This window comes from Bos taurus, chromosome 6, assembly GCF_002263795.3.
Source record: "Bos taurus isolate L1 Dominette 01449 registration number 42190680 breed Hereford chromosome 6, ARS-UCD2.0, whole genome shotgun sequence".
In the NCBI taxonomy this organism is placed as follows: Eukaryota; Metazoa; Chordata; class Mammalia; order Artiodactyla; family Bovidae; genus Bos; species Bos taurus.
In genome coordinates, this window is record NC_037333.1 from 114,480,249 (window position 1) to 114,619,233 (window position 138,985).

At 58.7% G+C, this 138,985-nt stretch overlaps 2 protein-coding genes across 7 annotated transcripts; both read left to right on the forward strand.

The window, feature by feature from the left end:
* The first annotated feature begins 9,683 nt into the window (after positions 1 to 9,683).
* On the forward strand, positions 9,684 to 71,847 carry SH3TC1 (SH3 domain and tetratricopeptide repeats 1). 6 transcript variants are annotated; one of them, XM_059887831.1, is made up of 17 exons: positions 31,593 to 32,098; positions 38,706 to 38,907; positions 46,747 to 46,874; positions 48,191 to 48,296; positions 48,974 to 49,120; positions 49,665 to 49,857; positions 51,440 to 51,516; positions 52,447 to 52,642; positions 55,401 to 55,534; positions 58,200 to 58,244; positions 60,076 to 61,743; positions 64,560 to 64,740; positions 66,032 to 66,305; positions 67,189 to 67,339; positions 68,268 to 68,464; positions 68,930 to 69,041; positions 71,510 to 71,598. In XM_059887831.1, exons 1-16 carry the CDS (start codon positions 31,652 to 31,654, stop codon positions 68,993 to 68,995), a joined length of 4,212 nt encoding a protein of 1,403 aa, XP_059743814.1. In that variant the 5' UTR covers positions 31,593 to 31,651; the 3' UTR covers positions 68,996 to 69,041; positions 71,510 to 71,598. The 6 variants fall into 6 exon arrangements, 5 of the variants coding, with proteins under 5 accessions (XP_059743817.1, XP_059743814.1, XP_059743813.1 ...); XM_059887834.1 differs by lacking the exons at positions 31,593 to 32,098; positions 68,930 to 69,041 and adding an exon at positions 9,684 to 9,780 and having other exon boundaries at positions 71,510 to 71,847; XM_059887830.1 differs by having other exon boundaries at positions 68,930 to 71,603.
* Positions 71,848 to 103,363: 31,516 nt separating this feature from the next.
* Positions 103,364 to 132,921, forward strand: HTRA3 (HtrA serine peptidase 3). Its single transcript, XM_024993710.2, has 9 exons — positions 103,364 to 103,974; positions 116,800 to 116,899; positions 119,637 to 119,859; positions 121,748 to 121,942; positions 123,166 to 123,198; positions 124,133 to 124,247; positions 128,342 to 128,390; positions 130,117 to 130,212; positions 131,809 to 132,921. Exons 1-9 carry the CDS (start codon positions 103,590 to 103,592, stop codon positions 131,972 to 131,974), a joined length of 1,362 nt encoding a protein of 453 aa, XP_024849478.1. The 5' UTR covers positions 103,364 to 103,589; the 3' UTR covers positions 131,975 to 132,921.
* Positions 132,922 to 138,985: the final 6,064 nt, after the last annotated feature.

Genomic DNA, 138,985 nt, shown 5'->3' on the forward strand with positions numbered 1-138,985 from the left:
GGAGGTTTTATATTGATTGAGTAAAAGTTGGATTCAGATGAAAAGCCACACTAGGGGAACTGGGGACTTCCAGACTGACTCCTGGGGGCAGGCAGGCGGGTCAGGGGAGGCCGAACAGACACGACACGTCCTGTGCCATCTGGTCCACGGGCAGCCCACCTCACCCCTGGGCGCAGCAAGATCAGAGAGGGCGAGCACCCCGCCTGCAGTCACACAGCCAGCCACCCGCAGAGCCAGGGGGTACGTGCGTGCAGTGAGCTCAGTCCTGTCCGACTCCTTGTGACCCCATGGACTGTAGCCCGCCAGGCTCCTCCGTCCGTGGGATTTTCTAGGCAAGGATACTGGAGCGGGTTGGCATGTCCTCCTCCAGGGAGCAGAACCAGGAACACCACCCAGATCCCAGGGGCTTTTTCGTGTGTGAATAGTGGTGACTAAGGGGGCCTGCCAGAGCGTTTTGTCAAGTCACTCTCATCCTCATCCTTCCAGAAAATCAGGTCCTGTTTGTTGTTTGCTTTCCCTGGGTGCAGACAAACAGGCCTGCGGCTCCCTGTGCTTCCCTCTCCAGAGCGATGGGGGTAGGGAGTGACGGCAGTGAAGCAGCTACCACCTGCCACAGACTCGGCCCCGGAGGAATGGGCACAGCTGTCCGCGAAAGCATCATGTGTGCCCTACCCGAGTCACGCTGTCTGTCTTCCTGGCAGCCCCTGAGGTTGCTGGCTCCATCCCACAGATGAGAAAACTGAGACCCTCCCCAAGGTCCACCCAAAGCCAGCAAACGGCAGAGCAGAGAGGTGCACAGACCCCAAGTGTGGCTGATGCCACCGTCCATGGTCTGAACCACCTCGTCTGCCTCCCCTCACTGAAACACAGACGGCCCTTCAAGGGCTAGTGATGTTGAAAGTGAAAGTGAAAGCCGCTCAGTTGTGTCCCATTCTTTGCGACCCCATGGACTACACAGTCCATGGAATTCTCTGGAGTGGGTAGTCTTTCTCTTCTCCAGGGGATCTTCCCAACCCAGGGATCGAACCCAGGTCTCCCACACTGCAGTCAGATTCTTTACCCACTGAGCCACCAGGGAAGCCCGAGAATACTGGAGTGGGTAGCCTATCCCTCTTCTAGCAGATCTATCCAGGGACTGAACCCAGGTCTCCTGCACTGCAGGCGGATTCTTTACCAGCTGAGCCACCAGGGAAGCATATGACGTTAGCGGCTCGCTAACATTTCTTGTCACACAGTTTCTGTGAATCCAGGGCTCTTGTGAGGCTGTAGTCGGGGCATCGGCCGGGCTGCGGTCTCCTCTGAAGGTTGCTGGCAAGGGGAAGGATCGCTTCCGAGCTTGCTCATGTGTGAGCCTCCTTTCCACAATGGACAACCTGAAGGTCAGAGAGGCTAAGTGTTTGACTCAAGGAGACACAGCCCGCAGTGTCAGAACAAGGGGAGATTCTCCTGTGCCACACCACCCTGCCTCCTGTGAACAGTGAGTGTGTGAGACACAGCCCGCAGTGTCAGGACAAGGGGAGATTCTGTGCCACGCCACCCTGCCTCCTGTGAACGGTGAGTGTGTGAGACGCAGCCAGCAGTGTCAGAACAAGGGGAGATTCTGTGCCACGCCACCCTGCCTCCTGTGAACGGTGAGTATGTGACACGCGGCCCGCAGTGTCAGAACAAGGGGAGATCCTGTGCCACGCCACCCTGCCTCCTGTGAACGGTGAGTGTGTGAGACGCAGCCAGCAGGGAAGGGTACTTGTGGTCCCCAAGGGAAGGACCCCTGCTCTGTCCTCCCTGGACCTGCTCCATGGATATTGCCCTCCTGAGTCCTGGCTTGGCCGTCTCTTTCCGCATCCCTGCCCTGACCTCACAGATGCAACTCAGGCTGGGAGGGGGTGTCTGTCTGCCCGAGTCTCTTGCTGGGCATCTGGTGGAGCTGGGACTCCAACCATGTCATCATTCTTCCCCATCAACCAGCTGCTCGTCTGGAGAGCAGAGACCACTAATGGCTCCAGCACCTCACCTTGACTTGGTCAGCTGATGACTGGTCACCCTGAAAAGGGCACCAGGCACCAGGCTGGCCATGGGTCCTGCCAGTGGGGTTGGCAGAGCCCCTGGCTGTTTAACTGATGCTCTCCCCTTTCACTAGCTGGGTGATGTTGGGCTCACTCTGTCTCCTCATAGCTCCTTTCTAAGAGGGTGAGACCAGAACACCCACCGACTAGAGCTGCTCTGGTGACCTATGTGCCTGGGGACAGCATCGCCACTGCAAGCCATTAATACGTGCTGTGCAAGCGTGATAAGTCACTCAATCATGTCCAACCCTTTGTGACCCTATGGACTGGGGCCCACAAGCTCCTCTGTCCATGGGATTCAGCAAGAATACTGAAGTGGGTTGCCATTTCCTTCTCCAGGGGATCTTTTCCCCTGATAGAACCCACGTCTCCTGAATTGGCAGGCAGGCTCTTTACCACTGAGCCACCTGATATGCCTTCAGTTCAGTTCAGTTGCTCAGTTGTGTCTGACTCTTTGCAACCCCACTGACTGCAGCACGCCAGGCTTCCCTGTCCATCACCAACTCCTGGAGCTTGCTCAAACTCATGTCGATCGAGTCGGTGACGCCATCCAACCATCTTATTCTCTGTCATCCCCTTCTCCTCCTGCCTTCAATCTTTCCCAGCATCAGGGTCTTTTCTAATAAGTCAGTTCTTCGTATCAGGTGGCCAAAGTATTGGAGTTTCAGCTTCAGCATCAGTCCTTCCAATGAATATTCAGGACTGGTTTCCTTTAGGATGGACTGGTTGGATCTCCTTGCAGTCCAAGGGACTCTCAAGCGTCTTCTCCAGCACCACAGTTCAAAAGTATCAATTTTTCAGCACTCAGCTTTCCTTATTATCCAACTCTCACATCCATACATGACCACTGGAAAAACCGTAGCTTTGACTAGACAGACCTTTGTCAGCCAAGTAGTAGCTCTGCTTTTTAATATCCTGTCTAGGTTGGTTATAACTTTTCTTCCAAGGAGCAAGCATCTTTTAATTTCATGGCTGCAGTCACCATCTACACTGATTTTGGAGCCCCCCAAAATAAAGTCTCTCACTATTTCCATTGCTTCCCTATCTATTTGCCTTGAAGTGATGGGACGAGATACCATGATAGTTGTTTGATTTTTGAGTTTTAAGCCAACTTTTTCACTCTCCTCTTTCACTTTCATCAAGAGGTTCTTTAGCTTCTTCCCTTTCTGCCATAAGGTTGGTGTCATCTGAGTCTCTGAGGTTATTGATATTTCTCAATCTTGATTTCAGCTTGTGCTTCAGCCAGGCCCAGCGTTTCTCATGATGTACTCAGCATATAAGTTAAATAAGCAGGGTGACAATATACAGCCTTGACGTACTCCTTTCCTGATTTGGAACCAGTCTGTTGTTCCATGTCCGATTCTAACTGTTACTTCTTGTCCTGCATACAGGATTCTCAGGAGACAGGTAAGGTGGTCTAATATTCCCATCTCTTTAAGAATTTTCCAAAGTTTGTTGTGATCCACACAGTCAAATGCTTTGACATAGTCAATAAAGCAGATCAGATCAGATCAGTTGCTCAGTCGTGTCTGACTCTTTGCGACCCCATGAATTGCAGCACGCCAGGCTTCCCTGTCCATCACCAACTCCCGGAGTTCACCCAGACTCACGTCCATCGAGTCAGTGATGCCATCCAGCCATCTCATCCTCTGTCGTCCCCTTCTCCTCTTTCCACCAATCCCTCCCAGCATCAGAGTCTTTTCCAATGAGTCAACTCTTCACATGAGGTGGCCAAAGTACTGGAGTTTCAGCTTTAGCATCATTCCTTCCAAAGAAATCCCAGGGCTGATCTCCTTCAGAATGGACTGGTTGGATCTCCTTGCAGTCCAAGGGACTCTCAAGAGTCTTCTCCAACACCACAGTTCAAAAGCATCAATTCTTCGGCGCTCAGCCTTCTTCACAGTCCAACTCTCACATCATACATGACCACAGGAAAAACCATAGCCTTGACTAGACAAACCTTTGTTGGCAAAGTAATGTCTCTGCTTTTGAATATGCTATCTAGGTTGGTCATAACTTTCCTTCCAAAGAGTAACGTCTTTTAATTTCATGGCTGCAGTCACCATCTGTAGTGATTTTGGAGCCCAGAAAAATAAAGTCTGACACTGTTTCCACTGTTTCCCCATCTATTTCCCATGAAGTGATGGGACCGGATGCCATGATCTTCATTTTCTGAATGTTGAGCTTTAAGCCAACTTGTTCACTCTCCTCTTTCACTTTCATCAAGAAGCTTTTTAGTTCCTCTTGTTTTTCTGGAACTCTCTTGCTTTTTCAATGATCCAACGGATGTTGGCAATTTGATCTCTGGTTCCTCTGCCTTTTCTAAATACAGCTTGAAAATCTGGAAGTTCACGGTTCACATACTGTTGAAGTCTGGCTTGGAGAATTTTGAGCATACTTTGCTAGCATGTGAGATGAGTGCAATTGTGCAGTAGTTTGAATATTCTTTGATACATATTACCTGTCAGTAAAATCGCAGAGCTATTGTATGATGAGGAATCGGGGCTTTAACAGGTGGAGAAGACCAGGATGGTGGCAGGTGGTTATAGGAACACAGCCTGGGTGCGCTCCTCCTGAGCCCACTGTAGGGGTCTTAGCCCCTCCGGTCCTAGAGGGGTGACCCATGTGGTGCTTCATGCTCAGTCTTCCACTAGAAGGCAGTGGTGGGCAGGGCTCGCCCCTGGGTTTGGCCTGAATGCGAAGGTGGGGACCCCCAGGGATCTGATCTCACGTGGAAAGGGGAAAGGGAGAAGACCCAGTGGGGAGGGACTTGCTCAAAGCCTCTCAAGGAGAGAATTACTCCCCTTTCCCAGCCTCCCTGGGGCTCACCCACCCCTGCGCCTCTTCACAGTGGGGGTTGGGGGGGCTCCACCAAGAGCAAAATTGGGGGGCGGGGGTCTGAAGGTCCCGAGCCCAGGTCTGCTGAGGACAGTGGTGCCGGAGCCCACCCTCGGGCTCAGAAGCTTGCTCAGGAAGGCCTCCATGTCTGAACGTGCACCCCAAGACACTTTCCTTACCCACTGTACTTTTTCTGATCAGAAAATAGCCATCTTTGATTATAGGCGTGATACACCCTGAAAATAGGGAAAGAGTCTAATGAACACTTAATGGCCCCGACCTCATCACTCTGATGACCACAGAGAACAGTTTTGCCTTCTTCTGACCCATTCTCTTTACTCAAAAGAGCATTTTCAAAACCAGAACTGGGCTCAGCCACCCACGATGTTTTGAAATCCCCTCCTCTGGCCTGGCTTTGCAGGTCGTGCGTGCCAAGTGACTTCAGTCATGTCAACTCTTTGCAACCCCGTGGACTATTACCCACCAGGCTCCTCTCTCCCTGGGATTCTCCAGGCAAGAACACTGGAGTGGGTTGCTGTGCTCTCCTCCAGGGGATCTTCCCAACCCAGAGATCGAACCCAAGTCCCGTTTTTCTCCTGCATTGGCAGGCGAGTTCTTTACTGCTGATCTTCCTTGATAGCTCAGTTGGTAAAGAATCCACCTGCACTGCAGGAGACCCCGGTTCAATTCCTGGGTCAGGAAGATACGCTGGAGAAGGGATAGGGTACCTACTCCAGTATTCTTGGGCTTCCCTGGTGGCTCAGCTGGTACAGAATCTGCCTGCACTGAGGGAGACCTGGGTTCACCCCCTGGATTGGGAAGATCCCCTGGAGAACGGAATGGCTGCCCACCCCAGCACCCCTGGGAAGCCCCCTGGAGAAGGGAAAGGCTGCCCACCCCAGCACCCCTGGGAAGCCCCCTGGAGAAGGGAATGGCTGCCCACCCCAGCGCCCCTGGGAAGCCCTTGCAGGCTACTTTGAGAATATGTTCATGTTGTCAGTGCTGACCCTGCCACCAAGTCAGCTTCCCACTGTCTGTGGTCTGGGATAGGCCCAGCCCTGGAGGGAGCCCCAGGGGACGTCACAGGAGTGTGCTGAGACAGCCCCGTGACCCTGACTCAGGAACCATGTTCATATGGCCTTGTGGTGTTGCCTCAAGCTCCGATTCAGATATAAAGCTGCCTTGCTGTCGCTGGGGTCATGCCTGTTGCCGGCAGTCTCAGGCCCTGCCCCTGTTAGCACATCGCCCTGGCTGCAGGGCATACTGCTTATCCCAGGAGTGAGACCAAGCGCCATCCCTTTGACTCAAGCTTTTGTTTCTCTGCCATGAGTATCTCTGCCTGTCGGGACTCGTTTTCTACAGCCTTCTAGTTTCTTGTAGGTCCTCCTCGCTCAGAAGTGGTCAAGCCTGCCCCTCAGGCCACCGTCCACCCTTCTCTGCGTGGCTTGCCCGGGCGTCTCCAGGCTGGGGAGACTCGCCCAGCTGACGGCCCTGATCCCCCTGACACCCCTCCATCCTGGATTGCCAGGGTGGTCTGGCCCGCCCTTCAGGATCAAGGCTGGTAAAAAAGAAGTTGCACTTGGCTTTCGTTTCTTTAAAGCAAGATTTCCAAAATGGTCTTTAAAAGGTTAAGACAAGAAATCTGGGACATAGGTGGTTTGTTTAAGTGAATTCTGGCCTCCGCAGCACAGTCCCCATGGCAAGATGGTCTGCATTTTTCATGCCTATAATGGAAGCCCTGGGGTTCCTGTACCAGTTCCAAGCCCATCACAGCCAGGTGCAGAGGGACGGATGTGAGGCTGCTGAGGGGGTTCTCAGAGAGGAAAGAGAGGCGTCAGGGCTTCCCACGCGGGCTCATGAGAGAGGAGCAGTGATACCTGCGGTCTGGCAGGTATCTGGCAGAAGCGGAGGCATCCGCTCGGGAACTGTGGTCCCCAGAGGGCTCCCGGCCCAGCCGCTTCCCATTTGCAAATGCGGAAACTTAGTTTCCCCAGAGAGACCTGTGAATTGCCCCACAGCACCCCAGGACTGAAAAATATAGGGCTCCATGGGGTTTCCCTGGTCATCCAATGGTTGGGACTCCATACTTCCAACGCAGGGGGCGCAGGTTCGATCCCTGGTCAGGGAACTAAAAATCCCACAAGCAGTGTGGTGCAGATAAAAAGAAAAGAAAAGACAGGGACCCATGAGAAAACTAGTGGGGTTATGGAGGGGAGGGCAGGGAACAGGTCTCCAGCATTAAAGAACTTCCAGACCTAAGACCTGAGAGGTGGGAAATCACCTGCCTGAGAGGTGGGACCCCAGCTTGGGGACTTGCGGGGGGAGAGTCTGCCCAAGCCACTGGGCTGCTCAGGGCCTTGGTCTCCACTGTGAAAAGGGCCCTGGCCGGGTGCTGGGAATCTAAGCCTGAGCCGGGTGCCTGGTCCCTGCCAGCCCTTGACCTGGGGAAGGGCCCCTGAGGAGGGCGGCCAGGACCTAACTACCTCTCAGCCCTGGATCTGGCCTCCCTGGGGCCAGGGACCGGCACCCTCCCCAGGCCGCTGGATGGGGTCTGTGGGTCAGCCTAGGCCTAGGGCCAAGCCACAGGACGGAGCTTGGGGGCGGGGCAGGGCCACAACTGAGAATTCCAAGGCTCTGAGCTGCTTCCTGGAAATCAAGCAGCCAAGCCGTGGCCTAGGGACAAGGGTCACGGATCAGCACTTGCAGGGCACCAGCCAGGAGCGGGGGGCGCTCCCAGTGCCCTCAGGACAGCGTGTCCTCTACGAGGGTGCAGCGGGCCCTTGGTGAGCAGCTGGGGAACACAGTCCTGTAGGTTCAGACGTCCTGACTTTTCAGAATAGCCAGATACCTGGCTTAGGGTGAATCTCTACTTCGCACTGTTGAAAATGTATCAGAGGTCTTTAAGCCCATCGCCTGTGGACCAAGGGCAGCTGACGCCTGGGGACACTGCCGCAGCGTGGGCCCTGAGGCCAGAGCCCCGGCCTCGGACAGGCCTGACTGGTGAGCCCAAGGAAGCACGGGGGCAGCCGGGTTTCTGGACTGAGGCGACAGCGGCAGGGGCCACAGGGACAGCCGTCAGGTGTCAGCGCAGAGGGTGTGTGGGGGCGAGCTCTGCGCTCTCATCGTGAGTCAAAGCAGAGCACCTCGTACCTCATTCGTCCACTCGCCCATTCACTCGGGCATCCTCAGAGCGGACGGGCACTGAGCGGCCAGCTCCTGTCCAGCCCCACGGCCGGCTCAGGCCCAGCCCTTCCTGCCTGAGCCAGCTCTCCCCCAGGACAGCCCACGGCACCTGCGCGTCAGGTCAGACCCACAGGGTGCCTGATGCAACTGCACATCTGGTGTGTGTGTGTGCACTGTGAGTGTGTGTGTGTGTGTGTTGTGTGGGTGTGTATTGTGTGTGGGTGTATGTGTGTATTGTGTGTATGGGTATGTGTGTGTGTGTATATAGGTGTGGGTGTATGTGTGTGCATGTATGTTATGTATGTGTGTGGGTGTATGTGTGTGTATTGTGTGTATGGGTGTGTGTGTGTATTGTATGTGTGTCTGTATATGTATGATATGGGTGTGTGTGTGTGCATGTGCATGAATGTTATATTTGTGTATGTGTTCTGTGTGTATGCATATTGTGTGTGTTGTGTGTATTGGTGGGTGTGTGTGTGTATTGTGTGTGTGGGTGTATTGTGTGTATGGGGGTGTGTGTGTATGTATATGGGTGTGTGTGCATGGGTGTGTGTGCATGGGTGTGTGTATGGGTACATTGTGTATATGGGTGTATATGTGTGTGTATTGTGTGTGTATGCATATTGTGTATATTGTGTGTATTGGTGTGTGTATGTGTATTGTGTGTGTTGTGTATGTGTGTGTGTATATCTGTGGGCAGGGCTTAGTTTTGAGCCCTCGAAACTTACTAACGCATTTAATTCTCACAAGCACTGATGACTGGGGCTCGTACCTCCCATTCCTCCATTTCAAAGAAAGGAACAGGAGGCACAGAGAGGTTAAGAGTCTTGCCTCAAGTCACACAGTCAGTCCTGGAAGGCCGCCGCCCTGCTGTGGTTCGGGGATCTGAGAAGGGGCAGGGGGGCACGTCTGCCACAGGCCCCCGGTGACTCTGCCCGCCTATTTGGATGTCTGAAGACATATCATTTGGGACAGGGGTGCCCCTTGCCAATGACAGGGCCACCTGGGATTCGTTAATAATCCAGATTTCTAGGCCCTGCCCTGGCAGGTGCTGACCTGGTGGGTCTGGCGTCAAGGAACTGTGAGTTCAAGGCCACCTGGTGCCTGGTTAGAAGCTCGCCTGCGACATGCTCCCTCTGGACGCCTCGGGACCTGCTGCTGGCATGGCCAGGCCCAGCACAGGGGGCCGCTCAGTGGACCTCTGCTGAGCTCCTAGCTACAGAAACCCGGCCCCAGCAAGAGCTGTGAGCAGCCCAGCATCCAAAGGCCCAACCTCCTACCCCTCTGAGGCACGGACACCCAAGAGGTGGCACCTGTCACCTGGTGTCCCCACGTCCCCTGGGTCCGGTCAGGAAGCCAGGTTCCTGCTGTTTGCGCCTGCAGGCAGCTCCTCCCCGCCCGGCTGGGGAATGCTAACCTGGGAATTGCTGACTTCCCCCACCACCGATAAGGAGGAGGAAGGTCATGGAGGAGACCCGGCCCCTTCCTGGCGGGGCGGGCCGGCTACGGGCGCAGCCAATGACCCGGGCTGACAGCCCTGGCCACCTGATCGGAGCCTGGAGGGCCAGCTTGCTGCAAATGTGTGCCTTCCTGCCGGGACAGGCATCACGTGGCCGGGACCATCGCGAGGGGCCAGAACAGGAGCAGAGGCAGGTGTGGGGCCCCAGGAGCCTCCCTCCTTCCCTTCCCCAGTGGGGTAAGTTCCAGACCACCTACAAAGCTGTCCCAGCCCCGTGCGTGAGTGCGGAGGGTCACCTGTCAGGACAGGGGAAGCCAGGGGAGGGTGTGCACGGGCGTGCACCCCAAAACCGTCCTGGCTGGGGAGAGGTGGGGCAGTGTTCAAGCAGCCCTGCGTCCGAGGAGGGGGCCGCAAGCCATGAAGCTGGACCGCATCGAGACAGCAGTAGTGAAGCAGCAGCTGCAGACTCTCCCCGGTGGGGGTGGGGTGGGCCTCTTTATGGGCCTGGAGGCTGCAGCCCCAGAGATTCCCATCTTGGCTGAGCCCCTGGCCTGCAAGTAAGGGACCCACCTCTGAGCCTCAGTTTGCCATCTGCGACATGACAGCATGCGTGTTGGGGCCAGCAGAGTGTCCCTAGGCGGTCAGTGCCTGAGTCCAGCAGCAGTGGCCCTGGAGAGGAGTGGAAGCCTGGGGCTGGAGGGCTCGGGTAGGGGCCAGGTCCCTCACCCTTAAGGCTGTCTGCCCTCCTTGGGGATCAGCCCCGGGGGGTCTCTGCTCCCTCTCTATCCCCTAGCCCCCACCCCAGTCCCCCAGGGGCCAACGTCCCTGCAGCCCTGGGGACAGCCCCTCTGTCAAGGGGGCTTTTGGACAAGGAAGGGTCAGAGGCGGTGAGGGGGGAGCAGCTCTGTCCCCAGGTCCTGGGGTGTACTGCCAACTCTTCGTACAGATGGACTGGTGGTGAGGGGGCAGCTTTGTGGCCCAGGCGAGGCCGTGCACCTCCGACCCTTACGCCCTGTCAGCCTGGCGACCCTTCCTCCTTCCCCCAGGGGGCTGTGGGCGCGGCCCCAGGCAGAGTCTCAGGTGACCCGCGGAGGGGCCTGGCCCAGCGCTGGGTGTCCAGGGTGGGGGATGGGAGGTCGGAGGGTGGAATAACTTGCTAGAGACCACCAGCTCATAGTGGCTGGAACTGGGGTCTCCTCCGAAGGCCTACGTTGGTCTTCCTGGTACCCTGGGGTTGGCAAGGAGAGCCAGGCTCGGCCTCTCTCGCCGTCCTCGTGCAGCTGGGGGAGGCATGGCACAGAGGCGCTCCAAGGCTGGCCCAGGGCCACACAGCAAGTTGGCCTGGGACATGCCCTCCAGGGTCTTTGGCCTTTAATTGTTCTCTCTGTACACTTCCAGGTGGTTCCACCTTACTGGGCCTTTAAAAAAAAATAGATATGATTTTTTTTTAAGAACAGTTTTAGACTTCCAAAACAATTGCAAGTAGAGCACGTGGCGTTCCTGCAGCCCCACGCAGTCTCCGGTGCATTTGTAATGGCTCGTGGACCAGCGTTTGTTCGTTATTACTAAGGAAAGCCCATGCTTCATTCAGCTTCCCTTCGTTTCTACCTAATGTCCCTTTTCTGTTCTAGGACCCCATCCAGGACACCATGGGACAGTCAGTCATCATGTCTCCCAGGGCTCCTGGGCTGGGACGGGTGCCCAGACTTCCCTTGTTTGTTTGTTTAAATTTTATTTTATTGAAGTACAGTTAATGTACAGTGTTGTGTTAATGTCAGCTGTACAGCAAACAAATCAGTCTTATGCATATGTATATACACACACATTCTTTTTCATGTTCCTTTTCGTATGGTTTGTCATAGAATGCTGAAGAGAGTTCCCTGGGCTACACAGTAGGACCTTTTGTTCATCCAGTCTATATATAATAGTTCGCATCTGCTAGCCCCCAGACTCCCACTATATCCTTCCCCATCCCCTTCTCCCCCTTGGCAACCTCAAGATTACTCTCTGTGTCTATGAATCTTTTTCCATTTCATGGGTAAGTTTCTGTCGATATTTAGATCTCACGTGTAAGTGTCTTTCTGACTTACTTCACTGAGTGTGACACTCTCTAGGGTCATCTGCGTCGCTGCAAATGGCATCATCTCATTCTCTTTTATGGTTGAGTCATACCCCATTGGATATATGTGTCATATCTGTCGATAGGCATTTAGGTTGGTTCCACACCTTGGCTCTTGTGAATAGTTGAACTGCTATGAACATAGGAGCGTATGTATCTTTTCTTAAAAGTTTATTTTTGGCTGAGCTGGGTTTCACTGCCGCACGGGCTTTCTCTGGTTGCAGTAAGTGGGAGCCGCTTTCTAACTGTGCTGCATGAGCTTCTCACTGAGGTGGGTTCTCTTGCTGCGGAGCAGGGGGTCTGAGGTGTTCAGGCTCGGTAGTTGTGGCACACGGGCTCGATGGCTCTGCAACACGTGGAATCTTCCCAGATCAGGGATGCAACCCATGCCCCATGCATTGGCAGGCAGATTCCTAACCACTGGGCCAACAAGGAAGTGCATGTCTCTTTGAATTAGAATTTTTTCTGGATACACGCCCCAGTGTGGGATTGCTGGGGCATTTGGTAGTTCTAGGGCTTCCCAGGTAGCGCTGGTGGTTAAAGAGCCTCCCTGACGTGAGTTTGATCCCTGGGTCAGGAATATCCCCTGCAGTAGGAAATGGCAACCCACTCTACTATTCTGGCCTAGAGAATCCCAAGGACAGAGGGGCCTGGTGAGTGTGCATCCATACGGTGGCAAAGACTTAAACACAGCTAAAGTGACCTAGCACAGCATACTGCATGGTACTTCTGTTTTCCCTTTTTAAAGAAAATTCCATACTGTTTTCCATCATGGCTGTACCAACATACATTCCCGCCAACAGTTTAGGACGGTTCCCTTTTCTCCACATCCAATCTAACAAGTTTTTAGTAGGCTTTTTGATGATGGCCATTCTGACTCCAATACTTTGGCCACCTGATGCAAAGAACTGACTCACTGGAAAAGACCCTGATGCTGGGAAAGATTGAAGGCAGGAGGAGAAGGGGATGACAGAGGATGAGATGGTTGGATGGCATCACCGACTCAACGGACATGAGTTTGAGTAAGCTCCAGGAGTTGGCGATGGACAGGGAGGCCTGGCATATTGCATTCCATGGGGTCACAAAGAGTCAGACACGGCTGAGTGACTGAACTGAACTGATTCTGACTGGTGTGAGGTGATACCTCATTGCAGTTTTGAGGTGCGTTTCTCTAATAATTTATGATGCTGAGCATCTTTTCGTGTGCCTGTTGGTCACCTGTATCAGTTCAGGCACCTGTATAGACTTTCCTTATTTTAATTTTTTTGAGGACTTTTGGTTTGGTGCTTTGTAAAATGCCCCTCAATTAAGATTTGTCTGATTCAGTTCAGTCACTCAGTCGTGTCCAGCTCTTTGCGACCCCATGGACTACAGCACATTAGGCCTCCATGTCCATCACCAATTTCCAGAGCTTGCTCAAATTCATGACTATTGAGTAGGTGATGCCATCCAACCCTTTTATCCTCTGTCATACCCTTCTCATCCTGCCTTCAGTCTTTCCCAGCATTAGGGTCTTTTCCAATGAGTCAGTTCTTTACATCAGGTGACCAAAGTATTGGAGTTTCAGCTTCAACATCAGTCCTTCCAGTGAATATTCAGGACTGATTTCCTTTACGATGGACTGGTTGGATCTCCTTGCAGTCCAAGTGACTCTCAAGAGTCTTCTACAGCACCACAGTTCAAAAGCAGCAATTCTTCAGCGTTCAGCTTTCTTTATGGTCCAACTCCCACATCCATATATGACCACTGGAAAACCCATAACTTTGACTAGATGGACCTTGGTTGGCAAAGTAATATCTCTGCTTTTTAATATGCTGTCTAGGTTGGTCAGAGCTTTTATTCCAAGGAGCAAGTGTCTTTTAATTTCATGGTGCTTTGTAGAATGCCTCCACTTAAGATTTGTCTGATTGGACAGAAATCATGGCTTGCATAACTCGGTGAGGCTCTGAGCCACACTGTGTAGGGCCTCCCAAGACAGATGAGTCGTGGTGGAGAGTTCTGACAACACGCTGTCCAGTGGAGAAGGGAACGGCAACCCCTCCAGTATTCTTGCCACAAGACCCCCATGGACAGTATGAAAAAGCAGACGGATATGACAGTGGAAGTTCAGCCCCCTAGGTCAGAAGGTGTTCAATATGCTACTGGGGAAGAACAGAGGGCAATTACTAATAGCTCCAGAAAGAATGAAGCCACTGGGCCAAAGCAGAAACAACACTCAGTTACGATGGGTCTGGTGGTGAAGGTAAAATCTGATGCTGTAAGAACAGTATTGCATAGAAACCTGGAATGAATTAGATCCATGAATCAAGGTAAATTGGACGTGGTCAAGTGGAAGATGGCAAGAGTGAATATCAACATTTTAGGAATCAGTGAACTAAAATGGACTGAAATGGGCAAATTTAACTCAGATGACCATTATATCTACTACAGTGGGCAAGAATCCCTTAGAAGAATGGAGTAGCCATCATAGTCAACAAAACAGTCCAAAATGCAGTACTTGGATGCAACCTCAAAAACGATAGAGTGATCTCCGTTCGTTTCCAAGGCAACCGTTCAGTATCAAGTCTATGCCCCAACCACTGATGCCTGAGAAGCTGACATGGACTAGTTCTATGAAGACCTACAAGGCGTTCTAGAATGAACACCAAAAAACAACTTCCTTTTCATTATAGAGGACTGGAATGCAAAAGTAGAAAGTCAAGAGATACCTGGAATGACAGGCAAGTTTGGCCTTGGAGTACAAAATGAAGCAGGGCAAAGGCTAAGGAAGAGAACACACTGGTCGTAGCAAACACTCTTTGCCAACAACAGAGACGACCCTGCACGTGGACATCGCCAGACGGCCGAGTCAGGTTGACTATATTCTTTGCAGCCGACCATGGGGAAGCGCTATAAGACCAGGAGCAGCCTGGTCCAGGTCATCAGCTCCTTATTGCAGAACTCAGGCTTAAACTGAAGAAAGTGGGGAAAACCTCTAGGCCATGCAGATATGACCGAAATCAAATCCCTTAGGATTTACAGTGGACAGATTCAAGGGGTTAGATCTGGTAGACAGAGTGCCTGAAGAACTGTGCACAGAGGCTCCTAACATTGTGTAGGAGGCAGCAACCAAGACCATCCCGAAGAAAAGGAATGCAAGGAAGCAAAGTGGTGGTCTGAGGAGGCTTTACAAACAGCTGAGGAAAGAAGGGAAGCAAGAGCAAGGGAGAAAGGGAAAGATACACCCAACTTCATGCAGAGTACCAGAGAACAGCAAGGAGAGATGAGAAGGCCTTCTTAAACGAACAATGCAAAAAAATAGAGGATAGCAGCAGAATGAAAAAGACTAGAGATCTCTTCAAGAAAACTGGAGATATCAGGAGAATATTTCATGCCAAGATGGGCATGATAAAGGACAGAAACGGTAAGGACTTAACAGAGGCAGAAGAGTAAGAAGAGATGGAAAGAATACACTGAAGAACTATACAAGAAAGGCCTTAATGAGCAGGATAATCACAGTGGTGTGGTCACTCACCTAGAGCCAGACATCCTGGAGTCTGAAGTCAAGTGGCCTTAGGAAGCATCACTATGAACAAAGCTAGTGGAGGTGATAGAATTTCAGCTGAGCTATTCCAAATCCTAAAAGATAATGTTGTTAAAGTGCTGTACTCAATATGCCAGCAAATTTGGAGAACCCAGCAGCGGTCACAGGACTGGGAAAGGTCAGTTTTCATTCCAATCCCAAAGAAGGGCAATGCCAAAGAATGTTCAAACTACCAGACAATCATGCCCATTTCAAATGCTAGTAAGCTTATGCTCAAAATCCTTCAAGCTAGGCTTCAGCAGTACATGAATCAAGAAATTCCAGATGTTCAAGCTGGATTTAGAAAAGGCAGAGGAACCAGAGATCAAATTGCCAACATTTGTTGGGTCATGGAGAAAGCAAGAGAATTCCAAAAAAAAAACCCACCATCTACCTATGCTTCATTGACTATGCAAAAGCCTTTGTGTGGATCACAACAAACTGGAAAATTCTTCAACAGATGGAAATACCAGACCACCTTACATATCTCCTGAGAAACCTCTTTGTGGATCAAGAAGCAACAGTTAGAACCTTACATGGAACAACCCACTGGTTCAAAATCAAGAAAGGAGTATGACAAGACTGTATATTGTTACCCTATTTATTTAACTTATATCCAGGGTATATCATGTAAAATGCTGGGCTGAATGAATATCAAGCTGAAATCAAGATTGCTGGGAGAAACATCAATAACCTCAGATACGTGTCTGTCACAACGAGCCAGGCTTACCATGCGTCTGTCCTGACCCAGTCCTGGCATCAGCCATTTCTCCAAAGATTCTGTGTGCTGGAGAATGGCTTTAGGAACCAAGGCCTCTTATCTGCACTCTGAGTGTGCTTGTTGGTACTTGTGTCTTTTCTTTTAGATCCTCTCAGCTGACATGTATGTGTATGTAAACCCACGGGATAGATACGCGAGTGTGTGCACACACCCACATCTATAGGTTAGCCGTGCGTGTTGCTGTTCGGTCGCTCAGTCGTGTCCGACTCTTTGCGACCCCATGAACTCTCCTTGTCCTTCAGTATCTCCCGGAGTTTGCTCTGTTTCACGTCCATGGAATTGGTGACGCCATCCAACCATCTCGTCCTCTGTCGTCCCCTTCTCCTCCTGCCCTCAATCTTTCCCCGCATCAGGGTCTTTTCCAGTGAGTCAGCTCTTCACATTAAGTGACCAAAATATTGGAGTTTCAGCTTCAGCATCAGTCCTTCCAAAGAATATCCAGGACTGGTTTCTTTTAGGATGGACTGGTTTGCTCCCCTTATAGTCCGAAGGACTCTTAAGAGTCTTCTCCAACACCACAGTTCAAAAGCATCAATTCTTTGGCTCAGCTTCTTTATGGTCCAACTCTCACATCCATACATGACTACTGGAAAAACCATAGCTTTGACTAGACGGACCTTGTCAGCAAACTGATGTCTCCACTTTTTAATACGCTGTCTAGGTTTGTCATAGCTTTTCTTCCAAGGAGCAAGTGTTTTTTAATATCATGGCTGCAGTCACCATCTGCAGTGATTTTAAAGCCCAAGAAAATAAAATCTGTCACCGTTTCCACTTTTTCTCCTTCTATTTGCCATGAAGTGATGGGACCGGATGCCATGATCTTAGTTTCTTGAATGTTGAGCTTTAAGCCAACTTTTTCACTCTCCTCTTTCACTTTCATCAAGAGGCTCTTTAGTTCCTCTTCATTTTCTGCCATCAGAGTGGTATCACCTGCATATCTGAGGTTATTGATATTTCTACCAGCGATCTTGATTCCAGCTTGTGATTCATCAGCCGCTATAAACTGGTGTGTGTATGTGTATACTAACCTGTCTATGTACATATATCTGTAAGTTTGCCTGTATATACGTGTATTCCAACCTGTGTATACACACACATCTAATGAGTGTTGCTACGTGTAACACATGTATCTCTGTCCAGTGAAATTCAAATTCGCACTGGTGTCTCCATCTCTAAGCCAGCACCCCATGGGTCATTCCAGTTTCCTCTCCTGGGTTTTCTGTAACTCCTGCTCCAACAGTGAGAAACCCGTGTATCACCACCAACCACCATTTACTTAACTGTTGACATTCAGACGGCTGGACACACGTATAGAAGCGTTAAGATTTTGAAACCCAGGCCCCATGCAAAACATGGTGACCAGCTGGAGCCCAGGACACAGAGCTGGGGTCTCTACTTTCAGTCTTCAGCCTGCGCCCATCGCCGGGCTGGTGGGCAGGCACCTCTCCCCTCTGGTCAGTGAGGCTCTTCTTTCATTCACAGTGCAGTTCACAGCTTTGCTGGACTCGGCCTCCATCCTGGGATTCCCGAGTCCCCCTGAATCTGTTTTATTTTCATACATTAAGGTTCACTTTGTGCTATGAAGTTTAAAGTCTTTGGAAAAACGCGCGGCATCAGGTAGCGACCATCACAGGACCACCCTAAAAAGTCCCCAGGGCTTCCCTGCTCAGCCCTCCACGCCGCTGATGTACTGATCCTGCCAGTTTATTCTCACAAAGGCGGGGAATATGAAAATATTCTCACCCCCTTCAGAACACAGAAGGCAGCGCCCGGAGCACTCTGCTTCTCGCGTTCCTCACTTACTGTGGCTCAGAGTTCTTCCCTTGCTGACGCCCTGAGACAGGCTTCACACTGCTCGGTGCCAGTCTAGAGCGTGAATTTTGTGACACCTGGGTCATTTCCAAGGTGTCACTGTTACAGAGCCCCCACTCCCTTGGAGCCCTGCCCTGTCAGAAGCGGACAGTCGTCTGCAGAGTGTTCCCACAGGTGGGGCTTCTGGGCAAAGGGCACTGTGATTTTATAGGAGCTGGCTGGTTGACTGGTAACCCGCCCTCAGCATGGCAAGGCCCTGCCCTCCCCGCAGCCCACCGAGGGTGTGCCAGCAGATTTCAGGGAGGAGCTGGGAGGTGACAGGGCATGTCTTGGGACCCCTTTGTCTTTCTGGTTGGGGGTACTGAGCCTCGTTTTGTATATTTTAAGGACACAGACAAATAGGAACTGTCTGCGTCCATCTGCCCTGTTTCCTGTGGAGTCATTGGTCTCTTCCTCCAGCATGTCAGGTGAGAAGGAAAGAAAAGAAAGTGAAGTCGCTCAGTCATGTCCGACTCTGCGACGCTATGGACTATAGCCCGCCAGGCTCCTCCATCCATGGAATTTTCCAGGCAAGAGTACTGGAGTGGGTTGGCATTTCCTTCTCCAGGGGATCTTCCCGACCCAGGGTTCAAACCTGGGTCTCCCGCATTGCAGGCAGATGCTTTGCCATCTGAGCCATGGGGTCTCAGGTGAGGTTCAGTTAAAACTACCTGCTGGGGAAGGGCAGGGTCTAGCCTGACTCAGAACCAACTCCCACAGCGGATTTTGTTTGTTGAAAATTAAGAGTACAGGAACTGAGATAATCAGCAGACAACCCCAGCTGAAGTTCAGCCTGCAAAAGTACCTGGCCTGTCCTCAGAACTATCAAAGTCATGAAAAACATGGGAAATCTGACAGCTGGTCCCAGCCCAGAGGAGCCTAAAGAGACGAGATGCTGAAGTGCGAGGTCGTGTCCCCAGTGCCCTCCGGGGATAAAATAGGGCACTAAGGAAAGGCCAAGGGACGCTAATGGAGCCTGGACCCCCGCCACGTGTCAGGAGCCACGGCTGGCTCTGAGGCAGGGACCAGGTGGAAGGGGAGACTCGCAGCCGACCCTCAGTGAGGGGTGTGCAGGGAGAAGGTCGGTGCCCGCGGGAGGCAGGGGCAGTGGAAGAAGCAGCTTGTTCCGCTCCTCCTTGTTCTCTCCTGGAACCGGCAGCAATCTGGGAGGGCTCCCAGAGGAGGTGATGGTCAAGCAGGGCTTGGTAGAATATGTAGGAGCCCATCAGGCTGCCACAGGGAAAGGCAGGTATTCTGGGCACGGGAGCAGCTCGAGCCAAGCTCTCCCCATGAGAAATGGCCGAGTGCAGTGACGCACGGACTGCTCCCTTCTTCCTGCTCCCTGACCGGGCGTGGGTGCAGTGGGTGATGATGGGAGACCCCAGGCAGAGGGCGCCCGGCCTCTTCTGGGCCTGCTGTGTCCCTGCATCTCCAGCAGGAATGTGTGTTTCACGTGGCGGGAACCCCCTGGCCTCGCCTGCCTGACCCTTGTGTTTGTGATGAGAATCTAAAACCCAGACTCTGGGGTAGGGGGTCTACTTTGGCAGGAGCCCAAAGGCCTCCTGTCGCAGTCCTTGGGTCGTGAAGAGCTGGACATGACCGAGTGCACACACACAATCAGCCTCCCATGAGCCGAACCCACTGTCCCAGTCCCTGAGCTGCACCGGGCCTCCAGCCCTGAGGGCCTTTGGCCTCTTTGCGGGCCCCGCTGCCCAAACGTGGACGCTGTGACGAGGTCTGTCACCCCCTCCTGTCATTTGGCCCCACTTGTGGGCACCTTCCTTCCCCTTCCTGGTAAGGGACGACAAGCCCTGCTCCTTGCGGCCACCACCCGCCCTCCCTCCTCTCGCCCTGCCCTGCCCTGCCCTGCCCTCTGGCCGTGCTGGGACGTCCACCCGAGCCTCCCTTGCCTGCTCTGACCTATCCTCCAAGGCTGTTCAGGTTGTGGCTGCTCAGTGGTGTCCGACCCTGTGTGACCCTATGGACTGGAGCCTGCCAGGCTCCTCTGTCCATGAGGATTCTCCAGGCAAGAACACTGGAGTGAGTCACCATTTCCTCCTCCAGGGGATCTTCCCACCCCAGGGATGGGAACTGTGTCTCGTGCGGCTCCTGTTTCGGCAGGTAGGTTTTTTTTTTACCACTGCGCCACCTGGGGAGCCCCGAGTGTTGGTGACTAGCTGTGTCTGACTCTGTGTGACCCATGGATTGGGCCCAGCAGGCTCCTCTGCCCCTTTAATTCTCCAGGCAAGAATACTGGAGTAGGTTGCCATTCTCTTCTCCAGGGGATCTTCCTGACCTAGGGATCGAACCAGGTCTCTTGCATTGCCCATGGACTCTTTATAGTCTGAGCCACTAGGAAAGCCAAGTCAGGTCAGTCGCTCAGTCGTGTCTGACTCTTTGCGACCCCATGGACTGCAGCACACCAGGCTTCCCTGTCCATCAGCAATTTCCAGAGCTTGCTCAAACTCATGTCCATCGAGTCAGTGATGCCATCCAACCATCTCATCCTCTGTCGTCCCCTTCTCCTCCTACCTTCAATCTTTTCAAGCATCAGGGTCTTTTCCAATGAGTCAACTCTTTGCATCAGGAAGCCAAAGTACTGGAGTTTCAGCTTTAGCATCAGTCTTTCCAATGAATATTCAGGGTTAATTTCCTTTAGGATGGACTGGTTGGATCTTCTTGCAGTCCAAGGGGCTTTCAAGAGCCTTCTCCAATGACACAGTTCAAAAGCATTAATTCTTTGGCACTCAGCCTTCTTTTTGGTCCAACTCTCACATCCATACATGACTAATGGAAAAACTGTAGATTTGACTAGACAGACCTTTGTCAGAAAAGTATGGTCTCTGCTTTTTAATGTGCTGTCTAGGTTGGTCATAGCTTTGCTTCCAGTGAGCAAGCATCTTTTAATTTCATGGCTCCAGTCGCCATTTGCAATGGTTTTGGAGCTCCAAAAAATAAAGTCTGTCACTGTTTCCATTGTTTCCCCATCCGTTTGCCATGAAGTGATGGGATTGGATGCCATGCTCTTCGTTTTTTGAATGTTGAGTTTTAAGCCAGCTTTTTCACTCTCCTCTTTCACCTTCATCAAGAGGCTCTTTAGTTCTTCTTTGCTTTCTGCCATAAGCATGGTGTCATCTGCCTACCAAGGGAAGCCAAGCCCCTAAGCCAATGTCACCGTCTCCAGGAAGCCTTTCCTGACTACCAAGCGGAGTTGATCTCTTCACCTTTGCCACCCTTCCCCACCCATGTACATCCTCAATTTGGGTTTGTCTGAAGTTTTTCTCATGGTAATACTGGGGTCATGGGTTTGGGGGAGGAAGGCCACAGAGGTAGAATGCCCATTTCAGTCCGTCCTGGCAAGGGAGCCTGATGTTGACATGACCTGTCACTGCTGAAGTCGGCCTCGATCCCCCAGCCCAGGTCGTGCTTGTCAGGCTTTGTCCCTGTGAAATTACCCTTCTCTTCCATTTCCATGAAGTGCTCCCCAGAAGGAAGTCACCTGCCCAGTCACCCCTGAGGACTGGGAAGGGAGATGCCCCTCCTGGCGGGGTGGAGCAGCCACATAAATCACTTGGAACTCTGCGACGTGGGAGATTCAGCTCTTTCTCCTCCATTTACTTAGGCAATCTTTGATTTATATTGGTATGGACTTAGAGACATTCCTTGTATTGCTGTTGTTGTTCAGTCGTCCAGTCGTGCCCAAGTCTTTGCAACCCCATGGACTGAAGCCCACCAGGCTTTTATAACTGGGGTTATCAGCCAATACCAACTTTATTTTGTTCCTTAGATGGTCCCAGCTTTGGCCGTTGTGAGCTCTTGTCCGGACCCTGCCCCACTGGCCTTGGTGATAACCATCAGTCTCTTTTATGGGCCCCTTCTGTGTCTCCTTTGTGGGCCCCTCCCTGCGTCTCTTTGACTTGGTCCCGTCATCGTGGGGACCCGTAGATCTAGCAACTATCCACCCATCTGTCGTCTATCTATCTATCTATCTCACTTCCTGCTTTCTGGGCCTATAAGATGTCCCAGGCTTGCTTACATTTCCCGCCAGGGAATGTGCTTCACATGCTAAGGCCTGGCTTGGAGCCCCTCCTCCAGGCAGCCTCCCTGGCTGTCTCTGGGCAGCTTGAGGGCTGTTTGGTGGCCCTGGCCTCCCTGCTCGTCCTCTGTCACGGTCCCTGTTTCCTTGGCTGTCTTTACCACTAGGCTGAGAGCTCCTGCAGACAGGGCCATCTGATTCACCCATCCACCAGGTCCCCAGTGCCCAGCACTGGGCTGGGCACAGGGTGGGGCCGGGCAGTGCTGCCAGCGGCCAGACCCTGCCCCCACTGGCTCTGATGATGATCATCACTCTCCTTTGTAGGCCCCCCTTCCCCACACCAGGCAGGTGCTGGGCCCCAGGCCAGGGCGGACAACGGAGGCCAGAGAAGTGGACTCACCCAGCTCCTACCTGGATGGAACCTGTGCTGTTCACCTAGCTCGTAGCATGCAGGGTCAGTGCAGCACTAACAGGGCTGGTGTGTGAGGGGCTGGGACCACAGAGCTGCCCTCTGTGAAGGCAGAAGAGCTCTGTGTGCGAGGTAGGTGGAGGCTGTGCCCACCTGCACGGTGAGGGGACACCCTGGGCTCCCACCTGGATTGGCACCAAATCAGTGGGTGCTCCGATCACTCCTCCCCACCATGCGGCCTGCGAAACCTGCAGCTGGGTGGCTCGATGTATGAAGGCTGCAGATGTGGGCATCCACCTGCCACAGGCTGCTGCTCAGAGCCTGCAGTGGCCCCGTGGATAAGACCTGAGTGAGTCCCTCCCACCCAGCTGCCCCTGGAGAGCCAGGAAGAAAGTGGGCACCTGGAAATGGGCAGGAGATAGGGGTCAGTGTCCTGCAGGGCTTTGCCTGATCAGAAGTGGTAGCTTGGGGGGCTGCCCCTTCTGCATGTCTGGGACGGGCAGGCCCTCCGCACACAGCTCCTGTTCAGGCACCAATTTGTTAGTCATTCAACAAACGGTTGCAGGTTGCCTAGACAGAAACCTTGAGGATCCTGAGTGTTAATCTGGTGGCACCTGGTTTCAGCCCAAAGGTGCTTGGGGCCATCAGGGCTGGGGAAGGGCTGGCTTGTCCATGTCAGGCAATGCAGGAGGGAGACTCGGAGACAGACGGGCGTCAGTGTCAGCACCAGGATGAGCAGGTGCAAACGCAAAGGACATGGGGGTCACAGCGGGCTCAGGGAGCCCAAGGACCCCAACTGTTTGGAGAACAGGGCAGCTTGTACGTGACAGGTCCGGGGAAACTGAAGGACCAGATGTCAAGTGGCTGGTTGTTCCGCTACTGAGATATGGGGGGAAGGAGGGGTGGGTGGTGGGCCATGAGGCACTTGTCCAGTCCCACAGAGAGGAAGGCCTGGCTCCGCCCTCAGGGCTGAGTGGCACCTGGACCATCTGAGTTGGGTAGATGGCTCTGAAGTCCTCTATGTTCGTGCTCACACCTAAGGGCCAGTGCAGACAGAGCAGAGTGGAGGGTGAGCGGGAGGAGGGTGTGGTCAGCTGGGCAGAGAGTGGTCGCTGAGGGGCCGGTGAGTTGCAGGTGGGGACAAAGCCGTTGGACTTAGTATCCTGGAAAGTGCTGGCAGCCTGGATGAGGGGAATGGGGAGTTGGCCAGGCCAGGCTCAGGAGGGAAAGCAGAGCTGGCTGGGGTGGGGGGCTCTGGAGGTTTTGCTGGGAAGGGAGAGGAGATGGGAAGCGGCCAAACGAATGAAATGGGGGCTGAACCCCCGCCCCCCACCGAGGTGGCATCACCCACCTGCATTTCAGGCACAGCTGAGAGTGACTCTCAGGGGAGTCCTGCAAAAATTCCCCCCGAGCCCTCCTGCCCTGCTCGGCCTGCCGTGAATGATCTGTGCCCTGTTTCCACGAGGGGTCTTGGCTGGGAGGACCCTTGCCCTCCGGGGAGGCCTCTCTAAATTGTGTGCTGCGGCTGGGTTAATGTTTGCTTAGCCAAGTTCAAGATCCATCCCCTGGTGCCTGGGCTGGCAGGAGGTCCAGGTTTCCAGGGGTTGCTGCACCCTGCTTCAGGAATACCAGTGCTCTGGACCTTGTGAGGGCCTGTGGGATCTGGGTATCCCTGGGGTCTCATTTATCCCTGAGCGAGCTCCCCAGGCTCCTGGGGAAATGGCAGCAGAGAAGCCCTCGCCATGCATCGCAGTCTGGGGCCTCTGACTCCTGTCGCCTCCAGGGACCCACCTCCCAACCCCCACCACCACTCAGGGGCCACACGGTCCAGGGGAGTGGGGCGAGCCTGTCCTCCGACGGGAGGGACCTCAGAGACCCGGCCACTGCCAGCCTTGTGGCCTCTCAGAACCTCGTCCCTCATTTTTTTAAAAAGTCATTTTATTTATTTATTTATGGCTGTGCTGGGTCTTCATTGCTATGGGCTTTTCTCTACACTGTGGTGCAAGGGCCCTTATTGTAGTGGTTTCTTCTGCCGTGGAGCACGGGCTCTAGAGCACGTGTGCCCAGTCACTGCGTCACGTGGGCTCAGCTGTCTTATGTGAGCTCAGTAGTTGTGTCTCATGGGGTCAGTAGTTTTGTCACATGGGCTCTGTAGTTGCTGCTCTAGCACACAGGCTCAGCAGTCGTGGTTCCCGGGCTCTGGAGCACAGACTCAATAGTCGTGGCTCCCGGGCTCTAGAGCACAGACTCAATAGTCATGGCTCCTAGGCTCTGGAGCACAGACTGAGCAGTCGTGGTTCCCGGGCTCTGGAGCACAGACTCAATAGTCGTGGCTCCGGGACTCTAGAGCACAGGCTCAGCAGTCGTGTCTCCTGGGCTCTAGAGCACAGGCTCAGTAGCTGTGTTTCCCGGGCTCTAGAGCGCAGGCTCAGCAGTCGTGGCTCCCGACTCTGGAGCGCAGGCTCAGCAGTCGTGGCTCCCGACTCTGGAGCGCAGGCTCAGCAGTCATGGCTCCCGACTCTGGAGCGCAGGCTCAGCAGTCGTGGCTCCCGACTCTGGAGCGCAGGCTCAGCAGTCGTGGCGCACGGGCTTAGTTGCTTTGCAGTAAGTGGGATCTTCCCAGACCAGGGATGGAGCCCACATCTCCTGCACTGGCAGGCAGATTCTTTACCACTGAGCCACCAGGAAGGCCCCTTATCCCTCCTTTTTAAAGGAAGGGGCTGCCTTGACCTCTGTGGATGTGACAAGATGGTGTGCCAGTCTGGGTCGTGCTCCCATGTAGGCTGGTCCTTTCTGACCAACTCCCTCTGAATGCCCACGTCAGGTTACTTAGGGCATTGACGAGAGAGCAAAGGAGTCCCAGGCCCTGGCCAGCTCACAGGCTGAGGAGGGGAGATAGGGCAGAAGAATCAGTGATTCCTGAGCATAGGGCGACGCCTGCCCGGACAGAGCCTGAGCCGGGGCCAGCGGGGGTGGCGTCTTCAGTCCAGGGGAACTGCTGACCGCTTCCTGCAGGCGCTTCCCCCCCGGCCTGGGGGGGCCACCAGCCTGTTTGGTCCCGATATCCTTGTTTTGCAAAGAGTGGTTCCTGAAATCACGGGGCCTGGAGGTCTGCTCGGCTTTGATGGGGGCTGGTCTCAGCCGCTCAGGCCAGAAACTACAAACACAGACAAGGCCCGTTGGGCACACACACGGGCCCTTTCAGCCCTTTCGGTGGGCCCAGCGGCAGCCAGGTGCCAGGCTCCAGGACAACTCCAGGCTTCTCGCCCCATCCCGGGCTCTGACCTCAGGCTTGGGCGTGCAGGGGAACCTGCCAGAAAGGGCATCTCAGGAGAACTGCCGGGGAGACCCGGGTGGGGCTCAGGAATGCGCGGGCCTCAGAAGGCGTGTCACAGGTGCACCTTACCGATGGGGAAGCAGAGGCTTGGAAAGACGACGGGAATGCTGGGTCCACTCCCTCCCGCGACCCTGGGTGACGGGCTTTCTCTTCCCAAGCCTTAGTTTCCCCATTTGTAAGTTGTAAGCCCAGGGGACTTACTGGACCTGTCTTTATTGGAAGCATTCTTTGCTTTTTTTTTTTTTCAGCTGCACCGTGTGGTGTGTGGGACCCTAGTTCCCTGACCAGGGATCAAACCCAGGCCCCCTGCATTGGGAGCATAGAGTCAACCACTGGACACCCGGGGAAGTCCCAGGAGCTTTCTTAAGGGCTGGTTCTTGGTGATCTTTGATAGTTCAACAGTTCCATCCTAACCAGAGTGGGGAGAGAGGCAGGACGCCGCGCCGGGGACTGTCCTGAGCCAGCATCCAGCATAGAGGGTCTTCAGCCGTCTGGTCATGGCTTCACCCGCTCCCCAGTGAGGCCCTTGCTCTCCTAACAGTGAACATTACACATCCTGGTTCCGGGCAGGCATCCGGGTAGAGGGGGTGGGGGGTGGGGTGCCTTTGTGCTGACTCCTTCCTGCATCAGCGGGGTGGTCCTGCGATGCTTTTCCAGGAATCCCCACCCCACCCCTTCTCTAGAGCAGGGCCCACAGCCAGGGCCAAGTCCCGCCCCAGATTTGCGAATAAGGTTTTCTTGGTGCACGGCTAGGCCCTCTCATTTTCTATCACCCAAGTCTGCTCTGGGGCTATAACAGCTTGACGGCCCGAGAAACCAAAACTAGTTACTCTCCGGCTCTTTACAGAAGGCGGCTGCCGCCCCTTGCTCTGGGGTCACTTGTGTGCTTCCTTCTCCTGCCCAGGCTGCTGGAGTGAACCAGCAGGGAGTAGTAATGTCCTCCCACCCCACACCCGCCCCCTCCCCTGGGGGCCTCTGCATTCCCGGGATTCTCTGTTTACTTATGGCCTGTTGTAGATTAACCCTCAGCCCCCGCCCCCGACCCGGACATCTGCAGTCCTTGGAAGTGGCCGTGGGAGACTTGACAAGCTGCATACCTGGATCAGGCCAGGCACATGTACTCTTCTGACTGGCCCCATTCCACAGGAGGACCTTTATACCCTCTCTTTGCCTAGTCCCTTTTCCTCCAAATTCAGCCGAGGAGCCTCCGCCTCCAGGAAGCCTTCCTGGATTTCTCCCCCCTCTTCTTCCTCTTCTAGCCTCCTCTCTGTGGCTGCACAGACGGCACGACACCACCCCAGTCTCCTTCCAAGTCTGTAACCCCGACTTGTCTGAGCCCCCTCGTGTGTGGGGACCTGAAGGCGCAACTGGGGTGATGGAGCCAAGATGGCTGGTGGCAGGGGTGGCTCTGAATTCTGAAGAATAGAGCAGTCAACCAGGGGGAGTGGGGGATCCATGGAGAGGCTGGACCACATGCTCTCTGGGCTGTCCAGGGGGCCCCAGCTGTGCCTGGGGGGTTGGGCTGGGTCACCCCTCCAGGCTTGAGACTGTGCTGACAGTTCCACACAGTCCCAGGGGACTGAAAATGTTCTGAGATGGCGTGACGGAATTAGAAATTGCTTTTTGTCCTTGTAGGACCGCAACTGTTGCTACTTGCCCCACGACTAAAAAAGATAAGCGGAGGGTAGAGGGTGGCTGGGGCTTCCCAGGTGGCCCAAGTGGTAGAGAACCCATCTGCAAATGCAGGAGACTGTCAGAGACTCTGGTTGGATCCCTGGGTTGGGAAGATCCCCTGGAGAAGGGAATGGCAACCCACTCCAGTATTCTTGCCTGGAGAATCCCATGGATGGAGGAGCCTGGCAGGCTACAGTCCATGGGGTCGCAAGGAGTCGGACACCACTGAGCTACGTGGCACGCAGCACGCGCAGAGGGCAGGGCACCCCTCAGCCCCTGGCCCCTGGCTCAGGATTAGAGCCCAGGCCGATGTCTGTGGTCCAGGGCTCAGGCGGGAGCCGTCCTGGGGCTCGTCAGGAACTTCTGCCCACGATGGCAGAGGAGAGTCCAGGCAGGCTAAAGTGGGCAGGGGTCACTCAGACCCTCAGAGATGGTTAAAGAGATGCTGCAGCTGGGTCACCAGGGAGCAGGTGTAAGCATTCCAACAGGACGTTCTTGGGAGCTCTTCCTCTGACTGTGTGTGAGTCCCATGCCTTAGGGAGTCGGGGGTCCGCCTCGGCTCCCCTGGAGGCCTTGGCATTGTCCTGGGCCCTGTGTGGTCCAGGGCAGGTCCCGCGTCTCTCAAGTCCATTTGCCGCTCAGTCCAGTGGGATCGTGGCAGTACACTGGGGTGGCCACAAGCCATAGGGCTAGTATTTTTTAAGCGAAGGATAACTGCACAGTGATGGTAAATCCCTGCGAGGGCCAGAGTTGCTGACCTCGGAGGGCGCTCGGAGATCCCCAAGCCCAACTCGCCCATCAGAAGGGGGGGAGCTGAGGCCCAGGGGGTGACAGGCTCCCTCAGAGGGACCCGAAGGCGGGGCTGGGCTGGGGTTGAGACCAGCCTCTCACATGCAAGGCTGTGTGGGGCTGCCCTATGGGGCCGCCTCCAGGAGGGACCCCTTACTTGAAAGACCCCCACCTGAAAGGCTCACGTTCTTCCTCTGGAAGTCTATTCGGGTGCAGTTGCAGACTTGGGGTGCACTCTGTGAAGTTGGGGTGCCATATGCAGAGTTGGTGTATTCTTGCAGAGTTGAGTTACATTCTGAGAAATTGGAGTACAACATGTAGAATTAGGGTGTGCTGTGCAGGGTTGGGGTGCCCTGTGTGGAGTGGAAGAACGCTGGGCACAGTGGGGGAGGCTCATGGAAAGCCCCCGGCCTTGAGCCAAGAGCACAGCTGCAGAGGCGAACAGGATGCGGGTCTGGGGCCGCCGTGGGGCACAATGGCCAGGAGAGGAAGCCAGTCCAGACCCTTTTATGGATGTGGAGCCGTCGGGGGCCTCTTTCAACACAGTTTCCAGAAAAACAGAGCGGGAAGGAGCAAGCAGCTTGCGTTTCGCATAGCATGGGGTTCTGGAGGGCTGGGTGGGGAACCGGGGAGCCCAGCTTCACAGACAGAGGCTGAGAGGAGCGGGATGGGGGTGCGCCCAGGACACACCGTGGCTTAGAGAACGGAGGGTGCAGGGCCCAAGCCTAGCTCCTCTCCTCAGCCCCTGAGGGCCCACGGAGCCCAGGGCCAGCCCAGGCCAGGGGCCAGTGGAGACGGGGACTTCCTGACACCCTGATCCTTCCCCGCTGCCTGGGGAGCCTGGTCCCCTGCTCTCTGCCTTGCAGCAGCCCCTGGAGAGACTTGGGTACTGGGATTTGTCAGATGCAGAGACACCTGTGTACAGCTGACACCTGTGGAAGGATTCTTGCCTCTAGACTAACCCTCGTGACAGCTCAGAGCTAGACCAGACAGTCAGATCCCACCCGGGCCTCCCTGCCGGCCCTTGAGCAGCACAGCCACTCCGGCCTTCCAGGTGGCATCGGTGAACGTGGTGGCCTGCCACGGCGGTGCCTGCAGAGCTCGGACCCTGAGGGGCAGCCTGGCTGGAGACAATGAGCCTGGAGCTCTGCCCTGTGGGGGAGGAGGGGCAGTCAAGGCCGGGGACAGATGATGGGGACAAAGGCGTATCCAGAGGTCCCCGTGCAGGGCAGAGTGGGCATGGATGGAGGAGGCAGGCCCGCCCAGGAGAGCCGTCCCAGCGAGTGCAAGGAAAGCCCAACTTCTCCAGGGCTGAGACCACTGCAGCAGGTACCTTGCAAGGAGGTGGGCTGGGGGGGCATCACCGTGCCAGGCCCATGAAGGGGAGGCAGGCGGGCTGGGGGGGTCGACAGGCCGGTGTCATGAGGAAGAGGGCAGGTGAGGAGGGCCTTCAGGACGTGATGGGGCCCGAGGGGTGGGCAGGAGAGCGGGGTCTTGGAAGACTGCAGGTTGCTGAGGTCAGGCAGCCCGCAGGGAGAGCACTGTGGTCAGGCAGGCGGGTGCTCCAAACACTAACTCATGTCCCCGGCCTGTTCCCCACTCCCGTGCGCGTCTAGCACTCTGGGCAGGAGGGCAGCCTCTGTAGGTACATCCATCAGAACCTCTGAACACGCCCTTGTTTGGAAAAAGGGTCTTGATGTGATCGATCTGTGTAAGGATCTCAAAGTGAGATCCACCCGGATGACTTGCAGGGCCCCGGAGACAGTGCGGAGCGTCCTTCCAAGTGGGAGCAAGGGAGACACACAGGGAGAGGCCGCGTGATGGTAGAGGCAGAGGGTGGGGTGACGTGACCACAGGCCCAGGACAGTCTGGAGACACAGGAGCTGGGGGAGGCGGGAAGGGAACTCCCCGGAGCCAGAGGGAGCCTGGCCCTGCCGGCACCTTGACTGACTGCGGCCCCAGAGCTGCGAGAGAATAAACCTCTGCCGTTTTAAGAAGCCCGGTCTGGGGTACTTTGTCACAGCATTCCCTGGACGCTCACATCGCAACCGTCACGACTAGAAAGATTGCTGTTCCTGCCCCACGGAGAGGGCAGGAGAGGGGAGGAGAGAGGTCGGCAGGGCTCCGACAGGCCATGCTCCCTGGGGGAAGGCGAGCTGCTGGGGGGACAGCTGCCCCCTCTGCTCTGGAGCCTCCTGGTCCCCAGGGCCCACGGTTGATGTGAAACCCTCCCCTGCTATTCCACCTGGCGTCAGGGGGGACCGTGAAAATGGCCCCCTGGAGCCTCTGCCTCCAGGCTCGGGGTCACCGAGCATGTCGGCGGTGTGTGGCCTGGGCCCGGGCTGGGCTGGGGGTGTGAGGGGCCGGAGCACGGGGCCCAGGCCTGCTGGGGTCCCCCCAGTGGCCAGCACTGCCCGTTGAGGGGTGAGGCTTCACAGTGGCCCTCGGCAGGGACCTTTCCAGCGTGAGGCGGCCACACACCCATGGTGTCTCCGGCTGTGCCCCTCACGCTTGAGCTCTGGCCCACTGGGGAGGGGAGGTTGTGACTTTGGGGTGACCATGCGTAACGCCAGGAGTTGATTGGATAAAGGTGGACGGCGTGGGAGGGGGGCAACCAGAAACAGCCCGCTTTGGGCTCAGAGCGGATCTCAGCCTGAATGAGACTGCCCCCAAGGAGCGAGTGTCTGGGGACAGGTGTGGTTGTCACCTTGGGGCCCCTTCTAGTGACAGAGGCCAGGGATGTTGCCCAGACCCCAGGACAAAGAGCGAGCGCCCCGAACACCAGCAGTGCCGGGGTTAGGCACCGTGCTCAGGGGATTGCAGTGTCCGTCAGGCCTGGTTCCCCACTCACCCTCTAGTTGTCACCAGCCTTGGACACGGCATCTCCTGAGCCTCAGTTTCCCTGTCTGTGAAATGGGCACATTAGCACTTAACTTAGATATTGTTCCTGGTCAGAAAGCCAAACCATGCCTCTCCCAAGCTTGGGGTGGAGAAGGTGGCCTCCTGGGTTTGAGCTGGGGCCAGCAACCGGAGCCTACCCCCTGCCTCTGTGAGCCGATGGGAGGGTAGGGCCGGGGCTGACCCCAGTTCAGTTCTTGCTGTTTGTCGGACAGCCAGGCAACCTAGCCCTGCCCCCCGAGCTCAAACCCCTGCTCTCAAACCCAGTTGGGCCTGCAGCTGGTGAGAAGACCAGGAAGGAAGGAGAGCTTGTAAGCAGACCCCCAGCCCTCCCCAGGATGTGTTCCCATTGATTGTGTCACCGGGTGGGGCAGCAGTGGGGAGAAACCATGTGTCTGTCTGTGTACACATGTGTGAACACATGGGTGCACGTGTATCTGTGCATGCATGTGCACACATATGTATTGCACACGTGTGCATGTATGTGTGCCCATCTGTGCGCACACATGTGCACGAATGTCTGTGTGCAAGTGTGTGCACCTGTGTGTGTGCACATGTGTGTGAACATGTGCATGTACGAGTATGCATTTGTGTGTGCGTGCACGTGTACACCAATGTTTGTGTATAAGTGTGTGCACGTGTGTGCATGTAAATGTGTGCATGTAAATGTGTGCACGTGTGTGTGTGCACAGTAAGTGGAAAAGGAAGAGAGAGCAAGGCTGAGGTTGGCGGGGCAGCTGTCCGACTTCCCCAATCCTGCCAGCAGAGGCGGGAGCCTCGGTGGCCCCTGACTTCCACCTCCGAGCCTGGGCACCAGGCAACGGGCAAGCCGGTCAGGGCCTGGAGCTGGCCCAGGCCAGAGCTAATGATCAACCAGCCCTGGGAGGCGGCGCAGCAGCTCAGGCCTGCCTCTCGCCGGGCCCAGACGCAGAGAGGAAGTGGGGCAGGAAGCAGGGGGCGGTGGCGGCCGCTGTGCAGTCCAACGGGCTGTGGGCGGCGGAGACGGCCTGCGGGGCCCGCCAGCGAGGAGCCAGGAGCGGCCATCTGGTGCCCGCTGTCCTACAGAGCGGGGCACAGGTACGGGGCTCTGGACGGGCAGGTGAGGGCAGACGAGCAGGCATTGTCCACAGACCTGGGTCTTGCCACAGGTGGATCTGAGCCACCTCTTGCTTTTCACTTTCTTGGAGAGTTTTCTGAGCTTTCAGGATTGGGAGGGAACAGAACTGGTGTCTGGAGAGCCCAGAAGGCCGTGGGCGCTGGCTGGTGGAGCTCCGGGAGGGCCCCGTGCCCGCCGACAGCTATTTTTCCAGTAATGATGTCGGTTTTGCAAAAGCACCGCCGGTCTGAGATCTCACCTGACCCCACCTCCCCTTGGCCACCCAAACACCCATCCCGAGGGTCTGGCCAGGACACAGGAGTTGTGTTGCCAGCAAGCAGGGTTCCAGGCCCAGGGGGCCTCAAGTGGGCCCCCACCCTGGGTTGGCGCCACCTCTGGCAGACACCATAAGTACCAGACCAGGGTGGCACTGCAGCTGTGACCTGGCCACTCTGAGGTCACCGCCCTGGGCCTCCTCTCCATCAACCAATGGGATGGGTGACTTAACTGGAAACCCCGGCCGGACAGCTCTAGGGAGACCCTGACCCAGGCCCTTTAGTGCCAGGGGCTTCCCTGGTGGCTCAGACAGTAAAGAATCTGCCTGCAATGCGGGAGACCTGGGTTCGATCCCTGGGTGGGGAAGAGACCCTGGAGCCCAGCATGGCAACCCACTCCAGTATTCTTGCCTGGAGAATCCCTGTGGACAGAGGAGCCTGGTGGGCTACAGTCTGTGGGGTCACAAAGAGTCGGACACGACTAAGCGACTAAGCACCTGGCCTGGGCATGTGGTCCTGGCACATCACGGAGACCCTCTCCCCACCTGCAGTGACCCCTCTGGGGGCCCCAAGCCCCGTCTGGTTTCACACAGATGACAGATTGGGGAGTGACACCGGGAGGAGTTAGTGCTGCTGATCACTTGGGTGTGACTCCCCCAGCGGGGGTGGGGGGCTGTGGCTGAACTCATGGGTGGAGGCAGTGTGGGGGCCAGAGGCACGGTGTGCCCAGGTTCAGGGTGGGTGTGAAGGGCTGGACTTGGACCCACCTGGGTTCAAATCCCACCAGCACCCCCCGCCCCCCATCCCAGGCCGGTCTGAGTCAGCATAGCTGCTCATGGAGCCTCGATGGCCCCTCTGTGAAATGGGCCCATCACACTCCCCCGGGCGTCACGAGGACAGAGTGAGGATACTCAGTTGTGCAGGGTGGTGGCTCCCGACAGCGACGCCGCTTCCTGTGTCGGGTCCCCAGCCAGTATTTACGCCTGAGGTCACTTACTCCTCCTCCCGAAACGCCCGCTTCCCAGGAGAGAAGGGAAGCACAGGGGCCCGGGGCGACGGCTGGCCTGGAGCTGCTGTATGAAGGGCCACAAGCGGGGGCTTCTAACGCTAGGAGTTCATTCTCCCCTGGTTCTGGAGGCCGGAAATCTGAAGCCCCGGGGTGGGCAGAGGGCCCTGGTGGAGGGTCCTTCGGCTCCTGGAGGCTGCAGGCATCTCTGGGCTCGTGGGCACGTCACCCTGCTCTCTGCCACCATCCTCACCCAGGGCCCGCTGTGTCTGTGTTCCTCCTCTTCTTACAAAGACCCTACACGGAGGGCCCTCCAGCCCAGTGTGATCGCATCTTATTATTACTATTATTTTTAGTATTTATTATTTGGCTGCCTCAGGTCCCAGCTGTGGCTCTCTAGCATCTTCAGTTGCGGTCTTCAGACTCAGTTGCGGCATGTGGGATCCGGTCCCTGAGCAGGGAGAGATCCAGCCCGAGCCCCCTGCACTGGGAGTGCGAGGTCTTAGCCACCGGGCCAGCAGGGACATCCCCAGTGACCGCATCTTAACTTCACCCCGTGTCCGAATAAGGCCACCAAATCTGAGGTCACTGGTGGGCGTGAATGTGGGGGGGCGCTGGTCACCTTCTGTACTGAGGTCCCCAGACAACCCTGAACAGATGCTTCCTGGGGAGGTGGGCGAGGTCTGCGTGGTCCTCGAGGCTTTTGTTCAGGACGGGTTCAGATGCAGTCGGGAACATGGGCAGCCTTGCCGGCTGAGCAGTGCTATTTTAGGACCCTCCCTGGGGAGACAGAGCACACTTCCTCCTGCGGGCCATGACTAGGAACCCCAGGCTTACAACTGTCAGCGGCAGGCCCCTTGCTGAGCAGGTGGGAAGTCCCCTGAGCCCCAGAGCCTTCCCTGTTCTCGGAAAACTGTCCCTGAGCTGCTGCGGGCAGGCCCGTGCGCCTGGGATGCAAGCGCCGGTGGGCTGCTCCTGACTTCTCGGTGGACAGGAGGGCAGGGGCTGGGGAAGAGAGATGCCCTGGATGTGGGCTGTGTGAGCCAGATGCCTGGCAGCAGAGTGGAGGGCAAGGCCCCCCAGGTGGAGGCTAGACAGACTCCACAAACAGGACCCGAGCAGGACGATGGATCCACATGCCCTCCCGAGATGCTGCAGGACAGCAGAGGAGGGCGGATGGTGGCCTGGTCCCCACCACCCTGTGGCCAGGGGACCTCAAGGAGAGGTGTGGGCTTGCTGTGTGCAGAGTCAGGAGGGGAGGGTGACAGGGGCCGGCTAGGCTAGGGGTAGGGGCGGGCATCAGATGGACGGCACTGCCTCCTGAAAGAGGCTGGAGGTCTTCGTGTGTGACGGGGTAGGGGGAGACGGCCCCCGGGAGCAGGAAATGGGGACACAAGGCAGAGGAGCTTGAAACGACGCTGGTCACTGACCCAAGGTGGCTGGAGAGCTCTGCAACAAGGCTGCGTCCCAGAACCCGAGGGGCCACGCAGCTGCGCCCGCTGGACAAGGGGCCGCCTCCAGGCTGCCCCCTCCTCCCTGGGGCTGCCTACAAGGGTGCCAGCATCCCTGGGTGCCCCTTGGCCTGGCCCCTGGCCTTTAGAGGTGGTTGGGGGCTGGGGACCAGGTCACAGCCAGACAGCCCCCTACGCCCTGCTTTTCTCTACAGCTCAGAGGCAGACAAAGGGGGACCAGGGTAATGCCTGCCTGAAACATGGCCTTTCCTACTCTTGTGTTAAATCCATGAGAGGAGTGAAGCTGCTTCTGGAGAAAAGGAATCAGAGCAAGCTTGGGATGAGCTGAAGCAGGCCTCCCCAGCCCGGGAGCTCTCTCGTCTTGTGTAGGGGAATAGAGGGTCTAGGGGGCAGCTGGCCTGGCGAAACCCCTGTGGGCCAAGGCACCCCCTTGATGCTCCAAGACCCCCCAGGATGTGAGCCAGGTTCCCTGAGTTGCCGTCAGAAGGGTGCCCACAAGGGTCATACCCAGAGGCTTTGGGGACCACTGGTGAAAGGGTGTTGGGGATGGTCTGGGAGTGTTGGGTGTAGGCAGTGGTCCTGCAGGAGCCCCCTCCTCAGATCCCTGAGGGCCAGCGAGCAGGGTGGTCAGGGCAGCTCTGAGCTCATGCCCCCGTGCGTCGGGTCCATGAGGATGGACTGACGTAGGGTCTTCTTCCTCTGGGATCGAGGGTTCAGAGCCCCAGTTGCTGCTCAGCAGCTGCACGGCTGCGTGGCCTTCAAGAGGTGCCCACCACTGCCCTGCTCCACACTGGCCTGTTGGGGTGGCCCGCAGCTCTGCTGGCCTGCCTCCATGGACGGCCGACACTCCATGCCCTCCCATTCTCTGCACGGCTCCCCGTCACTCACGGGTCCTGCTTCCCCCAGGCCTTCTCAATGGTCAGATTCCCTTCCCTCCACTTGTGGGGTCAGCAGACTCTCTCCCCCACTCCCAGAATGTGCCCCATGGAACCAACACTGCCACATTTGTGTCCAGACCCCCCCCCCATTCGAGCAGGCCTGGGTCACCTTCCTTTGTGCCCCTCGCCTCTGCCTGGCACAGAGCTGGCCACAGGGCAGGGGTCAGCAGGGTCTGTTGAAAAACAACCAAAGGCTTTCAAGTGTGGGGTTCGACCTCCCCCGCCCACCCTGCAGGCGGAGCTGACGCTGAAGACGCCTGGGCCCAGCCTACTGCAGGGGGTGAGTTCAGGGTCAAGGCCGGTTCTCGGGAGACAGCAGCAGTGCCCAGGGAGGAGTGGGCCTGCAGGCACCGCCTGCCCCCTGCCCACTCCCCCAGAAGGGTGGGACGGTCCTCAGCTCACGCCGAATGTCTCCAAGGCTCCGGGGGTAGCATCCCGTGAGAACCCTCACCTGGTGGGGGGAGCTTGTGGGTTTGGTGTGAGCGCCTCTGTTTGCCTTTTAAAGACAAGGATGTGGGCACTGACGGGATACGTGTGGGGGTGAGTGAGAGAGTGTTAATGTGAGAGTGTTTATGTGTATGTGTGTGTGCGCATGTGTGTGCACACGTGTGTGCATGTGTGCCGGTATGTACGTGTCTCTGTGTACACGTGTGTGCGCACGTGTGTGCGCACATGTGTGTATGCATGCATGTGGGTGTGGGTCCGTGTGCATGCGTGTGCACGCGCATGTGTGTGTAGGGAGTGAGTTGCCCACCCCTTCAAGCCCACCCCAGTCCCCCATCTGTAGAGGAGGGCAATGTACTCTCCCCACTGGGAACCTGGCCAAGAAGCCTGGTGCATACAGGTGGTGACAAATTCTTGCATGCCCTCTTGGAGCCTGCAGACAATGTCCGATGTCCCAGAACAGTCTGAGGCCCGCAATTCTGAGAATAGTCTGCGCTGGATCTAACGGAGGTCAGCCCCCCGATCTTGTTGACAATCCGAGGCGGTAAATGAACCCAAGGCCCCTCACAGTTCCCACCTCCAGCGTCTCCTCCTCTGTCCTTTCTGCCCAAACTCAGGAATGGACCTTTCAAGGAATGAAACGCAGTCCTCTCGCTTAAAGCGCTCTGCTGGCTCCTCTTTGCATTTATGGAGAGTTCAGTGCCCTGGGCGCCGCCCCCCGCCCCGCCCCGGAATCTGGAACTGCCCAGGCCCCATGTCCTGTGCCCCAGGCTCCCCCAGCCCCTGTGGCGACCTGGTGACACTGCTGTCAGCCTCCTCGTCTCCCTCCCGTCCTCTGCTGCAGGGCCCCAGGTGAAGCTGGGAGGCCGGCCGGGGGCTCCTGGGGCCCCGCCCCGGTGGGCCCGTCTGGGCTCTGAGTCCCACGCTGCTGGCCTGGCATTCTCTGGGTCTCCGGGGGCGGGGCCCGCCCCAGCACCTACCCCAAGGTGGAGGGTCTGGGGGAGTCCAGGCTGCTCTTCAGTTGGCAGTGTCGCCCCAGGAAGGGTCTCAGAAGTGTGCTCTCCCGTCTCTGCGCGTCCTGCTCTGTGCACAGACTTCCTGCTGCCCTGCTCGGGGTTTGGGATGGAGCTCCCCCCTGCCCGTCATCAGAGAGCAGCAGACTCCACAAGAAGACGGGCTCCTTGCCTGGGGCTCCTGGCCTTGCTCTCGTCCACCCTGCACAGGGCTGAGCAGGGCCGCTCCTCCTTCCCTCGTTCCCGAGGCAGAAGCTGAGGGGGCGTGGCTGCCCCGCATCCCTGCGGCTGCATCAGGGTGGGGGCCGTCTGCCTCTCCTTCCCAGGCCTGGAAGCGGCTCCGTGTCCTTCTCTGTCCTCAGATTTGTGACAAAAGCCCTGACCTGTGCAGACCCTCACTTATCTTTTTTTTCCCCTCAAATTTTATTTTTATGTATGTTTAAATATTTACTTCACCGCTCCGAGTCTTGGCTGCAGCGTATCTTTCAGTTATAGCATGTAAACTCTAAGTTGCGGCCTGCGGCATCTCGTTTCCTGACCAGGGATTGAACCTGAGCCTCCTGCACTGGGAGAGTGGAGTCTTAGCCACTTCCCTAGTGGGAAGTCACCCTCTCCCAATGACCCACTGCCTGGGGAAGGCCCCAGGGCGCCCGGCGCGGGAGCAGTCTCTAGTTCCTCCCTGGCCATTTCCTCCTTCCCTGCCTTCTGCTGCCCGCTGCCTCCTGTCTTGGGGACAGCCTTGGACCCGGCCCATTTCCTGAGTTCCTTCCAGGGGCTCTGCTGGGTGCAGGCCTCTTTTACTGGTAGACCCCCCAAGCCTTGGGATTAGTGATAAGGAGCAGCAGGAACCCCTGGAAACCAAGGCTGGAGTCACAGCGCCGCTGAGCCCCATAGGAAGCGTGCCATCTCCCGGGGTGGCGGTCTGTCCATCCCAGCCCTCGCCGGGTAGGAGGCGCCGCGGAGCCCCATGGGAAGCGTGCCATCTCCCGGGGTGGCGGTCTGCCCATCCCAGCCCTCGCTGGGGAGGAGGCATGGTGGGCTAACCCCTAGACCCCTGGGTCCTGGAGGGTCCCAAGAGCACAGCTGTTCTGTCCCCTGTTTCCACATGTTCGTTGTCATGTCCCTGTCCGGGCACTCGTGGGAAGGTTCTAAGCAGCCTCTACCCACCAGGTTCTGAGCTGTTTCCTCGGGTCTGTGATGGGCAAGAACGGGCACCCCACTGCCCACAGGGCCCTCTAGCTGGAAACAGATGTAGGCTCGCACCCCCGATGGAGTCTGCTCTGGGTGACACTGTGCTGTTCGGGGAGGAGGCCCTGCCCGGGGAGGTGCTTGGGAGCCCGCCAGGCAAGGCAGAGGGCCGCTCGCCTCTTGTGCCCTAACTCGTGGGCAGCATCCACGCTGATCCCGGCCGCCCAGAGAGGCCAGGACTGCTGCTGATCCCTGCCCTCTGCTCTCCCCACAGAGGTCAGCCTGGCATGCTGAGCCCTTGGCAGTGAGGCCGCCATCAGCCATGGAGGGCCCAGAGGAGCCAGCCCCCAGGGGCAATGGGCCCGCGGGGCCCTGGGGGGGCAGTGGCGACCATGGAGTCCGGGAAGTGGCCAAGAGCACGTCCGTCAGCTGGGAGCGACCACGGCCCGAGGAGGCCAAGGCCACCGTCCGAGGGGGTGAGTGCACCGTGCGGGTCCACCCCCCACCCACCCTGGGACGGAGCCGGGCGTCCGCGCCGTCAGCGCCCGCGTTGATGGAGAGTGTCTCTGAGGGATGCAGGCCCACCTCGCGCTTCTCCAGGGTCACGTCAGCGATAAACTGGCGCGACAGGGGGACAGGGGTTGGAGATTCCAGGGACACAGCCCCGCATGAGGTCACAGCTCTCGTACGACTTTGCTTTCCCACCGTCCTGCTCTGTCCTTGGCTGTGAACCCCCGGGGTTACTCAGGGTGGGGTGTCCCTCCTTCCCTCCCAGGGGGCAGACCCAGCCCAGGGTGGGGGGTGGCAAGGAGCAGTGTCTGGGCCAGGCCTTGGGCAGGATTACTTCCTGGAAGGAGAGGAAGCGGGCTGAGACGAGGAGAGAGGCGCCTCTGACTCCCACCCGACCGGCCCGGGTGCGCAAGAGGGGCTTGGACTCAGGCTGGGCTGCCGCTGGACTGCCCTGGTTCCCATCCTGATTGCCCCTGGACCGCTGCTGGACGCAGGCCTCAGTGTCCCCACTTGGAAACCTGAGGGGTGGCCTAGGGGGTCTGCAGGGCCCCTGTCTCTAGAACTGGAGGAGGGAAGGGAAGGACAGGGAGGAAGGCCCCGAGCCAGGGGCAGCCTGTCCCCCGTCCTTCCCCCATCTTCCCGTCGTCAGATCCTCACCTCCACCCCGGTCACCTGCTTAAGTCGCCCACAGAGGCTCTACGGCTTGGCACTCAGCAGGTGCCCAGTGAGTATCTGACGAATGATCGATGCTTTGGGAGAATGGCAACAAAACCGCATGCTTGGCAGCAGGCCCAGAGCCTGACGCTGTGCGTGCTTGGTGACTGGAGGTGTTTTCACTCCTGTTCTCTTGGTTCTTCGGGGTGTAAATGGGGATAGCAAGGGGGCTGGCCATCGAGGGTGCTGACTCCTGTGGTCAGACACCTGCCTGGCCCAGAAGAGGGGCTCCAAGAAGTGGTGGGGGCCTGGCCCTGGGATCTCATGGGATCGTGGCCCCGCCCAGAGCTCGATGGCATGAGACAGAGGGGCTAGGTCCTGGCGGAAACACGTGGGCCATTCCAGCCTTCTGCAAGGCAGCCCAGCGCCCGAGGGGCTGTGAGTCCTAGAGCACGGGATTTCTGCTGTCCGGCGCTGTGACCGAGCCAGGGGCATTCTGACCACAAGCCCGGTGTTTCCTGCCCCTGCAGCCCCACAGCACAGCTGGCATCCGCCAGCACCAGGATGGTCTAGGAGCCCCCGCAGCGGGACCAGGGAGCCCCCCACAGTCTTCCCAGGCTCCCCAGCCCCAAGCAGCCAAGGGGCCAGTGGGCTCTCACCATGTCTACCCAGACCCCTTACCTTTTTCAGCTTCTTTTGCAAATGGGCAACAAATTTACAAGAAAACAATACAAAGAATTCTCACTTAGCCCACCCAGGGGGTTTTCCCTGGTGGCCCGGTGGTTAAGAATCCACCTGCCAATATAGGAGATGCGGGTTCGATGCCTGGGTCTGGAAGATCTCCTAGAGGAGGAATTTACAACTCACTCCGGTATTCTCGCCTGAGAAATCCATGGACAGAGAAGCCCAGGGGGTTACAGGCCGTGGGGTCACAAAGAGTCAGACGTGACTGAGTATCTGAGCACGTGCACACACCCCGCCTAGACCCCTCGGATGTTAACATTGCGTTCTCTCTCTCTGCACTCAGGCAGGTGTTATGTTTTTCCAGGACGGTCTTGGGGTCCACTGCAGACATGACTCCCCTCCTCCCCCATTGCTTGGTGTCTTTCCTAAAACCAGCACCTGCTCGTGCAGCCTCACAGTGAGATGATTCCAAACTCACTTTTCTGGCTTAGACAACCTGAAAACAGGCCTTGCTGCAATCCAGCCATCTGTCCCGTAACCTCCTTCCCACCAAACAAAACCCTGGTCAGGCTTTGCGTTCTGTGGCCGTGTGTGCCTGGAGCTTCTTAACCTGGCGGCTGGTACTTTGAAGATTCCAGGCGGTCCTGTAGAAGCTGCCGCAGTGTGGAGATGGGTGATCCTTCAGGTCGGCAGGCTGGGGCTTCGGGCAGAAATGCCCAGTACCTTCGGTCCGTCTCAATGTCCGTGGGTCTGGGCCCTGGTGATGCTCACATCTCACGTCGCTCACTTGATTAAGGGGATGTTTGACCGTGTAAACACCTCTGTCAGAGTCATCCGTCTTCCCTCTTGTCATTAGGAGCCTGTGGGAACTTTGTGACTATTCTGTCCCCCTCCGAACTCGCCTATGTTAGTCGCTCAGTCGTTTCCGACTCTGTGCGACCCCATGGACTGTAGCCTGCCAGGTCCACGGTCCATGCGATTCTCCAGGCAAGAATCCTGGAGTGGGTTGCCATTCCCTTCTCCAGGGGATCTTCCTGATCCAAAAATCAAACCCAGGTCTCCTGCACTGCAAGCCTTGTCTGAGCCACCAGGGAAGCCATGAAAACGGTTGCTCAATGCTGACTTTCTAATGCTGCATTTTTCTATATTCTTTCTAATTGACCTTCACTGAAGCGAAAAACTGTCCCCTCTCCCCGGTTGCTCAACTTACTTATTTTAGCATGGACAGGCTTTATTTTATTCTCTGGACTCTATCGGTTGCTGTCCTTAGTTATTTTGTTGTTCAAATGGCCCCTGATTTGGTCTTGTGACACGTCTCCAACATCCTGTGGGCACCACCTGCTTTCTGGGGCCCTAGGACGCTCACGTCTCATCTCTGGTCTCCCTGCCCCAGCCCTGGAATCGGCCATGCCTCAGGGAGCCCGGGCTCAGTGGGAGGATGGAGTCTGAAGCCGAGATCAGACTGCCATGTGCTTATTTGGACTCGACAGGCATTTCTGAGCCCCTGTTCTGGAGACCCAGAGAAAGCAAGGACCGGAAATGGGCTCGGACCACACAGGCCTGGGGCTGGTGGACGCAGGTGGAGAGAGAGCAGGAACCAGCCAGTCATGTTGCCTGGTCCAAGGTCAATGGGCAGCACCCCAGCACTGAGCAGGGACACCCCTGGGGTGATGAGGAGGCCGCACCAAGGTTCCACAACCCCTCTCAGACCCACAGGTGTCTCTGGATCAGATGACCCTCCATCTGAAGGTTCCGGTCACTCATCCCATTTTACAGATGAGGAATATGTGCAGGGCAGGGATGGGGGCTCTAGCCAAGATGCAAGCTGGGAGCTGGCCTCGAGTCTGGGGGCTGGAGTCCAGGGACCTCCAGCAGAGGACTGACCTCACAAGGCCGAGAGGACCCTTGGCCCCCCAGCTAGTGGCTGGTGGAGCTGGATGAGGGTGCAACCCCGTCTGCCCAGACCCTGCGCTCCCCCAGGATGTCACCTCCCCTCTGTGGTCAGGAGGATAGAGGCCCCCAGAGAAGTCTTATTGGAGAAGGAAATGGCAACCCACTCCAGTATTCTTGCTTGGAAAATTCCATGGACAGAGGAGCCTGGCAGGCTACAATCCACTGGGTCGCAAAGAGTCAGACAAGACTGAGCAACTAAACACAGCAAAGAAGACCTACGACCAACCCAGACAGCGTATTAAAAAGCAGAGACGTCGCTTTGCTGACTAAAGTCCACACAGTTGAAGCTGTTTTTCTAGTAGTCATGTATGGATGTGAGAGTTTGACCCTAAAGAAGGCTGAAGTGAAGTGAAAGTTGCTCAGTCATGTCTGACTCTTTGCAACCCCGTGGACTATACAGTCCATGGAATTCTCCAGGCCAGAATTACTAGAGTGGGTAGTCTTTCCTTTCTCCAGGGATCTTCCCAACCCAGGGATCGAACCCAGGTCTCCCACATTGCAGGCGGATTCTTTACCAGCTGAGCCACAAGGGAAAGAAGGCTGAGCACTGAAGAATTGATGCTTTTAAACTGTGGCGCTGGAGAAGACTCTTGAGAGTGCCTTTGACTGCAAGGAGATCAAACCAGTCCATCCTAAAGGAAATCAACCCTGAGTATTCATTGGAAGGACTGATGCTGAATCTCTAATACTTTAGCCACCTGATGCAAAGAGCCCACTTATTGGAAAAGACCCTGATGCTGAGAAAGATTGAAGGCAGGAGAAGAGTGCAACAGAGGACGAGAGGGTTGGACGGCGTCATCGACACAATGGGCATGAGTTTGAGCAAGCTCTGGGAGATGGTGATGGACGGGGAGGCCTGGCGTGCTGCCGTCCATGGGGCCACAGAGAGTCAGACACGACTGAGCGACTGAGCAACAAACAGCGCTGATGTCCGCATCCTCCCCCCACAACCTGCACCCGCATGCTGCCTCCTGTGGCAAAGAGGGTTCGCAGAGGGGCTGAGAGCTCCGGAGACGGGAGGTTACCCTGGGGTGGGACTCAAAGAGAGACTGACGGTGCTGGCGCTGCTGGCTCTGGAGACGGAGGAGGGGCCAAAAGCCAAGGGAAGCGGTGCCTCTAGAAGCGGGGGCAGCAGGGAGACAGACGCTCCACCCGGGGCCTCCGAAAGGAACCGCGGCTGCCCACACCGTGTTTGGCTCCAGGGAGACCCTTCTCAGAGCCCAGATAACACTGTGCAGTTTCCAGAAGCCGCTCGGGTGGGGTGCTTTGTTACTGCACAAAAGGAAGCCCACAGCCTCCTCCCGACCCTGCTGGCCTCTGTGACCGTGGGGGAAGGGTGTGAACGCTGCCTTCCGGAAACACCCGGGGCTGGGGCTGTCTGTTCTCACCTCAATCACAAGCCTCTGCTCTGCCACTGACGCTGCTCTAGCCTCTGGTGTCTCTCAGCAGGCTGCTGGGCCCTCCCCTGGCCAGATGGGGTCCTGCCCTACAGGTAGGCATCCCCACGCAGCAGGTTAAGTCCGTGCCAGGTTCACGAATGTGGGATCACTGGGCGTCCCCAGCCTGGACCGTTCTGTGGACTCCTGGCTCAAGAATGTCTAACGGAGGCTTCTCTAATGTGGCTGCCGGACGCCTGCCTTAAGATCACTGTGGGGGTGGGTCAGGGCTGTTGTTCAGTCACTCAGTGGTGTTCAACTCTTTGTGATCCCATGGACTGCAGCACACCAGGCTTCCCTGTCCATCAGTCTCCCGGGTGGGGGCAGGGCATGTTAAAGGCAGACGCTCAGGTCCTGGGACAGTTCTGACGCTGGAAGGTTGGGGTAGGGCCCGGGACTCTGCATTTTCCCTGGGGGACAGAAGGCTGGGGTGCGCCCGCACTTGGAAAGGCCTTCTCTGGACTGTTTGCATCTGCCCGAAGAGGAGGACTCGCCGGTAGCTCAGACAGTAACGAAATCTGCCCGCAATGTGGGAGACCTGGGTTCGATCCTGGGTTGGGAAGATCCCTTGGAGAAGGAAATGGCAACCCACTCCAGTATTCTTGCCTGGAGAATCCCATGGACAGAGGAGCCTTGGTGGGCTACCATCCATGGGGTCTCAAAGAGTCAGACACGACTGAGCGGCTAACACACACACACACACACACACACACACACACACATAAAAGAGGAGGCGGGGTCACCCTGGAGGCGGGAAGGGAGTCCCAAGGAGGGGCACCCTGGGGGCATGGTGAAGGGGAGGGCCCCCGGAGAGGCATCCCGGCTTCCAGGACAGAATGGCGGGACTTCCGCAGGAGCTGATGCTGGGAGGTGGTCCTGCCTGGAGGGGGGGCGGTAACGAGTCCTTTATCCTGAGACCCTGCCCCAGAGTACTAGCTGTGGGGGCAGGGGGCACAGAGACCCCAGGGTAACTGGGGGCTCACCTCTGCCTCGATGGTCACCTGTCATCCAGCCTTTCAGGTGGTCAGTGCTCGCTGTGGCCACTCGGGATGACCAGGGCTATTGAGCCACGGGGCAGGCTATCATGGGAAAGTGCAGCCCTACCCTCTTCTGGGAGTAGGTGGGTCGCCGCTGAGACTTGGTTGAGAAAAGCTGGCTGGCTTCCTGCTGGGGGAGGGGCCTGATTCCAGATCCCAGAGTCTCCTGCTGGGGGTGTGGGGGGGTCTGGAAATTTCCAAGGCAGGTGCAAGGCTTAGTCCAAGGGCTCTTCCCTCCACCACCTCTCTCCCCTCTCCTCCCTCCCCTTATCTCCCCAGCTTTGGAGCCTTGGGGGGACTGGGTAGCGGTGGGCAGGGGCCATTTGAGCCGAGATGGGGTCCTACAGCAGCCAGCCGGGCGGGCGTTGGTCTGGGAGAGTGCCTCAGGGGAAGGTATGGAGAATGCAAAGGCCCTGGGGTGGGGTGGGTGGCGTGGGGTTAGGGGGGATGCCTGGACGTCTCTTGCCTGGAGAATCCCAAGGAGGGGGGGGCCTGGTGGGCTGCCGTCTATGGGGTCGCACAGAGTCGGACACGACTGAAGCGACTTAGCAGTAGCAGCTGGATGTCTCACAGCAGCAGAGAGAAGACCCCAGGCTGACAGTGGGTGGGAGAATGGCAGGTGGCTCCAGGCTGTGCCTGAGAAGATGGAAAGGATTTGCATTTTATTCTTCCTGAAATGGAAAACCACTACTGCTGTGCTGTCTAATACAGTAGCCGGGTGCGGGCACGCTTAAACTGAACATCAGTTCAGTTCAGTTCAGTCGCTCAGTCGTGTCCGACTCTTTGCGACCCCATGGACCATAGCACGCCAGGCCTCCCTGTCCATCACCAACACCTGCAGTTTATTCAGACTCATGTCCATCGAGTCGGTGATGCCATCCAACCATCTCATCCTCTGTCATCCCCTTCTCCTGCCTTCAATCTTTCCCAGCATCAGGGTCTTTTCCAATGAGTCGGTTCTTTACATCAGGTGGCCAAGGTGTTGGAGCTTCAGCTTCAGCATCAGTCCTTCCAATGAATATTCAGGACTGATTTCCTTTAGGATAGACTGGTTGGATCTCCTTGCAGTCCAAGGGACTCTGGAGTCTTCTCCTACACCACAGTTTAAAAGCATCAGTTCTTCGGTGCTCAGCTTCCTTTATAGTCCAACTCTCACATCCATACATGACTACTGGAAAAACCATAGTCTTCACTAGATGGACTTTTGTTGGCAAAGTAATGTCTCTGCTTTTTAATAATAAATAAAAGGAAGACTCCGGTTCCTTGATGACACTGTCCACATTTCAAGAGCTCAGGGGCCCGTGTGGCTGGTGGCCGCTGTGGGACACTATAGAGAGTAGGCATGACCATTGCTGTAGAAATTTCTAGGGGCTGGCACTGCCCAGGGGGCTGACAGCCAGGGTGTGCCATAAGCCAGACGTGGTCATGAGGGGACCCTCTGGCTTCTGCGGACCAGAGGACCGTCTGGAGCAAGGGCCAGGGCCCAGACACTGCCCCGGCAGACCGAAGGGGCAGGGCCATGGTGGGTGCGTGTGCCGGGTTCAGCCTGGCTTTGCAGGTGGATCCGTGGGGCTGGCTGCTGGGCTGACGTGGGGGGTGATGGAGACAGGTGTTGCTGGTCCGAGCAGGGCTGGGACTACGGCCCTTCTGGAGCTGGTGAAGAAAGGATGAGGTGGGGGCCAGAGGGTGCTGGTGGGGTGTTTCCCAGAGGTCAGGTGCCCCCTTGGAGCTCGGGCTGGGGAGAGATCGGGGCTGGAGGTCACGGTGACTTGGGGGCCATTTGCTGAAGGCCAGACAGATGCTGTCCTGCCCTGGGGCAATGACACAGTCCACTTCCTCCCGTCTGTGTACATTGTGGGCAGCACGTGACTCATTTACAAGGAAAGGAACTGGCCTCACGGGAAACAGGCCGCCTGCGAAGTTTCCCCAGGCGGTACACGTGGGGTGTGAAGCCGGCTCCCCCGGTTTGCGGCGGGGGCTGGCGGGGGCAGGGGAGCACCCCACGGCACTCCGCCCACCTTGATCTGCCCCGCGCTTCCAGATCTGACCTTGCAGCTGCTGGCGGTGAGGCGGAAGAGCGGGCTGCCCGACCCCAACCTGCAACAGGCCCTGCGGGGCCAGCTCCGCCTGCTGGAGAACGAGAGCTGCGAGGTGGCCCGCACCCTCGGGGTGAGTCTGGCTCCTGGGGTCCTGGGTGGGGGAAGGGGCGTGGGATCCACACTTGCGAACGGGGAGGAGGAGGACAGCTTGGAGAAGAAGGCGGTGGGCCTAGGAGGTCCGGAGACTTCGGGCTGAGAGGCCCGTTCCTCACTCTCACGTGGTGGTCGGGACACAGGACGAAGAAAGGCCCTTCAAAGCGGGAGAGGGTGGTCATGCAGGCGGCTGGACACAGGGGCAGCACCTGCTGGGGTCCCCCCAGCCCCAGTTTCTGCACCCACACAGAGACCCGGGCTGGAAGGCTGGACCCGGGCTGGAGTCCTGCATCTGCCTGGACTTGCTCAGAAGGAGCCTGGCTCAGCCTCAGCTTCTCTGGGACTCAGTTTTCCGAGTCTGACCGTGCACTCAGCCCGGCCCGGCCTTGGCTGACGCCCCCTGGCCTCTGTGAATGCAGCCTCCTCAGCCACTTACTGGGATGCTTAGAAGTATGACCCCACGGAGCTGCCGTGAGGGTCAGCGGACGGCAAGCAGGGTGCCCCCAGCACGGTGCTCGACAGCGGGGGGTGGGGGTGATACCCCTGGGATGCCAGGGCTCGGTGGCTGTTTAAGGGCGGGGCCTCATCTCTGAACCCCAGTGGAGACGAGAATAGCGCCGCCTCTCCCCTGGGCAGCGCCAGCGGGTGCTGTTTGCCTTTCTGTGTCTGTCCGGGGTCTTCACTGGGGCCGCAGGCTTCTCTAGCTGTGTTTGTGTGCCCACGGCTGGCAGGCTTCGTTACCCTGCGGCATGTGGGATCTTGGTTCCCCAACCAGAAATCTAACCCATGCTCCCTGATTCTCGGCTGGTGCTACTTTGAAGGTCCCGGCACCACCAGGAGGGTTCATGGGACAGTTGTCAGGAGAGGGGACACTGGGTTTAGGATTGGAGCCGGAGTTGCTGCTGTGGGAGGGGACGGGAGGCGAGGCTGGGGCTGTGCAGAGCTGAGCGGAGGAGACCCTGGTGTCATTGGTGTGCAGGGCGTGAGGCAGGCCCTTGAGTCACGGAGGGGGCATGGAGGCTGCCAGCTCTGGGAAGGCTCGGCATGGCACTGGGGAGCCACAGCTGGTCTGAGAGCAGGAGAGGAGCAGCTTGGCTTTAAAGGAGCCAGCTGTGCTTCCCCGCCCCCCCGCCCCCCACCCCGATCCCTGCCAAGGTCACTCCCGTGAAACATGTCTGCTGATGGGCAGACCCCCCCATCCCTGCCAAGGTCACTCCCGTGAAACGTTCCTGCGGATGGGCAGACCCCCCAAAGCCTCCGGGACTGGTCTCACGTCTGTGTCTTCCCTGGAAGGAGCTGTCGGCCAGGCTGCTGTCCATCCACAGTGACCAGGATCGGCTGGTGGTGACGTTTAAGACGTTTGAAGAAATCTGGAAGTTTTCCACCTACCACGCTCTCGGTAAAGCAGTGACCCTCCCAGAAAGGGTTCTGGGGACCCCGGCACGCAATAAGCCCTTTATGTTCCCAGTTGGGCCTTAAGACTAGGTGCATTCATGACAGCTCTCCACGGTCACCTGTCCTTGGTGAGGATCGATGCGATGGGCAGGGCTGAGCGTGGCTTCCAGGGCAGCCGAGCTCTCCCTAGTTGAGCACAGAGAGGAAAGCCGCGCCAGCCTCAGCCCGTGTGCCTTCTTTCCAAAACTTCTCCTGTTCAAAGCAAGGCTTTGACTGGCTAGGCACCTCTCCTTGGGAAGCTTGCTGCTCCATCCCCCCTGAGGGCTGAGAAGTGAGACTCAGAGTGACGGTGCCTTGTGCCCCCAGAGCAGGGCTGTGCCCACCTGCCATGTCCTGGTCTCCTTGAACACTCTGTTCCAAGTCACAGAGGAGGAGACTGACGGTCCTAGAGGACGTAACGAGTCCAGAGAAGTCCTCCACGGTCACGGCTGGTCCTCTCACAGCCTGGAGGGTCAGCCTCGTGGCCCGACTCGGGTAGTGGACAGTACCGTGAGTCCCCAAGGGCAGAGTGGGCTGGTCCCCAGGCCCTGGTTGGTGCAGGGCTCGGCCAGCGCTGGACCGTGAGGGCGTCTCTGCATACACCCAGAGCCCGCCGGTGACCAGGGCTGTCTGCTCCCCTAGGCTTCACTCATCACTGCCTGGAGAACCTGCTCATGGACCAGGCCTTCTGGCTGCTCGAGCCCGACGAGGACCAGGAGACAGCCGTCCGGGTCCAGGTGGATGCGGAAGCCTTGAGGCTGGCATACGAGAGCCTCCTCGTCCAGGAAGGTGAGCTACATGACATCGGTGGCTCCCCACTGGTCCGGGAGGGCCCTGGAGGAGCGGACACTGAGGGGACGTTGGGCAGGGAAAGCCCCCAAAGAAATAACAGGAAAGGGGCTTTTGCCAGCGACCCCAAGTTCCTGGGCTGGCTGTTGCTCTGAGTACTCCAGGGGTCTCACAGTCGAGATCCAAGGCTGCCGCGAGCAGGGTGTTAGCAGACAGTGCTTCCCGGCCACAGAGAGGACGGGAGGAGGCCGGCTGCAGCCTGACTTGCTGGGGAGTGATGGGGGGATCCAAGCTGGAGGGGTCCTCGGGATCATGCACCTGGCCCCCTCACAGCCCAGTCGACTCCCAGAGAAGTTGAGGCTGAGCCGGGCTCCTCCTGGCCAAGTCCAGGCAGATGCAGGATGCCAGCCTGGGTCCAGCCTCCCGGCCCTGGTCCTGGGCCTCTAGAGTCATTGTGTGGTGCAGAAACTGGGGCTAGGGGTGCCCAGCAGGTGCTGCCCCTGGTGTCCAGCTGCCTGCATGACCGCCCTCTGCCGCTTTGAAGGGCCTTTCTTCGTCCTGTGTCCTGACCACCACGTGAGAGTGAGGAACGGCCCCCAGCCCTTCAGGCGGCCTCCGAGGGGTCCTCAGGCAGACGCGGCCACAGCAGTGGACTCTCCAGCCCCGAGTCCCGGCACATCCTCGGAGGCGGAGGGGGCAGCGGCGGCCGCTCCGGAGCCCTTGATTCCATTCCATCAGTAGGTATCGACCTTTGTTTCTCTGCCTCCTGCGGGTCCCGCTGCCGGCAGGCTTCGTGGAAACTGCCCCAGGCCGGGGCCCATCGTCGGCCAAGGAGGGTGGGTGGGGACCAGTGTGAGCCCCAGGCAGGCACGGCCTCCACGCCTTCCGCTGTTTTCAGCGTGTGGCCTCGGGCGGTCACCGGCACAACAGGACAGGGACACCTCCCCAGCAGGACTGCTCTGGAATGAGACGGCCGGGGATGTGCAGCCTGGGGTTCTGGCTTCGTGTTCTGGCTCATTCCGGAAAGCTTTTGAGGGAGCCACACAGCCTGTGCCCATGAGGCGATGGCACCCCGCTCCAGTACTCTTGCCTGGAAAATCCCATGGACGGAGGAGCCTGGTGGGCTGCAGTCCATGGGGTCGCTAAGAGTCGGACACAACTGAGCGACTTCACTTCCACTTTCATGCATTGGAGAAGGAAATGGCAACCCACTCCAGTGTTCTTGCCTGGAGAATCCCAGGGACGGGGGAGCCTGGTGGGCTGCCATCTCTGGGGTCGCACAGAGTCGGACACAACTGAAGCGACTTAGCAGCAGCAGCAGGGATCTATGCAGATAAGAACCAAAGCAGCGAAAGCCTGGGGAAGGCAGGGACAGGTAGTGTGCAGGCTCCTGTTCATGTGCTGAAGTGGGCGTAGACTTGCCTTGAGCTTCCTGGCAGCCAAAGTGAAGAGAGAAACTAGATCTCCTTGTTTTCAGTGAGACAGTCCATAGATGATGGAGGGAGGTCTGTGAGGATGCCAGCCTGTGGGAGGGCAGGAGGCACCTGGGCCTGTAGGCCACACACTGTGTGTGTGTGTGTGTGTGTCTGTGTGTGTGTGTGTCTGTGTGTGGGTGGGTGCGTGTGTGTGTGTGTGTGTGGTGTCTGTGTATGTGTGTGTGGGTATGAATGTGCGTGTGTGTGTGTTTGGTGAGTGTATGTGTGTGGTGGCTATGTGTGTGTGTATGTGTGTCTGTGTGTGTGTGTCTGTGTGTGGGTGGGTGTACATGTGTTTGGTGAGTGTGTAAGTGTGTGGTGTGTCAGTGTGCAGGTATGTGTGTGTGTGTGTGTGGGTGTGTGAGGTGTTTGTGGGGGGGGTGGGTAGGTGTGTGTGTGTGGTGTGTGTGTGTGTGTGTTTGGTGTGTGTGTATGTGCTTGTGGTGTGTGTGGGTGTGTGTTTGGTGAGTGTGTGCATGTGTGTGTGAGGTGGTGTGTGTGTGTGTGTGTGTGGTATGTGTGTGGGTGTGTAAGGTGGTGTGTGTGTGTATGGGTGGTGCGTGTGTGTGTGTGTGTGAGGTGGTGTGGGTGTGGGTGTGTGTAGGTGTGTGTGTTTGGTGAGTGTGTGTGTGTGGGGGGTGGTGTGTGTGTGTGTGTGTGTGTGTGTGTTGTGAGTGTGTGTGTGTGTGAGGTGGTGTGGGTGTGGGTGTGTGTGCCGGGGACGGTGTCCGTGCAGTAGGAGTAAGCGGTGGACTTTGCTCAGGCCCCTGTGGCTGTGACCTGTGCGGTCTGCACACGGTTCTAACCTGCCCCGGATCTGAAACCCCCTCTCATCCCACTCCAGGTGGGCTCTCAGGGTGCCCAAGGACTCTGTCAACGACCCCCTGGGTGGACCCGTGGCGCCGGACGTCCAGCTGATGGGTAAGTGCTTCTGCTGGTCCTCCTCCCCTGGGGAAGAGGGGGCTGAGGCGGGCGGGCGCTTGCATTCCAGAAGCTTCTGGCTCCCCTGAGTCCTCCCCAAGCCAGGAAAGGTAGCTCGGGTCCTCTCCAGTTCCTGAGACAATAAGGAGGCTCAGAGAGGTCCACTGGCTGGCCCAGACTCACACAGCGCCCAGGGAGGCCAGGCCAGGGTGCCCGGTTGCTCTGCCTCTACCGAGTAACGCCCCGTTCCACCAGCACCTCCGAGGCCTCTGCTTTCTTGCCAGTGCCGCGTCAGACCCCTCGGAGGACCCTCAGACCATGGGGGTGGGGTGGGCGGGGGTCTTCTTCCGAAAAAACAGCCTGGCCCCTTTGTGTGTTAGTCATTCAATTGTGTCTGACTCTTTGTGATCCCATGAACTGTAGTCCACCAGTCTCCTCTGTCCATGGGATTCTCCAGGCAAGAATACTAGAGTGGGTAGCCGTGCCCACCTCCAGGGGGGTCTTCTCAACACAGGGATCGAACCCGGGTCTCCTGTATTGCAGGCGGATTCTTTACCATCTGAGCCACCATCAGGCCCAGTGCGTTTGATCTGACCCAGACTGACTGGTGTCTGCATGGCCTGTGGGCCTGTTAAGTGAACATTTTCCGCTGGGTTTGCCCCGAGTGGGCCCTGGGCCAAGTTGATCAACGTCTCCAGGCCTCGGTTTCTCGTGCTCAGGGTAGGGATAAGGCACCACCTCCCAGGACCGCGTGGACACCCAGCCCTGCAGTCTCACGACCCTGGCCGGGCGCTCGGTCAGTCCTCAGCAGAGCCGCAAGCTCCCTGGCCAGGGACACCAACGGTGTGCTCAAGGGCCACCTGTTGGCCCACCCAGGCCCCTCCTGGTCCTGCCTCCCCGCACTGACCATGTGTGGCCTCCTTCCTGCAGCCATGGGCCCGGCCTTGGCCGTAGCGGACTGCCAGGGCTCAGGGCCCGAAGAGATGACCTTCCGAAGCGGTGACCGCATCGAGATCCTGGGCGCTCAGGTGCCCGGCCTGCCCTGGTGCCTGGGCCGGCACACAGCCTCCGGCCAGGTCGGGTTTGTGCGGACGAGCCTCATCAATGTGCAGGGCCAGGCGTCTGAGTGAGTGGCTGAGGGCCTGCCCCTTCCTCCTCCTCATCACCCTCACCTCTGTCCCTGGGGCTGGGCCCGGCCCGGGGCCACCCCGCTGTCCCCGGGGCCTGACTTCTGCTTCCTGTCTGGACCCTCTCCTGCCCTTCCCCCAAGGGCGGCTGGGCTGCCCCGACACACAGGTGTCCACGGGAACGGGTGTCCCGGGGCTGCGGGGCCAGTGGCACAAAGTCGAGGGCTTGAAACAAGGACTGGAGGCCAGACGTGAAAATCACAGTGCTGGCAGCGTTCCTGCCCCTCGGGGCCCGGGGGGACCCTCCCCGCCTCCCCCAGCTCCTGCGGCTCCGGGCGGCCCTGGGCCTGTGGCCGCATCACCCCCCTCACCCCGCCTCTGTCTTTTCATGCTTGAGTCCTGTCTCCTGTTTCTCACAAGGATAACCCAGGATCATCTCTTCACACCAGCATCCTTGACTAAATCCTGTCTAAAAAGGTCTTATTTCCAAATAAGGTTACCTTCTGAGGGTCCAGGTAGACATGGATTTGGGAGTGGGGGGGACACTATTCAACCGAGTACACCCTCCACTCTCCTTCATAAAGCCCTTTGAAGCTCTGGATCTGACCTTCAAGGCCCCCTGAGCCCCAGGCCTTGCTGACCCGCATTTCAGAGGCCACTGCTCTGACCGCCCGCTGGCCCCTAGTCCTGTCTGCCATCCCTGGGGGGTGGGCGGGGGCGGCACCCTTCCTGGCTGTGCTTCCTTCCTCGTGCAAGCCTCCCCACCCCATCTGGGGAATTCTGAGCCAGGCCTGTCCAGTCGCCTCCAGGTCCCCACCACCTGGCCCTGGGCAGCACAGGGGCGGAGGGAGGCGACCTTTAGAGAGTGGTCAGCGGCGTAGGTATGTTCTTGGCCTTTTGTTAAGACGTCAGTACCCAGGAGTCAGTGTGTAGAAAAGACTTGTTATTGGGCCAGCAGCTGCCCTGGGTCCATCATGAGATGTTTGTCCCTAGCGCCCCATCAGCCCTGATATCCTGTTTCATTCTTGTCTGGCACCTCAGACAAACCTGTGCCTCCAAGACCAAGTCTCGGTTGCCACTCTGCCGTCACATGTCCTACCAGTTGCTGTGCTCCCTAACTCAAGGGTCTGTCTGCTCCAGAGCCTCTTCCGCCCGCTCATCAGAAGCAGGTTGAAGCTGGGCTGGGCTCCGATGCTGACAGTAGAAACCAGACCTTCGTTCCCCAAAGCGTGCTGCCCCCAAGGCTTCATCTCAAACTTCACCAGCACCGACGGGCTTTCCACATGCCCTGGTTGGTGGAACTCCCAGCACGAGCAAGGCACCCAGAGCATGAAACTTCCTTCTCCTGTTGACGTGTGTTTTTCACACTTCTCTGACCTCCAGACCAACCGCATCAGCCGGTGTTCTGTGAAACACTGCTTGGGTGCCCTCGGTCCAGATGGTTGCCACCGTCTCTGGGGAGACCGCAACGTCTCAACAGACGGCTGGGCCCCGTGTGACTTGAACGTGTCCTGAGCTTCCAAGGGTCTGCGCTGCACCTGCTGTGGGTCTGAGCCGGCCTGTTGCCCTCCCTTAACCCAGAAGGTTGATGGGGCCCCGTGCCAGTGGTCCCATTTACAGCCAGAGAAGCCCCGACAACCTCTCATTTTCTCAGCGAGTACTTTCTAAACGCCTTTCCTGTGCCAGATCTGGGCCTTCCACCTTTTGTTTAATGAACATTCTGGTGGCTATTCTTTATTTCTTTTATTTCGTCGTAATTTCAGGCTTAAGGAAAAGTTGTGAAAAGAATGTAAATTCCTCTGCATCCCTCACCTGGTTTGCCCAAATGATAACATGTTATGGCGCCTACTTTCTCCTGTTTGTTTTTTACTTCATTTTTTTTCTTCTAAATTCTCTGGGAATCAGTTGCAAACACAATGTTCCTTTATCCCTAAATAATGCAGTGTGTTTCCTGAAACCAGGACATCGCTCGCATGACCGCAGCACAATTGTCCACATCAGGACGCTGACACTGATAGAACTGTTTCTGCAGATCTTAGAGCCTGCTGATTTTCCGGTGATCCCCTCTTTAGCCAAAGAGAATTCCAGACCCCGTATTATCACTTGTCTGTCTCTCGAGTCTCATCTCCTTGATCTGAGACAGTTCCTCGGTCTCTTTGTCCTTTAGGACACTGACTTTTTTTGAGGAATACAGGCTTATTATGTCCAACGTGTCGTAATCTACCCTAAGGGTTTCTTTAACTTCTCGTAATAGCTCCCTCTTAAGTTTCGAAGTACATGTGGAAGCTTCATATTTTGCTGTTAATTTAGTTCTATAAGCAGAAGTTGCCTCCCCCGCTCCCTCCCTCCCTTGTTCCTTCCTTTTTTCCTCTGCCTGACTTCTCTGAGTACACGTGTGCTCTGTACCGTGCTGTGTAAGGAGTTGTGAGAGATTGCAGAGTGGAGGGGTTGAGTCTGCCCGCAGCTGCCATGGCCTGCCTCACAGGGGAAGGGGCATTTACGGTGGGGTTTTGAAGGCTGCTCAGGAGCACCCCTTCCAGAAACTGTGATCAGCTGCATCTGTCACAGCCCTGCCTGCTCCTGGGTGTCTGCCTCTGGCCCGAGGAGGCATCCTCGAGGGCGGGATCTATCTTGTTTGTATCTTCATGTCTTCATCACTGGACAGGGATTGTCTGCCAAGTGAGGGAGGGAAAGGGGTCTCCATGTGAAATGTGTACTTGGAAATGTGCGATCTAACACGCACTTGATTTTTTCCAGCTTGGAAAACGTGATTTTTCTCAGTGAAGAGGAAAGGTCTTTCTTTAGCCGTGAAGGACACTTTTCTGAGGAGGAGGCCAGGCAGCTGCTGAGAAGGACGTCCAGCACGAATGTCTGCACCATGTACAGACTGGGTATGTGGGGGGACACGGGGCGCCCCTCCCGCCCTCAGGATGGCCCCGGGGACCTCTCAGGACTTGCAGGGGGCTGCTCCTTGTGTGTTTGGTCACTCAGTCGTGTCTGACTCTGTGACCCCACGGACTGCAGCCCGCCAGCCCCTCTGTCCGTGGGATTCTCCAGGCGAGAACACTGGAGTGGGTGGCCATTCCCCCTCTAGGGGATCTTCCTGGCCCGGGGATGGAACTTGGGTCTCTCGCACTGCAGGCAGATTCTTTACTGTCTGAGCCACAGGGAAGTGCCCTACAGCCTGTGAGAACAGTTTTCTTAGGTCAGATTCCCCGAAAGGCCATGAAGGGTGCAGAGCTTGCCCCCGGCTGACACCCCTCAGCCCTGTTCCGCCTGCACTGCTCTGTGGCGAGGCTGGACTGTCCACTCTGCAGAGGGCGGCACGGCTCCGGCTTCGTCCACTGTTTGCGGCGACAACCCCACCCTGCTGCCTTTAAGGAATCTTCCGCCTCCTCCATCATTCACAGTATTGAATGCCAGCCCCTGGACACTTACAGGTGGCCAGACAGATGCTGGCACTGCCTTCAGGGCAGGTGGCGGGGTAACAGGAGAGACAGAGAGAAGGAGCAGGATAAGGGGCTGGGCGATTCAGGAAAGTGGGGCCTGAGCCTCCCAGCTGCCCCGGGGACGGGTCTCAGTTGAGCTGCTTCTCCACTGACTCTAGGCACCAGCCTAAGACCGTCTGCTCCGCTGGGGCTGCGGGAGCAGGAGGGCCTGGGACTGTGGTACGAACAGTAGAGAGAGGGGGTGTGTCGGCAGCCACAGCTGGAGGTCACGGGCAGAGGGGACGGTGCGGGACAGGCCTACCCGCCACTCCCCGGGCCCTGGGGATGCAGCGTTTCAGCTCATCTGTTCCTCCTGCAGGAGGGAAATAAATGCACACATCCCCACAGATATGCGTACACATACGCATGCATACTCACATAAGTACACACAGACACACCCAAACACACACACACCTACACACCTGTATGTGTCCACATGTACACGCTCATGTGAATACACGTGCACTCACACATGTACCTACACACCCACACTTGTGCACGTATACACATGTATGTACACACACACAAGCATGTGTTCGTGCGTGTCTTTCCTGCTTGCCTGCTGACACGTGTTATAAGCGTTTTCTCACCAACGTTAGGTTTACACTACTGGGTTTCTCTTCCTTTGCTGTTGTTGTCCAGTCGCTGTCGTGTCTGACTCTGTGACCCCACGGACTGCAGCACGCCAGGCTTCCCTTCCTTCACTATCACCCTGAGTTTGCACAAACCCACGTCCATCGAGTCGGTGATGCCATCCAACCATCTCATCCTCTGTCGTCCCCTTCTCCTCCTGCCCTCAAGCTTTCCAGCATCAGTGTCTTTTCCAATGAGTCGGCTCTTCACATCAAGTGGCCAAAGTATTGGAGTTCCAGCTTCATCATCAGTCCTTCCAATGAATAGTCAGGGTTGATTTCCTTTAGGATTGACTAGTTTGATCTCCTTGCTGTCCAAAGGACTCTCAAGAGTTTTCGGCAGCACCACAATTCAAAAGCATTAATTCTTTGGCGCTCAGCCTTCTTTACGGTCCAGCTCTCACATCCATACATGACCACTGGGAAAACCATCGCTTTGCCTAGATCGATCTTTGTCGGCAAACTAATGTCTCTGCTTTTTAATATGCTGTCTAGGTTGCCATTGCTTTTCTTTCAAGGAGCGAGCGTCTTTTAATTTCATGGCTGCAGTCACCATCTGCAGTGATTTTGGAGCCCAAGAAAATAAAGTCTGTCACTGTTTCCACTTTTTCCTATTCTATTTGCCACGAAGTATTTGGACTGGAGGCTATGATCTTCGTTTTTTGAATGTTGAGTTCTAAGCCAGCTTTTTCACTCTCCTCTTTCACCCTCATCAAGAGGCTCTTTAGTTCCTCTTCACTTTCTGCCGTTAGAGTGGTACTATCTGCATACTGAGGTTGCTGATATTTCCGGCCATCTTGATTCCAGCTTGTGAGTCCCCCAGCCCAGCGTTTCGCGTGACGCACTCCGCATACAAGTCAAATGAGAACTGAGGCCTCGGCGGATCAGCCCTCAGCCAGCCTGGCCCATGGTTTCTTCCCTGCTTAGGGAGCTGCGTGGGGAGCCTCGTTTGCTGCGGTGGGGTCCTCTCCGCCGGACGCTGCACAGTTGGCAGCACTTCACACTCCCCTGTCTTTACGCAGCGCTTTCTCTCACTTGGTCTCCGTGGCAGCCGGGCGGGCAGTCAGACTCAGCCCGTTTCCAGGAGGTGGGAACTGGGGCGCAGGGGAGCACCGGCGGCAGGGTGAGGGGGTGCAAGCCCAGCTCTGCCGCCCAGCCCCGGGGCGAGCCTGCGGCAGTGGGGGGCGCACCCCCTACTCCCAGAGAGTGGGCAGCAGGGGGAGGCCGCCTCTTAGCAGGGGTGGAGCCTGCAGGGGCAGGGGGTGCATCCTGGAAGACACGGCTTCTTGGCTGACACCCCCCGCCCCGGGCCGGACTGTGTCCCCGCTCAGCGCTGGTGTCAGGGTTGTTACTGTCCTACAGCTGCCCCCCGACTTGGCCCCAACCCAGAAGGCGCTGGTCCCAGGGTCATGCCGGCCTTCTCTCTGACTTTTCAGACACATCAGAAGAAGCTGAGACGCAGCAGCAGCAGGAGGAACAAGGTACGTCCTTCCCACATGGCCTGGGAGCCCTTGGGGCGTGGGGCTGGGCCTCGGGGTGGCGCGGGCCACGGACCTCACTCCTCTATGGGGAAGGGCTGGTGACATGCAGTCTGGCCTTGGGGGGAGGTTGGGTGAAGCGGAGGTGAGGCTCCCCCCATCACTGTGCCCACCGCCCTGCACTGCCCCCAGTGTAGATGGGGTGACCTCTCCACTGCCCGGCCCATAGCCTGGCCTCCTTCACTGTCCCCAGCAAAGAAGCACATCCCCGCCATTGCCCGAAAGTGAAAAAGTCATTCAGTCACGTCCGGCTCTTTGCGATCCCATGGACTATACAGTCCATGGGATTCTCCAGGCCAGATTACTGGAGTGGGGAACCTTTCCCTTCTCCAGGGGATCTTCTGAACCCAGGGATTGAACCCAGGCCTCCCGCACTGCAGGCGGATTCTGAGCCATAAGGGGTGAGCTTAGGCCTGACTCTGGGTTTCTTTCTTTCTCTCTTTTTCTGGCTGCACCAGGTTTTAGGTGCAGCTTGCAAACTCTTAGTTGGGGCTTGTGGGAGCTCGTTCCCTGACCAGGGAGCAAACCCAGGCCCCCTGTGTTTGGAATGCCGAGACTTAGCCACTGGACCACCAGGAAGTCCCTGGGTTTCTTTCATTTAACCCAGAGCAGCTGACTTTCCCCGTGAGCTGCTTGGAGGGGTGCAGGGGGTGGAGAGGGCGCTACCTTGGACCTTACGTTGGAAAAGTCCCTGGAGGACGTGCTCTTTCCCACGCCTGCAGCTCCGCCACAGCAGACGGTCTGCTTCAGGGACAGCCTGGGGACGCACAAGCCGAGGACCCTTTGAGATTTCCTGGGAATGGGATCCATCCACACACAAACACGGAAGGGCCCCTTGGAGGGGGGCTGGAAGCAGCCCCTGGGTCCCAGGGCTATCCCGGGGCCCTCCCCGCTCCCCAGATTTCTGCAGGCTGCCTTGGGGAGGACCTCAGCTGTCAGGGGCAGGGTAACAGGGATAATGCAGGAAGACCCCCCCGGGCAGACCACACCCCTCCAACAGACGCGGGCGTTTCTTAGCCAATCAAGTACACGGTCGAGTTGTACATTTGCTGCTCAACCGTATTTGTTTGTTTTTTTTTTCTAATTCCTAGCCTTTACCAACTAATAGCTTTGAACACACTTTACAACTGAACTTGAAACAGAAGAGTCTTTACCTCCTGCTTCTTTCCTTCTAAATTCCCCTTCAAAGCCCATGTTTTCCCAACAGGAAACGTAGCTTGTTTGCTCCTCAAGGCTGGACATGCCTCCAGGTGCTGAGTCCATCCAAGGCCAACAGGCCCTCGGCGGGCAGGGCAGGCGTGGGCAGCTCCTGTCCCCAGACTCTTCAGCCCTTGTTTTAACCCTTTAGTAACCTGATTCCCAAACCAGCCCAGACGAGCAGGACCCCGGGGTTCCCATCAGAGGGGCCCCCGTGCTAGGGCCGCGCAGGTGGATGCTGACTCCACTGTCAGTTCTGAGGGCACTTTGGAGCTCACGCTGGTCAGTAGCTCTGGTTGGCTACAGCTTGATGTCTTGGGTTCCGGCACGTGGCCGAGAGGAGAGGACTACGGTGAGGCATGTTAGTTGGTAGAAGCTTGGCTAACCTCCTCCATGTCCTCCCGGAAAGTCACCCCTAGAGCCCTGCAGTGTGCCCAGCAGCCCACGGCAACCTCAGATGCCCAGGGAAGCCTTATGGGGGAGGCAACAGGGACGCTGCAGCCAGGAGAGAGACGCCCCCGCCCTGCCTGGACTCAGATCCCACTCTCACCCATCCGGGCATTTTGGTCATTTGCAGAAATGTCCCCACCTTGCCTGAACCCAGAGCCACAGGAGATCCTGCAGACTGTGAAGAATGTTCTAAAACAATGCAAGTCCTGCCGGGGCTGCCCCGAGGAACCAGGGTCCCCCGGTGTCCACAGGGCATCCAGTGGTGCAAGCCTGCCAGACACCGAGGAGCCCTTCTTCTGCCTGGACACAGGAGATGACTGGGCCGACCCAGAGGCCCTGGGCTCTCAGCTGCTGTTCCTGGACTCACCGGGATTCCAGGCTGGTTTCCAGGGCCTGTACGACCTCTCCCCACCCACGCTGAGCAGCGTGTTCGGCGGCTTCACCGACGAGGAGGAGCTGGTCAGGCGGCTGGCTGAGGCCCGTGGGGTGGCCAAAAAAGCTGGGCTGCCCATGGCCCTGGCCAGGCTCTGCTTCCTGCTGGGACGGCTGTGTGTGCGGCAGCTGAAGCTGTCCCAGGCCCGCGTGTACTTCGAGGAAGCCCTGGGGGTGCTCGGGGGCCGCTTCGGGGACCTGGTCCTGGTGGCGGCTGTGTACACCAGCCTGGCCTCAGTCCACCTGCGGCAGAAGAACAAGGAGAAGTGCGCACAGGTGGTGCCCAAGGCCTTGGCCCTGCTCCTGGGGACGCCCGGCCACGTCGGCAGCTCCGAGGCTGATTCCAGCCTCCTGACCCTGGCCCTGCGGAGGGCCATCAGCAGCCGCAGCCCGCAGGCCGAGGCCCGGGCCTGTTTCTTGCTGGCCAAGCACCACGCCCGCCTCAAGCAGCCGGAGGAGGCCATGCCCTTCCTGGAGAGGCTGCTGCTGCTGCTCCCCGAGGCAGCGGGGACCCCGGGCACCTCCTGGCCCATGGACTGCTACCTGCTGCTGGCAAGCATCTACAGCCAAAGGTGCTTGCCGCACCTGGCGCTGAGCTGCATCAGGGTGGCCTCGCTGCGGGCACAGGGCTCGCTGGGCAGCGCGCTCCGGAGCGCGGCCCTGGTCCTGCAGAACAGCCCGCGGCTCCCCCTCCTGCCTGCCCAGCTTGCTCACTACCTCCGGCGGGCACTGGCCACCCTGGCCTCTGGGTCCGGGCAGGCCCTACATGGCCCTGTCTACGCCAGCCTGGCCCAGCTGTACAGCCAGCATGGGTGGCAGGGCAGGGCCATCGCCTTCATGGCTCAGGCCGTGGAGACAGATGCCCGGCTGGGCGGCTGCACCGTCGTGGACCGCCTGGTGGCCCTGGCCTGGCTGCATGTCCTTCACAGGCAGAGCCCGGCAGCCCTGGGCATCCTGGAGTCCCTCCTGGAGGCCGCGGTGGCCACCCCAGACCAAGAGGGTCTGATCACCAACATGATGGCCATTGCACTGAAAAGAACCGGCAGGACCCGGCGGGCGGCCGAGAGCTACTACCGCGCCCTGAGGGTGGCCCGGCGCCTGAGCCGCCCGCAGAACGAGGCGGTGGTCCTGGCCAACTTCGGGGCCCTGTGTCTGCAGGCCGGCGCTGGCGGGCTGGCCCAGCACTACCTCCTGGAGGCCGTGAAGCTCTTCTCGCGGCTGCCCAGCAGGGAGGGCAGCCCGGACTTCACCCGGGTGCTGCTGCGGCTGGGGGACCTGTGCACCCGCAGGGCGCTCGCCCGGCAGGCCAAGTGCTACTACGAGTGGGCCTTCCTGGTTGCTGTGGAGATGGACCATTGGGAGAGTGAGTGTTGGGCAGGGGGCTGCCTGGGGAGCAAGGGCTCTTTGCACTTCTGTTCAGAGCGTCCTGGGGGGTGCAAATCGGAGGCAAGCGGTCGCTTCTCCACCGAGAATGCCGAGTGTTGGGAACCAGCGGGTGCTTTGAGGTGCCCCGTGCTGGGCCAGATGTCACCATGGCAACCAGCTCATCCCGGGTTGCCTGGGACCATCCTGCTTTCTGCACTGAAAGTCCCGAGGCCGGGAATCCTGGCAGTCTCGGGCAGACAGGCAGTGGGTGACCCCGGACACAGCCCAGGCCAGGCAGGGGGGCAGCCAAGCCAAAGCGGCCATGTGGGCTTCGCATACCGGGTGCTCTGCTGGCGCTGTATCCTTAGCATCTCCCAACAGCCGGGCACACCAGGCACCTCCCCAGGCCCAGAGCGTGCGGGGAAGCTGCTGCGAGTGGCAGGCGATGGGCGGGGCTCCACCAGCAAACACGCCCAGGTGGTCCTCACTGGGGGCTGGCGGCCAAGCCACAGGACACAGATGCTCAGGTCACGAGAGCCCCAGAAGCAGGCACTCAGCTTGATGGTGGGGCGGCTCCAGGCCCTAGCTGGTAGGGGGCCGGCTGTTTAGTCTGGGACCCAAGGGAAGAGAAGAATTTAGCCAAGTACGGAGGGGGCCTGGCAGGAGGCGCAGCAGCCTGTGCAAAGGCCCTGGGGTGAGCGACTGGGCCCTGCGGGGTGGTGCCAAGTTCGGAGTGGCTCAGGTGATGAAGGTGAGAGCCTCAGGTGGGAAGCTAGGCAGGGGCCCCAGACCTCAGGCTGTGGTTTGGCATTTTCCTGAGAGCACTGGGGTGCTACTGAGGGATGTAGTTTCTGCTCAGTGAGGCTGGAAGGGGGATCCCCTGGACCTCCAGGAGGGGCCAGGAGCTGGGTCCCCCAACCTGCCCTGCAGCCTTGGGCAGGTGCGGGCCATGGTCACCAAGGGCACTTGGCCCCCGCTGGCCTCTCAGAAAACTTCTGTGACCCCCACGCCCCCAGCCCAGGCACTAGGGGATTCAGACTTGGGAGTGCAAAGCTGGGGGACCCAGGAGGTCCTCCGGGGGTCAGGGGGTCTGCCCCTCCGCCATATGGAGCAGGGAGGGGACTGAGGGCAGTGCTGACCCCGGGTCACCCAGTCCTTGCGCTGGTTCCGTTTTCAGTGCGTTTCACTGGTTTGTGTCTTTCTCAGTTTGTCCCTTTCATCGAGGTCGGCTCATTTGTTGGTGTACGGTCGCTCACAGCTTCCCCTTTTTTTCCGTGAGATCCGTGGTGATGTCCCATGTATCCCTCCTGATTTTAGTCCTCTCCGGCTACCTCCTTTCTTTGCTTGGTCAGTCTGGCTAAAATTTTGTCACTTTTGTTAACCTTTTCAAAGAACTGTCATTGGTTTCACTGTTGTCTATGTTTCCATTCTCTACTTTACTATTTTATCGTCTCCTCTTGAACTTTGATTTTTCCTTTCGTTTGCTTGCCTTGGGTCGAGTTAACTTTTTCTAGTTTCTTAAGGGTGAACTTTAGGTTTTTTATTTGAAATTTTTATTCGTTTTTGGTTGTTTATCTTCTAAAATACTTAGCTATTTGATTGAGCCGGTCTTGGTTGCAGCATACAAAATCTTAGTTGGAGCGTGCAGGCTTTAGATCCCTGACCAAGGATTGAACCCAGGTCCCCTGCATTGGGAGTGCAGAATCTTAACCACTGGACCACCAAGGAAGTCCCCAGTTTCCCTCTTTGACCCACTGGTGATTTGGTGGTGATGCTCAGTCGTGTCTGACTCTTGCGACCAACCCCATGGACTGTAGCCTGCCAGGCTCCTCTGTCCATGGGATTCTCCAGGCAAGAATACCGGAGTGGGTTGCCATTTCCTTCTCCAGGGGATCCTTCCGACCCAGGAGTCAAACCCGGGTCTCTGTGTTGCAGGCAGATTCTTTACCGACTGAGCAACAAGGGAAGCCCAGTGATTTAGGAATGTGCTATTCATTTCTACAGATACGTGAATATTCCAAACTCCTTTGTGTTACTGATTTCTTACTTCATTCATTGCTCCTGGAAGATATGCCTCGTATGCTTTTGACCCTTTTATGCTTACTGAAGATGGTTCTGAGAGGCAGCCTCTAGTCTGTCCTGGAGAATGTCCCATGGGCACGTGGAGGATGTTGTGTTCTGCTGTCGTTGGGGGTGTGCTCTGCGCTCTGTTAGGTCTGGTTGGTTTGTGGTGTCATCAGGTCTTCTCTTGGCTTGTTCACTGCCGGGTCATTTTCAGTAGTGTAAGTTCCCAGTTGTTTCCATTCCTCTGGCTTTAGAACAGGCGAGTAAGGCTGTGGGCTTGGAGCCCGGCTTCACGGAGGAGCATCGACTGTGGAATGCAGGAGCCGGATTTGAATCCCGTCTCCACCGCATGTCTTTTGCTCCAGCTTTGGACTCAGCTTACCTGTCTGCCTTGTCGGGGCTGCAAAGAGTCGGACACGACTGAGCAGCTGAGCATGCTCGCATGCAGCCCCTGTCTGTCTGGGAGGAGCTTTGTGAAGCAGAAACATGTCCCGGTCCATCAGGGGAGCCCAGTCGGGACCACCCAGCCTGGGAGTTCTCCAGTGACCAGCACTGTCCCTCGAGCACCTGTGACGTGCCCTGCCTGGCCCCGTCACGGCTGCTGGCCGGCTGTGTGACCTCGAGCCGGACACCCAGCCTGTCCCCACATGGAGCGACCCCAGCTCACAGAGGCGGGCACGCCGCAGGGGCCGCAGCCCCTCGAAGGCCGCTGCAGAGCCTGACAGGGCCTCTCCCTCCGTCTCCCGCCAGGCCAGCTGCTCGCCGTCCAGCGGCTCTGCCACTTCTACAGCGCGGTTGTGCCCAACGAGGCCCGCTGCGTCGTCTACCACGAGTTCCAGCTCTCGCTGGCCCGCAGAGTGAACGACAAGGTGCTGGAGGGGCAGCTCCTGGAGACCATTAGCCAGCTCTACCTGTCCCTGGGCACCGAGCGGTGAGGGCCGGCCCCGGGCGGGAGGGTGCGGACGCCGTCCCAGGACAGCCCTCTGTCCTTGTGGCGGCGGGCGCCGAGCCAGCAAGCTCTGTCTTGTCCCCAAGGGCGGGGGTGAAGCATGTGTTTCTGAGTCATCCTCCCTGCCGTGGTAGCTTCTGGAAGCTGGCCCCAGCCTGCCCTGAGTGTTCTCCCGCTGGCCCAGCGTTAGGCCACGTAGTCTGGTCTCGTTTGTCCCCTCACGTGTGAGGACAGGGACCGTGTGTGCCTGGAGGGTCCTAGTCCACAGGAGACAGTGACTGCCCCGCTTGCTTCCCCGGAGCAGGGTTTTGGGGTCACCTGTGAAGCCCACCCAGAGCGTCCTGACCGGGGGTGGGGAACAGATGGCTGGACCACACAGCTCACAGGCTGGTGGAGTCCCATAACACCCCATCCAGCGTGGGGGCTCCTTGAGAGCAGAGAAGGGGCTGGATTCCCTGGGACTCAGGAGGGACGCCTCTTACCCTGGGGCTTCAGTTTCACAGCAGGACCAATGGGCCCACAACCTTGGCCAAGGCTCCTCCAAGTGGGGTCCCGGAGTCAGCAGGTCCCCCTCACCTGGGTGCTGGTTGGAGATGTGCATTGCTAGGCTTCCCAGGGGGCTCAGCGGTAAAGAACCCGCTTCCCAGTGCAGGAGATGCAAGAGACGCAGGTTTGATCCCTGGGTCAGGAAGATCCCCTGGAGAAGGGCATGGCAACCCACTCCGATATTCTTGCCTGGAGAATTCCGTGGACAGAGGAGCCTGGAGGGCTACAGTCCACAGGTTTACAAAAAGCGGGACACGACTGAGCACACACGCGTGGCAGGCCTCAGCCTGGACCTCCTGAGCCAGCAGCTCCGAGAGCCAGGCCCTGCCATCTGTGTCTAACCAGCCCCCTGGGTGGTTCTGATGCTCCATCCGTGTCAGAACCCCTGGCCTGGATGGGCTCTACATTTCTGTCCAGGGGCCATGATCCCTGCTGTGTCTGGAGGTGACGTGGGCCTGTGTGTGTGGAGGTGGGGCAGAGACGAATCGCTCACTCCTTAAGGCCCCACGGCCACCTGCTTCCCTCCCGAAGACCTCCTCACCTTTGCAGGACGAGGGCCGTGTGTTGCCCTGGTCTCCAGTCAGCCTGGACACGCAGGCTCTGGCCCCCTGATGCCCCAGGTCCAGGGTGGCCAGACGGGCCCCCAGGAAGAGCCCGGTCCCCTCCACGCAGGGGGGCGGCCGGCCCGGGAGGCCGGCTCTGAGCACCCACCTCTATCTAACCCCAGAGCCTACAGGTCCGCCCTGGAGTACACCAAGCGCAGCCTGGGGGTTTTCATCGACCTGCTGAAGAAGGACAAGGAGGCGCACGCCTGGTTGCAGGCGGGGAAGATCTACTACGTGCTACGGCAGAGCGAGCTGGTGGACCTGTACATCCAGGCGGCGCAGAACGCCGCCCTGTACACGGGGGACCCCGGCCTGGGGCTGCAGCTCTTCGAGGAGGCTGGAGACATCTTCTTCAACGGGACCTGGGATCGCGAGAAAGCGGTGTCATTCTACCGGGTGAGCGCCGCCGCGCCCCGTGGGTCCAGGCGAGTGGGCTTCAGGGGCGACCCTCCTGGGGGGCAGGACCTCCCCACCTCGTACACAGGCTTAGCTTCCGGGTGGCTTGGTCAGGGACCATCCCAACCCCCAGCCCCAGCCTTGGGCGGGACAGAGCCACACAACCCTGTGAGGCAGGGCCTGCCCGCATTCTACAGAGCAGGAAAGCAGCTCAGAGAGGCGCAGGGGCAGGTCCAAGGGCACACAGCGCAGCAGATGCAGGGCCGCCGGACCCGGGCTCACGTCTGCACGTGCCTCCTGGGGAGGGAGGCGTCTCCGCCTCTGTCTGACCAGCTCGCATGAGGCTGGGCCCCAGGGTACAGATCAAAGCAGCCTCTTTGGTGCCCAGGGCATGTTGGACCCTCTGGCCAGGCCCCCTGCACCCAGGAGGAGCAAGGCTGGTCTAAGGGCGTGCAGTGTAGCCTGACGGGCAAGGCTCACACCCCTTGCTCACGCCCCAGGGCCCCGGGTCTGGCACACTGCTGCGGGCTGATGGTGTGGGGTGGAGGCGAGGGTTTCCCAGGTGGCGTTAGTGGTACCGCACCCGCCTCCCAGTGCCAGTGCAGGAGACGTAGGAGACGCGGGTTCACTCCCTGGGCCAGGAGGATCCCCTGGAGGAGGGCACGGCAACCCACTCCAGTATTCTCGCCTGGAGAATCCCATGGACAGAGGAGCCTGGCGGGCTACAGTCCAGGGAGCCACAAAAGAGTCAGACATGCCTGAAGCAACCTAGCACGCGAGGCTCCAGGGGGTTCATGGGGGCAGAACTGGGGGCCCTCAGGACGGCACGGGCCTGGCTGCCTGTTGTGGGAGGAGGAGGCCTGACCTGCCTCTGTCCCCTCAGGACCGGGCACTGCCCCTGGCGGTGTCCACGGGGAGCCGGGAGGCCGAGCTGCGGCTGTGCAACAAGCTGTCCGCGCTGCTGGCTGAGACGGAGGCGCCCCAGGAGGGCCTGGAGTTCGCCCACACGGCCCTGGCACTCAGCCTCACCCTGGGTGAGCCCCACACCCCGCCCCGAGGGCCCCCCACCCCTGAGGTCTGGGCAGGGCCTGAGTTCCCCGGGGCCGCAGGCTCCTCTCCCCCGCCCCGGGCCAGGCTGCTGAGAACCTGTCCCGCCCCGCCTGAGCATCGTCAGCTCTGTGCCCCCGCCCTGCCCCTACCTTGCTGGCCAGGGGGCCGGCCGGGGCGCCCTGCACCACGGACATTCAGGGACCCGCCAGGCAGGGCCGCCCGGTGCCTTTCTGCCCGCTGTGCCCTCCAGGCCTCCCCTCCTCGCTGGCCCCGGGCCCCACTGCTCTCTGCCGGCCAAAACCCGTCCTCCTCTCCGGGGGCCTGTCCCTCCATGCCCGGCTCTTCTAGGCCGTCTGTCTTCCCCGAGGCAAGGAGCCCGACAGGGCCGAGCACACAGTAGGTGGGCCCCTGGGGGGCCTTCACCTGCAGAGCTCACCCTGGAAGGGGGAGGATTTTGCAGGCAGCGTCATCTGGTGACTTCCCACCAAGGATGGGGTGGAGGGCGGCTGAGGATACAGCAGGGAGGCCCAAGGTCGTGTCTGCCGGGGCACAAACTGCAGGGCTTCTGCGTTCTCCCAGTCAGAACAGTAAGCAAAGCTCCCCGTCCAGGGGACTCTGTGCAGGCCTGGGCTGGGGGGTGTCCTGCTCCACGACTTTGCCACATCCCCGAGGTGCCAGGAGAGCGGGCATCAAGAGGTGCCCCTTAAAGACGGGAAAAGGAGGGCATGGCAGCCCACTCCAGTCTCCCTGCCTGGAGGATCCCGTGGACAGAGGAGCCTGGTGGGCTGCAGTCCCTGGGGCCGCAGAGTCGGACCCAACTGAAGCAACTTAGCACGAATGGGACGTCGGTCTGGGGGTGGGAGGGGACTGGCCGGGGCTGTGAGACGGCATCCGCCCCCTCGGCATCCCCAGGGGACCAGCTGAACCAGCGGGTGGCCTGCCACCGGCTGGCCGCCCTGCACCACCGGCTGGGCCACGGCGAGCTGGCCGAGCACTTCTACCTCAAGGCGCTGTCGCTCTGCACCTCACCGCTGGAGTTCGACGAGGAGACCCTGTACTATGTGAAGGTGTACCTGGCACTTGGCAACATCATCTTCTACGACCTCAAGGTTGAGAGGGGTGCGGGCAGGGCTGGGTGTGGGGCGTGGGGGCCGTAGCCCGGCTCTTGGTGCGAGGGAGGCATCGCGGTCCTTTTCCTCGAGTCCTGGGGGTCTCCCCAGAGCTCTGGGCCCCGCTGTGAGCTGCTGGCGAGGACAGTGGACACCGTCCTTGCTTCCAGGCGGGTCAGGCCTTGCCCTCAAGAGCTCAGGGTCGGTGGGGGAAGCTGCCACTGGGTAAAGGGCAAAATGAGTGTAGTTGGGTGGCAGGCGGCTTCTGGATGGGGTGACTGCAAGGCTGGGTCTTGACTGTCCACCAGGAGTGAGCCACAAAAAATGTAGGAGGTGGATAAAGACCTTCCTAGGGTGGGGGAAAGTGAAAGTGAGAACGTGAAATAACAGTCCTTTCCAGTTCTTTGGGATCCCCTGAACTACTCCAGGCCAGAATACTGGAGTGGGTGTCTTTCCCTTCACCAGGGGATCTTCCCAATCCAGGGATCAAGCCCGGGTCTCCGCGTGGCAGGCGGCTTCTTCACCAGCTGAGCCACAGGGGAAATGGCTCCATTATTCCCAGAGACCATGTTGCAAGGTGGGCTTCCCGGGTGGCGCTAGCGGGAAAGAACCGCCTGCCAGTGCAGGAGACAATAGGAGATTCGGGTTCGATCCCTGGGTCGGGAAGATCCCCTGGAGGAGGGCATGGCAACCCACTCCGGTATTCTTGCCTGGAGGATCCTCACGGACAGAGCCGCCTGGCGGGCTGGCAGCCCACGGGGTTGCAACTAACACTTTCATTTTCAGGGTGCAAGGCACAGCCCACACCCTGACACCTCCTGCAGGAAGGCTGCCAGTCTGTGGAAAGGAAAGGAGGCTTCCCTTTCCTCCTTCCTGGAATCCTCATATCACCTGGATTGGGGGAGAGGGCGTGTCCTCTTTATCATCTCACTGCACAGAGAGGGAAACCGGGGCTGGGATGGGGCGTGACTTGCCCCAGGATTTACAGCAGGAACACCCAGCACCCTGGCTGAGCCCCTGCCCTGTCAGAGCTGCAGTGGTGGGAGCTGGGGCCACTTTTCCATTCGTCTGTGAATCCTGCGGTGGATGAGACAAGGGCCTGGGGATGTCTCCTTATTGCCCCTCCCCCCTCCCCATACAGGCAGACATCACCCCTACTCTGGATCTAGCCCTGCCTCTGCACGGCATCCCTGATCTGTGTGGGTTGAGAAGTGAGGGTGCCCCAGCCAGGGGCTGAGTTCTCCCCGTCCCCCTCCCCAACTAGCGGCAGCTAGGAGCTGGAGCGGCCCTGGAAGACCCCCTACTGCCCACGGGTAGCCCCCAGCCCCCTGACTAGGCGGGCCTGACTGTGCACTGGCGCCACCTGCTGGCCATAAGTCATCCCTACAGCCACTGCTGTGTCCAGTGCTGGGGGATTCCGTGGGCAGTGGTGACCCCTGCAGCTGAGCCCTCCCCCCGAGACCCAGGCCCCGAGCTGCTCAGGATTTGTGTGGTTCGCTCTTCAACTGCTTTGCTGCAGCAGGAGCTGGTGCCCCCACAGGGCAGGGAGGGGACTAGGCTAGGCATGGGCAGCTGATTAGGGCAGAATGAGGGGCAGTGGGCTGTAGCTTCAGTGATGGGGACCCTGCGGCCCTGTGCAGAAAGGGGGGCCTGGGGGCTCTGCCCTGGAGGTGGGGGCTGCTGGGGCATCTTCACCGACCGACTATCTAGCCCGTGCGTGTTGTGTCATAGCAGAAGGAGCAAGACTTGGACGAGGAAAGACGTGGGTGTGAATCCTGGACCTGCCACCCACTAGCTTCTACACACATGTGCACACGTGCACAGGAATACACACGCCGCCCCCTCTGCCACCCACTCTGGCCAGTTCCTTCCATTTAGTTGGGATGCCGCCTCCTCCAGGAAGCCCTCCGCTCCCACCCCAGGCTGAGTGAGGTGCTTCCCAGGCTCCCACAAGCTGCCAAGCTTCCCTGTGCTTCAGGCCAGTCGCACCTGGTGGGTGCTGTTGCCCAGAGTCAGCTGTGTTTGGCTCCCTGCCCTCTCCCCGCAGCGTGCACACACACACACACACACACACACACACACACACACAGGGTCCCCCTGCCTGGCCAGGGGACAGTGACTGCTCCACATGCCTGCTTCCGTTGTCCTCTGGGTCCTTGCTCTGTGTGAGGGTCAGTGACGAACCAAGGCTGGCGACTTTGTCCTCTGTCCTGGGGAGCCCCTGTGAGCAGGAGGGGACGGGCAGGCTTGGGCTTAGTGCCGGCCCTCGGGGGACCTCCAGGGGAGACGTGGAGACTGGGGTGGGAGGCAGAGTTGGCAGGGGTGAGGGGACGTGGGACACCCCAGCCTGGGGATGGTGCGTCCAGGGCAAAGATGCGTCTGAACTGGGAGCCCATGTCCTGCGGGGGTGGAGGGGGGGGGGTGTCACGCCCCCTCAGGGTGGCGGGATATTCTGAGAGGTGACACCTGTGAGCCGCTTTGCACCGGGCCTGGTGCAAAAGGCCGGGCATGTTGGCATTAGCGTGGATCTGGGCTGCAGGGGTCAAGCCAGGCCACCCTGGGCCACATGGCCCTGCAGGGACCTCTCAGACCCCAGCCTCCCAGACCTCACTCAGCTCAGCCCAAGGGGAAGCCACGGATTATCTTCCAGAGGCCCCGGGGGTGATCAGGAAAGAGGCTTCCAGGAGGAGGGGACCAGGTCCTACAAGGTCCGAGGCCCCGGCTCCAGGGTCAAGGCGGGGAGCAGGGACCAGGGGTCCCAGGGCCACCGGGACAGCAGTCCAGGCCCCTGTAGATGCCCGGTCGGTCTCAGGCAGCCCTGGGAGGAACAGGGGGCTCCTCCCTGGGAGAAACACGCAGGGCCCGTCCAGAGGCGCCAAAGCTGGCCCGTCTGGGGCGAGCAAGTGTCCTGCCCGCCTGGAGCGCTGTTGCAGGCCAGCCCTGGAGCTGCCCTGGCCTGGGGGCCTAGCCCAGGGAGAAGCTCCCCCGAGGTCCCCTTCCCTGGTGCGGTGCTGTCCCCTCGGTTGACTTGCCATCTGCCTCCAGGACCCGCTGGACGCGGCCGGGTACTACCAGCTGGCGCTGGCGGCGGCCATGGGCCTGGGCAGCAAGCGGGCCCAGATGAAGCTGTGCGCGCGCCTGGCCTCCATCTACCACCACTCCCTGCTCGACCGCGAGACGTCCCTGTTCTTCTACCAGAAGGCGCGGACCTTCGCCACGGAGCTCAGCGTCCGCCGGGGCCGCCTGGCCCCCGGGCCCCCGTCCTGAGCCCAGTGCTTGCAGGCATGGCCCCCGGCTGGCCCAGGGTCTCAGGGGCTGGCTTCCTGGGAAAGGGACGCATGCAGTCAAGGGGAAAGCAGCAATAAATGTGTTTTTGTAGAGAGCCCTCTGGAGTCCCCAGGCTCCCCCGTCCCGGGACTGCCTCCTGGGGAGTGTGCGGGGATCAGGCCCCGTCCCCGGGGGGCCGTTCCGCTGCTGCACCCCATCCTCGGGTGTGGGCGGGTAGGACTGGGGGTCCAGCCGTCCCAGGCCAGGTCCCCCCAGCCGGTCAGCTGCGGGTCGTGGGGTTCCCTGGGCACCTTCTCCCTCCCCTATACCCTCACCGAGTGTCCAGCGCTGGGGCCTCTCTGCTTGGAATGCTCGAAGCACACTTCGAGGTCAGGACTGTTTGTCTCCTGATGAACGGCTGAAGAAACGGAGGCACACAGAGGTTAGGTGCGTTGCCCGCAGTCGCACAGCAGGTAGGAAGGGGCAGAGAGCCAGAGGCCAGTGCACTCACCCCTGCGCCAGCCTGCCAGGCTGCCTCACATCATGTGCCCCGTTAGGACCTGAGGGCAGGGACCTACCCCAAACATCTCTGCCCCTCGTCTGTCACGGAGACAGGAGAAGGGATTCCAAATATTCCCCCACCTGGGTGTCCTCCGGCCCAGCCTGGCCAGTCCCACCTGCAGCTTCTGGTCAGCCGTCGGGACACACGGTGGCAGGGCCTCCAGCCCAAGTGACAGCCACTGGGTGCTGAGTGTAGTTGAAGGCTTATCTGGACCGCCTACCCCAGCCCTGCCCCCTCTCCCGTCCCTCCCCGTGGCCCGCCGAGGGCTGGGAATTCAGGCAGGGCTGAAACCGGCTCCTGACCCACAGACGGGGTGCTGAGGCTCGGAGCCTGTGGGCAGCCCCACGGCGCCCTTCTGAGATTCTCTTTTGATGACATGAAATGAGCATCGTGCGTGTGCCTGTGTGTGTGCTTAGTCGCTCAGTCATGCCCGACTTTGCAGTCCCGTGGACCTCTCGTAGCCCTCCAGGCTCTTCTGTCCATGGGATTCTCCAGGCAAAAACACTGGAGTGGGCTCCAGGGATCAAACCCAGGCCTTCTGCACTGAAGGCAGATTCTTCACTATCTGAGCTGCCAGGGAAGCCCACACATCACGTAAAACCTACCATTAAAAGTGAATAATTCAGTGGTATATGGTACACCTGCAATGCTGTGAAACTACCACTCTGGCTAGTTCCAACATCTCTGTGTCCCCAAGGAAGCCTCCCAGACCACCGAGCAGTCATGGCCCCTCCCATCCCTCTCCCCAGGACCCTCATTAACAGAAGGAAACAGAGTCAGGAGACCCCTGGTTTGTTTCTGCACCCAGGAGGCGAGCCTGGAAGGCCCAGAGTCAGGGGGAGGCGGGCAGGGGCGCTCCACCATTCTCTGGTCCTGGGGTCCAGACCCCTGAGCCCCAAAGTCCTCTCTCTGCTTAGACATGCCTGTACGGCTACCCCCAACCGCCCAGGCCTCTACCGCCAGGGGACAGCAGAGAACTCTCCAGAAGCGGCAGGTCCCAGCAGCAGGGCCAACAGACTTCCCTGTAACCCTGACCCTGGGCTGCCTTCTCTGAGGGCTGGGTGGGTTCGCACAGCGGGCGGAGGCCGCACTGTAATTGAAAACACGAAGACGTGACGGCCCGTGCTGGAGGCGGCGGGAAGCCCCATCGCGGTGACCCCAGGGTTACAGCGCTCTGAGGTCACGGGCTCGCTGGGCAGCTGCCCGGCCGGGCCTGCAGCCGCGCGGGGTGGGGCCCAGGTCACGCCTGGTCCATCACCTGCCTCGGAACCTGCGGGTCCCTGGCCGTCCAGGAGCAGTTAGGTTTCCGCCACTCCCATCCGGGGTCCCAGCCCCATGACCTAGGCCCCCGGGGGGCTCGGGCAGCCCAGGACCCCTTGCTCTAGGGCGGCAGACCTGGAGGTCCAGGTGAGGCCCAGTCGTCCAACCTGTGGGTTCAAATCCCAGCTTCTCACATACAGGCTGTGGGGCTTCGGGAGAGAAGCTTTACTTCTCAGAGTCCCAGTCTGGTCGCAACTAAGACACAGCGGATGATCGCTGCGTCTGGGGTTGACGTGAGGATTTGAGATGCCGAGGGCTCAGCTCAGAGCTGGGGCTAATAGTGGCCTGTTTCCTATTAATGGTGATGATTGCCAAGGGCCGAGCTCCAGCAACCGCAGGCTACAGAACCCGGATCCAGAGACTGAGTCACTCTGATCAAATCGCGCAGCCTCTCAGACCCTCAGTCTCTTCTTCATCTGTAACCAAAACCAAACTCCACACCAGGGTCCTGAGAGTGAAGAGAAGCTGTGTACCAGCATGGAGCAGGCACACACCACAGGGCCGCCAGCTCCCACGCCCGGCCCCCATTGGTGGCCGAGGCATGGAGCAGGCAGGTGGAGGCCAGCGTTTGGCTGCCGTGGGCCCCGGCCGACTGGGCTCCAGTCCTGCTCTGCTGCTGCAGTGGCCAGGGCCCCGGAAAGCAAGGCCCCCACCTCCTCTTTCACCAGGGTGGTGGGTGTGAGACAGGTGTGCATCCAGCACAGGGACATACAGCCCAGGGCCCTGCCACCCAGTGTCTCCACTGGGTGCATCCAGGCACCTTCTCACTTGGGTTCACTGTGCACCTGCTGTGTGGGCATCTCCTGTGCAAACTCAATGACCCCTGCGGGCCAGGCATGGGCTGAGCCACAAGTGGCCCCTCCTGGAGGAGCCCCTGGGGGGTCCCTGAAGGCTCTCCCACACACTTTCCCAAACAGAGAAGGAGAGCAACCTGCCCAGGGTCGCACAGCACCCTTCCTGACCGCAAGGCCCGGGGGCTCCCCGCCAGCGTGCTGTCTCCACACCCAGAGGGAAGGCAGAATTCTAAAATAGCCAATATAACCCCCCCTCCTGAGTTAAACTGAGAATGTGATGGGGTTCCCCTCCCTTAGTTAGTTTGGTGGTAGTGGTGGTGGTTTAGCCGCTAAGTCGTTTCCAACTCGCGACCCCATGGACTGTAGCCTGACAGACTCCTCTGTCCATGGGATTCTCCAGGCAAGAGCACTGGGGTATGTTGCCATTTCCTTCTCATTAGTTAGGTTTTATATGTGCAAAGGTGAAGGTTTTGCAGATGTAATTAAGGTCTCTAATCGGTTGACTGAGTTTCTCAAACAAGCTGGGCCTGACCTATTCGGGTGAGTCCTTTATAAGTGGGCCCCGCCTTCCCTGCAGAGAGCTGTGTGCTGCAGAAAGGATCTACCAGCTTGAAGAATGCCATGGAGCAAATTTCCTATGGAGGGGGCCACGAGGTGAGGAGCTGACCGGCTCCCAGCTGGCAGCCCTCCAGGGTATGGGGATCTCCCTCCTGCTCCATAAAGAGATGCATTTTGCCAATGACCACATGGCCTGGAAGGGGCTCCTGATTCTCAGATGAGATCACAGCCCAGATTGATGAGATTCTGCTGAGACCCCAAGCAGAGAACTGACCACAGAAACTGTGAGATGAGAAGCAGGCGTGTTTTGAGCCACTGTGCTTGTGATCACTTGTTACAAAACACAGATGACAAATACCGAGGCTGACCCAGGTGTGCCTGCAACCTGGAGCCCCGCCTGAAAGGACCCACATCCAGCAACACGCCAGCTCCCCTCCCCAGAGACCTCCATCCTCACCTGCCCACTGCCCACACTCTCCAGGCTCTACAAGTCCACACATGAGGCCTTGAGGCTCAGCTCCTAACACCAGGAGCTGAGGACAGAGGGAGACAGGGAAGCCTGGGTATCGGGACCCCAGGCTCTCAGCCGCCCTTCTGCAAGGCTGAGGCCCCCGGGCAGCGTAGACTTCAGGGCCTCCCTTGTGGAGCAGAGGGCAGCCTTCCAGGTGGGCCTGGGTCTATGGGGATGCCACGGGGCACGACTCCCCCCCACCCAGGGCAGTCACTTCTGGCTGAAGCAGGGCCCTTGCTCACCCCGGGGCTGTGCTCAACAATTTCACAATTGTTGGGCTGGGTTAGCCCTGAATCCTGGGAAGGGGGAGTGCAGGGTAAGGGTGTCTCCAGGAGACAGGGGCATCCATGCTGGAACACACAGATGGGGTGGGTTCCACGTCTCTGATGGCTCCGGGGAGCCCCACGTGCAGGGTGAGGGGACCTCTCCAGGGATCAGTCGATCTGGGGAGGCTGTGAGGCTGGGGGAGGGCAGGGCTGGGATTCCAGAGGAGGGAGAAACAGCCCTTACAACACTGAACGCTGACGTCTGGGGCTCCGGCAGGCCCGCCCCTTGGAGGGGGGCAGCGGGAGTGGCAGGTCCACTCGCCAGGCCTGGGATGGACCCAGGAGCAGGGCCCCCTGTCCTCCACCCCATGGGGCGGCCCCTGCCCACCTCCTGTGCCCCACATCCCACATCTCGCCTGAGCCAGCTGCTGCCACTCAGACTGGCAGCCTCCTCGAGGCTGGCAGGGAGGGACCCGGTGGAGTGTGATCACGGTCACACACGGCAGGCTTCACTGTCCAGCAAGAGCTGACACGCCCGTTCCTGACACGGCCTGGATCCCGGAGCCAAAGGGGAAGACGGGCGGGCCTGGAAGTCTGCTCCCCTGGATGCGCCCCGTGGGCCCTGCCTGGAACAGGGCGGCTGATGCGGAAGGGCCCCTCCGTGCCTGGATGGGCCCTGGCTGGAAGGAGGCCGGGGCGCCCTGAGCTCAGCTGCCCCACCGCGACCCTCCACCAGCCTCCACGTCTCGCTGGGTCCCCGGCCAACGCCACGGGGCAGAGCAGACGAGACCCCCAGAACCATCTCAGTGGGTGCAGTGGATGCATTCTGCGTCCTGACACCCGACCCGTGATGAGCCCTCTCACAGATGAGGAGCAGACCCCCAACCTGGCGAGGGTCTCCACCATATCCAGCGGAGCCTGAGATGTGGTCCCTGAAGGTCAAGGGTGAGGCCGGGCGGCCCCCACCGCCCCTTCTCGTCAACATTGCAGTGAAGGTCCCAGAAAATGCAGCAAACAAAGGAAAAAGAAAGAGGTTGTTAAAGAAGGAACAAACGGACATTATTCACCGATGACGACGGTGGTTTACACAGAAGACCCCAAGAGAGGCTCAGACGGCTTTGGAATTAACAAGAAGCCAAGTCTGCAGGGAAAAGCGTGAGCCGAAGTCCACTCTGTTCCCGCAGACCAGCACCCATGAGCTGGGAAACGCTCTGAAAAGCCATGCGATTCGGAGTCCTTGCCCCGCCAGATTCCATGGTTTGTTATGAATACAAAGTCATTTCATGGATGCATGCGTGTGTGTGCGCACACATGTATGTATGTGTACATGCGTGCTTGTATGCGTGTAGTCATGCGTGCGTGTGTGCGTGTGTGTGTGTATTTTCTCAGTCATGTTCAACTCTGCGACCCCATGGACTGTGGCCCACCAGCCACCTCTGTCCATGGGATTTCCCAGGCAAGAACACTGGAGAGGGTTGCCATTTCCTTCTTCAGGGGATCTTCCTGACCCAAGGATCAAACCTACATCTCCTGCACTGGCAGGCAAATTCTTCACCACTGAGCCACCTGGGAAGACCCATTTCATGGAATCAGGACAGGAATAAATAACTATGGAAAAAATCCGAAGCCTAGTGTTGAACTATCCCACGTGTGGACTCGGTAGAAAGCCTGCAGGCCTGCAGGAAGAAGTTGGATGCTGTCGCTGCTACAGAGGGGCACTGAGCTGCCCACCAGTGAAACAGCATCCTGACCACACAGCCTCCTCATGCCCACTGCCGCCAGATTAAAGACCACAGGACGGAAAGAAGAACTGATGTGCACTTCTAAAGAAGAAAAAAGGGGATTTTCCTGAGCTGGCACGGGGAGAATGTCTCCAGAAAGACACAAATATCACAAGAGGAAAAGACGGACGCTTGTTTACCATTAAAATTGTAAAGCACTGTGCGTGAAAGACACCGAGAGCCGCTCAGGCGTGTCTGACTCTTTGCAACCCCATGGTCTATGCAGTCCATGGAATTCTCCAGGCCAGAATACTGGAGTGGGTATCCTTTCCCTTCTCCAGGGGGTCTTCCCAACCCAGGGATCAAACCCAGGTCTCCCATGTTACAGGCGGATTCTTTACCAGCTGAGCCACCAGGGAAGCCCACGAATACTGGAGTGGGTAGCCTATCCCTTCTCCAGCGGATCTTCCCAACCCAGGAATCGAACCTAAGTTATCCTGCATTGCAGGCAGTTTCTTTACCAACTGAGCTATCAGGGAAGCTCAGGGGAAAAAAGCCACAAGCTTGGAGAAGATGTTTGAAATGTGTGTATCCAAAGCAGTGTGTGTGTATTTAGGAGTATAGGAAGGCTCAAGGAATTCATCAGACCTGATTAAGAAGCCTAACATGCTTGTGTGCTTGGCCGCTTCAGTCACGGCCAACTCAGCAACGTCATGGACTGTAGCCCACCAGGCTCCTCTGTCTATGGGATTATCCCAACAAGAATACCGAAGTCGGTTGCCATCTCCTCCTCCAGGGAATCTTCCTGGCCCGAGGATCAAACCCGAGTCTCCTGCAGTTGCCTGCACTGGCAGGCAGATTCTTGACCTCTCGTGCCACCTGGGGAGCTCAAGAAGCCTCACACTGATTAGTAAACAATGAAACCAAAAGCTCTGGCTGGGTTTCAGCAGCACTTGACATTGAATGGGCTTTGTTCTTAATCCCAGAAGGGCTTGGCTTGGACAGGTCAGAGTAAAAGCCAAACGGATGAAACGTTTTATGATTCAGTTCAGTCAGTTCAGTCGCTCAGTCGTGTCCAACCTTTGCGACCCCATGAACCGCAGCACGCCAGGCCTCCCTGTCCATCACCAACTCCCGGAGTTCACTCAGACTCATGTCCATCGAGTCAGTGATGCCATCTAGCCATCTCATCCTCTGTCGTCCCCTTCTCCTCCTGCCCTCAATCCCTCCCAGCATCGGGTCTTTTCCAATGAGTCAACTCTTCACATGAGGTGGCCAAAGTACTGGAGTTTCAGCTTTAGCATCATTCCTTCCAAAGAAATCCCAGGGCTGATTAACAGATGGGAAGAGGCGCCGTGATACAGACCTATCAGGGTGCTACGATCCTCACCAAACGCTGGTGAGGATGTGGAGGGGGGCTCTGGCTCGCCGCTGGTGGGAATCCAAAATGGTGCAGCCACGGGGAAGGCAGTTTCTTACGAATCTCAACATCCAGCAGTCAGGCTTCCTTGGTATTTACCCAGAGGAATTGAAAACTTAAACCCACACAAAAACCCACAGATGCATGTTAATAGAAGCTTTATTCATAACTGGCAAAACTTGGAAACAACCAAGGTGTCCTTCAGTCAGTGATGATGGATAGAGAAATAGCTAACATTCAGAGCTTGAAAGAGACGAGCGATCAAGCCTCTGGAAAACATGGGGGGTGGGAACTCAGTCGCGTAGCTCTAAGTGACAGAAGCCACTCTCAAAGGGCCACAGACTGTATGAGTCTAGCTATCTGACATTCCGGAAAAGGCAACTGGTGTTGGAGGAGACTCTTGAGACTGCAAAGAGATCCAACCCATCAGTCCTAAAGGAAATCAACCCTGAATATTCATTGAAAGGACTGAGGCTGAAGCTGAAGCTCCAGTACTTTAGCCAGCTGATGCGAGGAGTTGACTCATTGAAAAAGACCCTGATGCTGGGAAAGATCGAAGGCGAGAGGAGAAGGGGACGACAGAGGATGAGATGGGCGGATGGCATCACCGACTCAATGGACATGAGTTTGAGGAAACTCCGGGAGATGGTGAGGGGCAGGGAGGCCTGGCGTGCTGGAGTCCATGGGGTCGCAAAGAGTCAGACGCAACTTAGCGACTAAACAACAGCAAAATAGAAACAGTAAAAAGAGCAGTGGTTGTCAAGGGCGGCGGGTGAAGGGATGAAGAGGCGGAACATGAGTTTTCAGGGCAGGAGACGCCTCAGGATGACTCTAACGACGGGCACGTGTCGTCTCAGATTTGTCCAAGTCTCTGGAACAGGCAAGGAGAAGGCAATGGCACCCCACTCCAGTACTCTTGCCTGGAAAATCCCATGGATGGAGGAGCCTGGTAGGCTGCAGTCCATGGGGTCGCTAAGAGTCGGACACAACCGAGCAACTTCACTTTCACTTTTCACTTTTATGCTTTGGAGAAGGACATGGCAACCCACTCCAGTGTTCTTGCCTGGAGAATCCCCGGGACGGGGGAGCCTGGTGAGCTGCCATCTATGGGGTTGCACAGAGTCGGACACGACTGAAGCAACTTAGCAGCAGCAGAGGCAGCAGCAGCAGCAGCTGGAACTGGCAAAACCAAGAGTGACCCCCAAAGTAAACCGCGGCCTTTGATGGTGGTGATGTGCCCGTGTGATTCACCGATTGTAACGAAGGTGCCACTCTGGTGGGGGATGTTGGCGCTGCGGGGGTCTGTGCACCAGCGGGGGTGTGGAGAGGCACATGGGGACTCTCAGTATCTTCCCCTCAACTCTTCCATGAATGTAAAACTGCTCTTTAAAAGTGGACTAAGGGTCCGCTGAAGGCCGGCTGTGTGTGGGGGGCAGTGAATCAAACAGGGTGACTGAACGCCGGGAGGGCCCAGGGCCTGCCCTGTTTTGCTTTGTTTTGCCTGGCTTCGTGGCGTTGGGCATCTTAGTTCCCTGACCAGAGATTGAAGCTGGGTCATGACTGTGAAAGCTCCCTGTCCTAACCACCGGACCACTAGGTACCCCCCCAGTCCTTTGGTAATTAAAACCTCCCAAACTCCCTTTGGGAAACTGGAAGGGGCGGAGAGAGGAAGGAGGCTCAGCGTGGGTCTCCGGGTGCGGAGGCTGGGGCTGCAGTGGCGGCTGGCCAGGGCGTCCCCGACCCCAGTCTGGGGACAAGGAAGTGTCGAGAGGGCTCTGGGAGGCCCGAGGCTTGCAGGACCCCTGGGGGACGTGAGTGGGGGCCTCCATGTACGGAGACCCGGGCCAGACCATGGCCACCAGCAGAATGGCACCCAGGACTGGAGGGTGGGGGGTGAGGTCTTCCCTGACAGCAGAGCTGTCTGAGAGCCCCTGAGAACTGAGGGGCCGGGCAGGTGCCGCTCAGGGTGGCTGAGTTCAGATCATAAGGCTGCCACGTCTAAAGCCAAGAGTAATAACATGGTCATGGTCCATGGGGTCGCAGAGTCAGACACGACTGAGCGACTGAACTGAACTGAACTGAACTGAACACGGTCATGGGAATCGCGCGAGCACGGTCCCTGCCCCAACTTTCTCATAAAGCAGTTGGAGGTGGGGACCTGGCATCAGAACCAGGTAGAGCTGGGACCTCCCCAGAGGCGCAGTGGTTAGGACTCCCCACCTTCACGGCAGGGGCCCCAGGTTCAATCCCTGGTCAGGGAACTAAGACCCAGCATGCCTCGCAGCACAGTCCAAAAAAAAAAAGCTCCCCAGATGACTCTGAGAGTAGCCAGAGTGAGAGCCCCAATCTTTCCGGCCATCCGGGGCCACGCCCCTCCACTTAGGGGCTCAGAAGTGTGAGGCCTGCCCTCCCCTCCTCACCCCCACCCCAGGACAGCTTTTCCAGGGCTCCTAGGTGCCTGGGGAGGGCTGCAAGCATTGGTCCGAAGTAAGTCCTCCTCTGCAGGCTTCCCGCGCTGGTGGGGGCCCTTTTGGGAAACAGGGGACAAGTCAGGTACACACAGGGGTCTGGAGGGCAGTCAGTCCTTTTTTAAAACTTTTCACTCGTATTTAAGAACCTCATAGTTCCCTATGGAAGCTGTAACAGATGCCCACAGATGGGGTGGATTTAGGACTACAGAACACTACCCTCTGGGTTCTGGAGGCCGGAAGTCTGGCCTGGCCCCCGGAGGCCCTCGGGCAGGACGGCTCCTTGCCTGCTCCAGCAGCGGGGGCTGCCAGCATGCTTGGCTTGTGGCCGCGTCAGGCCAGTCTTCAAGGGCAGCATCGCATCCTCAGATGTCCCTGCTCCATCTCCACACCCCCTCCTCTGTGCCTCCCCCACACAAGGACACTTGTGAACACACACAGGGTCACCCAGATAAGCAGGAGGCTCACCCATCTCGGGACCCTTGATTTAAACACATTTACCATAAAAGGTCACAGGATCCAACGTTTGGGAGTGGATGTTTTGGAGGCTACCATCCTGCCTCTCCCTGGAGAAGGCAATGGCCACCCTCTCCAGTATTCCTGCCTACAGAATCCCACAGACAGAGGAGCCCGGCTGGGGTCGCAAAGAGTCGGACGCAACTGAGCGAGTAACCCACACATCCTGCCTCTTATATCCGTCAAGGGCAACTCAAACGCCACGGCTACCGGTGGATTCATAGAGCCGGTGGAGGAGTGGATCCCACCAAGAGCCACAGGGAGGCGGGCGGGGAGGGGGCAGTCCGTCCACACCAGCAGCCTGGGATAGGCAGGCAGTCTGAGTCCCCACCCACCCCCCGCCGCCCCCCACCACCCCCCACCGCCCCCTGCCACCCCCCGCCACCCCCCCCCCGCCCCCAGCAGGAAGGAAAGGGTGTGGCCTAGAGCCTGGGAACTGGGGTCCTGGGTTGGGGCCACTGGCCCGGCAGGAGGCAGGAGGCAGGAGGGCAGGCGGGTTTCCTCTGAGAAACCTCAGGCCCTCCAGCTGCTGTGAGCACCCCTGAAGGCTGCTGTCCTCTGGGTCTGGGGCCTGGACTCTGAGAGCTGGTTTCTTTCCCTTTGGGAGCTCTGTGTGTGTGTGTGTGTGTGTGTGTGTGAGAGAGAGAGCGAGGTGGGGGAATGAAGACGGACAGGAATTGGTGGGGGGAGAGATTGCAGGGGAGAGGTATTCCCACCCACGTCTGCCTGGCCCCATTGCCTTCCTGGAGGACACCGACCTTGCCTCTGACCCAGGAAGTAGCATCCCAAGAAACGCATGCCCGAGGGGCCAGACAGACCCCAGAAGGGAGCTGTTCAGGGGTGTCAGGCACTTTTGACATCCCCACCAGGCACATGAGGGGCTGAGGACCGTGATGGGGCGTGCCCAAGGCTGGAGGGGCATGCCCAAGGTCAGAAGGGTGTGTCCAAGGTCGGAGGGGCGTGTCCAAGGTCAGAAGGGTCCCCACTCTGATGCTCAGAGCTACACATCTGTGAGCATCACCCCCCTGGGGACCCTTGTTTTTCTCCTCTGTACCACGGGGATAGCGATGCTGATTTCAGGGATTACTGCAAGGATCATGTGAGGGTGTGTTTGTTAAGCACAAACCCTCAGTAAATGGCATGGTTCTTATCTTTTTCTGGGAAAAGCCTTGCGAAAAGAACAGAGGGATTACTTATGTGCACTGGGCCATAATCCGCCCGTCACATCCCCTTTGCACATGTGTGCTGCCTCCTCACCCAGGGGCTCCTAGTCACCCTCCAGGACCCACTGTGAATGCCCCCTTCTGTAAAGCCTTTTCCGGATGCAAGGCCTCCCCGCTGGTCTCCACCTTGCTGTCTACACCTCACCGTGCAGCACTTTCCACGGTAGATGGTCGCCACCTGTTTGCCCGCCGGCGTCCTGTTGGCTGTGAGGTCCAGGGTGGGTCCATCCACCGTCTATGCCAGCCCAGCTCTGGGCCAGCTCCCAGGAAGCTCAGGCAGAAGGCCCAGGGGCCGGGGCCTCCTGACGGAAGGTGGGTCCGCGAGGAGTCGGCCTCCTTCCGTGAGGCTGGTTGGGAAGCCGGCGGGAGTCATCCCAGGGGCTGGGGGGCCCTGCCAGCCTCCCTGGGCCCCAGCGGCAGGTGTTTCTTGCACAGCTAAGAACAGGCCTTGAACCCACACGGGGGGAGACTTGGCGGATTCCTGCACAAAACAGAAAGTTCTTTTCTCAGAAATCCCTGAAGCGCCTCTTTCCCGGGCCGTATTTTTCATCGTGAGTTATTGTCATGTATTTTTTCCCCTGAAGGGCGGGCCAGGCAAGCCGCCGTTGGGCTTCCTGCTGCAGCGCCCTTGCCAGGCTGCTTTGGTGAAGTACATGTTTGACAAACACCCGTGTGGAAATTCCTGCCCTGAACCACCACACGCACGCTGGGTGGATGGTGGGAGCCGAGGCTCCTTCAGGATGAAGCACCTGCAGAGACCATGTGGCCGCAGCCCCTCCGGGAAGCTGAAGCCCAGGGTTGAGAAAGACGGAACCCAGACGCCCAGGTGGCGACCATCTCCCGTGGAGAGCGCTGCACAGTGAGGTGACGAGGGCAAGGTGGAGTCCCAGCAGGGAGGCCTTGCATCCAGAAAGGGCTTTACAGAAGGGCTATTCATGGTGGGTCCTGAAGGGTGAATAGGAGCCCCTGGGCGAGGAGGCAGCACGCACGAGCAAAGCCACCTGCAGCTCCTGGGTACCCAGCCCGCACCTGGCGTGGTTTGTCCCGGTAACCCTGGGCTGGTCAGGGCATGGAGTGGACTCACCCTTACGGGAGGTGGGCTGGAGCCTGGTCCGTGTCCAGCAGGGGCTGGGATGTGACTCACGTCTCCCCCTTACCTGGATCACCCTCAATGCTTTCCTTGTCTCATTACCGGTGTATTCATTTAACTGTTGCCTGAGGACCCTGGGCCCACAGCTAGGGGAAGAAAATGTCACTGCAATATGGGGTGAAAAATTAATGGCAGTGATATCTGCCTACTGAGCAGGCTGAGCATCTAGCTCTGATCTCCAGGAGGCCGGGAGCCCTGAGGACAGTAGTGGGGTGTTGAGCGGTGCCCCCAAACTCAGGTCCGCCCTCAGGTTGTGACCTCACTCAGATCTAGGGTTTTGTTGATCACCTGTCGTGGGTGCCCCCAAGTTCTGACACCCACTGGCTCAAAGCCTGGCCTCCCCCACTCGCATGGGGGCTCCTGCGGTCCAGGGACACCCAGCCCAGTGTCCCCTGCACAGAGTCACGCCCTGCTCCAGCCGGCGGGGCCCGGGGTGGGTGCACTGGGGTAGCCCGGAAGAACGGCGTGACCTTCTGAAGGGGCCAGGGGTGGACGGCCCCATCTCTGTCCTCAGGTGAGGAGACAAAGCAGGGAGGGACACAGAGAAGGGGCTGGAGATCCCACTGGGGGCTGGGCAGGCTTCCGCCGAGGGGGGCCGTAGGGTGCCCGGCTCCGCGTGACAGCAACGTCTCCAGCTCCTGACGGCGCTCAGCGCTGTCCACGTCTCCCCGAGGCTCACGGGCGCCGTGTGTGGATGGACGCCGGGCCGGCAGGTGGAGTGGTGTCTGGGGCAATTCCAGGCAGAGCCAGCCCAGGGAGAGGCCCCGGACCAGGCCCAGGAGTTGGAGGGTGTGGCCGAGGGTGAGGCCAGCCCCTCCAGCAGCCGCCAGGGGAGGGTTTGGGGGAGAGCAGCTGCGGACCAGACCCCAGGCGTCCCCTAGAGCACAGACGACCCGCTGGCCTTCCATCCTGGCACCCCTCCTAGCGACGGCATCCAAGGATGCTCACCCAGCAGCAGGAGCTGGGCTGAGGTGGCAGCGCGAGGCAAGTAACTCAGGACGAGACTCCACGATGCCAAAGGTGCACCCAGCCCAGGGCTCCGGCTGGAGGAAAGCGCCACCGGCAGAACCTTTCTGCAAAGCGAGGTGGTCCCAGTGCCAAGTCTTCAAGCATTTACACCAGTGACCCTGCAGCTACTCGGGTGGGACTCCTTCCCGAAGAAGCCAGTGCGATGCCCGCCAACATTCACACCCAGGAGCTTTCATCCGGCCTTATCAGGGGCAGCGCCCTGCGCGAGGAGGTGGGATTGACTGACAGATGACAGCACCCATGCAGGCCAGGCGACACGTGGCCTCCAGCGGCAGGCTTTTGAAAACGTTTAAAGGGAAAGGGGTCGCTCCGGGACGCGACTCAGTAAACACGACGCACGTCACGACGGGAGCCCCCGAGGTACACAGCCTGCTGGTCAGTGGCCCCCACTCCCCCAGCCCCAGCTTTGCCTTCCCCGCTCTGCCCTGCATCTGCGGGGAGAGGACCCCTTCCAGGCCACCAGCCAGCTTCCAGCTGAGCTCAGGAGAGCAGAGGGGTTAGGGACGGGTGATGGGTACGGGCGGGCACGCCTGGCCAGGCGGTCCCAGACCTCAGGAACCGCCCCCACCCCCAGCCCCCGGGGCGGTGGCAGCTCCGTGCCCTGCTTCCGCTCTTCTGCAGCTCCATCACCACCCTGGTGCCCGTCACCACTCTGAAGTGCCGGGAGTGCTTTCTGTCTTCCCAGCAGGACGTTGTTTAACTTTCTATTTTGACATGATTATTGATTTGCAGAAAGTTGCAAACATGCAGAGACCTCCCGTGTACCCTCCACCCGGCTGCACCTTAGGTGACCGCTCTGCAGAGGGAGCACGTGTGTGCGTGCGCGTGTGAGTGCGTGTCCCTTCAGCACAGGTGTAGATTCCAACGAGCGTCCCGCAGTGAGGACACAAAGCTGGTCCCACCTCCCACGACCACTTCCCTACAGCTCACGCACCTCCCACCTCTAACCCCCGGCACACATGCCCCTGTTCTCCATCCCTGTGATTCTGTCCTTCCAGGAAGGTGACGTCAAGGAATCACATGGCGTGTGAAGCTGTGACAGAGACCTTGTCCCCTCCACGTGATGCCCTGGGGGCTGCCCAGGTTGCTGTGTACCAGTAGCTCTTTCCCTGGCGTTGGGAGAGGCGTCCACAGTGCGGATGAGAGGGACAGACGTGCATGGTTGGCTTCACCACCCACGCAGGACACTGGGCTGTCCCCACTCTGGGCCACTACCCGGAAAACCTCTCTGAAGGATGGCTTGCAGGTCTCACGTGACCGTGAGTCTTCCTGTCTCTGGAATGAACGCCCAGGAATGTGAAAGCTCGGTCATACATAGATGTTTACTTTAGTGGATTTTTTTCATTTTTAAGAAGCTACCAGATAATTTTCCAGAGTGGCCACACCATTTTACACATCCCGGCAAGACTGTGACCAAGGTGCACGCCTCGGAGAAAAGCAATGAGACGGTTGTCTGTGGTCACCATGGTCCAGCCTAACGTTTATCCCTTCTGTGTATATTCCCGTATGCTCTAAGTTTCATGAGATACAGGTGTAACTTCTAATGTACATTTTTGTCGTCAAAAGATGCGTTCATGAAAATACTTTATAAAATGAGAAAATGTTCATGAAATCGTGTTTTTTTTTTAAAAAAAATGAAGACACCACAAGGTCTCTCAGTAAAATCTAAACTGTGTAACGAACACATACACAGGCCCCAAGGCTCACGACCGGAGGATGGCACCCCACCTGTCGACAAGACCCACCCTGACGGCTGGGGTTGGGCTCACTGTTTGTCTCCTGGACCTGCCTTGACAAAGCACCACAGATGGAGTGACTGCAAACGATGGAAGGGCTTCCCGGTAAAGAGGCCCCCGGCCGATGCAAGAGACGCAGCTTCCAGCCCTGGGTCAGGAAGGTGCTCTGGAGGCGGGCATGGCACCCCACTCCAGTATCCATGGACAGAGGAGCCTGGGCGCTACAGTCCACGGGGTCGCAAAGAGTTAGACACGACTAAGAAGTACACGACTGAGCGACTGCACTGAAACTGAAAGCAGTGAGCACAAAACGATAGAAATTGATTTTCTTACCGTCTCAGAGGCCAAAACTCCAAATAAACGGTTCTGCGGGGCCGGGTCCCTCCCAAAGCTCCTGGGGAGGAGACCTCCTGCCTCCTCCGCCTCCTGGGGGCTCCAGGTGTTCCTGGGCTTTTGGCCCATCATGCACTCCAGTCTCCGTCTCCATCGTCACATGGACATTGTCTCCTCCTCTGTGTGTGTGTCTTACAAGGACTCCCATCCCTGGGTTTAGGACCCTCCCAGGTAACGGAGAAGGCAGTAGCACCCCACTCCAGTACTCTTGCCTAGCAAACCCCACGGACAGAGGAGCCTTGTAGGCTGCAGTCCATGGGGTCACTAGAGTCGGACACAACTGAGCGACGTCACTTTCACTTTTCACTCTCATGCATTGGAGAAGGAAATGGCAACCCACTCCAGTGTTCTTGCCTGGAGAATCCCAGGGATGGGGGAGCCTGGTGGGCTGCCGTTTATGGGGTCGCATAGAGTTGGACACGACAAGCGACTTAGCAGCAGCAGCAGGTAACCCAGGGGGATCTCATCCCAAGACCTTTAACTTAATTACATTTATAAGGACCCTATTTCCAAATAAGGAAGTTTACATTCACAGGGTCTGGTTTGCCTTTTTTTTTTTTTAAGTTTTATTTTATATTGGAGTGTAATTGAATATTCATTTGAAGGACTGATGCTAAAGCTGAAACTCCAGTACTTTGGCCACCTCATGCAAAGAGTTGACTCATTGGAAAAGACTGACGCTGGGAGGGGTTGGGGGCAGGAGGAGAAGGGGACGACAGAGGATGAGATGGCTGGATGGCATCAGTGACTTGATAGACGTGAGTCTGAGTGAACTCCGGGAGTTGGTGATGGACAGGGAGGCCTGGCGTGCTGCGGATCATGGGGTCGCAAGGAGTCCGACACGACTGAGTGACGAGAGTTGAATAACCATGTTGTGTTGGTTTTAGGAGTACAGCAGAGTGATTCCATTATACATACACATGTATCTGTTCTTTTTCAAGCTCTTTTCCTGTTTAGGTTATTACAGACCGCGGAGCAGCATTCCCTGTGCTGTACAGTAGGCCCTTGTTGGTTATCTGTTTTAAATATAGCAGTGTGTACATGTCCATCTCAAACTTATAATGTATCCCTCACAGTCTGGGGCTTAAGAACTTAGATCCATCGTTTGCAGGGCCCCACCATCCAACTTACTGTGAGGGAGTGACTCTAAAAACTGTGTGTCTATTCTTTGCTACTTTCTAGATGAGCCACAATAATATTTTATTATTGGAAGCAGCCAGTAGGATTAATAATACTATGGAAAACGAGTTGCATACTAATAGCTTGAGAGAGAGCCAGCAACAGGGAGATAGCTGAGGTAGGCGAGTGGCAGGGCCAGAGTCCTGGGGCACAGACGTGCCTGTTTGCCGGCGGCATCATCACACAGGCATTTCCGGGGCGTGCAGAGACAGGGCGGGGGCCCCACGGCCCGAGAGGACGGGGCCATGGTGCAGGTGAGGCGGGATGTCGGGGGGGAGCGGACGGGAGGCCCTGATGTGTTTACCGAGCGCGATGTGGGTGGCACCTGGGGTCAGCCTCGGCGGTCATCTGTGACCACCGGGTGAGGTCAGCGTGGCGGCCCATGTTGCAGGAGAGGAAACGGCGTTTTGGTGGGTGGGTGGCTGCTTGGGGCCAAGGGCCGGTGAGTGGCAGGGCTGTGACAGGGACGGGGCCCTGGGCTCAAGGACGCTTTCCAACACGGACTCTGGCCAAGTGTGGACGGGACCCTTGTCCCCTGGCCTTGCCTGGTGTGTGCAGTGGTGCTAGACAGACGCTCCTGGACCCACCTGCCCGGGCGCAGCGCTCGTGTCTACGCTGTCCCCGTGTGCCTGGTGGACAGCTGGAGAGGCGAAGCCCTGGGGTGGGGCCGCAGAGCTCCAAGCCCCCCGACTCCGCGCTCCCTCGCTCAACGATGCCTCCCCGGGCCTCGGTGTCCTCACCTGAGACCCGGACCAGCTCGGCTCCTCCTGTCTGCGATGACAAAGGGCAGAGCAAGGTTTTGTCCCCAGGAGTCTGGCCTTCCCAGAACCATGGTCAGCACTGCGCTCTCAGCATCCTGGCCCCTGCCTGGACCCAGCTGGAGGCCCGGGCCTCCCCCGTCCAGCTCCCCCTCTACTCCCTCTCCTCCACCCCCTCCCTTCTCCCCTTTCACTTCCTAACCCCTTCTCCTCCCCCTCCTCCTCCCCCTCCCCGTCCTCCTCCCCCTCCTCCCTCTTACCCCTTCACTTCCTAACCCCTCCTCCCCACTCCAGTTCCTCCCTCTCCCCCTCCTCCACCCTCCCCCTCCCCTTCCCCCTCGTCCCCTCCAGAAGGAGTCCCAGGACAGGAAGTCAGGGGAGAACTCTCTTGACCAGGCTCTGGGAACAGGCTGCCTCAGGGACCAGGACTGTCTGCTGGGCAGGACAGTGGCTGGAGTGTGGATGCCAACACAGGGCCAGGGAGACCGTGCACACACAGTGCACACGCACCCCTGAGCACACATGGACACGCACCGCACACCCAAAGCCATACACTCACATCAGCACACACACTGCACACACATGTACACGTGGGCACATGCGCATGTGCACACACGCGTGCACACACATCTCTTAAAAACCACTATTCAAAGTGTTACCTCCATACGTGTCCATGGAGAGAGAGGCAATCAACAAGGGAAAAACTCACCCAGGGCCCCTCCCCCAGGGTTCACATGAGAGTTTCCTTCTGGATTTTGATAGAAATGTACAAGGCATAGGCCCAGGCTGATTTTCCCAACATGGCCTCCTTGGAGGCCACCAAATGTCACACCAGTCTTCAGGGTCATAAATAGCCCGTGGGAGACACCACAGCCAAGCCTCGATTGTTTATTGATAAATTCCCAGGAGCCCCTCGTGAGCAGCATTTTACCTACGCAAGAATTGGATCCCGTCTGCCCGTCTGTCCAGGAGTCCCCATTCGCCCACAGGCGCCCAGCACAGGGGGGAACACCGAGGGTGCCCCTGGATGAAGTGGGTGTTCCACTTGGTTGGAAAGCGGTGTGGGCAGAGGCCTGGAGGTTTGCACTGTGGCCGAAATCTCCCCAGGTGCTGCGGAGGGGATGGAAGTGGGCGGGCGGGCTGACTTCCGCCACAGCACGAGGCCCCTCGTTGCCAGTAAAGGAGGTGTGGACTTTCTTTTTTTAATTGTAGTAAAATAGATACAGCATAAAGCCTACCTTTTAGATCATTTTTAGGTGTGCAGCTCAGGGGCATTAAATCCATTCACAACGCTCAACCATCAGCAGCATCCACCTCCAGACAGAAGGGTCGCTGCTGGAGCCTGGCCAGGCTGGGAGGTGGGAAAGGGGCTGTAGCGGCCCAGGAAGTGGAGAGGAGGGCCCTGAGCTGCACCCTGGGCGGCCCAGAGCCCCGCCCGCGCTCCAGGGCGCCAGGCCCGGGGCAGGGAGGGGTGGGGGGGAGAAGGGGTGTGGGCAGGGGGCATGCCTCGGGGCTGAGGTCACTCGGGCGGCTGGTCGCGGAGCAGGAGCCCACGTGCTGCGTCTGCACAAACTCAGGGCGGGCTGGGGTGGCCAGAGCCGGCCGAGGGCGGGGTGGGCACCGAGGCCTCCTGGGGGCAGGGAACCGCGGCCTCGGGGCTGAAGCTCCCGACCTATCCGCAAGGAAATTATAGGGAACAGCCTGGCGGGGTTTGCGAGGAACGCATCCACTCTGGGGCTTGGGTTAAAGAGGCATCGTACTGGCAGCTCAAAGCGCCACAGAAGTGCCGAGCCCGGTGCTGGACACCCTGGGCCATCCCAGGCAGGCACCATGCTCTCTCAGCTGCTTCGCCCCTCCCCTCCACAAAGCAGCCCTTGCCACCCTCAAGGACACACCAGCCCACCCTCCGGCCCCCTGGCATCCCAGCTTGGAACCCTTCACCCGAGCCCTGCTCTCCATCTCCGCCTTTCCCTGCACGTCCCCTGCCCACACTGGCCACAGAGAGACAACTTCAGGCTCCCCGGGAGACCGACTTCAGAGAGGGGTCAGGGCCTGGTGGCCTCCAGGGGGTCAGGCACTCAGAACTGTCGCAGAGGACATGTGAGCAGGCCAGAGGGGTGGGCAAAGGGCACTGAGACCCCGGCCTCCCAGAGCAGATGAGCGAGGCTGGGTCCCTGCTGCTCGCCAAACACAGAAATTAACTCAGAATGGATCGCAGACCCAAACAGAAGAGCTAAATCCACAGAACTCCCAGGAGAAAATACAGGAATAAACGTTCATGACCTTAGGTTAGACAAAGGCACCTTGGACAGGTCACCAAAAACACAAGAAACCAAAGAAAAAGTAGACAAACTGGACCCTGTCAAAGCTGAACCTCTGGGGTTCCCTGGCGGTCTGGTGGTTAGGATTCTGTGCTCTTACTGACAAGGGCCTGGATTAGACCCTCACTGGGGAACTAAGATCCCCAAGCTGTACAGCTTAAAAAAAAATTTGAAACTTTCATGCTTCAATTCAAGTGTTAGGCACCCAGTCGTGTCCAGCCCTTTGCAATTCCCATGGACTGTAGCCAGGCTCCTCTGTCCATGGAGTTCTCCCTGCAAGAATACTGGAGTGGGTAGCCGTGCCCTTCTCTAGGGAAGATCTTCCCAACCCAGGGATCGAACCCAGGTCTCCCACGTTGCAGGCAGTTGCTTTACCACCTGAGCCATGAGGGGAGCCTGCAAAAGATGCCAGTAAAAATACAGCCTATGGAACGGGAAAATATTTACAAATCATATATTTGATAAAGGGATTTTATACAGAATGTATAAAGAACTCTTACAACTCAGCAAAAAAAAAAAAAAAAAATGTAACCCAGTTTAAAGATGGACAAAGGATCTGAATAGACATTTCTCCAAGAGAAATATTCAAAAGGCCAATAAACACATGAAAAGATGCTCAACACCAGGGGAATGCAAATCCAAACCACAGTGGAATACCACCTCATATAGAGCAGGATAACTATACAAATTTTTTAAAAGACAGAAAATAACAAGGATGGGCAAGGATGTGGAGACGTCAGAGCCTCACCGCGGGTGGGAACGTAAAATGGTGCAGTCTCTTGGGAAAGCAGGCTGGCGGTTCCTCAAATGGTTAAGCATAGAGTTAGCATCCTTCCCTGGTGGCTTAGCTGGTAAAGAATCTGCCTGCAATGTGGGAGACCTGGGTTCAATGCCCGGGTCAGGAAGATCCCCTGGAGAAGGAAATGGCAGCCCACTCCAGTATCCTTGCCTGGAGGATTCCATGGACAGAGGAGCCTGGCGGGCTACAGTCCACGGGGTCGCAAAGAGTCGGACACGACCTAAGCAACTAACACTTTCTTTACCGTATGACCCAGCAAGTCCACCCCCAGGTATGTATCCAAGAGAAGTGTGAAGTTATCTCTACATAAACATATATGAATGTTCATAGTATTTTTCCATGAGAACCAAAAATCTGAGCACAACCCAAACAGACGCTAGTGGATAACAATGGATCATAAATGGACACACGACAGGCGGCATATCCATGGGATGGAACAGAACTTAGCCATGGGAAGAAATGAAGTACTGTTACATAATGACAACAGGATGACCCTTGAAAGCCTTACGCTAAGTGAAAGAAGCCGGTCACAACAGGACCACGTGTTGCGTGATTCCGTTTGTGAAATGTCCAGACCAGGCAAATCCACAGAGACGGAAACTAGATCCGCCATCGTCAGGGGCCTTGGTGAAGGGAAAATGGGGAGTGACAGGCGACAGGTACAGGGTTTCTTTTTAGGGGAATGTTCTAAAATTAATTGTAGTGACAGTTGTTTTGTTGGTCAGTCGCTCAGTCGTGTCTGACTCTTTTTTGCGACCCCCATGGACTACAGTACGCTTCCCTGTCCTTCACCATCTCCCGGACTTGGCTCAAACTCATGTCCATCGAGTTGGTGATGCCATCCAACCATCTCATCCTCTGTCATCCCCTTCTCCTCCCACCTTCAATCTTTCCCACCATCAGGGTCTTTTCAAATGAGTCGGTTCTTTGCATCAGGTGGCCAAAGTATTGGAGTTTCAGCTTCAGCATCAGTCCTTCTAATGAATATTCAGGACTGATCTCCTTTAGGATGGACTGGTTGGATCTCCTTGCTCTCCAAGGGACTCTCAAGAGTCTTCTCCAACACCACAGTTCGAAAGCATAAGTTCTTCGGCACTCAGCTTTCTTTATGATGAGAGCTCAGCTCTCACATACATACACGACTACTGGAAAAACCACAGCTTTGACTAGACGGACCTTTGTTGGCAAAGTGATGTCTCTGCTTTTTAATAAGCTGTCTAGTGATGGCTGTACATAGTGAAAATGCTAAAAAACCACTGAACTTCACTCCACAAAAGGGTGAACTGTATGGCATATGAATCACATCCCAACAAAGTTGTTATATATTTTTTCAAACCAAGGTTAGGGGAAATTCCCTGTCAGTCCAGTGGTTAAGTCTCTAAGCTTCCCCTGCAGGGGGGCATGGATTCAACCTCTGATCAGGGAACTAAGATCCCACAGCTAAAAAAAATAAATAAAACCAAGGGGGATGGTTAGAAACTGAGATTTCAGAGGTGAGCAGTTTCTGGTGATATGAGATCCAGGATGTGGCGTGGGGGCCCCAAGGAAGGGTGGAAGAGGAAGTCCCTGCGGTGAGGGGTCCTGGGAAGGGGCCGCAGGATACGCGTCCACTCAGTCACTGGGTGGGATGGGGACTGACATTCGGGTTTGGGGAGGGAGGGGTGAGCTAAGGATGCGGCAGAACCTACAACTTGAGCTAGGAGCCGCCTGCACCCTGGAGCCGGCTCACGCCAACACTATGCTCCCTCCCACCCCCTGCAGGGATGCCCCCAGCCAGCCAACACTCCCTGACATGCGCGGTCCAAGGAGTGCCCGTGGACTTGCCAGGCTGGCTGGCAGGATGCGGGTCCACACGGGAGAGCCTCCCCAGATGTCCACTGTGGCCAGGCTCTGGGCTCCAGCTCACAGGCGGTGCCCCGGGAGGGACTGCCCAGGGGCAGAGAACCCACACAGGCTGTGGAGTCAGACAGACCCAAGTTCAAATCCTAGCCTTGGGTAAGGCTCGGTGATCTATCGGTCTCAGATCCTCGCCCACGCAAAGGGAACCTCATCGTGGGGATGTAAAATAGACAGCTTCCAGCACATGGCAGGCAGTCCGTTCCGTGGCATAACCCCACCAAGTGGCTGAGTTCTTGTTTATTGTCAGGGTTGGCTGGGCAGAGCCCCTGAACAGCAATCTGAGCTGCAGGTAACACAGGAAACTCAGTCAAGCTGACTTCAGCATTACAGAGGATCTACTGGCTCAATCATCTGACAGCTGAGAAACAACAGCTTCAGGCATGGCACGATCCAGGCTCAAGACCAGCTTGCTTTCTCTCCTCTGCTCACTTCCTCTCCTCGAGCGGCTCCATTCCAAGGCAGGCTCTTCCCTCAAGACCATCAGATGGCGACTGGTCACTCTTTTCATGGCTCCCACATGGAGGAAATGAGTCTGTGTAGAAAGAAATGTTCCTTCCTGACAGTGCTAGTGAATGATTGATCCATCATGCAGATTGGCTCTCATTGGCTAAAGGACTCGCCCCTGAACCAATCACCATGGAAGGAGGGCAGGGTATGCCGATGAGCTCAGCCAATCAGGGCTCACCCCTGAAGGCACTGGGTTCAGACCCACGTGAGTTTCACGATGGTCAGGAAACCAGGCTCCACGTGATGGATAAATGATAAGCAGTTCCAGAAAGGCACCAGGGTCTGCCTCCAGAGCTTGTACTGTCACAAGGTGGGCTGAGAGGCAGAGGGGAGCCCAGCCTGGCTGAAGAGACGTGGGTGTGAGGGTCTCCCAGGCCCAGGAACAAAGCAGGGCGGGCTGCCCTGGCAGGTGTGCAGGAGGGGTTCCCATTCCTGCCCGGGGTGCAGGTAATCAGGAAGTTGCCCGGAGGCCCTCTAGCCTCTCAAGGGGCTCCTGCAGGCTCAGACCACCTCACCTTGGCCACTGTGTGACCTCAGTCTCCAACTGGCCACCCCACAAACCAGGGCCCAGCCATGAAACCCGTCGGCCAGCACCCTGGTCTTCCACGCCCTGGCCTTGTGACCCTGGAGGAGTCACTTCCCCTTCTCTGAGCCTGTAACACGGGGATGGTAGGAGTTTCTCTGCAGGGACCCTGTGAGGGGTAAACCTGGGTGCTGAGCACGGTGGGGAAGGGCCTGAATGAGGGCCGTTGAGGGGGCGGGAGCCTGGGCAGCACCTGGACCCCATTTAGCAGCTTGAAAGCTTGGAGGGGAGCCCCTGGAAGGCCAGAGGCAGCCTCCTCGCCCTCAGCTCTGCAGCCCTTCCTCTCTGGCTCGTCTTCAGTGCAGCAGGCCGCCAGGAATGTGTGGACACAGCTCAGGGGCCCCGAAGGGCAGTGTGGCCCAGGGGCCAGGGGAAAGTGGCTTGAGATCCCTGCCCAGCACTCCCACCCAGCCGGCCGGCCTGACACCCTGGGGGGCCAGAGCGAGTCTCTGGGCATCTGCTTGGCCCCAGCTCTGGGGAGGATGGAGGAGGGTTTCAGGCTCCTCAGAGAGTGGCCAGGGGCCGAGCAACCTCCAGGACAGCTGCATCATCAGCTGGCCTGGGAGTGGGGTGAGCCAGAAGTCCAGGGAGGACTGCCTTGCTGGACAGGATGGACAGCATGTACCTTCCCAGGCGTGGGGAGGCAGTCTGGTTCAGGGGAAGCTTCACGTCCAACTCCTATCAGCTTTGGGGTGGGGCAGGCAGGGTGATTTCCAAGAAAGTCTTGGGCTGCAGACAGTCAAAGCTGAAAGCTGTTGTCTTAAAAGAAGGGAAAAGGACCAAGCCCTGCTGGCCGGGTGGCCCTGATTTCGTCATTTCACTCAGCTGGGGCCGCTTTCTGACGTCTGTCCGCTCCTTCCTACCAGCTCTCCTTACCCAGTCCTCAGTGTCTGCGGGTTCTGAACCAGCTTTTGTAGAAGAGGCACGTTGCCTGGGTTCCCATCGCAACTTTATAGCTCCCTCGCTTGCGCTGTGGCCTTGGACAGTTCCTGACCCTCTCGGTTCCCTCTTCGTCTGTGAAACGGGCATGTTAGCAGGAGCACGTGATCAGGGTCCGATACAGGTTTGGGCTCGTGCGTGGTACAGGCTCAGTCCCTGTGACCTTCTGTTATCAATTAGCCTGGTGTCTCTGCAACCCGCCTCCCCTTCCTGGGCCTCACTTTTCCCTTCTGTAAAATGGACGTGGAACAGAAATGTGGAGCTGAGGTAAGAGAATGAGCTTTGAGGTGAGACCCACCCGTGTTCTAACCCTAGGTCCATCACCTAATGCCTTTGGGGCCTTGGAAAATCACAGCCTCTCCCGGCTTGGTTTTCTGCTCCAATTTGGTGGGTATAGTAGCGCCCACCTTGTTGTATCCTCCCTGGAACTTAAAAAAAAGCTCGCAAGAAAGGGCAGACCTGGCCCAGCAGGCAGGGCTCCGGAGGGGCTGTCTCCCGGGGCTGGGGCCCGGCCCCGGGGTGCAAGGGGTGCCTCCCCTCCTCCAGGCCGTTGTTCCCCCAGCCCCCCAGCTGCTCCCCTGACTTGCTCCCTCTGCCCCTCTGAGTCAACCACCCACTTAGTCCTCACCGCCTATATTTGTTTTCTGTGCTCACTACAAACCCAGTGACTGGAGCCCATGCACATTTATTACCTCCTGGTCTCTGTGGGTCAAGACCCCAGCACGCTTCAGCTGGTCCTCACTCAGCGGCCCACGCCCCCGGCTGCAGGCTCAGCAGGGGGAACATCTTCAGGCCCTTCGGTTGCTGGTAGAATTCCTCTCCTTGTGGGTAGGACTGAGATCCTCACTATCTTGCAGGCTGTTGGCCGGGGACCACTTGGCTCCTAGAGGTCACCCCAGACCCTTGCCTTGTGACCCCCTCCATGGGTCCCTCACACTTCCAGTCTCTCTACACTTGTGTGTCTGACTTCAGGAAGGGCCCAGGGCCTTTAAGAGCTCACCTGATTAGGCCAGGCCCACCCATGTTAAAGGAGAGTGTGAAGGATGTGTGCGCCGGGGGCAGGAATGTTGGGGACCATCTTACAGCTCTGCCTTCTGCCTCCTGCCTCTGCTGGTCCTTAGGAACCCCAGGAGGGTTTCCTTCTCATTCTCCAGAAAGAGAGAAAACTCAGGCCCAGGGTCACACAGGAACTAAGAAGAGAAGAAAGAACGTGAGGTCCAGCCTCTGGTGTTTGCAGTCTTCTTCTGGAGGTGAGGAACCAGCATTTTCTCCCCAGCCTCCTGGGGTCCAGCAGAGCCCACCGGTGGGAGTTGCAGGAGCAGCACTTAGCTCAATCAGAGAAAGAACATTCTAACAACAGAAAAGAGTGCCATGATGGGTAGTGAGCTCCCCATCACCAGGGGTGTGCAAGCGGAGTGTGCAAGCCTGTGAAGGGTCAGTCACTGGGCAGCTTCTTTCAGCTCAGTCTCTGAGGCGTACCTTCCTGCCATCTGGGACAGTCATCTGGCTGGGAAATGCTGAGCCCAACAGGAGGTGATCAGAGCTGGACTGCCGGTAGCCCCCACCTCTGCTGCCTTCATGACTGAGTCAGGGATGGACGTGAGAACCACTGTAAGACACAGAGATTTTTGCTGGGACTGCGAGGGGAAAGGACCCTCAGAGTATGTGGGTCTGGCTCTGCTGATAGCTGTCCTGCAACCCCCAGGGCCTGAGAATGAAACCAGGGCTGCGGGGAGCACAGCCTAGATGGGCCACAGGACACTGGGAGCTCCTGGGTCAAGCCACATCTGACGCTGGCCCGCCGGGACCTATGGGGAAGGTGCATACATACGCCCTCGTCAGCTGAAGCCAGTTGGAGTCAGGCTTTCTTCCAGTTTTTTGCATACAACTTGGGGCCAAAGCATCAGCTTGCCCCCGGGCCCCTGACACACCCCGCTCTGGCCCACCCAGGCCCTCAGGTAACCCCGCGTCACGCTGCTGCTGCCCCTCCTCCAGGCGTCCTTGCTGCCCCAGAGAGAAGGCCTGTGGTCCTGAGCCCCGCTGCCCCCCTTTGCAGCCCTGAACCCTCTCCTGGGGCCCCCAGTCTTCTTGCTCTGCCTGGCAAGCCCCTCATGTCTTGGAGCCCGCTCAGGGAAGGCCCTCTTTCTCCGGGGTCCCCAGAGCGGCCCCTGCCCAGTCCCTGGGCTTCCCTCTGCCCCAGCATCTCCTGGGTGTGCAGTCACGGTGTGGTCGCCCCGAGACAGCGCAGTGGACTGACCGTGGGCATGTGCTCTGGAGCCAGAGAGCCTGCGTCCACAGCTGGCTTTGTCTCGGGCAGGCTGTGTGCCTTCGGGCACGTTACTCCACTTCTCTGGGCCTTAGCTGCCTCACTGGCAGGGATCTTTTTTTTATTTCAGAGTCGCTCAGTCCTGTCCGACTCTTTGCAACCCCATGGACTATACAGTCCATGGAATTCCCCAGATCAGAATACTGGAGTGGGTAGCCTTTCCCTTCTCCAGCGGATCTTCCTGACCAAGGAATCGAACCGGGGTCTCCTGCATTGCAGGCGGATTCTTTACCAACTGAGCTATCAGGGATCCCAGGAAGCAGGGATCATAATATCCCCTATTTCCCCGAGCAGTCCTGAGTGCTGGGTGGTGCCTGTCCGTGTCCCTCCCCTTGAGGCCAGGGGCCAGGGTGGGCACAAGGCTGGGGAGGGAAGTCTCCCTCTCTGAGGGACTCACTTCCTCTAAGTGTGGGGAGGGCCCGGGGTGGGGGCTGAAGACAGAGAGGGTCCCACCCACCCTGACGCCCCTCCCCACCCCAACCCTGTGCAGGGGCCCACCCTCTGAGTCACCGCTGATGAGTCTTACTGCAGGCCGAGGTGTGGCCGGGATGGCCTTCAGGTCCCCAAAGTGACATGAGTCATGACCTCATCCAGAGCCGTAGACAAAGCTGAGGTCAAAGGGCAGAGGCTGCCCAGAGCCTGGGGACTCAGGCCTGTCCGGCTGTCCAGCTCTGTGTAGAGATGGAGGCATGGGATAGGGGTGTCCCAGGGAGCCTGCACACCCTGGCCCAGCTCAGGTTCCCCCCTGGAGGGAGCCGACTCCGTTCCCATCAGTGGAAGTAACGTTGGCCAACGCCCATCCTGGCCAGCGCCAGGGAGGTGAGACACTGTCCCCATCGTCCGTGAGAGGCTGACGTCTAGATGGGAGCCAGACCCAGAGGGTGGCCGTATTGTGATGGAGAGCGGGAGCAAGATCACTTTCTGTAGCAGGAAGCCCTCCCGGCAGGTGCAAGACCTTGAGCCCCACAGAAAGCATCCCCTTGGCCCAAGAATTTGGGGGCATTTCCTGGGAGGGCGCTTCTCCCCCAGCTCACAGAGAAGGCAGAGTCTGCAGGGAGTAGGACTGTCCCCCGCCTGCTGCTGCTCTGCTGGTGGTCAGGAACCTGCTGGGTAACCCTTGGGGCCCTTGGGTGCCAGGCTATAGGGAGATTACCTTGGTCCCCTGGGCTATGTTTTGTTAGAGGGCCCCGAAGCAGAGTGTTGGGGCCCTCGCTGACATGGTTCTGATGGCCTTCAGTCCTCTTGGGCCTCCCACCTCTTCTGAAACCTTCTCGCCCTGCTGGGTTGTGGGCCACTAGTTAGATAGGCTGACCCAGCCCGTGCACTGAATAAAGGTTCCTGGAGCTCTTTCCCTGCGGTTTAATGTGTCATGGAGGCAAGGACGTGCGCAGGGAAGACATGCTCATGAATCCGTGAGGCTGGTTCTCATCAATTTCAGTATCACACGCTCTCGCTCCTGAATGAGCTTCCAGGATGTTCTGCCAGGCCTGGGCACCACTGCAGAGCTCCCCTGCCCTCCTGGGCCAGTCCGAATCCCACCTGCTAACAAATAGCGTTTCTTGAAGCATGCCTAGGCTGCTTGCCCCTCGTTTCCACTGAGAGCTGTTTTCTGGGGAGCCACGTGGGACACGCTATGGGGGTGCCAGGACATCCGCAGCATCCTTTCTGAGGCTCCCCTGGGGACGCTGTCTCCTCTCTGTAGTGAGAAGTCAGGCTGCTCTGGAGTGACGGTTTGTTTCTGCAACACGGGCATCTCATCTCCATCCTTGCCTCGGCTGCCAGGAAGCTGGGAGCCAAACTTACAGCCATGCACTAAAACAGGGGTCCTCAGCCCCCAGGATCTGATGCCTCATGTTCTGAGGTGGAGCTAATGTGATAGAAATAAAGTGCACAAAAAATGTAACGCACTTGACTCATCCCGAAACCATCCCCTCCATCCCAGGTCGGTGGAAAAGTTGTCTTCAAGGAAACTGGTCCCTGGTGCCAAGTAGACTGGGGATCACCACACCAAAAAAGGGCATCTCAGGGCAATAATTTGTGCACCAGCCCTACCTATGGCTTCCTGTTTTTTTTTTTTTTTTCCTATCACTCTTTTTGGCTTTACTTGGTTTCTCTTCTTTCCTTTTTATCTTGATCTTGTTTGTAAAGGGGCTTAAGTACTGAGAGCAGCAGTGGGGGGTGGGGGATTAAATGTAAATGAATAATAAACAGGAGGAACTTCCAACTTCCTTGAAGCTCCACCCAGGAGCATCCTGGAGCTTTGAGGATGCCCACCCTCAGCAGCCATGAAATTAAAAGACGCTTGCTCCTTGGAAGAAAAGCTATGACCAACCTAGACAGCATATTAAAAAGCAGAGACATTACTTTGCCAACAAAGATTTGTCTAGTCAAAGCTATGGTTTTTCCAGTGGTCATGTATGGATGTGAGAGTTGGACCATAAAGAAAGCTGAGCACCGAAGAATTAATGCTTTTGAACTGAGGTGCTGGAGAAGACTCTTGAGAGTCCCTTGGACTGCAAGGACAACCAGTCCATCCTAAAGGAGATCAGTCCTGAGTGTTCATTGGAAGGACTGATGTTGAAGGTGAAGTTTCAATACTTTGGCCTTTAAGAGCTGACTCATTAGAAAAGATCCTGATGCTGGGAAAGATTAAAGGCGGGAGAAGAAGGGGACGAAAGAGGATGAGAAGGTTGGATGGCATCACCGACTCAATGGACCTGAGTTTGATTAAATGCCGGGAGTTGGTGATGGACAGAGGAGCCTGGCGTGCTGCAGCCTGTGGGGTCACAAAGACTCGGACATGACTGAGCGACTGCTGAACGGAACTGACCCACAGGAGGGGCGGGGCTCTGGGGGAGACTGAGATGCGGGGAGGGTGGGTGGTGGTGAAGCATTCCTGCCACCTAAAGGGAAGCCCTGAAGGTGTCCTGCTTTGCACCTCGAGGCAGGACAGAGTCTGACCAGCAGGGGGCACTGCTCCATCCGTCTCCTGGGCACTGCCAGTTCATCTGGAACCCGATTCCTTTTACCAACAGAGCACTTGGCAGCCAGCCATGCTCACGGCAGCTTCTGCGACCCAGGGGCCTGCCCTTTCCAGGCAAAAACTAGGGTGACCCCGGGGCCTGCACCCGTTTCAGATGGGAGAAGGAAAGCGAGGGATGGGTCCTTTCACTTCAGGCTTCAGTTTCCCCATCTGTTGTTCAGTCGCTCGTCGTGTCCGACTCTTGGTGACCTCATGGTCTGTAGCCCACCAGGCTCCTCTGCCCATGGGATTCTCTGGGCAAGAATACTGGAGTGAGCTGCCATCTCCTCCTCCAGGGGGTCTCCCCGATGCAGGGATCGAACCTGCATCTCTTGAGTCTGCTGCATTGGCAGGTGGGTTCTTTACCACATACTTTAACAAGCGTGTTCATAACAGCATGACTTCCCCCCAGTAACGCTGTGCAGCTTGCTTTATGCATGTAAAGCCATCACTCTGAGCAGGGCTCTCCAGACCTCAGCAGGCGGCCGCAGGGCCTTGCAGAGAAGGTGCGGACCCCCAGCTCCAGGGTCTGCACCCGAAGGCTTTCTCTGCCTGACAGGTCGTCCCTCTGACCTGGCTTTGCTTCCGAGCCTTCACCCAGGTGGGAACTAGCTCCCCACTTGACACCAGCAGCCCCCAGGCCCACTACGGCATCCAAACCCTACACCCTCTTGAAGCTCACCTCCAAAGAGGGTTCTGTCCTCTGTCTCTTTGGACCACACCCGGCCCACAGCCCTCGTCAGACTGCAGGCAGCCTGGTCACCAGGCTCTGGGCCCTCGGCGCAGGGCCCTGGGCCTGGAGCGTCTTTTCCGAGAATGTGTGTGGAATAATCAGGGGGATGCCCCCTGTGGGCTGACTGCGTGCCACCCCCAACACAGGGGACGCCCCCTATACCCTATACAGCACAGCCCCACGCCTTCCCCTTTCCCAGGGAGGAAACTGAGGCACAGGGCTGTCAGGTGACCCCGCCAGGGTCCCAGGGCACCGAGAGCTGGGCGGAACCAGACAGACCTCTTGCGGAGCCCGGGGCAGCAACTCCTCCGAGCGCTAAGGCCGGGGACAGTGGGGCGGAGGCGCTTCCTGGAGGTCTGTCCCCAGAGTCTCCCCAGGAGGGGCGATGTCCACCTCGACCACCCGTGGGTAGGGGGCCAGGCCTGTGTGTCCTGAGGGCACCCAGGCCCAGGAGGCCAGGGGTGGGGGTGGGGGCGCAGGGCCGCAGGGCAGGGAGAGGAGACGGGCTGGGGAGGAGGGGCCGGGACTAACGGTCTGGTCTTGCCCATTCTATGAAGGGGGGACCCGGGGGAGTAGCTGAGGTCACTGGAACTGGGACACGAACCGGGCCGGGTCAGAGATTCCCCGGCGTGGTGCCCGCGGCATGCACGCAGGGTGGCTCCTCCCCTGCAAGGCCCCTGCCGCCCCGGGGTGGGGGCCCGCTGCATAACCATCACCCGGTTTCCCAGACCAGGCAGGCCCAGCTTTTGGCCGCGGGTGGGTCCAGGCCCCGGAAGGCCGGGCTCGGGGGTGGAGGGGGGCGGCGGTTGGGCCGGGGCGGGGCTGGCGGAGGGGCCGGGCCGCCCCCTTTCTGCGAGGGCGGGCGGCCGGCGCCTTAAAACGCGGCGGGGCCGGCCGCCCAGCAGACCGTCGGCCCGGCCGGCACGGGGCGCCTCTCCAGTCCCCCGCCGCCGCGTTCCCCGCGCCCCGGGCATGTCCCTGCGGTCCCGGCGCCCGCCTGCCTGAGCCCGAGCCGCCGGCGCAGGTGGCCGCGTTCCCTCCGTCGGCGCCCGGAGCCGCGGCCTCGGTGCGCGCCCCTCCCCGGGCTGGTCTCCCGCGCTGCCGCCCGCCGCCGGCCGGTCCGCCATGCAGGCGCGGGCGCTGCTCCTGGCCGCGCTGGCCGCCCTGGCGCTGGCCCGGGAGCCCCCGGCCGCGTCGTGCCCCGTGCGCTGCGACGTGTCGCGGTGCCCGAGCCCCCGCTGCCCCGGCGGCTACGTGCCGGACCTCTGCAACTGCTGCCTGGTGTGCGCCGCCACCGAGGGCGAGCCGTGTGGCCGCCCCGTCGACTCGCCGTGCGGGGAGAGCTTGGAGTGTGTGCGCGGGCTGTGTCGCTGCCGCTGGGCGAACGCTGTGTGTGGCACCGACGGGCACACCTACGCCAACGTGTGCGCGCTGCAGGCGGCCAGCCGCCGCGCGCTGCAGCTCTCTGGGACGCCCGTGCGCCAGCTGCAGAAGGGCGCCTGCCCATCGGGTAAGCGCTCGGCCGGGGAGGGAGCGCCAGCATCGCTGGCGGGGGTGGGAGGGATGAAGAAGCGTCTCCTCGGAAACGGGGCTCAGAGCCAGGGCGGAGTGCTCCCCAGGGAACAAGTGACGATTTCTTTTAGAGATCTCTAACCAGGCTTCTGGTCTTCAAGTAAAGTGCTGCCTCCAAGGTCGCAGAAGTAGCTCACCGGTGGTGAGACCAGGGGCTTTCTGACCACCCCAAGGGGCCTGGTCCGCCCAGCATTTCTCCAGCCTCATTAAAATGTACCCACCTTGTGTCTCGTTTCCCCTGGTCCCCATATCCCTGCCCTGCCTGGGTGTTGGATGCAAAGCACTTTCCTGGCCTTCAATGTCTGGATATTCAAACGACAGCAGTTGAGCCACATGTAGTGGGTTTTTTTTTTTTTTTTTGTACCGCATTTAAAATGCCTCTCTGGAAGGTCGTTTAGGAATGGTGAGCCAGCATGTGGGGTCTCTGGACTGTGTGTGGGGGCTCCGTGTGGACAGGCCGTGGGGTAAGAAATCTCTCAGTCCCATCAAAGCTTAGAGCATGTGTGCGTGCGTGTGTAAGTCATTCAGTCGTGTCTTTGTGACCCCATGGACTGTAGCCCGCCAGGCTCCTCTGTCCATGGGATTCTCCAGGCAAGAATTCTGGAGTGGGTTGCCATGCCCTTCTCCAGGGGGTCTTCCCCACCCTGGGATGGAAGCCACATCTCTCATCTCTTGCCTTGGCAGACCAGCTCTTTACCGTTGAGCCACTGGAGAAGCCCAACCTTAGAGTAGCCCCCCTAACCTGGGGTTGGCTCCAGGTGGCTTCTTGCCACACAGGCTGAGCCTGTGAATGAAAATGCTGGAAAACCCTGCTGTGCCCGTGTTCGTCTGGGGCATCTCTTGGGAAGGCAGGCTCCCACGTTGGTTCCCAGGCGCTCTGAGCACAGCACCCTGCGCTGAGTTCATAGCAACCGAAAGGAATCATGCTCCGTGGTTGTCTTCAGCCCGCAGCTGGGGAGATGCTGACGCCCAGGACGGGCTCCTCCGTGGGGCACAGGGCCACCTGGGGGCCAGGGAGCCTGGGATGGCTGAAGGGCTAGCTCTCCTGGGAGAAGAAGGCAGTGTGAACCGCCACATGGAGACCTCACCGTGTGTGGTGAGTCAGGTCGGGGAGAACACGCAGCCTGGAGCAGCTGGTGGGCAGGGGGATGTGTGTGTGTGCACGTGTGTGCGTGTGGGTGTGGGTGTGCGTGTGAGTGCACGCATATGCGTGTGTGCATGTGTGCGCATGCACACGCGTGTGCACGTGTGTGTGTGTGCGTGTGGGTGTGCATGTGTGTGTGTGCGCGCACGCATATGTGCGCGTGCATGTGTGTGACACCCAAGGCTGGACAGCTTGGCAGGGACAGGACCACGCATGTCCCATAAACGTTGTACCTTAGATTTCACCCTGTAGGCCAGGCTTCCCAAATCGGGTCTGGGATTCTGAAAACAAGTGTCCTGGGGCCCAAACATTCTAGAAAGTAGACTCCAGCCCTGCAGTGGGGAGTCACACTCAGCTTGAGTCTATCAGAGCTCCTGAGAAAGCCTGCAACAAGGTAAAAAAAAAATCAAAATGATAAAAACCCAGGGTTTCCCAAACAAAGAGCTCCTTCCTGGGAGAATGCACGGGACCTCCCCCTGGCACGCTGGGGTTCCAGGGAGCCTGGTTTGGGAAGCATTATGTGGGATTAGCCATGATTATATGGGACAGCCTTCGAAGGGTTTTAAGAGAAGTGAGGGTGATGTGGTCAGGCTTGTGCTTGGATTATGCCTGGGAGACTGGGGACGTGGGGCCACTCAGTGTCACGGGGGTGAACGTTATCATTTACTGCGTGCCCACTACGCCCTCTGCCTTGGGGCTCAGAGCCAGCGGGCCCATCTCAGGCCGTGCTGGCGGGTCAGACAGGCAGAGGGCTCAGGGTGGGCTCCCCAGAGCCAACTCTCCCAAGTAGTGGACGCTCTTAGAGTCAGGCTCCAGGGCGCCAGGGGCTGGAGTGGGTTGGAGGTGGTCTAGGCATTGTGAAGCCTTTATTTTCTCTAGTAACTATTGAACGTTGTTTTCTTTTTTAATGTTCATTTACTTGGCTGCGCCGTGTCCTAGTTGAGGCCCAGGGGATCTTTAGTTGTGGTTGATGAACTCTTAGTTGTAGCAAATGGGACCTAGTCCCCGACCAGGGGTTGAACCCCGGCCCCCCGCATTGGGAGCACAGAGTCTTAGGGGTTGAACCCCGGGCCCCCCGCATTTTGGGAGCACAGAGTCTTAGCCCTGGACCACCAGGGGCGTCAGGAAACCTTTCTTCTTGGCTGATGGAGGCCCGGCTTGCGAAGCCCCTGCTCTGTTTGTCCTGCTGGCCATGGGCTGGTAACAGGGCCCCTGCGATGAGGCAGAGCCCGGCTGGGCCTGGAGAAACAGATGGTGGGGGAGACACGGGAGGCTGAGCAGAGAACGGTAGCGTGGTGGCCACAGGCAGATGCAGAGGGCTCGGGCTGAGTGGGAGGCCTGCAGCTGGGGCTGGCCCTGTCCCTCCTACGAACGCGGTGCTGCCCGCGAGGCCCCGGTCTTCAGTTTCCTCATCTGTCAAGTGGGGCGATTGCTCAGTTTCGGTGAATTGGTGCAGAGAGTAATGAGCTACAGCTCGCACACACGTGCCTCTAACGAGCGGTGCCCAGACGGTCGGTTACTTTGTGTGTTATGATAACACTTCTGACGCCTCCCACACCCTTTCCATCACCTGGCAAGGCCTGGGAGGCTCCCCACAGGCAGAGCTCCAGTGCTGAGCGGCGAGAGGTGACCCGGGCTCTCTGGACAGATGGATAGGGAGGACGCAGGGAGCTGGGAGTCGGGCAGAGGCAGAGGGACCGGCCGCACCGGGCAGGTGCGCAGACCGCAAGCCCTGTCAGAGCCCCCAGGGCCAGGGGGCACCCAGAGGGGCTGAGACCATTGGAGGGTGGGGAGGGGCGGCCTCGGTGGGCGGGTGGCCTCGGTGGGCGGGGCCACATGGGCCCAGCCTCTGATGGGCACCTTGCACAGCATGGTCCGTGTGCGGCCCGCCCTTGCTCCTGGCGCCCGGGCGCAGGGACCTCAGACATCCTGCTTCCCGTGAGGCGGCACGGGCAGAGTCCAGCCCCTGTGGGACTGGAGCCGGTCCCGGGCTCTGACCGGCGATGTCTCACTTGGCGAATCTGTTCCTTACTCATGCACCCGAGATGTGCTCATGGAGTCAGGGAAGGGCCAAGTGATGGGGCTGAGGTCACTCGGCTGGGAAATGACAGAAGCAGGCCCGGCCCGGCTCCGGCTGGTGCTCTTCTTCAGGCAGGGCGTTGGACCTCCAAGGTCTGGGGTCAGGATCAGGCCTGGGTCTCCAGCGCCAATAGGCTCAACCTCTATAGGGCATCCCTGGCGGCGTTACCCGCTCCCCAACCCCGGGCCTTCCCAGAGCCTGGTCAGAAATCACCGGGTGATGTCCACATGTAGAGGCAGGTAAGGGGCTACTGTCTCCAGCATATTCCCCCTGGACGTGAGTCCTGCAGGCTCCACCGTCACTTGCCTTCGGATGCACCCAGGGTCCTGTCTCCAGCCCCCCTCCTTCCCTGAGCCGGAATCCTGTGTCTCAGCTGGCCCTTACCCTCAACCGACAGGACCACCCCAGGGGAGTTTAGGTCAGAAGGCTGCGTCACGCTTTGACCCCATACTTCCCCGCGTTCCTCACTCCCTGTCTGCAGGAGGGTCCTCAGCTTGACCTTGAGATGTTACCCCCAGGGTCCCTCCAGCCACGCTGGCCTCCGTGGACCTTCTCCACCTCCCTCATCCTCCCTTCGGTCACTTCTTCACACGGCGGCCAGGGTGACCGTGATAAGTCCGTGCTGCCCATCACGGGTGTTCCCCAACACCGACCCTGAGCCCCAGACCCCTGTGCCGCCTGGCCCTGCCCACCCCTCCAGCACCGGCTCCTCCCCTGCTCCAGCCACACCGGTCTCCTTTCCACCTCAGGGTCTTTGCATGTGTGGTCTCCATTGCACCAAATTGTTCCCTCACCTTCGTGGGACCGAGTCCTCAACTTGCCTTGGCCTAGACGAGCTGCCCTCCCTGACTGCCTGGGTAGTCCCTTGCCTCAGCCTCATGGGCGCACCGTGGGGACTCCTCTGAACCACCTCTCATTTCTTCTCTGACTCAATGACTTATTTTCAACTTCACCAGGCTCTGAGCCTCACAGGACGGACGTCTGATCTGTTTGTTCTCTGCAGGCCTGGTCCAGCAGCTGAGCTCGGTGCCATTGGAATGAAAGGCCGGCCCACGTGGTGGGTGTCCCTCCTCGCATACCCCCTCGCATACCAGTGATGGTGGGCTCACTACCTACCCAGGGAGCTTTTGCGCCTTCCCATGTCTGTGCGAGGTAGATGCTACGTGTTGGGGATGAGTATCCATCAAGGGGAGAGTAAAGGCCAGAGAGCTGCGTCTGCGTGAAGCAGAGGGGTCCCTTTTCACAGCCTCTGCCCACAGCTGCAGACCAGGAGGCCTGCAAGTATTCAGTTAAGTCAGAATTTCAAGCCCCAGGGCAGTTCATTCATTTTCAGTTGCTTCAGCCGTCTTCGGACTCTGTCCCTGGGATTTTCCCAGCAAGAATCCTGGAGGGCAATTCACAACGTGGTATTTAATCATCGGCTTTTATTGTTCAGCCCCAGAGCAGGTGCCCGTGGAGACTCTGGGCTCTGTTTATTTAAGAGCTTTGTTGACTTTCAGGGTTTAATCCCCTTAGCAGCTTCCCGGGCCCCGCACTCAGGATTCACCCAGGCCCCTACCTCTCCCCTTAGCGGCTTCCCGGGCCCTGCACTCAGGATTCACCAGGGCCCCCACCTCTCCCCTCCCGCCGCCCACACCAGGGGCTGAGTTGCAGCCTCTGGCGGCTCCTGAGGACCTGTGAGGAGCCAGGGGTCCGGCCAAGAGGAGCTTAGGGCCTGGACTGCTGTGCCACCGTCCTTTCCCGGCCAGGGCTTGGCCTGGACGGCACTCTCACCTCGCCGCCTCGCGCTCCCTACAGCTGGTCTGGAGGTGCGCTGGGATCCCACAGAACCCGGTCTGGTCCTGCCTTCCCCGGGCCTGTCCCCTTCCCATGCACCTCCACACGGGACCCCCACTTGCCTATGGGGACCAAGCAGGACTCCCCATGCAGCCCACCGGCTCAGTACATCCTGGGCTCTGCTTCATGTCCCCCTCCACCTCCACCACCAGCCGAGTCCCTGTGAAATCCCTGATCATCTGTGCCATGAGGGACAGAGGACAAATGGGTGGGACTCGGGGGAGGGAGAACACATCTCTGGGTTGGGGAGAGGGAGCAGTCAGGGAGAGTTTCCTGGAGGAGGTGGCATCTAAACAGCCGTGGAGATGCCCGTTGCAAACAGAGCCTGTGCAGGAGGATAGCAGGAAATGCTAAGCATAGGCGGGAGGAGCTGTGAGGGTGACCCATCTTCAGGAAATGAGAGACCCCTGAAGCTTATGGGTAACAGGTGTGCAGAGCGGGCTGCCAGGGCACAGCTCGTGGGAGTCTGGTGCCTGAGTGGGTCTTTGCTCGGCTGGCAGCCGAGGGGGACAGGCCCCAGAGGCTCTGGAACCTCATGACAAGGGGCAGGGGCAGGGCGGGCAGGCAGCCGGGCCTGTCCTGAAAGAGCAGGTTTGGAGAGCTCTGCTTAGGTTCTGGCGTGGGTTCTGGCGTGGAGGGTGTCCAGTGCGGGACGGGCTTCCGCGGCAGGAGCCTGGCTGGCGAGCGGCCCTGGCCCTGGGTTGGTGCTGTGTTGCTGTGTTTGCGTCACTGAGAGGGGGCGGCCGAGGTTTGGGGCAGGGCCGCAGGCTCATCGCCCCTCCAGGCTGTGGGGGCCCCCTCCATGACCTGCGGGGCCCGTGGAGCCCCACCCCCACCCCGTCCAAATCCAGGTCTGAGCTTGTCTTCAAGTCCACATCCCAAGGGGACCCGATGGAGACCACCCAGCCACTTGGGGGGTGAACTGCCCCGAGTCCGTCACGCCGCGAGCGTTGTACCAGGGGAGCCGGAACCCAGGTGTGCCGGGCTCAAACCACTGACGGCGTCCACCTGGCCCGACATGTGCCCCTCAGCTGCCAAAAGCCTGGGAGAAATGAGGCCAAGCACAGAGTCACATGGCTTCCTTGTAGGCCTGGGGTTCATACAAACCAGGTGTGGAGCGGTGGGCCACTGGCTGAGTCCTGCTGGAGGCACTGAAAGCCACCTCCTCCTGGGCTGCTCTGATGGAGAGAAGCCAGCAGGCTTTACCAGGGTCAAGGGTGAGACCTTGTGCTGCAGGCTAAACGCCCGTCATGTCTGGGTTTGTCATGGCCTTTCTAAGAAAAGACCCCAGCAAGGTACAGTGTCCTGCCCGAGGTCAGCAGGTGGGAAGAGACAGCTCTGCCCTGAGACTGGTCCTTCTGACCGTCCCTGGACACCAGGCAGGCCTCCAGCACCTTGAGGAAGTGGCCTCCCAGCTGTGATAAAGGTGTTGAATAGTTGGAGAAAGAATGAAAGCACAGACTCCTTGCCCTAGAGTAGCACAGACATGGCCAGGACATGTGGGTGTGTGCCTCCCAAACAGAAGGCCAGGTCTGCTGCAGAGGGGAGCAGGGGGCCCCTGCGGTTGTGCCGCGCACAACCTGCCCGACTATGCTTCAGCCCTCTAGCAAAGCCAGAACTGAGACCCAGTTCTGTTCGAGTTCCACCACTTCCCAAGGTGAGGCTCTGCAAGTCTAGGCTCTCCACACCTCAGCTTCCCCATCTGTGAAGGGGGGACAACAGACCCTCCTCCCTGGATCACTGACAGTCGATGAGATAATTTACCCCCATGGAAGGGTTAACAGGCGTTAGTGGGAACAAACCTAAGCATTGTCAAGTGGACGCTTCTGACGTGAATGGAGTTTATGAGGGAGGCAGGGCCACTGAGGATGGGAAGGAGCCAGAAGGCAGCATTGGCAGAAAGGCTGCCATGTGCCAGGCCTTGCCCACGGGGGTTCCACTGGCCTCATTTAGCCCCCATGTCACAGCTGAGGACCCTGAGCCCAGAGAAGTCAACTGATGGGCCAGTAGGCAGGGAGGGCTTCCTGTAAGAGGAAGACCAGGGGGTTGACCCCACTTTAGCTTGCGGGCGGCCTGGAGTCCTGCCTGGCCTGTGGGGCCCCTTCATAAAGTACAGACAGGCTGGTGGCAGAGCCCTCTGCTCCGTGGCGTTGGCTGCAGCTGCAGTGGGATTCACAGCTGGAGGAGCTGGGCTGGCCCCAAGCTGAAGACTGGCCATGCCAGGCTCTCCTGGGAGCAGGACAGCCCGTCACCCTGGACAGGGATGACCAACGAGGAGAAAGAGACATGTCAGGGGTCGGGGGACCCGGCTGCCAGCCTTGCTGGGTGCCCTGACCTCTCTGAGCCTTTTTCCTCGCCTGTACAATCGTGACGATCCCTGCCCTGCAGAATGGCTGTGAAAATTCCCTGAAGCCTAAGTGCCCGAAGCCTGGGCTGGCGTGGCCCGTGGAGCAGAGGTCTGGCGGCAGCCCTCAGCCCTGTGTTCCAGGGATGGGAGCCTGGGGGTCGCAGACAGCAGGGGTCCCCCCTCCCCACCACCCCACCCCGGGAGCTGCAGCAGGATCTGAAGTCACCGTCTTTGGCTGCGGGGAGACAGTTCACTCCAGGACAGGCATGTTTTCAAGAAAAAGAAAAACACAGGCAGGGAGCCATCCTGGGAACTAATTAGATCCGGAAGGCAGCCCCTGGGGCTGCAAAGCAGCCCCTTGTGGGTGGTGGGTGGGGCTTGGGGGTGTGGGCGAGAGGCCGCAGAGGGGCCCCTGGGACCGTGCACCCACTCTCAGGGCCCCCGTTCCTCATGGCTCTCTGCTCACTGCCGTGGGTCAGGGGTGCCCAGGCCACGGGGACATTCTTGGAGGACAGGTCTGGGAGGGAGTCACATAGGGCCTTGGGCCCCAGATGAGAGAGAGCGCTTGGTCCCTGAGCCCACTAAGTCAGGCAGGGCGGGCTCCCCAGGGGCAGTGTGTTGGCCTGGGCCTAGGGGTCTGCAGGAGAAGGACTGACTACAAAGGTTGGGGGGGCACTTCAGAGCGTGCGTGCTTGGGGAGCCACAGCTGAGGCCACCGGGAGGCGGGCAGGGCACTAGCGAGGCTGAGGACTAAATGGGACACCTCGGTCCCCGAGCCCTGGGGAGAGGTTGCCATCTGGCCGCATTGTGGATGGATGGGCCCAGCCTGGGACCTTGTGGGCACCTGCTGATGATCCCTCCATCCTCAGTTCCTAGCTGACTGCTGGGTGATGACGGGGGTAGCGGGGGAGTCTTCTGATTGCAGGAGGCAATAGAAGAATGGGCAGTGACCTCCGAGTTAGAGGGAAAAAAACGGAGTCTCAGTCCTGGCTCTGCCCGCTGTGTGCTGGGCAGGTAAGGTATATAGTTGGGCAGGTTGCGCACTGCACAATTCCAAGGGCAGCCGCCACACGGTGATCTCTGTTAACAACGGTCCGAGGGTTGTGCAGTACCCAACCTGTGTGACAAGTGGCCCTGGGAGGGGTGTCTGGGCCAGTCTGTCTGCTTTCCTGGGCCGGGACTTCCCCACCCATTCCCCTGGCCATCGTGAGCATCCAGAGTCAGCACACACAGTAGATCCTCTTCCAGCGCCCGCCACTGTCAGCCCTCCCGGAAGCCCTGCCACACAGAGACGCAGGAGGTGGGCCCCGGGCACACTTGGCTCTTTTCCATCCCCGGGAGGTGCCACTGGACACCTGGCCTTGACTGCTTTGCTCTGTTGTCGAGTTCTTCCTGACCAGGACTTCCAAGGCCTGCGGACTCCAGCTCATTTTTGAAAACACACACACAATGCTAACAGCTGAATCTGGTCAAGACTGACTGTTGACTTCAGAACTTTGGCTCCAGGACAGGGTGAGGCCGGGGTGGGGGTTGTCAAAAACCCCCCAAATAAACAGAGTCCGCCTCCCAGCCGTGGGGCCCGAGGTTTTCATGTGGAACGCGGCGGTGGGAACCGCGTCTCTCGTTTCCCACTGATTCATGGGATGATTCATCCGTGTGTGGGGAGGCGGCCCAGGAAGCCCGCCCCGCCCCGCCTCCCACCCCATCCCCACCACCCACCTCGCCCGCTTAAAGGGACAGGACCTGGTTGGGGGCGGTGCTGTGAACCAGCCGGCTGACCCAGGAGCTCTGCAGGGGGCCCAGGGTCAGGGAGGGCAGAGGTTCTGGGGGCACCAGGCCTATGTCCACCCTCAACAGTCTTTACCTCCAGCCTGTTCCTGGCACACGGCTCCCACGGCGAGACCTGCTTAGGAGGCTGAACAACCTTTGTGGTGGTATTTGCAGACCTGCTGTGTGCTGCTGGGTCAGTTGGGGTCTGGCAGAGCATCCCCGCCCTCCATCCTTCCCACCCTCCCCCTCTCAAGGGCCGCCTCTGCTGGTGACAGCTGGGCGGTGGGGCATCCCGACAGGGCTGCTGTGTCCCAAAGGAGCTGGTGCACGGGTGGGAGGTGAGCCCTGCCACCTTCTCCCTGGGGTTCCTGCAGCCTCCAGGGCCCTGCTGCCTGCCCACGGGGGCGCTGGGAACAGTGCAGTCTCTCGCTCTCACACCCTCCAGCCCAGCTCACACGCACACACACTCGCACACGCGCACACACGCACACATACACGTGCGTGCAAACTCACATGTATGCACACACGTGAACACATGCATGCACACACACACGCATGCACAAACGCGCACACGCACACATGCGCGCGCGCGCACGCACACACACACACACACACACACCCCGCCCCGACCAGGCCTCCCTCCCTCCCATCTCTGTTTTATCTGTGTCTTACTTGCCTCGGGGAGAACCTTCAGAAAATCCACAAACCAAAACAAAGTCCCCATCGCTCTGCCTCTGCCCTGGATGCCACCATGAGATCTTGTGATGTGTTTTCCTGCCAGCCTGTAACCTGTGAGTGTTTTACAGGGGGTTTTGTTTTCAAATCGTTACATGAAATTGAGCGTGGCCGATTTTAACTCATCTCTAGAAAGGCTGCATTGGAAAGAAGAGCATCTGGGGGGACAGTCCACATGCCATCCGGATCTGTGGGCGGCCGGGTCAGCGCCTCAGCGGCTTGGGCAGCTTGGGGCTTTCTCTGCCAGCCAGCTGGACCTGGGCAGGGTCAGCCGGTGGGGAGCAGACGTGCCTAAAGCTCTGGAGTCCCTGAGATGGGGGATGGAGTCAGAGTCCCAGAGGTCGGGGATGAAGTCTCTGAGGTCAGGGATGGAGTCCCTGAGGTCGGGGATGGAGTCAGAGTCCCTGAGGTCGGGGACGGGATCCCTGAGGTGAGAGACAGGGTCCCTGAGGCCAGGGACGGGGTCCCTGAGGCCGGGGACGGGGTCGCATGGTGGCACAGCCTCTTCTGCCCGATGCTTTCACCCCTTACCTGCCTTGTTCACACTGGGCCAAGTTTGCAGTCGGCCAGACCCACCAGTAGCTGCCCTCATGCTTTGTCTTTGCATCTCTGCTCCCCGCCACCGAGTGCGCCCTTCCAGGCACTGGACTCCGCAGCGCACCCTGGGCCTGCCTCGGTCCCATCGCTGGTCGCACGGTGCTGGACTGGCCGGTCACTGGCCCGTTCCCTGCACGGGCCATGCGCCCAGAAGGTGCTCGGCACCCCTGTGAGAGCGAGCGCGGTGGACCGGGCCTTATGCCGGGAGCCCCAAGGAGGATCTGGGAGAAAGCTGCCAGGGGGCTGCCTGGAGGAGGCAGGGCTTGAGCTGTGCCTGGGACGGGCCGGAGCATCGAGGTGGGGAGGGCTCAGGAGAGGTGCGGGTGGGAGGAGGCACAGACAGCGGGTGATGGAGCAGGGGGCAGGTGGCCCCACTGGGGGGGCGACACCTGGCATTGCCTGCTCCAGTGCAGAGCAGAGGTGGGCACGAGCCTAGGCTAAAGAATATCCATGCCTAGTGCCAAGCCCTCCCCTGCCTGGGTCGTCCGGGAACCTTGGGGACATAGGGATTGCCTGGTAGGGGAGAACCTTGTGAGACCACAGAACCTGAAGTGGCCCCTCTGCCTTGAAGGCAGACATGAATGCAGGTTCCCAGCACCCTTTGACGAGGCCACAGAGCTAGGCTCAGCCCCCACGGGCCAGCTGGCCAGTAGCTTCTCCTCCAGAATTTTGGGGACCATTAGCAATCCACACGGAAATAAGTGTGCTGGGCACCTGCGTGTGCTGGGGGCTGCAGAGCCCTGGCCTGGGTGGGCCCCAGGTCCGTGACCACGACCTCTGAACCTGAGATACCACCCCTCCACCGGGCTTTGCCTCTGCAGGGGGCAGGCCCCTGGCGCCCGCAGTTTGATCATCAAGGAGCCGAGAGTGGGGCACATCCCAGCTAGGCTCCGGCCACCCTGGACAGGCAGCCTTTGATTCAGGCTGACCGTGGGAGGCTGGGCCCTGAATGGTCAGTGACCACGGGCTGATTGAGAGGCAGACATCACAGGATCAGTGGGGTGGGCCCTCCTCGCCTCCCCTGACCACAGAGCCCAAGACAAGCTCTCTTCTGGGCCCCGAGTCCCAGTCAGGCTTTAAACACAGTCAGGGCCTTGAGTTGGGGGTCCGGCGGGGACGGGGTCCCTAAGGACAGGGAGACCTGTGGCCCCATCTAGAGCCTGGCTCTCCTCCAACGGAGTTTCCATTTTTCCACCTTTGGGACGGAACCAATGACCGCTGCCCTGGCCGCCCCCTGGACAGCAGGGGAGATGAGTCCGGCTGTGGGTGGGGACCTCACTTGTCCACAGAGGCTTCCGAGGCCCCAGCCGTGGGCCTGCACTCCTTCCCGTCCCTTTGGACAGTCAGGAAAAACCAGATTTTCTCTAGATCCTGGTGCCGGTCACTTCCCAGAGACCCTCAGCTGCGGAGCTGGGCTTTATGGGCTGAGCCCTCTTTGCTCAGCACCTTCAGGGAGCCTTAAGGTTTGCAAGTCACGGCCTGTTCCACAGGTCTCTGGGGCGGGTAGGGGTGGAGAGGCCCAGAGACTAAGCGATTTACCTAAAGCCACACAGCTGGAGCCCAGCCCGGTGCTCCTTTCGGGCCCTGGGAGCCTCTTACAAGCAGTGCTGAGCAGCACGGGCTCCAGATAACCCTGCAGTCTAGTGGGGGACCTGGGAGACCCCAGCACATACGCCCACAGGGCGACCAAAGGGGGAGTGGATCTTGTGCCATCCCCATGCCTCAGGCCCGTGGTCCCAGCAGGCGGCTGCTGATGGCAGCAGAAATCTGAGCCGGTGAAGGCTCCGGGGAAGATCGCGAGCTGCCTGGCAAGCCGTCCTGGGGCGGGGCCAAGCTCGACACACACAGAGGGGCCCTGGCAACTCAGACGGCAGCAGCCTGACGTGGCCCAGGAGGGGGCCGCCCCACGGCCAGGGGTTCAGCCGTGACCTTGTCCAGCCACTGCACGGGCCCAGGGCCTGCAGGGACAGGCCAGAGCTTCAAGCTGGGGTGGGGGACGGTCTCCTTACACCAGCACACTGCTGTCTAGGAGAGAAAGGGCAAGGGCTCTTGGCAGCTGGCCCAGATAGATCCAGCCCGAACTTTGTATGAGTGCTGTGTGGCCCAGGGTAAGTGTCCTGGCCTCTCTGAGCCTCCCGGCCGCCCTGGCGATACAAGGTGGGGAAGCCCGGTGTCCGCCAGCCTTGGGACAAGCGAGCCCTGTGCCTGGAGGTCTGGGCCTCACTAACGCACGTGGTTCTTCCTGCCAGCGCAGGTCTCCACCAGCTGACCAGCCCGCGGTACAAGTTCAACTTCATCGCCGACGTGGTGGAGAAGATCGCGCCGGCTGTGGTCCACATAGAGCTCTTCCTGAGGTGCGTGGAGCCCCTCTTGGCCCTACCCCACCATCTGCTGGGCCCAGACCAGACTCGATCCTAGCACTCGGGGGAGGGGGGCAGTAGAGACCAGAGTGGCTGTGGAGTCCAGCGGACCCTGCTCAGACCGCCTGGCCGCTGTTGCCCTGGGGAGGGCGCCCGTCCCTGACCCTGACCTCGTGGCCTAAGGAGACAGAAAGCAGCTCACACTTGACCCAGCTGTAGGGGCTGCTGCAGGGTCACAGGGGCTGTCTGAGCTGATACCGCCCTGCAAACTCCTGGCTCCCATGGAATCCTGGGAGTCTCTTCCCAAATTGACTTCGACACTGCAGCTCTGTCTTAACCTCACGGCCACTGTGTGTGGAAGGGGCCGGCAGGGGCCCAGACGGGACACACAGGGTCAGACCCCCCCACTTCCATCCTGTTGGAGTCGGAGGGAGCCAGCTCCTTGCATGCCACGCTGCCCGAGGGGACCATCACCAAGACCTCGGCCACAACCCCAGGGCCTCACTTGACTTCACAAAGCTTTCCTCGAGCGGTGGGGGCTGCCAGCATCAAGCCCCACCAAGGCATAGGGACGAGGCAGCCCACCCCCCACCACATCCTGGGAAAGGGGCCGGGAGTGGGCAGAATCGCTCCCACGCTGACTCCTAGCCCCAGCATGGGACTTGGCCCCTGCCCACTGGCTGTGGGGCTTGACCAGTGGGAGCCCCTGTCTCCCGGCATCCCGCTCCCAACCTCTGGAGGCCTGGGGTGGTGCTCAGCACCAGCGGTGCTCCAGAGGACAAGCGGACGCCTGGAGCGAGCTCAGCATGGTCCTCGGAACCCGCTCTGTGCCTGTCGCGCCACAGGCTGCCCTTTCTGCTCTTCTGAGCTTCTCCCATCGCCCCAGCCTGGTGCCGCCTCCCGGAGGAGACAGCCAGGCCCAGCCGCCCGCCCCTCAGCGCTGACCGACAGGGCGTGCACCGCACTCTGAGGCCCTCCCACAGGTTGGGAAGGCAGGCTCCCATGTCCCCATTTTCTGGATGTGGAAACAGAGGCCTGGGCCGCTGCCGCAGGCTCAGGGATGCCCCCCGGGGCTCTGGCGTCTTAGAGCCAAGCCCATCCCCCTGCAACACGCTGACCCCCTCACTGCCTTTGCCACGGGCCCCAGACCCTGAAATGTGTCTTTAAGGAAACGGCAGCCCAATGTGTGAATGGCCCGCCCTTGGCCTTGCAGGTGGCTTGTTGGGGGGGCAGCGTCCTTCCAGACACCAGCCCCTGAACCAGCTAGTTGCTGACCACAGCGGGAGGCAGCAACGCTGGGTCCAGCCTTCCCTGGAAGCTGACATCCCGGGGTGGGGGTGGGGTGAGGCTGAGGTGGGCGCCATCCCAGCACAGGCACCTCCGGCTGTGACCCCGGAGTGCGCGGGGGGAGGCCCTGGACTGCCTGGGGCTCTTCCTCAGACCTGAGGCGAGTCCTGCACCCAGCAGGCCCCGCAGGGCTCGGGTCTGCTCAGGGAACCGCACGGAACCGGGTGGAGGCAGGAGCTGGTCTCAGGCCTGAGCGGACAGATGCTCTGGTCATCGCGTGGAGGGGCTGAGTGACCAGGCTGCCCAGGTCAAAACCTGGCTCTGCCCTTCCCCTGCCTGACCCGGGCGGCTGGTTCATGTCCCCGGGCTTGGGTCCCCACCTATGGACTGACTGCGGACAGGAGGCTGACCCCTCTGAGCCTCAGTCTCCTCATCCAGGAAATGGGCTGACGCCACCTCCACTGACCCGGGCGGCTTCAGGCCTTGTCTGCCCACCTGTGAACTGGGGGGCCTCTGTCTCCTGTAGGGCGGCCGTGAGCACGGTGGGACGCGGTCCCTGGCTCCGTGGGCGCTCTCGGTGACCTTGGTTGTTCCTGACCTGCTGGGGAGGTGGCGTTTCTGTGCTTCCCAGAGATCTGCTCCGCTCTTCCTCCCCGCCCTTCCCCATCCCCGCCCCCTCACACACACACACACACACACACACACACAGAGTTAGACCCTTTATGGCTGGTGTCTCTCCAGCAGCCTCGGGCATGCTTGACCTGCCCCGTCCAGGCCCTGCACTGCGGCCCCAGAGACAGAGGCGACCCTCCCCGGGGAAGGCCCTGAGCCTTCCCAGGGCTTCGGGGCAGGCAGCCAAGGCACCGGAGGGAGGTGGGAGCATGGGCCCCTCAGTGTTTGCGACCCTGTCTCTGTGCAGCTGGAGATCTGGGACGCTGACGTTCCCCGGGGACCTGCTGAGTCCCATGGAGCTGTGTGCACAGCCTCCTGTCTTCCCTATGGCTTGTTGACCGACTGCCTGCAGACGGGCACCCTGCTTGCTGGAGCAGGTGGTATCGGCCCATTTCCCAGAGTGGGAGACTGAGGCCCAGAGGGGTCACCCTCCTGGCTGTCCACAGTCAGGCAGGTGTAAGTGGGGACCGGACTCAAGGTTACAATCCTGGTCTGTCTGGCTCCAGGGCAGGAAGTGCCTGCTGCGTCGTCACGGTGCTGACATTCACAGGCCTTGCGTCTCGTCCTCGCAAATGGCAAGTCACAGGCCATCGTCCCCCTCTGTGGCTGTGAAATGGGTCCAGACTTAACGACTGGCCAAGGCCACAGCCAGGAGGTGGCAGAGCCAGGATTCAATCCTAAGGCCTGGTGGATGCTCGTCTCCCCCAGACCCTGGCTGTGGCCGCCCCTACCCGCAGTCCTGACCCAGCGCACCCACCTGCCTCCCCCACAGACACCCTCTGTTTGGCCGCAACGTGCCCCTGTCCAGCGGCTCAGGCTTCATCATGTCGGAGGCGGGCCTGATTGTCACCAACGCACATGTGGTGTCCAGCACCAACACCGTCTCGGGCCGGCAGCAGCTCAAAGTGCAGCTGCAGAATGGTGACACCTACGAGGCCACCATCAAGGACATCGACAAGAAGTCGGACATCGCCACCATCAAGATCCACCCCAAGGTGAGTGGGTGGGGGGTGGGGAGCCTTTCCTGGACCCTGGGGCTCAGAGACCTTCAGCGCCACTTTCCCGTCAGACAGGCAGAGGAACCGAGGCCCCTGGGGACTGGCAACGTGTCCTAGTCTTGGGTCTAGTGAGACTAGAACCCCAATGTCTGGACACCGCCCTGCAGGGCCCTAAGCGGCCCGGCTGCTGTCCAGGAAATGTGCAGCTCCCACACGGAGGGTGGCGAGTCTCCAGGGCCGGGGACCCTTCCATTGTCCCTCCTGGGCCTATTCCTGGAGATGCCACTGTCCCCCTGGGGGTCACAGAAGGGATGACTCCCTCCTGCATGTTTCTTGCTGTTCAGCTTCGTGGTCCCGGCTCCATGGGGTGCTGTGGGCTCACCTGGGGTGACCTGTGCCCTGCCCACGCCATGCAGTCCATGCGGATGGGCAGGGGTTGGGGGCGGGTCCATGTGGGCTGGTGAGTCCAGCTTGGTTGAGCTTGCACCCAGCTTCTGCTCTTTCTGAATAAAAGTTGCCAGGACTTGAGATGATCGATGTCTTGCAAGGAGGCCTCCTCTCACCTGGTCACGTGAGAGGGAATTCAGTGACTCCATGAAATTATCCTAAGGGAGACAGACCCTTGCCCACTTTCGGAGCCCTGTCACAGTCGTCCCTGAGCCCGGGGCACCACCTCTATGTTGGAGACGGGGAACCTGGGGGTGACGGGAGGGCCGTACTCAAGGTCAGAGGTTGGCAGACGTTTTCTGTGAAGTGCGGACAGTGAACGATATAGGCTTCACGGGCCCTGTGGTCTCTGTCGCAACCTCTCCACTCTGAACCGTCCTGGGAAGGCAGCCACAGGCCAGACAGATGGCTGGGCTGCGGTCCAGGGAAAGATGTGTTTACAGAAGAGGCTGCTGGATTTGGCCAAGGGCCATAGTATGCGCCCCCTGCTCGAGGACCCCCGTGGGGAGAGGCAGAGCCGTTCGGAGCCCTGGGTGGGTGGCCGCTTGGTCTCTCCCCTTCCAGGCACTGGAATCTCCCCCTGGGGAGTGGAGGGGTGCATCCTAGCAGCCACCAAAGATGCTGGCAGGGTCAGTAAGACCAGATGTCCTGGTGCTCAGATGCTCCCAGTGCCTGCAGGGGTTCTCATGACCGCAGGTCTGACTTCCAGCCCCCAGCCCTGCGTTAAACTGGGCTTTGGGGAAAGCTGCTGACCTGCGTTATCCCCTCTGGGTCCTCGTCCCAGATGCCGCTCCCTGGGTCCTCACCTGGGACCCCGTGTGCCTCTTGCTGAGGCTTCACTGCCCAGCAGCACAGAACGTGGCACGTTGAGGCTCCATGCCTCCCACGTGGGCACAGCTGCTCAACGCCTCCTTAACCCTCACTTCTGTGTACAGCATTTTTCCTGCTTTATCAAGAGCTGCTGTGAAAAACAGAAAACTTCTTACTTGACTTAGAGGCAGACAGTACGTAGGGGACGCTCCTGACATGGGAGGAGAGGCTGGACGGATGGAGCCCACAGTCCTGAGGGTCTGTGGCTCAGAGTCCTGGCCTCTGACCTCCAGAGTCAGCAGAGGCCCCTGGGATCTGGGCGCGGCTGTGCCTCCAGGCTGTGCCCAGCCAGACCTCTCTGTGTCCTCCCTGATGTGGACCTTGTGGCTTGCCTTGGGGAGACCTGTGGTCGCTGGTGGGCTGAGCCCCTGCTCTGCAAATGCCAGCCCTGGGTCTGGTGGCCCCCAAGGGTCAGCCAGCCTTGCTTTGGCCTGCACCCTGATGGCTCTGTCCAACTGCTCCGGGGACCACCCTGCCGGGGGCCTGGCCATAATTTGGCTCTGGTCCCACCAAAGGCCCACCACTGAGCTTCCCTTCCCGTGTCCTCCCCACCTCCCCCCACCCCCAGAAAAAGCTCCCTGCGCTGCTGCTGGGCCACTCGGCAGACCTGCGGCCCGGCGAGTTTGTGGTGGCCATCGGCAGCCCCTTCGCCCTGCAGAACACGGTGACCACCGGCATCGTCAGCACAGCCCAACGGGATGGCCGGGAGCTGGGCCTCCGGGACTCTGACATGGACTACATTCAGACAGACGCCATCATCAATGTGAGTGTGCACAGCGGCCTCAAGGCCGGTCCTCGGAGCCCCGCCCCGGAGCCCCGCCCCGGAGCCCCGCCCCCAGAGCCCCGCCCCGGAGCCCCGCCCCCCATAGCCCCGCCCTCCAGAGCCCTTCTATCTCTCCAATATGTCCACTGGTGGAAAGTTCTTTCTTTACATTAAGTGCAGCTCTGACTCCCGGGACTTCTGCCCGTGGGCACCAGGCTGGCCCTCTAAGTCTCAGAGGCCGCAGCCCTGATCCGGGACAGTCCTTCAGAGTCGTAGAGATGCAGCCAAGACCTCAGAAATATTTTTGCCTAAATCACACACCCGACAACATCATTACCATTATTATTGCTGCTACTATTATTATCCTATTGGATGCCACGTCTTACATTCACAAAGCCGTTTGTCCAGACACCCAGCGCCTGCCACCTCTCTGCTTTACCATGGTTCGGAGAAGGCAATGGCACCCCACTCCAGTACTCTTGCCTGGAAAATCCCATGGACAGGGAGCCTGGTAGGCTGCAGTCCATGGGGTCTCTAGGAGTTGGACATGACTGAGCGACTTCACTTTCATTTTTCAGTTTTCATGCATTGGGGAAGGAAATGGCGACCCACTCCAGTGTTCTTGCCTGGAGAATCCCAGGGATAGGGGAGCCTGGTGGGCTGCTGTCTATGGGGTCACACAGAGTCAGACACGACTGAAGCAACTTAGCAGCAGCAAACCCTCTTCTGGGAAGTGTTGGTCTTTGAAAGACTTCTCGATGCCAGTGGGATGAGAAACGGCGCCCTGTCCTGCATCCACCGGGGAGGGTGGAGACATGGATGAGAGGCTGGAGGGAGCCCATGAGGTCTGGGCGGACAGTGCGGCCAGCTCAGACCCCGATGATCAGAGACGACCGTGCACTTGGCCACTGCGGGCCTCAGCCTTCTTATCTGTGGAATGGGCGCTGAGGCCTGTTAAGCCTGTTGTGCTCAGTTGCTTCAGTCGTGTCTGACTCTTTGCGACCCCATGGACTGTAGCCTGCCAGGCTCCTCTATCCATGGAATTTTCCAGGCAAGAATAATGGAGTGGGTTGCCATTTCCTTCTCCATTCAACCCTGTTGGGGGAGGAAATTCAATTACATGTTTCTGGGCCCGTTGGGTGGTAGTTTCTAAAGAAAAAGCTTCAGAAGCCCTCCAGGAGGGGAGGTGCGGGGCCTGGCTGACGTGCATTTCCTCCCTACAGTACGGGAACTCCGGGGGACCGCTGGTGAACCTGGTGAGTGTCCCCTGGGGCAGGAGCCTGGGGTTTTCTGGGGCCCTGTTCACACTGGGATGGGCGGCACAGCCTCGAGGGGGACTTGGGGCCCAGAACACGGCCCTCGTGCCTTCACACCCAATGGTCTGGGGGCTCCGGAGGAGGATGCAACCCCAAGCATGTGCTGCCCCCAGGGGAGCTGATGCTGTCGGAGGAGCGAGGGAGGTCTCAGAGCAGCAGGACCCGGTGCCTGTGGTGGGCCTGGGGCAGGGGACACAGGTCAGGGGCCGGTCCCCACATCATGTTGACGGGAGAGGAGCTGGGCTTGCCACGCACCTCTGGGGCTGGTGTCTGGGCCGTGTAAGGATAGACGCAGGCGGGGTCCCACAGGAGCGCTGGGGCAGGGGTGTCTGCCGGGCACCCCTGGGAGGAGCTGTGTCCAGGAGTGGGGTCTCAGGTGGCAGATCAGGCCAAGCAGCACCCGCCTCCTGGCGGGGGAGGGCAGGACAGGGAGGGAGCCCAGCTCGAAAGGGACAGATAGTGGAGGATGCTGGGGGCTGCCCTGACCCCATGTTCCCCCACCCTGCTTCTCGAAAGAGGGGATAGAGGGTCCCCCAGTCCTCACCACATCCCTCTTGGCTCCAGCCCCTCAGAAGGCTGGCTGGGGGCGTCCTCGGGCAGTAGACACAGCTTCTCGGGGGCAGACTGTAGCTTCCCAGGTCAACACTCTGCAGTGATGCAGCTAGGGGTCAGCTGTGGAGGCAAACGGCGGGAGAGGTGGGGGTCCCTGACTCAGACCTGGACCCTGGAGCACCTTTAGGGAGCTTCTCAGGGAGGGGCTGACGGCCAGGGCCCCTGGTCTGGGAGCCGAGTCGCACGGACACGCTGCTCTGCCACTGAGGGCAGTGGCCACTTGGGCTCTCGGAGTGACTGCCCGCTCTGATCTCCCGCCCAGGACGGTGAGGTCATTGGCATCAACACACTCAAGGTCGCGGCCGGCATCTCCTTTGCCATCCCCTCAGACCGCATCACGCGCTTCCTCTCAGAGTTCCAGGACAAGACTGGCAAAGGTACGGAGCCCCCACGTGGGGTCAGGGACGCTGCCCCAGGGCTGAGCTCAAAGCCTCCAGCAGGGCCAGGCGATCCCGCCATGCTCTGTGATGGCACCCACTGCCCAGCCCACCCTGATGTCTCAAGACCCCCAACCGGGGATACCTCAGCCTCTCTCCCATCCTCTCCTCACCTCATGACGATGACCACCCCCACCCCTCTAGATGGTCCCCTCTGGCTGGGGATCGTCCACCTCACCTCCCACCTCCTAAGGTGGTGGCCCCTAGGTTTCACTCGTCTGAGCCACTCCATAGTTGCCAGACCCAGATAGAACTTCCTTCTATCCCATTAACCCATCTGCCCTCCCACCCACCAGCCCATCCACCTACTCACCAACCCACCCATCCATCCTCCCACCCACCGTCCCACCCACGCACCAACTCATCCATCCATCCACTCATCGCTTCATCCACCTATCCTTCCTTTCTACCTTCTTTTTCTTGCTTTCCTTCCTCCCATCCCTCCCTCTGTTCATTCATGCATCCACCCTCCCTGCATCTTTTTATCTATCTAGTTTTTGAGATGGTGGTTTTCCTTCTTCATCTTTTGATATGGTAAATTTCTTTGGTTGGTTTTATAATATTAAACTATCCTTGCATTCCTGGAATAAAGCTCACTTAGTCGTGATGTATTATCCTGCTTTATATATTGCTACGCTTGATTTGCTGAAAGCATTTCAAGACTTTCCACGTCTATCTTCATGAGGAATGTGGGTCTAGTTCTCTTTCTGGTTTGGTGTTGGGATAATGAGTTGAGAAGTGGCTTAGGAAAAACATTCCCCCGTCTGTCTCTTCTACTCTCCGTTTTCTACTGCAGTGCTATTTTACTTCTGACACATCTGGTCAGCAATACGTGGGGTTTCTCCCTGCCAAGCTGAGTGTCTTACAATTTAACTCAATTCTGACACTGTCTACCTGGAGATAGCATCAGACCCCACAAGTTAAGGGCTCAGTCCTATGACTGCCCCAGCCCTGCCTTCAGATGCCAATTGCACACTGACTATAAATCAGAATTGCCCATGACCCCTTTCTTGGGTTGGATCGTTTGCTAGAGCAGGAAGACTGTTTTCTCAACAGATAACCAGTTTATTGTAAAGCATATGTCTCAGGAACAGCCTGATGAAGAGATTTGTAAGGCAAGGTGTGGGGGAAGGATGCGGAGCCCATGGTCTCTGGGTGCACCTCCACACAATCGCCAACCCAGAAGCTCTTCAAACGCATCTTTCTGGGATTTTGTGGCGGCTGCACGACATGGGCATGGTTGACTAGGCTGCTGTGTGTGTGTTAGTCACTCAGTCGTGTTCGACTCTGTGCGACCCCATGGACTGGAGCCCATCTACTGTCGACCGTAGCTTCTCTGTCCATGAGGTTCTCCAGGCAAGAATACCAGAGTGGATTGCCATGCCCTCCTCCAGGGGATCTCCCCGACCCAGGGATTGAAGCTGGGTCTCCTGCATTGCAGACGGACTGTACCATCTGAGCCACAAGGGAAGCCTCTGAATAAGTTATTAGCCACTGGCAATTGATTCAACCTCTAGTTCATCTCCTCTCCCTGAAGCACGGCAGAGAAGGCTGAGGAGAAACGTTCCAATCTTCCAATTACGTGGTCGGTTCCCCTTGCAACCAACTGACACCCTTAAGGGCTTTCCAAAACTTACCTCATTAACATCAAGTCAAATGTGATTGAAAGGGACTTGTGAATAACGAAAAGCCAAGTGAGAGTTAGACCATAAGGAAGGCTGAGCGCCAAAAAACAGAAAAAAAAAAAAAAAAAAGGAAGAAGAAGGCTGAGTACCAAAGAATTGATGCTTTCAAACTGTGGTGCTAGAGAAGACCCTTGAGAGTCTGTGGACAGCAAAGAGATCAAACCAGTCCATCCTAAAGGAAATCAACAATGGAATATTCATTGGAAGGACTGATGCTGAAGCTGAAGCTCCAGTATTTTGGCCACCTGATGCAAAGAAAATTGTCACATTGGAAAAGACCCTGATGTTAGGAAAGATTGAGAACAGGAGGAGAAGGGGACGACAGAGGATGAGATGGTTGGATGGCATCATTGACTCAATGAACAGGAGATGGTGAAGGACAGGGAAGCCTGGCGTGCTGCAGTCCATGGGATTGCAAAGAGTCGGACACGACTGAGTGACTGAACAACAATAACAATTTCACCTTTAGAGGTCTGGAACTATTTCAGGAGCTGTGAGAAAAAAATGTCCCTTAGAAATCTGATCACTTTAGGGAAGTACAAAAGTTTCAGGAGCTATGTGTTAGGAACCCTGGATGAAGACCAAAATATGTATACATTTCTTATTATTGGTCACAGTATCACAGAAATAGCCACTCATTTTCAGTTTTCTAGAACCGTTTGTGTAGAACTGATATGGTATCTTCCTTAGGCATCCGTTAGACTTCTCCTATAAGACCGTCTGGGCTTGAAGTTACTTTGTGGCAAGATTTTTAACTATTTCAATTTCTGTAATAGATGTGGGGCTATAAAAAGTGTTAGTCCCTCAGTCTTATCTGACTCTTTGCAGTCCCGTGGCCTGTAGCCCACCAGGCTCCCCTGTCCATGGCATTCTCCAGGCAAGAATACTGCAGTGGGTTGCTGTTCCCTTCTCCAGGGGACCTTCCTGACCCAGGGATGGAATCCAGGTCTCCTGCATCACAGACAGATTCTTTACTGTCTGAGTGACTAGGGAAGCCCATATAGGGCTATGGAGGTTATCGTTGCTTCCTGAGTGAACTTTCGTAGTCTGAAATTTTCAAGAAATTGGTTCCGTTTACCTCTGTGGTCAAGTTTATTGAGCCCTAGTTGTTCATATTAGTCTCTTATCTTCTTAATACCTATCGAATCTGTAGTGATGTCACCTCTCCCATTCTTGATACTGATCATTGTGTCTTTTTTCCCCCTAATTAGTCTGGCTAAAAACGTATCAATTTTGTTGATTACGAAAAATCAACTTTTGGTTTTCATTTATTTTCTCCACGTTTTCCACTTTCTATTTCTTTGATTTCTATTCTTTATTATTTCTTTTCTTCTGCCTATATTAGATTTCATTTGATCTTCTTTTTCTAGTTTTAAGGAGAAGGCTGAAGTCACTGATTGGATATCTCTCTTTTTTTCTGATATTGGTACTTGTAGTGCTATTAATTTCCCTCTAGGTACAGCTTTGCCTCCACCCCACGAAGTTTGGCATGTTGTATCTGGTTTTGTTTTTTCAATTTAAAATGCCTTCTAATTTCTCTTTTGATCTATTCCTTAAAGTTGGGTTATTTAGCAGTATGTATATTTACTTTCTAAGTTATTGTGAATCGTGTAGAGACCTTGTGGTTTAATTCCACTGTGGCCAGGGAGCACAGTTTTGTGATACGACATTTAAAAATGTGCTGAGACTGCTTTAGTGTTTGTTGCTGTTGTTCAGTCGCTCAGTCGTGCCCGGCTCTTTGTGACCCCACGGAATGCAGCACACCAGCCTGCCCTGTCCTTCACCATGTTTAGGGTTAGACTATGTGAAGGTTGTTGTGGAGTCTAAGACACCTGCTAAGTCACAGGCTGGAGAAGCTGGGGGCACAGAGCTACCACCTTAGCCATCTATGTTTGTATTGCTCCAGCCAGGGGCCTGCCACGTCGTTAGAGCTCACTGGGTGTTATCAATTAATATCTGGTTTTTGGAGAAGGCAGGAGAAGGTGACCAGTTCAGATCACGGCAAGGCGACTTGGGGAGCCTGTGGGATGGAGGCTGGGGCAGGTGGGTCCACTGTCCACTGGGGTCGGGTAGGGGGCCCAGCAAGAGAGCAGATGTCAGAGCTGATGTGGGTGAATGGTGCCCAACGATGAGGGAGGGCCCGAAGCCCCCAGATCAGAACCACGGCCTCTCCCAGGCCCTCAGGAGTAGCCACGTGGGGAGCGGTGCCTCTGGGCTCCTGAGGACACAGGGGCTGGGCTGGCCCTAGGGGCGCAGCTCCTGCTGCCTCTGCTCCCTGCCCAGGCCCGTCGGGGAGTACTGAGGCCTCCATGGCAGCTGTAACCAAGTCCCGACATGCTCTGTTTCTAGACTGGAAGAAGCGCTTCATCGGCATCCGGATGAGGACCATCACGCCAAGGTGAGTGTCCGAAGGATGCTGGCGCCCGCCGCCCCTCACCCCCACACTCCTCCCGGGCCCTGGCCCCAGTGGGCCTGGCCACCGGCAGGTGCTCCCATGGACCAGACGCATCAGGCTTCTGAGCCTTTGCTCAGGTCAGTCCCGCAGCCTGGAACACCTTTCCCCCTCAGCCTGATCCAAAGGACTCCGTTCAGGTGCTCCTCCTCCAGGAAGCCTCCCAGATTAGTTTTCCTGGGGCTACCATAACAAATCACCCCAAGTTAGTGGCTTAAAACAACAGAAATCCTTTCTGTCAATAGTTCTGGAAGCCCTCAGTCCAAACTCAAGGGATCAACAGGGCTGAACTCCATGGATGCTTCAGGGAAGAGTCCTTCCTTGTGTCTCCCAGCTTCTAGTGGTTCTGGGTGTTTTTTGGGTTGTATTTGCATCGCTACAAGCTCTGCCTTTCTCATTGCATGGTGGGCACGTAGCCCCCAGATTAGAGCCAGGATATCTCCCAGACTCTCAAGAGCAGCCACGTGGGGAGAGGTGACTCTGAGCGCCTGATCACACAGGAGCTGGGCTGGTCCAAGGAGGGTGGCCCCTGCTGCCTTCTCCCTCTTCTTTCTCTGATAAAAACACCAGCCATTGGATTTCGGGACCACCCTAAGTCAGGCTGCTCTCATCTCGAGATTCTTAACCAGGCGAATCAGCCAAGTCGCTATGTCTAAACAAGGTCACGTTCTGAGGCCTGAGCAGACTTGAATTCTGGGAAGGGGACACCATTCTCCCTGCCTGGAGGCCACTTCAAGGGGAGGAGATGTCTCCTCTTCAATTGCACAGCTGCGCTTCCCTCCCCAGCTTGCACTGGGTCCCCCGATGTGAGAGCTGCCCACTCCCAACCTTGGCCACGAGCTCTTTGTGAGCAAGGGCTGTGTCCTGCTCACCCCCAGGGCCGGGACTATAACAGAGCAGGTGTCTGCAAATTCTGAGTGCATGAAATAGGGGAGGGGCTGGGGAAGAGGAGGGACAGGGAAGAAGGAAGGGAGGCCGAAGGGAAGAAAATGCAAAGTCCAGGGGTTTGGAGAAGGAAGAGGTCACTGCGCTGGGGAGCTCTGGGGCTAACTCAGCTCATCTGAGGGACCCTCCCACCCACACAGTCCCTAAGATGACATTCCTTCCTGTGTCGGCAGCGGTTCCTCTGGGGAGTAAACCTGAAAGCAATTTGGAATCAAGACCAGTGTGTCAATTTACCATCTAAAGGTGTCATTTTTATCTTCCGTCCAGCCATCCATCCACCCGGCCTTCCATCTAGCCATCCGTTACACCATCCTTCCAGCCTTCTGTCTCTCCACGTTCACCTGTTGTCTGTTCATCCTCCTTCTGTCTGCCCGTCTATCCGTCACTCTTTCCTTCCCTCTGTCCCGCCATCTGATCTCCCATCCCTCTTCTTTCTTTCCCTCCTTACCCCTCCTCCCGCTCATCCTCCTGTCTGTCCGTCACTCTCCCCTCTCCACACTTCGAATCATCCACCCTCACTGAGATTTCTTTCGAGGAGCCCGAGCTGAGTGGGGGTCACAGACAAGAACCAGTGACAACCCAGAGTGGTCAGTGGCAGGTCCCTGCAGCGTGGGGGCACAGAGGAGACTCCTCGTCCTGGGTGGAGGAGGGGACGAGGGGGCAGCTTTGTACTGAGTGAGCTTAGAGGCCCAGAAGAAGTGCCTTAACGGTGGAACTGTCTTTTCAGTTTGGTGGAGGAGCTAAAGGCCAGTAACCCAGACTTCCCAGCAGTCAGCAGTGGGATTTATGTGCAAGAAGTTGTTCCGAATTCACCTTCTCAGAGGTAGGCTCCACCGGAGGAAGCAAGGAGGTTGGGCGGGCGGGCTCGGGGCCTGGGCCGGACTTCACTGACCTTGCATGACCTTGAGCTTCCTGGCAACGTGGTGTAACGTGAAAATGGCAGGCGGGATCCTGGCCAGTCCTCTAAGCTGGGCTCAGGCTGGAGGCCGAAGGCCGTCCCCTCCTTGGCCCAGAATGTCCTTCCCTTTGGGTCTGGAGAGACAGCGTAGTGGAGGTCCTCACCCCCCAAGCTGAGAACTGCATGCCAGCCTGACTCTCACCAGCCTTGCGGGTCAGCCTGGGTCTTTCCTGGCCAGTTTCCTCATCAGCAAAATGGGTATGATTCTGCCTACTCTTCCTCCCCCACGGGACACTGTCAAGATCAGTTAGGGGACAAAGCCTTGCCTTCTCGGAACCTGAGGACGAGGGAAAGGTCGAGTGTTGCAGCGTGGTGGGCTGAAGCAGGCCGTGCGGTGGGTGATGGCACACGTGATCCTGTGCCCTGGATCGGCGCTGAACAAGCGCCCGCCCTGCCTCCTCCCTGGCGTCCCTCTGTGCAGTGGGTGGGCTCCTTTGGATCCTGCTTCTAAAGTGTAGCTTCAGGAGCAAGAAGTGGCCCATGTAGGGTCTGGGGCCGCTCTGGGGGTGGTGAGTGGAGCCAGGCAGGAGGGTATCCCAGCCCCTTCAACCCAACAGGACCTGTTTTCTCTGTTTTGTGTGCTGGGCTGGAAGATGCAGATCCCTGGAGTCTTCCTGCCCTGAACACAGCACGCGTGCTCAGCCCACAGCCGCCGTGCAGTAAAAATTGTCGAGATACAGATCTGTGATGCCAAAGAGTAATCACCCCCAACTCAGGCTCTCTATTTGGGGGTGCTGGGGCAGCAGGCAGGCGTCAGAGAGAGTGGCCACACGCAGGGTGCCCTGGACAGGGGAGCTTGGTGGAGACGGTGGCTGCGGCTGACCCAGGCTGGGTCGTGAGCTGGGCGTTCCAGCTGCGTCCCCTCAGGGGCTCCTCACTGCAGCCTGCGAGGTGTGGGCTCTCATCCTATTGCTCAGATGGGAAGACTGAGCCTTGACGCAGTCAGTCCTCTGAGGTCATGCAGCTAGCCCGTGTGGATCTGGGTCCTGTCACCCGCGAACCTGACCTCGGTGCCACTCTGCCTGCCCTCTGGATGGAGGGGAAGGTCACGGCAAGTCAGGTGCAGAAGGGGGCTGGCCTCGCTCGTTCCAGCCCTGACTGGAAGTCTTAGTAACTGCCGCAGTGGTGGAATCAATACCCTGGACCTCGCTGTGATTTGCCGAGAGCGTCCCCACCCAGGGCTGCAGTGGCGGGAACCGAGGCTCACGGAACCGCATCCTTGGCCCAGGTGGGGAGGCCGCAGCCAGAACGTGACTCCACTCCCCCTGCTGTACAGAAAAGTCAACCGACAAAGCGTTAGCCGGTGGTTGGACAGTGGCCTCTGCCCGGGGTGAGAGCCTGGCGGTCAGGACCCTGTTCTCACCTGTTGAAATGACTTTCCTTAAACCTGCGGCTGTTAGAGGCACCCAGGCCCCGGCCTCTCGGAGAGGAGCTGTGACCGCCTCTCTCTCCCGTTGGCAGGGGGGGCATCCAGGATGGAGACATCATCGTCAAGGTCAACGGGCGGCCCCTGGCCGACTCGAGCGAGCTGCAGGAGGCCGTGCTGACCGAGTCCCCCCTGCTGCTGGAGGTGCGGCGCGGCAATGACGACCTGCTCTTCAGCATCGCGCCCGAGGTGGTCCTGTGAAGGTGGGGCCGTCTCCCCCAACCCCGCCCGTCGCCAAGGACCGGGGCCCGCGGGCTGGCTCCCTCCAGAGCCGCTGCCCCCGCGGGATCAGGACGAAGGACCCGGGTCGGTCCTCAGCACAGCCAGCGGACTCTTCCCGGCATCCAGGACCGGAGCCACAGGCTGGCTGGGCTTCGCCGGGGGCCCGCATCTCAGCCGCATCACAGTGCCCCCCACGCCACCCCCAAATGTTCCGGGGGGCCCCCCCACATTCCCAGATCTAGAAGACTCTCGTATTCCCCCCAAAGCCCCTCCTCTCTCCCACCTTCCTGCCTTTGCACCCGTCCGTAGGGTACTTCTCTGTAAACGCCTGCCGTTCCTTCCCCACCCGCACCTCCCCAGCTCTCGCTGATCAGGTCTCAGGCCCCCAGCCTCCTCCTCTCCCTGGGGTGTCCCTCTGCCCCCCACAACACAGCTCCCATCACCTTAAATGACCAGGGCTGTCTGCCTGGCTCACCTGCCCCCACTGAGAGTCCGGTGTGGCGGGTCTGGCCGGAAGCTGGCACTGTGAAGCATCCCCTGATGACCTAGCTGAGCCCTAGGGCTTGGCGACCAGCCCCGGCCTCCCAGGTGGGGGAGAAGCAAGCAGAGAAAGAGCAGAGGGTGTCTCCCACCCCTGCCTCCCGGGAGGCTGGCCTGTCCTCCCGGAGAAGACCCTGGGGTGGGGTGGGGACTGCGGAGGAAGCTGGGACCCGCGGGCAAGGGGAGGCGAGGACTGAGCCGCTGGCCTCCCCAGCTGTTCCGCGGGTAGCGGGGACTCATGGCATCCCCAGGAGCTCAGGTGGTCCCCTCTCGGCGGGGAGCCTGTTTCCGGGTGACCCCGTGAGCTCCCCAGCGCAGTCCGGCCCCCGAGTTGCTTGTACTGTATGTTTCTCTACTGTATGGAAATTAAAGTTTACAAGCACGTGGTTCTGGGCCAGCCAGGGCACATCTGGGGTCCCCTGCCTGCTGCTGCACAGCTCCTCCTGACCCAGAGCCGACCCGTCTGTCAGCAGGCACAGAGACAGCGGCGGGGTCCGCCGCCCAGAGCAGCGCCTGAGCATCGCCATGCCCCAGCCGCCCCACCCTCAGCCCCGGGCTCCCCACTTTGACTCCTGGCCCCTGGTCCCCAGTAAGATGCCTCCCCTCCCCATTGCAGGAGCCTCTCCCCCGACACAGGAGGGTCCTGAGACCACCCACCTCCTGGCAGTGGCCTCCTGGCCGCTTGGAGAGGTGTCTGGCTGGCAATGGTGAGCCACCGCGTGTGCAGTGCATGCCCGGTCAGGCCGTGGGGTGAAGTCTCCCTGTGTCATCTTCACTCCAGACCACCCAGCAAGGGCGCTCGTGGCAGAACCGGGGAGGCCGGGGCAAAGCCAGCTGCCCAGGACCCCAGCGGGGGCTGCCGGCAGGGACCGAGAGCTGTGAAGTCGCCCAGAGCCCGCCCCCAGGGTCGCGTGAGCGGGAGGCTGAGGGGCGCTGATCCGGGCTGAGACGGAGAGCCCAGCCCGGAGTTCGGGACCACCGTCCTGAAAAGATGGAGCCCCCTTTGGTCCAAACCTCTCAGAGCAGCAGGGCCTGCCCCCAGCCGGCCTCTGTGTGACCACAGCCAGCTTGTCACTCAGGGCTGTGGGGAACTACAGACTTCACGCTTTCCCAACTCTGAAAGCCTGAGATTCGACAGGTCCAAACTTAAATGACCTGCCAAGGGGGCTAATTCTAGGAGCTAGCCTCGGATGGCCACGGTGGTGGCTGGAATCCCGCTCAGTACCTGGAGGGACTCATGGGAGATGGGCCCGGAGGGTGGGGGCTGGAAGGGCCGAGTGGGGCTGACTGTGGCCACAGGCCGGCTGGACAAATGGGGTGGGAGGTGGATAGGGAATCAGACTGAAGAGCTGTCAGCACCCACAGCCATGAAAGAACCCGAGACCGTCTGGTGACGCCGTGACCCCATTCGCCATCCTAGTTTTGCGGTCCCGGGGTCAGACGATCACAGAACTGAGCACACTCCTCACCCCCAGGCCACGTCCAGGGCCTGCTGGGGAAGGAGGGGGCCGGCACAGAGGCCACCCTGCAAGGAGCCTCCCAGCCCCACCACGCAGTGGTCCCTGCCACCCACCGGCCAGCCCACCCCCTTGCCCTGTCCACCCTGAGCCGACTCCTATCACGGCCCGCCCTGCGGCCAGCATTCTCCGAAACTGTCCGGGCACCGCCCCGGAGCCTGGCCCAGCCCCCACTGTGGGACCACCCACCTCGCAGCCAGCCCCCATGCCCCTCGCCCACCCAGGGTGGACCAGACCATCCTCACAGAGCAGGCCTGTGCCATCTCACCCCCCCTGCCCCTACCCCGCCCACTGCCCAATCTGGAGCAGTCGTGATGCCCAGGGTCGGTCCACTTGCTGAGGTCTCTGCTCTCACCGGCCCCAGGCGGGCCCCTGCTTTGCGCGTCCACAACGGTGCACAGAGCTTGGTCCTTGTTCTCCATCTCTGGCTCCCTGTCGGTGTGCCCAGCGGCCACGTGGTCCTCCCTGGGGGTAGGGAGCCCAGGGAGCTGGGGCAGCTGTCCAGGTCAAGGCCGCTGGTCTGGGGGCCTGGGCTTGGGTGGACGATGAGCTGGAAGTAGGGCACTAAGAGCGGAGCCTTGGACTTGAGCGGGGCCAGGCGTCTGAGAGGGCTCTGGGGCCCGCGATCAAGGGGGTCAGGTCAGTTCAGTTCCTGGTGAGAGCTGCTTCCTGGCCTGGCAGAGGCTGCTGATGGCTCTATGCCCAGGAGGCAGGGGTCGGGGTGGGGAGCTGGCAGGAGAGGACTGGAGTCCTTCCTACATGGGCGGCAAGCCCACTGTGAAGCTACCCACCTTGCCTAACCCTGCTCGCTCCCCCAAGGCCTCGCCTCCACTTCCCGTGACGCTGAGGGTAGGGAGGGCTTCCGCTTGTGAAATTGGGGTACACGATCCAGTCCTTAGCGCAGCGGCGCAGGTATGGCGAGGAATGGAGCAGGGAAGGAGAGAAGCAGACCTGCCTGCGGGTGTTGTGCTGGAGGGATCAGGGGGTGACGACGCCGGCTGAGCCCTCTGAAGAGCTGTGCAGGTGGCGAGCTGGTGGCAGAGGTGGCCCCACCTGCCCCCCTTCCGGGGGTGGAGTTAGTGTCTCCTGGGTCCCGAGGGGACCCCTAGGCTCCCGAGGGAGCCCTGAGCTCAGAACTGTCCCCTGCAGCTGCAGGTGTCCTCAGAGGTGAGGGTGTAGGGGGGACCTGGCCAGCCGCTCCCGCCTGAGACTTGGAGAGACAGACAGCGGGGTGCCCAGCACCTGCCCAGAGGTCCAGCGGCGTCAAGTACTTGCAAGTGCCCAGGATGGGTCACCGGCACCCTCCGGGCATTTTCCAGAACCATCTTCCCCTGAGGTGTGGTGCTGGGGTGCACCAGGCTCCCTGACATGGCCTCTGCGGGTGTCGATGATGACCAGCCCATCAGCATCGCCTCTCCCTTCCACCACCACCTGGAAACCCTCATGTTTGGAGGAGAGTCATGACTGTGGCCCCAAAGGGGCGGTGCTGAGGCCCATCTGACCCCAAAGCCGCTTTGCTGCAGCAAGTGTCAAATTAAATGTCGCACAGGGGGGCTTCCCTGGCTGTCCAGTGGTTAGGAATTGGCACTTTCACTTAGGGGGCAAGAGGCCAGTCCCTGGTCAGGGAACTAAGGTCTGCAAGCCCTGTGTGTAGTCAAAAAAAAAAAAAAAAAGAAAGAAAAAAAAATCACAAAGGAGGTTCCTTACTCACACTCTGGCCCCAGAGTGCTCAAAATATCACTTCATATCTGGTCACTTCCTGCACCAGGCCCTGGGGGACAGGGGTACCCAGCCTCCGCGACCTCAGGCCATCTGTGTGTGAAATGGGAGGTGGGATGCGAGGGTCTCAGCTCAGCCCTTTGCTGCCTGTCTGCGGGCGCCCTTGACTTTGTGCTTCAGCCTTCGGGAGGCCCATGGATACCACCTCTGGGGCGGAGGGACCCCTTGCCTGAGGCTGGGGGCGGCCCGCTCACCTGCCCCTGGGCTGGCTCTGCAGCAGCGGGCTCTGTGGGGTCAAGGCCTCCGATCCCCGCTTGCCACTCAGCTCCGACCACCCCCAGCCAGGCAGATCTGGCCTCTCCACAGCTGTTTCAGCGGCTCCTGGTGAAAAACAACTTTGTCGGAGCCCGCCAGCTGCCGCCTGAGCCATTGTGCAACCCTCAGGCTCCTGACGCAAGCCCTCCACCCCCCTGCTCTGTGTCCTGGGAGCTACAAACAGGGTTCTGAGACGGTCAAAAACACCCGCCCCCAGTTCTGGCTTTGGGATTTTCACCCCCTCCAAAACACCTGGATCTCTAGATGGACTGGAGTGGAAGGGGCATCACAGCTTCCCCGGCTCGAACAACCCATTGCACAGAGACCAAAACCGAGGCCCGGAGGGGAGAAGGACGTGGGGCCATGCGCGAGCCAGGGACCAGCTCCTGCAGGGCCCAGGGCTGAGCCGGGGCAGACAGCTGTGGCCGCAGCTGCAGCTGGACAAGCATCCATCTGTCCGAGTGTGTGGGGCCCGGGCCGAGAGCTCCAGGAGCCGGCGTTCCGGGGGTGGATGGCTGCTGTTCCTGTGAGCTATGGACCTGCAGGGCATCCTCCTCCCCTCCCGTCGGGGATTAGTGAATCCAGGGCACAGTGACCAAAGATGGACGTTCTGGAATGGGTCAGATGCAAGGGAAACAGCAGGGGGCCTGGCACAGCTGCCCCAGCCCGGAGCAGCAGCGCCTGGGGGGACGGCTGGGGCCCGCCTGCCACACTGCCCAGCTCCGGGTCCCGCCTCCTGTCCACACCGCCCCTCCCCCAGCAGGCTTGGATACTCGTCTCCTTTCTTGCTGCCCCCGTGGCTGCCCTGACATCGGTCCACCATTCTCAAGTCTTTCGGGGTCTGGCTCTGCTCTCATCTATGCTTTCCCTGCCTCTGTGGAAGCTGCCCTTCTCCCGCGACGTTCTCCAGGCTGCTCTGTGTCTGCTTCTTTCTACTGACCATCTTCTCCGTGATGGGCTGAGAAGTGGTCTCCAAAGTGTCCACATCATAGCCCCAGGGAACCTGTCATGTCAGCTCCCCTGGCCCAAAGGAGCTTGCAGGTGTGATCCGATGTAAGATCCTGCATTCTCTGGGGCCGGGGCATGTGACCACAGAGTCCTTAGGGAAAGAGGCAGGAGGGTCAGACAATGGACACGAGGTCGGGGTGACTTGGGGAAGGGCTGAAGACTGTGGGTGCCTCTAGAAGCTGAAAATGAGGTCTCCCCTGGAGACCCCCAGCGGAACTCGCCCCACCCACACCTGGACTTCAGCGGTGACCCTGACCCTGAGCACCGTGATACTCAGTGGCCTTGTTCAGTCAGCGTGCTTGTGATCCCTGAGGGCAGGAACCCCAAACCATCCTGGAAGCCCATCCACCTCTCCCGCATCCTGCCTGTCCATTGATCAGCTCCATGTCTACCGCTTCCTACCCCGGAAGGCCGGCTCCAGGATCCGGAACGTCTCTGAAGTCCCAGCCGTGTCCCCAGAGCCAGTTCAGTGCCCACAGCAGAGCAGGTGCTTGGGGAGAACCCTCCTGGGCCCACGTTTGCCGCATCACTGCAGACCAGACCCCCAGTTCCACACCAAGGAAGACCAGGTGCCAGGGGCGGCACCTGGGGAGGGGAGGGCACCACCTTCCTCTTTGCCACACGTTTTTCTGAACCCCAGAAGCAAGCACCGCACCCCCCTCCACCGCAGGCATCATTGCAGATGGAGCAGGCCACGTGCTGCCCTTTATCACCAGGCCCTGCCCGATACCCGCTGCAGCCTCCAGGGACACCCCTGGCCAGGCGAGCCTCCAGGGGGAACGGACCCTCCTCCTCACACCCGCCAGCCCCAGCCTCTGCCCCGTTCCCTCCCCCCACTTCAAAGGAGACCCCCACTCTGGGCCCTCACCCACTGATTGCCCAAGTCCTCTCTGACGTCCTGACTCCCTGTACCGCTGGGCTCTCCAAGCCCGGGCAAACACAGCCAGGAGGTACAGAACATGCCCACTGCACACGTGACTATGCACACAGCACATAGGTGAATACACACACGTGTGTGTGCACACACAGCACACATGACTGTGCACACACACATGAATATACACACAACCACATATATGTGCACACGCAGCACACACTCACTGCACATGTGACTGTGCACATGGCACATGTGAATACACACACGGGCACACATGGCTGCACACAGCACACAGGTGAATACACACACGTGTGTGTGCGCACACAGCACCCATGTCTATGCTCACAGCACACGTGAACACACACAGGCACGTGTGCATGCACACACAGCACACTCACTGCACACGTGACCATGCACATGGCACACAGGTGAATACACACATAGGCACATGTGTGCACACTCAGCACACACAGCCCACATGTGACTGTGCACACGGCACACGTGAATACACACACGTGAGTGCGCACGCACAGCCCACATGACTGTGCACATGTGTGCACACACGCAGCGCACACCCGCGCGCCCGCCCTTCTCCCGCCGCCCCACCCGCCGGCGTGCCGTGTTGCTGTGCACAGCTCCTTTCATACCACACACCATCTTACGCCCGCCTTTCTTGGATTCAATGTTGTCTTCCTTTATCATTTCTTTTTCATTTTCTTTGAAATGTTTCCTCAAGTGAATGTTTTCTGAAAGAAGCACAAGGTGTGAAAGGAGAGCTGACATGCTTGAAATGTTTTAATTTTTTCCCTGTGAAGTGTGACACAGACAGGAAAGGACCCACGCCCACGGTGGAGTGTACCATCCGAAGACAAAGCCACACCACCCTCCCACGGCCGAGTCAAGAGCAGAACCCCACCGGCCCCAGACTGCCTGCAGCCCCTCGCTTGACGCCCCTCCTCCCCTCACATTGTGGCCACTGCTTCCCCCGCTTGCTTTGAAGTCTTACCTCCTCCG

Excerpts from the sequence above, each read along its gene's own strand:
- SH3TC1 (XM_059887830.1), top strand. The coding sequence starts at position 31,652 with ATGTGTGCATGTAAATGTGTGCACGTGTGTGTGTGCACAGTAAGTGGA. Across the intron at positions 49,121-49,664 it reads GAGCCTCCTCGTCCAGGAAG|GGCCTTTCTTCGTCCTGTGT; the intron begins GTGAGCTACATG and ends GCCGCTTTGAAG. Across the intron at positions 52,643-55,400 it reads GTGCAGGGCCAGGCGTCTGA|CTTGGAAAACGTGATTTTTC; the intron begins GTGAGTGGCTGA and ends GATTTTTTCCAG.
- HTRA3 (XM_024993710.2), top strand. The coding sequence starts at position 103,590 with ATGCAGGCGCGGGCGCTGCTCCTGGCCGCGCTGGCCGCCCTGGCGCTG. Across the intron at positions 124,248-128,341 it reads CCAGGACAAGACTGGCAAAG|ACTGGAAGAAGCGCTTCATC; the intron begins GTACGGAGCCCC and ends CTCTGTTTCTAG. Across the intron at positions 128,391-130,116 it reads ATGAGGACCATCACGCCAAG|TTTGGTGGAGGAGCTAAAGG; the intron begins GTGAGTGTCCGA and ends CTGTCTTTTCAG.